Raw genomic sequence first — 137,500 nt, 5'->3', positions numbered from 1 at the left:
ATTTGTACTCACCTATTTGTGGTTGCAGGGGTCGATTCACAGCTCCTGGCCCCGCCTCTTCGCTGATTGCTACTAGGTCCTCTCTCTCCCTGCCCCATGAGCTCTATCATATCTCGCCTTAAAACTATGTATGGTTCCTGCCTCCACCACATCACTTTCTAGGCTATTCCATGGCCTGACTACTCTATGACTGAAGAAATACTTCCTAACATCCCTTTGATTCATCTGAGTCTTCAACTTCCAATTGTGACCTCTTGTGTCTGTGTCCCATCTCTGGAACATCCCGTCTTTGTCCACCTCGTCTATTCCGCGCAGTATTTTATATGTCGTTATCATGTCTCCCCTGACCCTCCTGGCTTCCAGTGTCGTCAGGCCGATTTCCCTCAACCTTTCTTCATAGGACAATCCCCGTAGTTCTGGGACTAGTCTTGTTGCAAACCTTTGCACTTTCTCTAATTTCTTGACGTGCTTGACTAGGTGTGGATTCCAAACTGGTGCTGCATACTCCAGTATGGGCCTGACGTAGATGGTATACTGAGTCTTAAACGAATCCTTACTGAGGTATCGGAACGCTATTCGTAGGTTTGCCAAGCGCCCGTATGCTGCAGCAGTTATCTGATTGATGTGCGCCTCAGGAGATATGCTCGGTGTTATACTCACCCCCAGATCTTTTTCCTTGAGTGAGGTTTGCAGTCTTTGGCCATCTAAACTATATTGTGTCTGCGGTCTTCTTTGCCCTTCCCCAATCTTCATGACTTTGCATTTGGCAGGGTTAAATTCAAGGAGCCAGTTGCTGGACCAGGCTTGTAGCCTGTCCAGGTCATTTTGTAGTCCTGCCTGATCCTCGTCCGATTTGATTCTTCTCATTAACTTCACATCATCTGCAAACAAGGACACTTCTGAGTCTATCCCTTCCGTTATGTCGTTCACGTATACCAAGAACAGCACAGGTCCTAGGACTGACCCCTGTGGAACCCCGCTTGTCACAGGCGCCCACTCTGACACCTCGTCGCGTACCATGACTCGTTGTTGCCTCCCTGTCAGATATTCTCTGATCCATTGCAGTGCCTTTCCTGTTATGTGTGCCTGGTCCTCTAGCTTTTGCAGTAACCTCTTTTGAGGAACTGTGTCGAAGGCCTTCTTGCAGTCCAAAAATATGCAGTCGATCCACCCCTATCTCTCTTGTCTTACTTCTGTCACCTTGTCATAAAACTCTAGTAGGTTTGTGACACAGGATTTTCCTTCCCTGAAACCGTGCTGGTTGTCAATTATACACTTGTTTCTTTCCAGGTGCCCCACCACTCTCCTCCTGATGATCTTCTCCATGACCTTGCATACTATACACGTTAGTGATACAGGTCTGTAGTTTAGTGCCTCATGTCTGTCTCCCTTTTTAAAAATTGGGACTACATTTGCCATTTTCCATACCTCAGGGAGTTGCCCAGTTTCAAATGATGTGTTGAAGATCTTTGTTAATGGCTCACACAATATCTCTGCTCCCTCTTTAAGGACCCATGGAGAGATGTTGTCTGGTCCCACCGCCTTTGAGGTGTCAAGTTCGCATAGCAGCTTCTTCACCTCCTCCTTGGTTATATGTACCTCATCCAGCACTTGCTGGTGTGCCCCCCTGTTCTGATTTCTTGGAGTCCTACTGGTTTCTACTGTAAATACCTCTTTAAATCTTGTGTTGAGCTCCTGACATACCTCTCGGTCGTTTCTTGTGAATTCCCCATCACCCTTCCTCAGTCTGATTACCTGGTCCTTGACTGTTGTTTTCCTCCTGATGTGGCTGTACAACAGCTTCGGGTCAGTCTTTACTTTTGATGCTATGTCATTTTCATATTGTCTCTGAGCCTCCCTTCTTATCTGTGCATAATCGTTTCTGGCTCTTCGGCTGATTCCTTTATTTTCCTGAGTTCTCTGTCTTCTGTACCTTATCTTATCTTATCTTCCATTCTCTAGTACACCTAGTTTTTGCCTCCCTACACCTTTGGGTGAACCAAGGACTCGTTCTGTTCTTCCCATTATTTCTGTTTCCCTTGGGAACAAACCTCTCCTCTGCCTCCTTGCATTTTGTTGCTACATAGTCCATCATATCTTGTACTGGTTTTCCTGTCAGTTCCCTCTCCCACTGAATGTCTTGAAGGAAGTTCCTCATGCCTGAGTAGTTCCCCCTTTTGTAGTTTGATTTTTCCCAGCCTATTCCTGCTACTCTCTCCACTTGGAGCTCAACTATGTAGTCGAAGCACAGAACCACATGATCACTAGCTCCCAGGGGCCTTTCATACATGATACCCTCGATGTCCGAACTACTCATGGTGAATACAAGGTCCAACCTTGCTGGTTCATCCTCTCCTCTCTCTCTGGTAGTGTCTCTAACATGTTGATGCATGAGGTTCTCCAGTACCACATCCATCATCTTGGCTCTCCATGTTTCGGGACCCCCATGGGGCTCCAGGTTTTCCCAGTCAATCTCCTTGTGATTGAAATCACCCATAACTAGTAACTTTGCTCCCCCCATGTGTGCTCTCCTGGCCACCTCGGCTAGTGTGTCGATCATTGCTCTGTTGCTCTCATCGTATTCTTCTCTTGGCCTCCTGCAGTTCTGTGGTGGGTTGTACATTACTGCAATTATCACCTTATGTCCCTCAGACTGGATTGTTCCTACTAAGTAGTCCCTTTCGCCCATGCCATCCATTCCTTCAATTTTCTCAAAACCCCACTGGTTTTTAATGAGCAGTGCAACTCCTCCTCCCCCTCTCCTCCCTCTGTCTTTCCTGAGGATTTGATATCCGGATGGAAAGATTGAATCTGTTATTATTCTGGTGAGTTTTGTTTCTGTGAGTGCTATTATGTCTGGGGATGTCTCTTTGATTCTTTCGTGCCACTCCTCATACTTGTTTGTTATTCCATCTGCATTTGTATACCACACCTTCAACTTCTTTTCTAAGACTGTGGTCTGGGAAGTATATTGGGGTTGGGGAAGTGGGAGACCTGGTAAGGAACTATGGGTTGTTGCTGTGGGGGTGAAGTTTGTAATGTAGTGGGTGGGGGCATTGGATGTGGCATGGGTGTTTTGATTTAGAGTGTTTGGTTGCACTGGGGTTGACCTGGTTGGGAGGCTTCTATAGGAAGTTGTGAGGGAGGTTGTATTTGATCTTCTTCCTGGGTCTGGGATCTCCTGTCTGTCTTCTCCATCCCCTCTCTTTCCTCCTTTCGCCTTTGTACCATCTCTCTCAGTTTCTTCCTTTCTTCTTTTGTTCTGTCGCGGTCGAGATACACCTTCCTGTATGCCGTCATGTCCCTTAATCGTGCTTTCTCCTGCAGGATCCTGGTCCGAGTCGCTTCTGCCTTGAAGGTCACTCTCACTGGCCGGGTTCTTTTTTTTACAAACCCCCCTATTCTCCGAAAATTTTCCAGCTGGGTCATATCGTCTTCTCCTATTGCTTTCATGATGCTTTCAATTGCTTTTTTTTTCCCCTTGTTTTCTTGCTTCATATGTTTCCCCTTCGACTTCCTGGAGCTTGTGTGTGTGTGTGTGTGTGTGTGTGAGTGTGTGTGTGTGTGTGTGTGTGTGTGTATGTGTGTGTGTGTGTACTCACCTATTTGTACTCACCTATTTGTGGTTGCAGGGGTCGAGTTTTAGCTCCTGGCCCCGCCTCTTCATCGGTTGCTACTGGGCCCTCTCTCTCCCCGCTCCATGAGCTTTATCAAACCTCGTCTTGAAACAGTGTATGGTTCCTGCCTCCACTACGTCATTTTCTAGGCTATTCCACTGCCTTACAACTCTATGACTGAAGAAATACTTCCTAATATCTCTCTGACTCATTTGTGTCTTCAACTTCCAATTGTGGCCTCTTGTTTCTGTGTCCCCTCCCTGGAACATCCTGTCTTTGTCCACCTTGTCTATTCCATGCAGTATTTTATATGTCGTTATCATGTCTCCCCTGACTCTCCTGTCCTCCAGTGTCGTCAGGCCGATTTCCCTTAATCTTTCTTCATAGGACATTCCCCTTAGCTCTGGAACTAACCTTGTCGCAAACCTTTGTACTTTCTCTAGTTTCTTGACGTGCTTTATCAAGTGCGGGTTCCAAACAGGTGCTGCATACTCCAGTATGGGCCTGACATACACGGTGTACAGTGTCTTGAACGATTCCTTACTAAGGTATCGGAATGCTGTTCTCAGGTTTGCCAGGCGCCCATATGCTGCAGCAGTTATCTGATTGATGTGTGCTTCCGGAGACATGCTCGGTGTTATACTCACCCCAAGGTCTTTCTCCTTGAGTGAGGTTTGCAGTCTTTGGCCACCTAGCCTATACTCTGTCTGTGGTCTTCTGTGCCCTTCCCCTATCTTCATGACTTTGCATTTGGCTGGATTAAATTCGAGAAGCCATTTGCTGGACCAGGTGTCCAGTCTGTCCAGGTCTCTTTGAAGTCATGCCTGGTCCTCATCAGATTTAATTCTCCTCATTAACTTCACATCATCTGCTAACAGGGACACTTCTGAGTCTAACCCTTCCATCATGTCGTTCACATATACCAAAAATAGCACTGGTCCTAGGACCGACCCCTGTGGGACCCCGCTCGTCACAGGTGCCCACTGTGATACATCATTACGTACCATGACTCGTTGTTGCCTCCCTGTCAGGTATTCTCTGATCCACTGCAGTGCCCTTCCTGTTATATGCGCCTGATGCTCTAGCTTCTGCACTAATCTCTTGTGAGGAACTGTGTCAAAGGCCTTCTTGCAGTCCAAGAAGATCCAATCAACCCACCCCTCTACCTTATGTCTTACTTCTGTTATTTTATCATAAAACTCCAGAAGGTTTGTGACACAGGATTTGCCTTCCATGAATCCGTGCTGGTTGGCATTTATACTCTTGTTCCATTCCAGGTGCTCCACCACTCTCCTCCTGATAATCTTCTCCATAACTCTGCATACTATACACGTCAATGACACAGGTCTATAGTTTAGTGCCTCTTTTCTGTCTCCTTTTTTTAAAATGGGAACTACATTTGCCGTCTTCCATACCTCAGGTAGTTGCCCAGTTTCCAGGGACGTGTTGAAGATTATGGTAAGTGGCATGCACAACATATCTGCTCCCTCTCTAAGGACCCATGGGGAGATGTTGTCCGGTCCCATTGCCTTTGAGGTATCGATGTCCCTTAGCAGTTTCTTCATCTCCTCCTCATCTGTATGTATGTCGTCCAACACTTGTTGGTGTATTCCTTGCTGGTGTCCCCATCTGGTCTGTCCCCCCAGAGTCCTTCCTGTCTCTACTGTAAATACTTCCTTAAATCTCGTGTTGAGCTCCTCACATACCTCTTGATCGTTTCTTGTGAGTTCTCCACCTTCTTCCCTCAGCCTTATCACCTGGTCCTTGACTGTTGTCTTCCTCCTAATGTGGCTATACAGCAGTTTCGGGTCAGATTTGACTTTCGATGCTATGTCGTTTTCATACTGTCGCTGGGCCTCCCTCCTTATCTGTGCATACTCGTTTCTGGCTCTTCTACTAATCTCCTTGTTTTCCTGGGTCCTATGCCTCCTGTACCTTTTCCATTCTCTGTTGCACTTAGTTTTTGCCTCCCTACACCTTTGGGTAAACCAAGGACTCGTTTTGGTCTTCCTATTATTTCTGTTTCCCTTGGGAACAAACCTTTCCTCTGCCTCCTTGCACTTTGTTGCCACATATTCCATCATCTTGTTTACTGATTTTCCTACCAGGACTCTGTCCCACTGAACCTCCTGCAGGAAGTTTCTCATACCTGAGTAGTTTCCCCTTTTATAGTCTGGCCTGTCCCCTTCAGTTCCTGTTATCTTCTCCACTTGTAACTCTACTATATAGTCAAAACTCAGAACCACGTGATCGCTAGCTCCAAGGGGCCTCTCGTAAGTGATGTCCTCAATGTCTGAACTGCTCAGGGTGAACACAAGATCCAGTCTTGCTGGCTCATCCTCCCCTCTCTCTCTGGTTGTGTCCCTGACATGTTGATGCATGAGGTTTTCAAGTGGCACATCCATCATCTTGGCTCTCCATGTTTCGGGACCCCCATGTGGCTCCAGGTTTTCCCAGTCGATCTCCCTGTGGTTGAAATCGCCCATTACCAGTAACTTTGCTCTGCTCGAGTGAGCTCTTCTTGCCACCTCAGCCAGTGTGTCCACCATCACCCTGTTGTTTTCTTCATACTCCTCTCTTGGCCTCCTGAAGTTCTGTGGTGGGTTATACATCACTCCAATGACTACTTTATGTTCTCCGGACTGAATTGCACCTACGATGTAGTCTCTTTCTCCAATCATGTCCATGCCTTCCATTTCCTCAAATCCCCATCGGTGTTTTATGAGCAGTGCAACCCCTCCTCCCCCTCTACTCCTTCTATCTTTCCTCAGGATCTGATATCCCATTGGGAAGATTGTGTCTGTTATTGTCTCAGCGAGTTTTGTTTCTGTGACTGCTATGATGTCTGGGGATTTTTCACTGATTCTTTCGTTCCACTCCTCATGTTTATTCGTTATTTCATTCGCGTTTGTGTACCAAAGTTTCAGTTTCTTTTCTATCATTGTGGTCATGCAAGAATATTGGGGTTGGGGGAGCGAGAGCCTTGGTGGGGGCCTATATGGGGCTGTGGTGTAGGTGGGGTTTGTGATGATGGGGGTGGGGTCAGAATGCCCATAAGGGACAGCTGTTGGAGTGAGGTTTGTGATATGGGGGTTGGTGGCAGAGGGAACAGTGAGTGGGTTGTAGTATAGGTTGCTCAGTTGCATTGGGAATGTCGCGGTTGGAGTCTTTTGGTGGGAGATTCTGTGGGGTGTGTTTGCCCTTCCTCCTGTGTCTGGGTCCTGCTCATCTTCGTCATTGCCTCTCGTTCCTCCTTGCATCTCTGTACCCTCTCTTTCAGTGTAGTACTTTCTTCTTGTGTTCTGTCGTGGTCGAGGTATACTCTCTTGTACCCCTGTTTGTCCCTCAGTCTTGCTTTCTCTTGCAGAATCCTGGTTCGAACTGATTCTTCCTTGAAAATTACTTTGACAGGCCGTATCCTTCCACTCGCAAACCACCCAATTCTCTGAAAATTTGTCACCTGGGTCATATTGCCCTCACCTATTGTTTTCATGATGCCTTCAATCATTTTTTTTCTACTCCTGTTTTATTTCTTCAAAGTTGTCCCCCTTGGCTTCTTGGAGCCCATACACAAAAACTGACCTCGCCCTTTCCTCCTCCCACTGAGTCTCCATCTGCTTCCTCTGAGGCATTTTATTTCCTTCCATTGACATGTTCTTGCCTTCATTCCCTGTCATATCTGAAACTTCTATTCTCAGTGAACTGTCTTTCATGACCAGCTGTCCCTTGCTACTGCAGTTGGCTGTTAGAATCTCTGCATATAGCATACCTTCATTGTCTTCGGACCTGTCATTTGATCTTAGTGTGCTCCTCATCTTTTCCCTGGCCCCACATGGGTCTGATAGGGCCTTCGCGTACGGCATGTCTCCGTTGTTGCTTACCGTCCCCTTGTCTGTGCCTGACATTGAATTTCCTGATGTCACATCTGAATTGTCATTTGTCTCTCTAATCTGTTTCAGGCTTTGCAGTTTCTCTTCTAAGCACTGTATCCTAGCTTCTGCTGCTAAGACCTGTACTTCCCACTTCCTGCACTCTTCAGCTATCCGCTCCTCCATTTTCTTACCAAGCTCTACTATCTTCCTTCCCCACTCTTCCTCCCTTTTCTGGAGCTCTAACTCCCAGTCTTTCCTCCCTGGTTCGTCTACTAGATCTCTGGTTTTCCGTCTTCTAGGGTCACCCATTTTTTTTTTTTTTTTATTATTACCACAGACAGAAGGCTAGAGGAGGGAGAGGGTGAGAGGGGGGAGAGAGAAAGGGTAGAAAGAGGGAGAGAGAGGAGAGAGAAAGGGTAGAAAGAGGGAGAGAGAGGAGAGAGTATGGGGTTGAGGGATAAGACCAAGGGGGAGAGAGAGAGAAATGTGAGGGGGGAGAGGAAGGGTAGAGAGAGGGAGAAAGAGAGGGGGAGAAAGGAGGGTGAGGGAAAAGGCTATGAGAGAGAGAAATGCGAGGGAGGGGTAGAAATATAGAAAAAGGGAGATGGAGAGAGAAGCCTATAGAGAGAGAGGAGGGTGAGGGATAGGGTTATGGGAGTGAGGGAGAGAGAGAGAGAGAGAGAGAGAGAGAGAGAGAGAGAGAGAGAGAGAGAGAGAGAGAGAGAGAGGGTAAGGGGGAGGGGAGGGAAAAAGGCTATGAGAGAGAGAAACGCGAGGGAGGGGGAGAGAGAAAGATAGGAGGGAGGAGGGAGTGAAGGCAAGAGCGGGGGAGGGGAAAGGTCTGTGGGGGAGGGAAAGGTGTGTGGGGGTGAGGGGACGTGGTCAAATTCCAAGGATCAGCTGTGTGAATGAGTGGGTGTGTGTACTCACCTAGTTGTGGTTTCAGGGGTCGAGACTCAGCTCCTGGCCCAGAGGGTGTATGTGTGTGCGCATATGTGTGTGTGAGCACGTCAGTTGTTTATATGTCCCAGAAATACATTTCACCTCTGTGTATCCGTAATACTAATAAGATACCATTAACACTGAGAGTAATTCTAATAATTATAATACTAGCGTGTGTTAACGAGTCTTTCTTTCACCCAGTTATGTACTACCTTTTACTACATGTGTACCCAATACTTGCTTCTCAGATTGTACTGTCTTTGTGTCCTAAAACATTATCTCTCGAAACTGTTGTCAGGGCTGTAGTCCCATTAGCCCCGACTTAATCCTCCTGCCTATTCCTTGCTCCTACAAATTTTATCTTCCTACTACTGCTAGGTGTTGTGTGTATGATAATCGCTCTGGAGCAGGGTTTGTGATAGCCAGCTACCAGTGATCGTAGGGCCGGCTCTACCACTCAAAACTTCCCGCCAACCACAAACAGGTGATTTGTACGTTACTCCTCAGAGGGGACGTCCATCCAGATGCCTGATGTACGATGCTCGCTGTACGATGCTCGCTGTACGATGACTTGTGCACCTCGCCCTTCCGCCTCTGACTTCTTCAGCTATTCTTTTCTCGTTGCCCTTTTGAGTCCTCATTTACCACACTTATCACTTGTATACTGCTACTTTTATAATTTACACTTCACTTTTGGTAAGTACACTTCTCATTTGTGATGACACCCAACCTGTTAGGCGGTGCTACTTCCTCAGGCCTACTGCTGCCACCTTCTCTGCTTATATATATTTATGTATATGTATGTATATATATATATATATATATATATATATATATATATATATATATATATATATATATATATATATATATATATATATATATACATATATATATATATATATATATCCCCTTTCTGGCTAGCTTGTTCACGCTGGCTGTGTGCTACATCACAGTTTCTCGTTAGCCAACCTCTCTTAATTCTATTTGATCTTTTCTCTTTAGGGGGGCTCTGGTGGCCTGGTGGTTAACGCGCTCGCTTCACACGGTGAGGGCCTGGGTTCGATTCCCAGCCAGAGTAGAAACATTGGACGTGTTTCTTTCCACCTGTTGTCTATGTCCTCCATCAGTAAAATGGGTACCTGGGTGTTAGTCGACTAGTGTGGGTCGCATCCTGGGACACTGACCTAAGGAGGCCTGGTCACAGACCGGGCCGCGGGGGCGTTGACCCCCGGAACTCTCTCCAGATAAACTCCAGATAAACTCGCTTTGTACTTTGTATATCTGTAACAGTGTAGCAACAAGTGCCAACTAGGCCTCAACGAACTGGCACTTTGAAATTTTGTTGTAAATTTCAGGCTTTCTCTCGCCTTTACTTTATTTTTTTTTTTGCTAATACTTTGGTTATCACTTGTAGGGTTGTTCACGCACGTGTGCGTGCATGCGTGTGTGTGTATGTGTGTGTGTGTGTGTGTGTACTCACCTATTTGTACTCACCTATTTGTGGTTGCAGGGGTCGATTCACAGCTCCTGGCCCCGCCTCTTTGCTGATTGCTACTAGGTCCTCTCTCTCCCTGCCCGATGAGCTCTATCATACCTCGCCTTAAAACTATGTATGGTTCCTGCCTCCACCACATCACTTTCTAGGCTATTCCATGGCCTGACTACTCTATGACTGAAGAAATACTTCCTAACATCCCTTTGATTCATCTGAGTCTTCAACTTCCAATTGTGACCTCTTGTGTCTGTGTCCCATCTCTGGAACATCCCGTCTTTGTCCACCTCGTCTATTCTGTGCAGTATTTTATATGTCGTTATCATGTCTCCCCTGACCCTCCTGGCCTCCAGTGTCGTCAGGCCGATTTCCCTCAACCTTTCTTCATAGGACAATCCCCGTAGCTCTGGGACTAGTCTTGTTGCAAACCTTTGCACTTTCTCTAATTTCTTGACGTGCTTGACTAGGTGTGGATTCCAAACTGTGCTGCATACTCCAGTATGGGCCTGACGTAGATGGTATACAGAGTCTTAAACGAATCCTTACTGAGGTATCGGAACGCTATCCGTAGGTTTGCCAAGCGCCCGTATGCTGCAGCAGTTATCTGATTGATGTGCGCCTCAGGAGATATGCTCGGTGTTATACTCACCCCCAGATCTTTTTCCTTGAGTGAGGTTTGCAGTCTTTGGCCATCTAAACTATATTGTGTCTGCGGTCTTCTTTGCCCTTCCCCAATCTTTATGACTTTGCATTTGTCAGGGTTAAATTCAAGGAGCCAGTTGCTGGACCAGGCTAGTAGCCTGTCCAGGTCTCTTTGTAGTCCTGCCTGATCCTCGTCCGATTTGATTCTTCTCATTAACTTCACATCATCTGCAAACAAGGACACTTCTGAGTCTATCCCTTCCGTTATGTCGTTCACATACACCAAGAACAGCTCAGGTCCTAGGACTGACCCCTGTGGAACCCCGCTTGTCACAGGCGCCCACTCTGACACCTCGTCGCGTACCATGACTCGTTGTTGCCTCCCTGTCAGATATTCTCTGATCCATTGCAGTGCCTTTCCTGTTATGTATGCCTGGTCCTCTAGCTTTTGCAGTAACCTCTTGTGAGGAACTGTGTTGAAGGCCTTCTTGCAGTCCAAAAATATGCAGTCGATCCACCCCTCTCTCTCTTGTCTTACTTCTGTCACCTTCTCATAAAACTCTAGTAGGTTTGTGACACAGGATTTTCCTTCCCTGAAACCGTGCTGGTTGTCAATTATACACTTGTTTCTTTCCAGGTGCCCCACCACTCTCCTCCTGATGATCTTCTCCATGACCTTGCATACTATACACGTTAGTGATACAGGTCTGTAGTTTAGTGCCTCATGTCTGTCTCCCTTTTTAAAAATTGGGACTACATTTGCCATTTTCCATTCCTCAGGGAGTTGCCCAGTTTCAAATGATGTGTTGAAGATCTTTGTTAATGGCTCACACAATATTTCTGCTCCCTCTTTAAGGACCCATGGAGAGATGTTGTCAGGTCCCACCGCCTTTGAGGTGTCAAGTTCGCATAGCAGCTTCTTCACCTCCTCCTTGGTTATATGTACCTCATCCAGCACTTGCTGGTGTGCCCCCTTGTTCTGATTTCTTGGAGTCCTACTGGTTTCCACTGTAAATACCTCTTTAAATCTTGTGTTGAGCTCCTGACAAACCTCTCGGTCGTTTCTTGTGAATTCCCCATCACCCTTCCTCAGTCTGATTACCTGGTCCTTGACTGTTGTTTTCCTCCTGATGTGGCTGTACAACAGCTTCGGGTCAGTCTTTACTTTTGATGCTATGTCATTTTCATATTGTCTCTGAGCCTCCCTTCTTATCTGTGCATATTCGTTTCTGGCTCTTCGGCTGATTTCTTTATTTTCCTGAGTTCTCTGTCTTCTATACCTTTTCCATTCTCTAGTACACCTAGTTTTTGCCTCCCTACACCTTTAGGTGAACCAAGGACTCGTTCTGTTCTTCCCATTATTTCTGTTTCCCTTGGGAACAAACCTCTCCTCTGCCTCCTTGCATTTTGTTGCTACATAGTCCATCATTTCTTGTACTGGTTTTCCTGTCAGTTCCCTCTCCCACTGAATGACTTGAAGGAAGTTCCTCATGCCTGAGTAGTTCCCCCTTTTGTAGTTTGGTTTTTCCCAGCCTATTCCTGCTACTCTCTCTACTTGGAGCTCAACTATGTAGTCGAAGCACAGAACCACATGATCACTAGCTCCCAGGGGCCTTTCATACATGATACCCTCGATGTCCGAACTACTCATGGTGAATACAAGGTCCAACCTTGCTGGTTCATCCTCTCCTCTCTCTCTGGTAGTGTCTCTAACATGTTGATGCATGAGGTTTTCCAGTACCACATCCATCATCTTGGCTCTCCATGTTTCGGGACCCCCATGGGGCTCCAGGTTTTCCCAGTCAATCTCCTTGTGATTGAAATCACCCATAACTAGTAACTTTGCTCCCCCCCATGTGTGCCCTCCTGGCCACCTCGGCTAGTGTGTCGATCATTGCTCTGTTGCTCTCATTGTATTCTTCTCTGGGCCTCCTGCAGTTCTGTGGTGGGTTGTACATTACTGCAATTATCACCTTATGTCCCTCAGACTGGATTGTTCCTACTAAGTAGTCCCTTTCGCCCGTGCCATCCATTCCTTCCATTTTCTCAAAACCCCACTGGTTTTTAATGAGCAGTGCAACTCCTCCTCCCCCTCTCCTCCCTCTGTCTTTCCTGAGGATTTGATATCCGGATGGAAAGATTGAATCTGTTATTATTCTGGTGAGTTTTGTTTCTGTGAGTGCTATTATACCACCAGTCCGATAACATTCTTCTTTGCAAATATACAGGGTCTAAAGCCAGCAACAAACAACAAAATACCTTTCATCCGTGGACTGCTTGCAGAGGCAAAGGCAATGTTCACGGCTTTCACTGAGACCCACATAAAGGATCACTTGGACAATGAAATATGGATCCCAGGTTACAACCTATACAGATGTGACAGAGTGAACAGGCAAATGGGGGGGGTTGGCCTGTACATTGCAGAGTCACTTGTTTGCACAGAACTGCTTAATGCCTCAAATGACGTAGTGGAAGTTTTAGCAGTAAAGGCCGAGAACCAAAACCTAGTCATTGTGGTAGTCTACAAGCCTCCGGATGCAACATCCCAGCAATTCCAGGAACAGCTGTTAAAAATTGACCACTGTCTGGAAAATCTTCCAGCTCCTGCACCCAACATCTTGCTCCTGGGGGATTTCAACTTAAGGCACCTAAAATGGAGGAATATAGCAAATAATATTGTTGCAGTAATAACACCAGGAGGCAGCTCTGATGAAAACTCACACTCACACGAGCTTTTAAATCTCTGCACAAAATTCAATTTAAACCAGCAAATAATAGAGCCTACTAGACTGGAGAATACACTAGACCTCATATTCACTAACAATGATGATCTGATAAGAAATGTCACCATATCAAAAACAATATACTCAGATCACAACATAATTGAGGTTCAGACATGTATGCGAGGAGCCCCAGACCGACAAAATGAGACTAGTCACGAGGGAGCATTCACCAAATTCAACTTCAATAACAAAAACATAAAGTGGGACCAAGTAAACCAAGTCCTAACCGATATAAGCTGGGAAGATATACTAAGCAACACAGACCCAAACTTATGCCTAGAACAGATTAACTCGGTGGCACTCGATGTATGCACAAGGCTTATTCCTCTAAGAAAAAGGAGGAGTAGATGTAAAATAGAAAGAGACAGGCGCTCCCTTTACAGGCGACGGAAAAGAATAACAGAGCGGCTAAAAGAGGTCAATATATCTGAAATGCGCAGGGAGACACTGGTCAGAGAAATAGCAAGCATCGAACTTAAGCTAAAAGAATCCTTTAGGAGTCAGGAATCACGGGAAGAACTAAAAGCTATAAATGAAATCGAAAGAAACCCAAAGTATTTCTTCTCCTATGCCAAATCAAAATCGAGAACAACGCCCAGTATTGGGCCCCTACTTAAACAAGATGGGTCCTACACAGATGACAGCAAGGAAATGAGTGAGCTACTCAAGTCCCAATATGACTCAGTTTTTAGCAAGCCGCTAACCAGACTGAGAGTCGAAGATCAAAATGAATTTTTTATGAGAGAGCCACAAAATTTGATTAACACAAGCCTATCCGATGTTATCCTGACGCCAAATGACTTCGAACAGGCGATAAATGACATGCCCATGCACTCTGCCCCAGGGCCAGACTCATGGAACTCTGTGTTCATCAAGAACTGCAAGAAGCCCCTATCACGAGCCTTTTCCATCCAATGGAGAGGGAGCATGGACACGGGGGTCGTCCCTCAGTTACTAAAAACAACAGACATAGCCCCACTCCACAAAGGGGGCAGTAAAGCAACAGCAAAGAACTACAGACCAATAGCACTAACATCCCATATCATAAAAATCTTTGAAAGGGTCCTAAGAAGCAAGATCACCACCCATCTAGAAACCCATCAGTTACACAACCCAGGGCAACATGGGTTTAGAACAGGTCGCTCCTGTCTGTCTCAGCTACTGGATCACTACGACAAGGTCCTAAATGCACTAGAAGACAAAAAGAATGCAGATGTAATATATACAGACTTTGCAAAAGCCTTCGACAAGTGTGACCATGGCGTAATAGCGCACAAAATGCGCGCTAAAGGAATAACAGGAAAAGTCGGTCGATGGATCTATAATTTCCTCACTAACAGAACACAGAGAGTAGTCGTCAACAGAGTAAAGTCCGAGGCAGCTACGGTGAAAAGCTCTGTTCCACAAGGCACAGTACTAGCTCCCATCTTGTTCCTCATCCTCATATCCGACATAGACAAGGATGTCAGCCACAGCACCGTGTCTTCCTTTGCAGATGACACCCGAATCTGCATGACAGTGTCTTCCATTGCAGACACTGCAAGGCTCCAGGCGGACATCAACCAAATCTTTCAGTGGGCTGCAGAAAACAATATGAAGTTCAACGATGAGAAATTTCAATTACTCAGATATGGTAAACATGAGGAAATTAAATCTTCATCAGAGTACAAAACAAATTCTGGCCACGAAATAGAGCGAAACACCAACGTCAAAGACCTGAGAGTGATTATGTCGGAGGATCTCACCTTCAAGGACCATAACATTGTATCAATCGCATCTGCTAGAAAAATGACAGGATGGATAATGAGAACCTTCAAAACTAGGGAGGCCAAGCCCATGATGACACTCTTCAGGTCACTTGTTCTATCTAGGCTGGAATATTGCTGCACTCTAACAGCACCTTTCAAGGCAGGTGAAATTGCCGACCTAGAAAATGTACAGAGAACTTTCACGGCGTGCATAACGGAGATAAAACACCTCAATTACTGGGAGCGCTTGAGGTTTCTACACCTGTATTCCCTGGAACGCAGGAGGGAGAGATACATGATTATATACACCTGGAAAATCCTAGAGGGACTAGTACCGAACTTGCACACGAAAATCACTCACTACGAAAGCAAAAGACTTGGCAGACGATGCACCATCCCCCCAATGAAAAGCAGGGGTGTCACTAGCACGTTAAGAGACCATACAATAAGTGTCAGGGGCCCAAGACTGTTCAACTGCCTCCCAGCACACATAAGGGGGATTACCAACAGACCCCTGGCAGTCTTCAAGCTGGCACTGGACAAGCACCTAAAGTCAGTTCCTGATCAGCCGGGCTGTGGCTCGTACGTTGGTTTGCGTGCAGCCAGCAGCAACAGCCTGGTTGATCAGGCGCTGATCCACCAGGAGGCCTGGTCACAGACCGGGCCGCGGGGGCGTTGACCCCCGAAACTCTCTCCAGGTAAACTCCAGGATGTTTCTTTGATTCTTTCGTGCCACTCCTCATACTTGTTTGTTATTCCATCTGCATTTGTATACCACACCTTCAACTTCTTTTCTAAGACTGTGGTCTGGGAGGTATATTGGGGTTGGGGAAGTGGGAGACCTGGTAAGGAACTATGGGTTGTTGCTGTGGGGGTGGAGTTTGTAATGTAGTGGGTGGGGGCATTGGATGTGGCATAGGTGTTTTGATTTAGAGTGTTTGGTTGCACTGGGGTTGGCCTGGTTGGGAGGCTTCTATAGGAAGTTGTGAGGGAGGTTGTATTTGATCTTCTTCCTGGGTCTGGGATCTCCTGTCTGTCTTCTCCATCCCCTCTCTTTCCTCCTTTCGCCTTTGTATCATCTCTCTCAGTTTCTGCCTTTCTTCTTGTGTTCTGTCGCGGTCGAGATACACCTTCCTGTATGCCGTCATGTCCCTTAATCGTGCTTTCTCCTGCAGGATCCTGGTCCGAGTCGCTTCTGCCTTGAAGGTCACTCTCACTGGCCGGGTTCTTTTTTTTACAAACCCCCCTATTCTCCGAAAATTTTCCATCTGGGTCATATCGTCTTCTCCTATTGCTTTCATGATGCTTTCAATTGCTTTTTTTCCCCTTGTTTTCTTGCTTCAGATGTGTGTGTGTGTGTCTGTGTGTGTGAAGTAGGTGACTTGTACGTGTGTGTGTGTGTGTGTACTCACCTAGTTGTACTCACCTAGTTGAGGTTGCAGGGGTCGAGTCCATGCTCCTGGCCCCCTCTTCACTGGTCGCTACTAGGTCACTCTCCCTGAACCATGAGCTTTATCGTACCTCTGCTTAAAGCTATGTATGGATCCTGACTCCTCTACATCGCTTCCCAAACTATTCCACTTCCTGACTACTCTGTGACTGAAGAAATACTTCCTGACATCCCTGTAATTCATCTGTGTCTTCAACTTCCAACTGTGTTCCCTTGTTGCTGGGTTCCATCTCTGGAACTTCCTGTCTTGTCCACCTTGTCAATTCCTCTCAGTAGTTTATATGTTGTTATCATGTCCCCCCTATCTCTCCAGTCCTCCAGTGTCGTCAGGTCGATTTCCCTTTTAACCTCTCCTCGTAGGACATACCTCTTAGCTCTGGGACTAGTCTTGTTGCAAACTTTTGCAATTTCTCTAGTTTCTTTACGTGCTTGGCTAGGTGTGGGTTCCAAACTGGTGCCGCATACTCCAATATAGGCCTAACATACACGGTGTACAGGGTCCTGAATGATTCCTTATTAAGATGTCTGAATTCTCTTCTTAGGTTTGCTAGGCACCCATATGTTGCAGCAGTTATTTACTGCTGTCACCCTGTCATAGAACTCCAGTAGGTTTGTGACACAGGATTTCCCGTCCCTGAAACCATGTTGGCTGCTGTTGATGAGATCATTCCTTTCTAGGTGTTCCACCACTCTTCTCCTGATAATCTTCTCCATGACTTTGCATACTATACATGTCAGTGACACTGGTCTGTAGTTTAGTGCTTCATGTCTATCTCCTTTTTTAAGAATTGGGACTACATTTGCTGTCTTCCATACCTCAGGTAATCTCCCTGTTTCGATAGATGTGCTGAATATTGTTGTTAGGGGTACACATAGTGCCTCTGCTCCCTCTCTCAGGACCCATTCAGAGATGTTATCCGGCCCTATTGCCTTTGAGGTTTCTAGCTCACTCAGAAGCCACTTCACTTCTTCCTGGGTTGTGTGTACTGTGTCCTGCACTTGGTGTACCCCACTTCTCCGTCTTTCTGGAGTCCCTTCTGTCTCCTCTGTGAACATTTCTTTGAATCTCTTGTTGAGTTCCTCACATACTTCTCGGTCGTTTCTTTTTGTCTCTCCTCCTTCCTTCCTTAGCCTGATTATCTGGTCTTTGACTGTTGTTTTCCTCCTGATGTGGCTGTATAACAGCTTCGAGTCAGATTTGGCTTTTGCTGCTATGTCATTTTCATATTGTCGTTGGGCTCACCATTAAGAACATCCATACTTATTCATGTGCCTACTACATAAACAGAACAATACACACAAATACAAACCCTCCACTCAAACTTCTCACAAACCTTAACAGGACACATGACCATAACACAAGACACAAATCTCTTTTTGATATACCTCGTGTCCATATCACACTGTGTAAAAACTATGCACATACAGGGCCCCAAAATATGGAATTCATTACCAGAAGATACTAAAGTAACCCAGTCTGAAAATCAATTTAAGACTCTTCTCAAAAGCCACTTAATTACCCTAAACTAAACGCTAAATACTCAGTACACACAAACTCTCTTATGTACTCCCACATCATAACTTCAACAATCACTCTGAACCTTTTATCAATTGTTGACAGGAATATAATTGAATCATTGTTTCACAAAAAGCATTTTGAATATATGAATATATCTTTTGTCTTATATAAATTAGATTCACTTATAATTAATAGATTACTGTACAACTATGGTATAATTCTTTAGTGTTAAGTAGTCTGTAAGCCAATAATGTTAAGTTGGCCCATAATGCCTAGACATAATAGAGGCTCTTTTTGCATTGCAACCCATTATTGTGAATACAAAAGCTCAATGTACTATTTGCAGAGACATAAATAAATGAATAAATAAATAAATAAATATTCGTTTCTGGCTCTATGACTGCTCTCCTTATTCTCCTGGGTCCTTTGCCTTCTATATTTCTTCCATTCCCTAGCACACTTGGTTTTAGCCTCCCTGCACCTTTGGGTGAACCATGGGCTCATCCTGGCTTTTTCATTATTCCTGTTACCCTTGGGTACACACCTCTCCTCAGCTTCCTTGCATATTGTTGCCACATATTCCATCAACTCATTAAATGGCTTCCCTGCCAGTTCTCTGTCCCACTGAACCCCATTCAGGAAGTTCTTCATTCCCGTGTAGTCCCCTTGTAATTTGGCATCATTCGTCCTGGCCTTCCTGCTTCCCCCTCCACTTGTAACTCTACTGTGTATTCAAAGCTTAAAACCACATGATTGTTGGCCCCAAGGTGTCTTACATGTGTGTTGTCCTCAATATCTGCACTACTCAAGGTGAAAACTAGGTTCAGTCTTGCTGGTTCATCCTCTCTCTCTCTCTCTCTCTCTCTCTCTCTCTCTCTCTCTCTCTCTCTCTCTCTTGTAGTGTCCCTTAGGTGTTGGTACATGAAGTTTTCCAGTACCACCTCCATCATCTTAGCCCTCCATGTGTCTTGGCCCCCATGTGGCTCCAAGTTCTCCCAATTGATCTCCTTGTGGTTAAAGTCACCCATGAACAGGAGCTTTGCCCTGCATGCATGAGCTCTTCTGGCCACTGCAGCCAGTGTGTCAACCATCGCTCTATTGCTCTCATCATACTCTTTCCTTGGCCTCCTGCTGTTCTGTGGTGGGTTATACATCGCTGCAATTACCACCATGGGACCTCCAGACTGAAGCTTTCTTACTATGTAATCTCTTGCTTCTAAACTGTCTCGTCTCTCCAGCTCATCAAAATTCCATCGGTTTTTGATCAGCAGTGCCACTCCTCCACCCCCACTGTTCCCTCTGTCTTTCCTCAGGATCTCGTATCCCAATGGAAAGATGGCATCTGTTATCATACCTGTAAGCTTGGTTTCTGTGAGAGCTATGATGTCCGGTGATGCCTCTTTGACTCTTTCGTGCCACTCCTCCCACTTATTTGTTATTCCATTAGTGTGTGTGTGTGTGTGTGTGTGTGTGTGTGTGTGTGTGTGTGTGTGTGTGTGTGTGTACTGTTTTTGTTATGATTCATTGCATTCTATTTCTATTAATTACCAATGATAACTTTTCAATAGGCTTCTACATGTATCAATTCAACTGCTACATCGGGGTAGTAAGTACCATCGGTATTGTTGTGATTGCCCACCACCTGTTGACGACCCACCTGCCCACCACCTATGGACGACCAACCTGCCCACCACCTGTTGACGACCCACCTGCCCACCACCTATGGACGACCACCTCAACTTGATCCAGCAAATAAATTTAAAAATATATGACAATGAAGAACAAATATTCGTATTGCATTAGCGAGGACTAACAAATTATATATATATATATATATATATATATATATATATATATATATATATATATATATATATATATATATATATATATATATATATATATATATATATATATATATATATGCAATAAGATCACAGTAAACAGGTGATTTCAGAATATGCAAAACAACCACTCTGAAAAAATAGAGAAATTCCAAGCGCTTTCGTGACTACTCACATTATCAAGGAACTATGAAAGTAAAGCATCCAAGGAAGCTATATAAGGGGTCTGGCCAGCACCTCACTATCAGATCCCACAACGGTTAAACACCTGACGCGCGCCGACCCAACTTGGATAGGTCCTTTGCACAACTCACCCACAAACTATTCTACCCAAGAAAATTTAAAAATTATTTGTCCAGTGTATTATTAAATTCTTCCCAAATTCTATTAATTATAAATGGATCTAATTTATATAAACCAAAGGAAATATTCATATTATTGTCAAAACTGCTTTTATGAAACAAGATTCAATTATATTCCTGTCGACCATGGACTTGCTTCATACTACTTTCTCAACTTTTTGAAAATCAATTAGATGGTTAAAATCTCTTACATGAATAAATAGAGCATTGGAATCTTGTCCAGTTCTAATGCTATATTAATATTGTTTTAATCTTAGTTCGAGATTTTTACCATATATATATATATATATATATATATATATATATATATATATATATATATATATATATATATATATATATATATATATATATATATATATATATATATATATATATATATATATATATATATGTCGTGCCGAATAGGCAGAACTTGCTATCTTGGTTGGCTTAAATAGCAACACTCATCTTGCCATATAGGACAAGTGAAAATTTGTGTATGCAATAATTTCGCCAAAATCATTCTGAACCTAACGAAAAAAAATATATTTCACTGTGTTTGTTTAGTAATAAATTATTGTAAACAAATCTAAAATATATTTAGTTGGGTTAGGGAAAAATAAATTGTTCTTGTTATAATAAGGTTAGGTAAGTTTTCTAAGATTCTTTTGGTGCAAAATTAAAAATTTATACATTAACATTAATGAAAAAAATATATCTTCAAACGTATAAGAGAAAATTTCAGAAATGACATAATTTTAAATGAGTTCTTGCTAATTGACCAGTTTTACATATTCGGCACGACATATATATATATATATATATATATATATATATATATATATATATATATATATATATATATATATATATATATATATATAATATATATATATATATATATATATATATATATATATATATATATATATGCAAGTATCTTTTCAGTATCGTAGTAGCATTCTTCTAATTATAATTCTTTCAATAATTCAATTTAACTTTGTTCGGCTCTGGTAGAAAATTTCATCAACTCTCCAGTAAATCTTAGAATTTTGTGTTATTACTATAAAATAAACTTCATGTCTCAAGAATAAATTTGCTTCTAGTATTGTAATATTTTTCTCCTAAATTCTTGAGAATTATTGGTATATGGTGGTCTATATATACGTACAATATTGCTTGACTCAACATTCAGTGCTGCTTGTAACACACACAGAAGTGAGCATAGCAGCGACCAGCAAAGAGACGGGGCCAGGAGCTGTGAATCGATCCCTCAACTACATACACAGAAAGGTTTTTACTGAAAATGTTGACGAGTGTCAGAAGGTGTTATTGTTACACTACAGCAACAAGTGTTACGAGGCACCACAAAGTGACTAAATTATGACTCACGAAATCGTAATGACGCGATTGTAAGCAAACCATACCACGGACGGGGCTTGAACCCGCGATCAGAGAGTCATGCAACTATCTGATCGCGGGTTTTAGCCCCACCCGTGGAATGGTTTGACGAGATTGCTAAGTGAGAGTATAGTCACTGGTGCTGAGAGATGAAATGGAAATAAGTCACTGTCTGACTTTTTTGTGTTATCCCAGGATCTCTACACATCTGCTGCTATGATCTCTACACATCTGCTGCTATGATCTCTACACATCTGCTGCTATGATCTCTACACATCTGCTGCTATGATCTCTACACATCTGCTGCTATGATCTCTACACATCTGCTGCTATGATCTCTACACATCTGCTGCTATGATCTCTACAAATCTGCTGCTATGTATGATAATCTATATAACTCTGTTTGTATATACCGGATTAAACTTACACAGTATAATCTATTCACACATATACTATGTGAGTGTACTCACATATACTATGTGAGTGTACTCACATATACTATGTGAGTGTACTCACATATACTATGTGAGTGTACTCACATATACTATATATATATATATATATATATATATATATATATATATATATATATATATATATATATATATATATATATATATATATATATATATATATATATATATATATATATATATATATATATATATATATATATATATATATATATATATATATACAGTGGTCCCTCGCTTTTCGTAGTTCTCGGCAATCGTAAATTTCGCCAATCATAGGGGTATTTTCGTATAAACATGGACTCGCTTTTCATAGGTTGACTCACGAATAGTAGTTCGTCCAGGATACTTACGCACGGTGTGAGCCGGGGAGGCCTCCCTACCCAGCCAGTCTGGCATTGTTTACCAGTGAGTGAAGGTCCCCTCAAGTGCTCCTTCGAACTATTTCATAATATTCCACTCATTTTAGTGCTTGCAAGTACTAAATAAGTTACCATGGCTCCAAAGAAAGCTCCTAGTGCCAAGCCTGTGGTAAAGAAGGTGAGAAATATGTACAGTGACAAAGTCTTGTACCATTTTAGGGAAGTGTTAAAGAGACGCCAGAAACAGAGCTCTCTCCACAGTTACTTTGCGAGACAGGACTAGAGTGACTCTCAAGGTGGTCCTAGTGGCATTAAGAAACAGAGAAGACAAGCAACCCCAGAAAAGCAATTGGTACCTGAGGTGTTGCTGGAAGGGGATTCCCCTTCCAAACTATAAACAATCCACTCTCTCCTCCTCCTCCAGTCTCCCATACACTAAGAAGAATTACCTGGAGTTTACCTGGAGAGAGTTTCGGGGGTCAACGCCCCCGCGGCCCGGTCTGTGACCAGGCCTCCTGGTGGATCAGCGCCTGATCAACCAGGCTGTTGCTGCTGGCTGCACGCAAACCAACGTACGAGCCACAGCCCGGCTGATCAGGAACTGACTTTAGGTGCTTGTCCAGTGCCAGCTTGAAGACTGCCAGGGGTCTGTTGGTAATCCCCCTTATGTGTGCTGGGAGGCAGTTGAACAGTCTCGGGCCCCTGACACTTATTGTATGGTCTCTTAACGTGCTAGTGACACCCCTGCTTTTCATTGGGGGGATGGTGCATCGTCTGCCAAGTCTTTTGCTTTCGTAGTGAGTGATTTTCGTGTGCAAGTTCGGTACTAGTCCCTCTAGGATTTTCCAGGTGTATGTAATCATGTATCTCTCCCTCCTGCGTTCCAGGGAATACAGGTTTAGAAACCTCAAGCGCTCCCAGTAATTGAGGTGTTTTATCTCCGTTATGCGCGCCGTGAAAGTTCTCTGTACATTTTCTAGGTCGGCAATTTCACCTGCCTTGAAAGGTGCTGTTAGAGTGCAGCAATATTCCAGCCTAGATAGAACAAGTGACCTGAAGAGTGTCATCATGGGCTTGGCCTCCCTAGTTTTGAAGGTTCTCATTATCCATCCTGTCATTTTTCTAGCAGATGCGATTGATACAATGTTATGGTCCTTGAAGGTGAGATCCTCCGACATAATCACTCCCAGGTCTTTGACGTTGGTGTTTCGCTCTATTTCGTGGCCAGAATTTGTTTTGTACTCTGATGAAGATTTAATTTCCTCATGTTTACCATATCTGAGTAATTGAAATTTCTCATCGTTGAACTTCATATTGTTTTCTGCAGCCCACTGAAAGATTTGGTTGATGTCCGCCTGGAGCCTTGCAGTGTCTGCAATGGAAGACACTGTCATGCAGATTCGGGTGTCGTCTGCAAAGGAAGACACGGTGCTGTGGCTGACATCCTTGTCTATGTCGGATATGAGGATGAGGAACAAGATGGGAGCTAGTACTGTGCCTTGTGGAACAGAGCTTTTCACCGCAGCTGCCTCTGACTTTACTCTGTTGACGACTACTCTCTGTGTTCTGTTAGTGAGGAAATTATAGATCCATCGACCGACTTTTCCTGTTATTCCTTTAGCGCGCATTTTGTGCGCTATTACGCCATGGTCACACTTGTCGAAGGCTTTTGCAAAGTCTGTATATATTACATCTGCATTCTTTTTGTCTTCTAGTGCATTTAGGACCTTGTCGTAGTGATCCAGTAGCTGAGACAGACAGGAGCGACCTGTTCTAAACCCATGTTGCCCTGGGTTGTGTAACTGATGGGTTTCTAGATGGGTGGTGATCTTGCTTCTTAGGACCCTTTCAAAGATTTTTATGATATGGGATGTTAGTGCTATTGGTCTGTAGTTCTTTGCTGTTGCTTTACTGCCCCCTTTGTGGAGTGGGGCTATGTCTGTTGTTTTTAGTAACTGAGGGACGACCCCCGTGTCCATGCTCCCTCTCCATAGGATGGAAAAGGCTCGTGATAGGGGCTTCTTGCAGTTCTTGATGAACACAGAGTTCCATGAGTCTGGCCCTGGGGCAGAGTGCATGGGCATGTCATTTATCGCCTGTTCGAAGTCATTTGGCGTCAGGATAACATCGGATAGGCTTGTGTTAATCAAATTTTGTGGCTCTCTCATAAAAAATTCATTTTGATCTTCGACTCTCAGTCTGGTTAGCGGCTTGCTAAAAACTGAGTCATATTGGGACTTGAGTAGCTCACTCATTTCCTTGCTGTCATCTGTGTAGGACCCATCTTGTTTAAGTAGGGGCCCAATACTGGGCATTGTTCTCGATTTTGATTTGGCATAGGAGAAGAAATACTTTGGGTTTCTTTCGATTTCATTTATAGCTTTTAGTTCTTCCCGCGATTCCTGACTCCTAAAGGATTCTTTTAGCTTAAGTTCGATGCTTGCTATTTCTCTGACCAGTGTCTCCCTGCGCATTTCAGATATATTGACCTCTTTTAGCCGCTCTGTTATTCTTTTCCGTCGCCTGTAAAGGGAGCGCCTGTCTCTTTCTATTTTACATCTACTCCTTTTTCTTAGAGGAATAAGCCTTGTGCATACATCGAGTGCCACCGAGTTATTCTGTTCTAGGCATAAGTTTGGGTCTGTGTTGCTTAGTATATCTTCCCAGCTTATATCGGTTAGGACTTGGTTTACTTGGTCCCACTTTATGTTTTTCTTATTGAAGTTGAATTTGGTGAATGCTCCCTCGTGACTGGTCTCATTTTGTCGGTCTGGGGCTCCTCGCATACATGTCTGAACCTCAATTATGTTGTGATCTGAGTATATTTTTTTTGATATGGTGACATTTTTTATCAGATCATCATTGTTAGTGAATATGAGGTCTAGTGTATTCTCCAGTCTAGTAGGCTCTATTATTTGCTGGTTTAAATTGAATTTTGTGCAGAGATTTAAAAGCTCGTGTGAGTGTGAGTTTTCATCAGAGCTGCCTCCTGGTGTTATTACTGCAACAATATTATTTGCTATATTCCTCCATTTTAGGTGCCTTAAGTTGAAATCCCCCAGGAGCAAGATGTTGGGTGCAGGAGCTGGAAGATTTTCCAGACAGTGGTCAATTTTTAACAGCTGTTCCTGGAATTGCTGGGATGTTGCATCCGGAGGCTTGTAGACTACCACAATGACTAGGTTTTGGTTCTCGACCTTTACTGCTAAAACTTCCACTACGTCATTTGAGGCATTAAGCAGTTCTGTGCAAACAAGTGACTCTGCAATGTACAGGCCAACCCCCCCCCCTTTTGCCTGTTCACTCTGTCACATCTGTATAGGTTGTAACCTGGGATCCATATTTCATTGTCCAAGTGATCCTTTATGTGGGTCTCAGTGAAAGCCGCGAACATTGCCTTTGCCTCTGCAAGCAGTCCACGGATGAAAGGTATTTTGTTGTTTGTTGCTGGCTTTAGACCCTGTATATTTACAAAGAAGAATGTTATCGGACTGGTGGTATTGTTGGTACTGGGGGGGGATTTTTTTTCCGGCATTAGTATCTGTATCTGTTGGTTTGGAGTGGAGGCCATCGACTGTGGTTCCACTCCAGGAATGACTGGATTTGGTGTACGATTTCTGCCATTTCCTGCCAGTTTTTTTTCCTTCCTGGCACTAAAAAACCTCTCCCTCTTGAGTGGCTGTGGCTACCCAGGTTTTCCCATGGCCTGGATGTTTTGTATCTTTTTGTCCCCTTTAGATGGTATGCCTGGCAATTTAAGTTATAGCACAGTCTTTCCTGTACTGAAGAGGTACACATTTCAGGGTGAAAAAGCTTACAGGAAGGGAGTTTGCATTTTCCTGTTGTCATATGGGCATGGCATTTTCTAGGGTGGTCATAGTTGCACGTCCCATCTGTTTTTCCAGATTTCCCATGCCAGCAGATACTTGAAACCAGTCCCGGGTTCGGACCAGTCAAGGGTTCGGACCAGTCAAGGGTTCAGACCAGTCAAGGGTTCGGACCAGTCAAGGGTTCGGACCAATCTCCAATAAAGGTAAGTGTTATGCTGTTAATGTTTCATTCATCATTTCCCATTGTATTGTTTATGTACTACATCTATATTTCATGTAAAAAAAATTTTGTTATAATACTTCTGAGTGTCAGAAACGGATTAATTGTATTTGCATTATTTCTTATGGGGAAAATTGAATCGCAAATCGTAAATTTCGTTTATAGTAACGGCTCCAGGAACGGATTAATTACGAAAAACGAGGGACCACTGTATATGCAATAAGATCACAGTAAACAGGTGATTTCAGAATATGCAAAACAACCACTCTGAAAGAATAGAGAAATTCCAAGCGCTTTCGTGACTACTCACATTATCAAGGAACTATGATAATGTGAGGTTTCACGAAAGCGCTTGGAATTTCTCTATTCTTTCAGAGTGGTTGTTTTGCATATATATATATATATATATATATATATATATATATATATATATATATATATATATATATATATATATATATATATATATATATATATATATATATATATGTGTGTGTGTGTGTGTGTGTGTGTATGTGTGTGTGTATATATGGACCCACATCCTCGGAGAAGTGGATAAAAAGGCTTCAAGGAAGATTATTTGGATTTCTTCCTGAAGCCGTTTGAATATTCCACTTCCCCTACCACCCCATCTTTTCATATATTTTTTTTTTTACCAATAGGAATATTTTATTACATAATATGGTACAGAAGATTTAAGAGATACATTATTGATATAAAGGTGGCATATACGGTACATGTTGTTACGTGTGTATCACCGATTATAAGGCGAAAATCTCATCCAGCTCCTCAGAACTGGGGCGTGTGCCCAAAATACAGCAGGCATTACCCCTTTAAACAGCCGCACTGAGCCGCTGGAACAGAAAACTAGCTGCCCTGGGATTCCTAGTTACCCTGATGAGTCTTTTTCCCAGCTCCATAAGGAATTTAGATGCACTCTTTCCCCATGAGCCAAGGGTCTCTGAGCCTATGGGAACAAACATATAATGATGGGCAAGTTCTCCATATTTTCTAGACTTTTGGGACTCCCTGAAGCTGGCAGCTGCCCCTCCTTCCTCCCTGGTGTATTGGAGATAGGTATCAGCCAAGGTAGATGCACATGTATAGTCCCACACCACCTGCTTCCCATCTGTCCAGGTTTGAAGGGTAATACCATCTGGATGCTTCTGGCTGCCATCAGATCTGTATAGTTGGGGTGGCTCCCTTACTGCTGGGCATCCAGCTGTTGTGAGGCTCCTCTTGACAATGTCATTAACCTCCTCATGTCTTGCAATCTTTTCCTCGGATTTATGGCACACAAGACCATTGTACCCGAATCGGTCTGCTGCTTCACTGCCACAAATACACCTGTGTTCGGCGAGAATAGGGGCGGCAAGTCGAAGGGCAACACCGATGCGGATGGTCTGTGGGTCGAGGCGTGTGCGAAGGCTGGAGTTGGGAACAGCAAACAGAAAGTCCCCAGCATGAGGGGCTCTCACTGCCAGGAGGCGGGCTCTATCCTTCCCTGACACACTCTGAAGCATTGTTGAGGCTATATTTTCCACTATTGGACCATCCCAGTGCGATTGTTTGTAGTTATTTGGGGGAGCAGGTCTGGTTTCAGAGCCCGTTAGATTATCCCAGATCATTGCTCCGTCAATTAATTTTTGGTCCTGGACTCCAATCTTGTCCCTAAGATGTTCAGGGAGAATCGCTGCTACAAGCCCTCTGGATGCAACACATGAGGACAGAAAAGCAGATAACGCAATCTGTGATGACTTGCGGACACCAATGCCTCCTAGTCTGACTGGAAGTGTAGCTTGGTTCCACTGCCCGTCTTCTAGAGTAAGGTTAAGTAATTTCGTAAAAATCTGCCTCAGGATACTGTCATATTCGTGCAGTATAGGGTTATCATATGAAGGTGCACATCTTAGGAAATATGTCAACCTGGGCAGACTCAAGCACTTTGTGAGAAGGTACAAGGCATCGTGGGTGTCCATTGCCTATTCGTTGTTCTATTCTCCTTAACTCTTCCAATTTCTTCCTGAGAATTGTGTCAATGGCATTGCTTCCCAGAGGTGCTCCTAGCAAGACACAGTTTGTGGGGGCAATGACTGCTGCTCCTCGTAGTTTTGATCTCACTGCATTTATCACTTGTTGACTGACTGAGATGATTTCACATTTGGATGGATTCAGGATGAGACCCATTTCCTGTCCCCGTGTCATTACCTGTGTAAGGTCGTGTAGGAGGGACTCCTTTGTACCTGCTAGTGTGCCATCATCTAGGAACCAGATGTTTAGCTCGCTGGTCAGTCTGACTGTGATTTCCCTAACTGCTATACAGAAGAGAAATGGTACAAGAGGATCTCCTTGTTGGACACCCTCCGATGATGTGATTTCATGCTCTCCAAAGAGAAGCATTGATTCCTTGCTATACCCAGCTGAAACAAAAGGGAAGAGACCAGGGAAATATTCTTGTACTGCTGCTAATACCACGTCTCTATTCAGGAGATTGAATGCACTCTTGAAATCTAATTTTACCACTGTATTGTCCTCATGCAGGTTGTTGATATACGCCCTTGTTGCATGAACCGCTGCTTCACTTCCTTGAGAGACCCCAAAGCCAAGCTGGTTTGGTTGAAGCATCATGGCTGCCTGTGCACGAATACTTCGGACAGTAGCTATGGATACGAGGCGGCGTAACGTGTTGCCTACTGCAACATATATATATATATATATATATATATATATATATATATATATATATATATATATATATATATATATATATATATATATATATATATATATATATATATATATATATATATATATATATATATATATATATATATATATATATATATATATATATGCAATAAGATCACAGTAAACAGGTGATTTCAAAATATGCAAAACAACCACTCTGAAAGAATAGAGAAATTCCAAGCACTTTCGTGACACGAAAGTGCTTGGAATTTCTCTATTCTTTCAGAGTGGTTGTTTTGCATATATATATATATATATATATATATATATATATATATATATATATATATATATATATATATGTTGCAGTAGGCAACACGTTACGCCGCCTCGTATCCATAGCTACTACAATATATATATATTGTGTGTGTGCATGAATGTCTGTTTTCACATTCCGTCGCCATATTTATAAGTTTAGTTATTCTTCCTACCTTCGCTCTAACACTCTTCAGAACATGGCCACAGTTGGTGATCGAAATGTACATCCGATCTCTTATATATGTAGTATTTTATCTGTCCGTCACGTCATGCAGTTTCCTGCGTTTTGATATATTGTCAACTTAACCGGAAACAAAGCAATGTAATTGTGAAAGATTTTTGCTTCTATTTCCTCGCTCCAAGACTGATTCACAGTCCTGGTGCTCATTCGTCTACGGTAATTATTTCATGGACAGTCGTGCTATAAATTATCTGACGAAGAGAGGGAGGACAGGAAATGTGGGCATGAGAAACTGTTCACTCATTTCCACAAGAACTGGAGATAATGACTTGTGACTTTCTGGGGAAGTTGGGAAACAGACAACCCAGAAGAAAATGTCAGCAGACCACCAAGATTTATTTCCAGTGACAAATTTGAGAGCGGAGTCCATAAATAACAAAAAAAAAGCACAATACCGTGACTGGAACGATGCACAGTGTGACTTTGTAAATAGTCCAAGTCTGACTGAAACGTCGTCGTAAGCTCCTCTCTTCTATGTGTGGGTTATTTGCGTATATAAGCGGAGTACATAAGGGGAAGCGCAACCTTAAATATTCAACGTCTATATTTATCAACCGATTACGTTTATTTTTGGTGTACTATTAGAAGCTTATATCGAGCATGCTTTGTTGAAGTTTCAAAAATATCGGCCAAAAAGTAAATGAAATATGCAAAATTTACGAGAAGTTACATTTGGCAGAGAACCTGTACTCAGTGGTACTTGGAAAAGTTACATTTGGCAGCGAACCTGTACTCAGTGGTACTTGGAAAAGTTATATTTGGCAGCGAACCTGTACTCAGTGGTACTTGGAAAAGTTACATTTGGCAGCGAACCTGTACTCAGTGGTACTTGGAAAAGATACATTTGGCAGCGAACCTGTACTCAGTGGTACTTGGGAAAGATACATTTGGCAGCGAACCTGTACTCAGTAGTACTTGGAAAAGTTACATTTGGCAGCAAACCTGTACTCAGTGGTACTTGGAAAAGATACATTTGGCAGCGAACCTGTACTCAGTGGTACTTGGAAAAGTTACATTTGGCAGCGAACCTGTACTCAGTGGTACTTGGAAAATTGGTTTTGACACTTGCTACTGATAGAATACTTCTTTATTTATTTTTATTTTTTATTTATTAATGTGGACATGATACAGAGAAGTACAAAGGAATACAGTATTTAAGTGTAACCTGCCAAAGCTCCTTGTATGCTGAGCATTAAGATTAATTAAGCAATGATATATTCAGTGGTAAAACATTATTGTAAACAGATAACAATTAAGCACAAGTGAGTATTACAAAGACCGATCATATGATCATTTGCTGTGTTGCTGAACATTCAGTAGAATGGAATATTCTGTTAGGTAATGTAATAAAAAATAACAAAGTTTGATTGGGTCACAGGTTAAACATTTATGAGATACAACTATTCAGTATTTATTTAGTTGTGGGTGAGTAAGTGATTTTTGAGAAGAGACTTGAATTTATAAACAGACTGTGTTTCTTTTATATTTACAGGTAATGAATTCCAGATTTTAGGGCCTTTTATGTGCATTGAGTTTTTACATAGCGTGAGATGGACACGAGGAACATCAAAGAGTGATCTGTGTCTTGTGTTATGGTCATGTGTTCTGTTGAGGTTGGTAAGGAGACGTTTGAGGGGAGGGTTTATGTCAGAGTTAAGTGTTCTATGTATGTAGTAGGTGCAGTAATAAGTATGGATGTTTTGTATGGTGAGTAGGTTTAGTGTTTTGAATATTTTTGGAGTGTGCTATCTGTAGTGGGAATTTGTTATCATTCTGACTGCAGCCTTTTGTTGGGTAATTAATGGTCTCAGATGGTTTAATGTTGTAGATCCCCAAGCACAAATTCCATAGGTGAGATAGGGGTAAATAAGTGAGTGATATAGGGTCAGGAGGGCTGACTGTGGAACATAGTACCGTATCTTCGATAGTATGCCTACGGTCTTGGAAATTTTTTTGGAAATTTGTTGTATATGTGTTTGAAATTTGAGTCTATTATCAAGGTGGATTCTTAAAAATTTTCCCTTTGTGAGCTGTGTGATAGATGATCCATTTATCTTTATGGTAAGAGGGACATCTGTAAGTTTGTTTGTCCTCATCCACGTAGATATTTTCTGTAATTCGGTATTTACAGTATTGGCTAGCGTGACTGGGCTCGGGTGAGAGAAGACGTATGTAGTGTCATCTGCAAATAGTGTGGGTTTGAGTAGTTGCGATGCATTTGGTAGGTCATTTTTGTATAGGAGAAAGAGAAGAGGGCCTAGGACACTTCCCTGTGGGACACCAACTGTAATTCACTGTGCGGAAGAGTTTGCCCCATTTGTGTACACATATTGGCTTCTGTTGCTGAGGTATGGCCTGAGGTAGTTGAGGGAGTGCCCTCTTATACCATAGTGTGACAATTTTTTATGGAGCAAGTCATGGTCAATTGTGTCAAAAGCTTTACGTAAGTCAATGAAGATCCCCAGTAGGACTTCTTTTTTCTCTATTGCAGTGTATATATGTTCTAGCATGTGTATAACAGCATCATTAGTATTTTTATTAGGCTTGAACCCAAATTGACAGGGGTTGAGTATGTTGTGGGAGATGAGGTAGGAATAGATTCGCTTATGAATTAATTTTTCGAGGATTTTAGAGAGAGGGTGTAAGTTGGATATTGGCCTATAGTTATTCAAGTCTGTGTGGTCTCCACCTTTATGGATCGGGGTGACCCTCGCTATTTTGAGAACTGTAGGGAAGGTGGAGGATTCGCTGGATTTGTTAACGATTTGTTAAAAAGTGTTCTAATTCCATTAAGTTCCGTGTACCAGTTCTAAAATAAACCTTATCTTCATGCTAAAAAAAATAGTTTCATAACTTTTTTGACATTTTGGAAGATGTCGGTCTTGTTACCCACACAAATCTAAAAATATTTGGGATACTTCAGAAAGGAAAACGACCACTTGTAAAGCAATCATTCTTCTATGTTTGTTGTGAAAATCAAGTCAATTCATTCATAAATAAGGATGGAATGACCCTAAATAGGTAAATAACTTACTTCCGAGATATAGTCCGAAGCGCGAGGCACCCCAGGTGCGCGGGAATTTTTTTTTTTTCCCCCGAAAAATTCGCTTTCTTTTACGATAACATGAACATAGATAAGTATGATTATGGAGCAACTTGCAATGTGAGCAGACTGACTGATGTTGTAGTGGTCAGGCTTAGGCTTGGTTACAAGTACTGACTGATGTTGTAGTGGCCAGGCTTAGGCTTGGTTACAAGTACTGACTGATGTAGTGGCCAGGCTTAGGCTTGGTTACAAGTACTGACTGATGTTGTAGTGGCCAGGCTTAGGCTTGGTTACAAGTACTTCTGGCAGTTTGGGAGACACACAGATGATGATCAAACTAAATGTAAATTATGTGGTCAGACATATGGTCACTCTCTTGAACACTATGTGCTTAATTCAGTTCAAATTCAAATTCAAATTCAAAGTTTATTCTCTATAAGGATTACAATGCTGAGTTTACAGAAATTTGGTTATTGTTTGGTTTACATGTAGGAAAATTGTGATTACAGAGTGTACCACTAGAACGCTTAGCATGGCTAGGAATACAGAATACAGAGACAGACAGTATAATAACCTATGTGACATGTCAAGATATCTTATTAATGAAAATAAGATACCAGATATATTAAGCAAATTTCCTAAATTTGCTTGTAACAGATAATTGAACTATAGAATGTAGATATAAATCCATATGTATTCCTGTTAACCCTTTGGGGCCTAGTTCCTAGGCCTTTTGTGTATCCATATGCTCTCGCGCTACCGTCCAAAGGATGGATATGGGGTGCACAATAAACTAGCCACTTCGTTGGCAAAATCTATCTAAACTTCCGTAACCTACAAGTGTTTATTACAGTTAACCATTGTAAATCTACGTTTTCTCTAATCATAGTGAAGAGAGAATGGGTCTTTCACCTTTATGGGATATATCCCTAGAATTTTTTTGCCTCTTGGGCGTCATATTCATTCATTCATAGTTTATTCTCTATAAGGATTACGTTGCTGAGTTCACAGACATTTGGTTATTGTTTGGTTTACATGTAGTAAAATTGTGATTACAGAGTGTACCACTAGAACGCTTAGCATGGCTAGGCATTTCGGGCAGACTTAGTTTTATTCTTAATTGTAAAATATTACAAATTATGAGGTAAGTTGGTATTATGGCTAAGTGACTAAATACTAGTTTGTGAGTTTAGCAATGTGAATGCTTTTGTTTTGGCACAGTACATAGTTTCAGTATTGGAGTATCACAGGATTCATTATTTTAAGATTGAGATTAATATTTCTGTTTATGGTCAAATGAGTGAGTGAGTGTAAGTGTGAACCACCAGGTGGTATTCGTGTAGTTAGTTGATGGGGTGTATCAGGGAGATAAGATGTTTTCTAATGGTAGTTTTGAAGGTGATGAATGTGTCTGCAGTTCTAGGCTATATATTATTTTTTCTGATGTACTTTTTATGTTTCTATGCTATTATTATATTGCCTTATGTCATATTAGATTAATTGTGATAAGTAAGTAAGCCTTATAGTTGATATTAGGGTGGGTATGGAATACAGTTGGCTGGTGGTGTTGGCCATCTTGGGCACTATATACAAATAAGGCGCACATAGAATTGAGGAGCTTTCGACGACGTTTCGGTCCGACTTAGACCATTTACAAAGTCCAAGTCGGACCGAAACGTCGTCGCAAGCTCATCTCTTCTATGTGCGGGTTATTTGTGTAGCGTTCCAGTCACGGTATTGTGCTTTTTTTTTTATTATTTATTTTGGGCACTACTCCCAGGGGAGGTTCCTGATTGGTTCCTTGACCATATTAGCTCTGCCCACTCTGTCATGGTCTCAGACGGTGAATTTGTATTATATTAAGAAAGTAAGTTTATTCAGGTATACACAAATACAGTTACATAGAATTATCATACATAGCAGCATATGTGTAGAGATAAGATAAGATAAGATTTCGTTCGGATTTTTAACCCCGGAGGGTTAGCCACCCAGGATAACCCAAGAAAGTCAGTGCGTCATCGAGGACTGGAGTTTACCTGGAGTTTACCTGGAGAGAGTTTCGGGGGTCAACGCCCCCGCGGCCCGGTCTATGACCAGGCCTCCTGGTGGATCAGCGCCTGATCAACCAGGCTGTTGCTGCTGGCTGCACGCAAACCAACGTACGAGCCACAGCCCGGCTGATCAGGAACTGACTTTAGGTGCTTGTCCAGTGCCAGCTTGAAGACTGTCAGGGGTCTGTTGGTAATCCCCCTTATGTGTGCTGGGAGGCAGTTGAACAGTCTCGGGCCCCTGACACTTATTGTATGGTCTCTTAACGTGCTAGTGACACCCCTGCTTTTCATTGGGGGGATGGTGCATCGTCTGCCAAGTCTTTTGCTTTCGTAGTGAGTGATTTTCGTGTGCAAGTTCGGTACTAGTCCCTCTAGGATTTTCCAGGTGTATATAATCATGTATCTCTCCCTCCTGCGTTCCAGGGAATACAGGTTTAGAAACCTCAAGCGCTCCCAGTAATTGAGGTGTTTTATCTCCGTTATGCGCGCCGTGAAAGTTCTCTGTACATTTTCTAGGTCGGCAATTTCACCTGCCTTGAAAGGTGCTGTTAGAGTGCAGCAATATTCCAGCCTAGATAGAACAAGTGACCTGAAGAGTGTCATCATGGGCTTGGCCTCCCTAGTTTTGAAGGTTCTCATTATCCATCCTGTCATTTTTCTAGCAGATGCGATTGATACAATGTTATGGTCCTTGAAGGTGAGATCCTCCGACATAATCACTCCCAGGTCTTTGACGTTGGTGTTTCGCTCTATTTCGTGGCCAGAATTTGTTTTGTACTCTGATGAAGATTTAATTTCCTCATGTTTACCATATCTGAGTAATTGAAATTTCTCATCGTTGAACTTCATATTGTTTTCTGCAGCCCACTGAAAGATTTGGTTGATGTCCGCCTGGAGCCTTGCAGTGTCTGCAATGGAAGACACTGTCATGCAGATTCGGGTGTCATCTGCAAAGGAAGACACGGTGCTGTGGCTGACATCCTTGTCTATGTCGGATATGAGGATGAGAAACAAGATGGGAGCTAGTACTGTGCCTTGTGGAACAGAGCTTTTCACCGTAGCTGCCTCGGACTTTACTCTGTTGACGACTACTCTCTGTGTTCTGTTAGTGAGGAAATTATAGATCCATCGACCGACTTTTCCTGTTATTCCTTTAGCGCGCATTTTGTGCGCTATTACGCCATGGTCACACTTGTCGAAGGCTTTTGCAAAGTCTGTATATATTACATCTGCATTCTTTTTGTCTTCTAGTGCATTTAGGACCTTGTCGTAGTGATCCAGTAGCTGAGACAGACAGGAGCGACCTGTTCTAAACCCATGTTGCCCTGGGTTGTGTAACTGATGGGTTTCTAGATGGGTGGTGATCTTGCTTCTTAGGACCCTTTCAAAGATTTTTATGATATGGGATGTTAGTGCTATTGGTCTGTAGTTCTTTGCTGTTGCTTTACTGCCCCCTTTGTGGAGTGGGGCTATGTCTGTTGTTTTTAGTAACTGAGGGACGACCCCCGTGTCCATGCTCCCTCTCCATAGGATGGAAAAGGCTCGTGATAGGGGCTTCTTGCAGTTCTTGATGAACACAGAGTTCCATGAGTCTGGCCCTGGGGCAGAGTGCATGGGCATGTCATTTATCGCCTGTTCGAAGTCATTTGGCGTCAGGATAACATCGGATAGGCTTGTGTTAATCAAATTTTGTGGCTCTCTCATAAAAAATTCATTTTGATCTTCGACTCTCAGTCTGGTTAGCGGCTTGCATTGGGGTCCTTAATCTTGTCCCCCAGGATGCGACCCACACCAGTCGACTAACACCCAGGTACCTATTTGCTGCTAGGTGAACAGGACAACAGGTGTAAGGAAACGTGTCGAAATGTTCCCACCCGCCGGGAATCGAACCCGGGCCCTCCGTGTGTGAAGCGGGAGCTTTAGCCACCAGGCTAACGGGCCTGGGATAACCCAAAAAAGTCAGACAGAGTGACTTATTTCCATTGGGGTCCTTTTACCTTATTATTATAATATAAAGGTTATAATATTTTCTTATTATTCTATAATGAAGATAACATCTTATTATCATACTAAAAAGACTATCTACTACACGAGGGTCATTAAGACTACTACACGAGGTAGTAGTTCATTCTGGCTACATGCTCTCTTGGTCCCAGCCCCAGGATGAATCTTATAATTTTGTTCTGGGTGATTTGCAGTCTATCTTTCAGTTTTTTTGTCAAGGCAGAGTACCATGAAGAGCAAGCGTAATCCATATGGCATTGTATAAGGGCTAGACATAGGGTCCTGCGAGCCTCAGTAGGTAGACACTGTGCTTGTCTATACAGGAACTTCAGTCTGGCATTCGCTTTCTTTACTACACTGTTCCCTATCAATTCTCCTGACATGCATGGGTCAAAGGGGCTTCCCAAATATTTTACTGATGAAACCAAAGTGATGGGCTCCCCATTACATTGAACATTAAAATTATTTACCCTTCTCAGTTTATGTTTCGTGCCAAAGAGAATGGCTTCAGTTTTCCCTAGGTGTAATGATAGTTTGTTGTCTACTAACCATTTGCTGCAGGACTCCAGTTCCAGTGTTAAAACATTAGCAATATCTTGTGGGTCTTTACCTGACACTAACAGAGCACTGTCATCTGCATAAAGTAGGAGTTTGCACTTGACACTGATAGGCATATCATTGACACAACATAAGAATAATAAGGGACCCAGAATACTACCTTGGGGAACTCCACATGTTATCGGCAGGGGTTCTGATTCTGTTTTGTTGATTTTGACTATTTGTCTCCTGTTGCTAAGGTAGGACTTAAACCAGTCTACAGAACCTATACCGATAGCTTGAAGTTTATTACATAATATATTGTGGTTGACAGTATCGAAGGCCTTTTGCAGATCTAAGGTTACCATACCTATGAGGTTCCCCTTTGACATTTCAGTTCTCAGGTAATCCATCAGATTAATAAGGGAGGTGTCGGTTGAGGAGGATCTTCTAAAGCCCGATTGATAGCTATGGAGAATGTTGTTGTCATTAAGGTACTTAACTACTTGAGAATACACAGCCCTCTCTAGAATTTTAGATATTATACTGAGTATACTAACAGGCCTATAGTTGCTTACATCAGACCTACTATTTTTCTTGAAGATAGGAGTAACCCTGGCCTCCTTGAATCCCTCCGGTACGGTATTAGTGGTGATTGATAGATTTATTATGTGAGCAATAGGGATTGACAGTTCAGAAGCACCATCTTTTAGGAACTTAGACGGGATGTTATCAGGGCCTGTGCTCTTAGTTGGGTTTAACCTGCTTAGTTCTTTTTGAATAAAGTCATGAGATACATTTACTAGTTGACAACTGTTTGGGGTTACCCCTTTATTGGTATAGTATGTTTGAAACTTATCAGAGTCTGTGTTAAAGGTATTTGATGCAGCTGGTAGTTTACTTACTAGTGTTGATGCAACAGATGTGTAGTATGAATTAAAGCAATTTGCCACCTTAGATGTTTCGTGGCATACCTCATTATCGATAGTGAGTACTATGTTAGACCTATCTACTGGCTTATGGCTATACCCCAACTGTTTTAGTTGTTGTCAGAGCTTTCTGGGGTTATGCTTATACTCTTCAATTTTTGAGCAGTAGTGTTTTGCCTTTGCTCCTTTTATAAGTCTCTGTACTCTGTTCCTCACCTTTGGAATTCATTTAGTGCTGCAATATCCTGTCTGTTTGCTTTAAATCTTTTTAGCAGCTGGTCTCTGAATTTCATATTATCTAATATCTCAGTATTCATCCAGGGTTCAGTTCTTCGTTTAATCCTAACCTCTTTAACTGGTGCAATATTATCAAGGATGGAAGTGAACATTGTTTTGAATTTTTCCCAGGCATCGTTTACGTCCGTGCAACTTGTTATCTCTGTCCAGTCACAATTGTGTAGCCTATTTACCAGTGTTTCTTTACTGTAGTTTCTAGTTGACCTCATTTTTATTGTCCTGTGTAGGCCTATCCTATCCCTAGTGATTTTCCTGGTGCAGTAAATGATGAAATGATCACTAAGACCTGTGGTAATGACGCCTGACTGACTAATGTTCTCAGCGTGGTTGCAAAGTATGTGGTCAATTAGGGTGGCTGAGAACTGTGTCATCCGGGTTGGGGTATTAATTAGTTGAGTGTAACTATTTAATCCTAGAATTTGCTTATACCTTTTGCATAGCCCGTTATTTTGCTGCTGAAAACAGATATTGAAGTCGCCCAGTATTGTCTCGCAATTGTTTTCAACTCCGGACAAGACTCTGGAAAAGTCTTCTAAGAACTGGTCCTGGGTAGGAGGGCGGTAACTAGTTCCTACTAAGATGGGTTTGGTCTTAGGAAGCAGCACTTCAAACCATAGAATCTCCAGTTTATTGTTATTTAAATCAGGTCTTGGGTTGTAAGCTAAGTCATTTCTAATGTAGGCACATACTCCACCACCCTTTCTGTTCCTATCTAAGCGTTTTATATTGTAACCTTCTATTTTGACCTCGTCGTCAGTCAATTCCAGGAACAGCTGTTAAAAATTGACCACTGTCTGGAAAACCTTCCAGCTCCTGCACCCAACATCTTGCTCCTGGGGGATTTCAACTTAAGGCACCTAAAATGGAGGAATATAGCAAATAATATTGTTGCAGTAATAACACCAGGAGGCAGCTCTGATGAAAACTCACACTCACGCGAGCTTTTAAATCTCTGCACAAAATTCAATTTAAACCAGCAAATAGTAGAGCCTACTAGACTGGAGAATACACTAGACCTCATCTTCACTAACAATGATGATCTGATAAGAAATATCACCATATCAAAAACAATATACTCAGATCACAACATAATTGAGGTTCAGTCATGTATGCGCGGAGCCCCAGACCGACATAATGAGATTAGTCACGAGGGAGCATTCACCAAATTCAACTTCAATAACAAAAACATAAAGTGGGACCAAGTAAACCAAGTCCTAACCGATATAAGCTGGGAAGATATACTAAGCAACACAGACCCCAACTTATGCCTAGAACAGATTAACTCGGTAGCACTCGATGTATGCACAAGGCTTATTCCTCTAAGAAAAAGGAGGAGTAGATGTAAAACAGAAAGAGACAGGCGCTCCCTTTACAGGCGACGGAAAAGAATAACAGAGCGGCTAAAAGAGGTCAATATATCTGAAATGCGTAGGGAGACACTGGTCAGAGAAATAGCAAGCATCGAACTTAAGCTAAAAGAATCCTTTAGGAGTCAGGAATCGCGGGAAGAACTAAAAGCCATAAATGAAATCGAAAGAAACCCAAAGTATTTCTTCTCCTATGCCAAATCAAAATCGAGAACAACGTCCAGTATTGGGCCCCTACTTAAACAAGATGGGTCCTACACAGATGACAACAAGGAAATGAGTGAGCTACTCAAGTCCCAATATGACTCAGTTTTTAGCAAGCCGCTAACCAGACTGAGAGTCGAAGATCAAAATGAATTTTTTATGAGAGAGCCACAAAATTTGATTAACACAAGCCTATCCGATGTTATCCTGACGCCAAATGACTTCGAACAGGCGATAAATGACATGCCCATGCACTCTGCCCCAGGGCCAGACTCATGGAACTCTGTGTTCATCAAGAACTGCAAGAAGCCCCTATCACGAGCCTTTTCCATCCTATGGAGAGGGAGCATGGACACGGGGGTCGTCCCACAGTTACTAAAAACAACAGACATAGCCCCACTCCACAAAGGGGGCAGTAAAGCAACAGCAAAGAACTACAGACCAATAGCACTAACATCCCATATCATAAAAATCTTTGAAAGGGTCCTAAGAAGCAAGATCACCACGCATCTAGAAACCCATCAGTTACACAACCCAGGGCAACATGGGTTTAGAACAGGTCGCTCCTGTCTGTCTCAACTATTGGACCACTACGACAAGGTCCTAAATGCACTAGAAGACAAAAAGAATGCAGATGTAATATATACAGACTTTGCAAAAGCCTTCGACAAGTGTGACCATGGCGTAATAGCGCACAAAATGCGTGCTAAAGGAATAACAGGAAAAGTCGGTCGATGGATCTATAATTTCCTCACTAACAGAACACAGAGAGTAGTCGTCAACAGAGTAAAGTCCGAGGCAGCTACGGTGAAAAGCTCTGTTCCACAAGGCACAGTACTCGCTCCCATCTTGTTCCTCATCCTCATATCCGACATAGACAAGGATGTCAGCCACAGCACCGTGTCTTCCTTTGCAGATGACACCCGAATCTGCATGACAGTGTCTTCCATTGCAGACACTGCAAAGCTCCAGGCAGACATCAACCAAATCTTTCAGTGGGCTGCAGAAAACAATATGAAGTTCAATGATGAGAAATTTCAATTACTCAGATATGGTAAACATGAGGAAATTAAATCTTCATCAGAGTACAAAACAAATTCTGGCCACAAAATAGAGCGAAACACCAACGTCAAAGACCTGGGAGTGATCATGTCGGAGGATCTCACCTTCAAGGACCATAACACTGTATCAATCGCATCTGCTAGAAAAATGACAGGATGGATAATGAGAACCTTCAAAACTAGGGAGGCCAAGCCCATGATGACACTCTTCAGGTCACTTGTTCTATCTAGGCTGGAATATTGCTGCACACTAACAGCACCTTTCAAGGCAGGTGAAATTGCCGACCTAGAAAATGTACAGAGAAATTTCACGGCGCGCATAACTGAGATAAAACACCTCAATTATTGGGAGCGCTTGAGGTTCCTAAACCTGTATTCCCTGGAACGCAGGAGGGAGAGATACATGATTATATACACCTGGAAAATCCTAGAGGGACTAGTACCGAACTTGCACACGAAAATCACCCACTACGAAAGCAAAAGACTTGGCAGACGATGCACCATCCCCCCAATGAAAAGCAGGGGTGTCACTAGCACGTTAAGAGACCATACAATAAGTGTCAGGGGCCCGAGACTGTTCAACTGCCTCCCAGCACACATAAGGGGGATTACCAACAGACCCCTGGCAGTCTTCAAGCTGGCACTGGACAAGCACCTAAAGTCAGTTCCGGATCAGCCGGGCTGTGGCTCGTATGTTGGTTTGCGTGCAGCCAGCAGCAACAGCCTGGCTGATCAGGCTCTGATCCACCAGGAGGCCTGGTCTCAGACCGGGCCGCGGGGGCGTTGACCCCCGGAACTCTCTCCAGGTAAACTCCAGGTAAACCGTATCATCCAACCAAGATTCAGAGATGGTTATAACTGCCGCCCTAATTTTGTTAGCTAGAATCCTAATCTCTGCCAATTTAGGAAGAAGTGATCTTGCATTGACATGAATAAAGTGAAGGCCTGTTTTCATAAAACAATTATAATCATCAATATATGGCAATGGGTCATTTGTATTAAAATTAGGTAAATCAATGTCATCACTGCTAAAGGGTAACTGTGCCAAAGTGCATTTGTTACACACAAAATGAATTCTGGCACCGTTACTATAATTGTACATACATCCATCATGCACCCACCCCTTACACATTTTACATAAGGTGCCTTTTCTGTTTTTCATGCGTACTTTAGTACAGTGTATGTACCTGTTTGGTAGTGTTTGAGATAATAATGGCTGTATTGTCTCACATTGACCTATGTATGCATTACATATGGAGTTAAGGTTATCATTCCTAGCTACTAGACCGTCATTATTGCCGTCATTTATCTGTCTGTTTTGCCTCTGCACAATAGTTTGAGGTCCTGGATTAATTTGGATATCACCACTTAAGAGCGCTACAATAAGAGCTGTGTGCCACTGTTTTTGTTTGGGTATGCGGTGTTGCCAGACCTTGTGGCGATAGTGAGGTTTACTTTTCTGGTAGGATGGCAACTGTTGGGCTTTTACTGTCCAGGGCGCTGTTACTCCATTCACCTTTTCCAACCCCCATGACTGATTTCTTTTTTCATGGAATTGAAGAAATATAAATATAATTATGGCAGCCTGTACCCCCCTAATGCCTGCCATTTTCACTCTTCGCTCTTTTACTCATATACAATAATATTTATTTCTCTTTTCCCGTCCCTAGTACACTTAGTATCTGCTTTATCAATCACCACTGAATTACTAGTAAAATTTCCTCTTCAAAACCCTCTTCACTGCTCACTTTTCCCTTAACTTCACAAAACCCCTTACAGTTAACCCCTTATTACACGCTCCCCTACCCACCTCACTTCACAGTCTGGCTTCCCCAATTAACTTCTAACTCCTTTCCATTCTGGTAGATCAGAAAGGTTTAATCCATGGTTTTATCCTTCCAAATCCCCCTCAATTCCATTTATCGGGGGTTGTGTGGTGTTGTTGTCTCCTGACCTGGTCTGCTGACTTAGCCATTTTTAAAACACTGAGGGGAGTAACGCCACCTACAACCTGACTCTCCTTGAGTTTATAGATATATTTGGCTTTTTCTGCTATGATTCTCTCACTGTACACTGGTCAGCTGAATATAGGTCAGCTACTAAAACATTAACCTTGACTGTTTAACTATTCACTTCTTTCTCACGACTGGCACTGAGGGATATCCGACCTATAACCTTGGAGTTTTGTACTGTTGATTTGACGATGTCTCCTGTGTTTCCCTCTCGTTAGTACTGGTACAGGTGATATGATGGTGGTACAGATATGATGCTACTGTCAACAGATGAACGTCAGTAAAGATGAGAATTTCACTTCGCTAGTTGTACGTCTGGCAGTAGCGGCTGTTTGGATGCCGGTCAGCCATGTTTAAATGTTGAAATCTTTCCCTCGTTTGGCACTGAAGAAAAAAGTCCTACAGACCTGTCATTTCCTTGGAGATTTAGTTGATCAGGTTTTCTGCCATGTTGTCTTCCCGTTAAACACTGGTGCAGTTGATATGGAGGTCAGTTATTTCATTGTAGTGGAAAACGTCTCATGTCTGGTTCACGTCTGGCAGCAGGTCTGGTACTTGAATGCCGGTCCCTCTTTTGTCATATTTAGTCCATTTCGTTGTCGTCACCGTCAGTTTTTATGTCACTATAGGTTCCTTGCATGTTGTTGCAGCAGTACTTGCAAATTTGGCCATCACTGGAGTTCGGATAGGCCCAGGGGACGGCAAGATATAGGAGCAGCCTTGTTGCTGCTTGCTGCGGCAATCCTAATGTCTCAATATTAGAAAGAATAATGCAAGAAAAAGCGATAAAAAACAAGGAAAAAAATCCAAAAAATATACTGGCCGTGAGCAGACTCGCTACCAACATCACCGTCACCATACCTGATATAAATGACTATAATTTCTTGCAGGAACGTCGTAGAACATTCATTCTGGTACCATTGTGTTACCAAAGAGTTAAGCTATTTTTCGGTATATACAACTCAATTTCCATAATTTTTCGATTTTTTTTTTGAGCGCGCGGAAAATTGCTGTACAGCCCCCTTCATTTGAGTTATTAATATACATAACTATGAGAGTGAGTCAGGATGACTTGGTCATCATTGTTTGTGTATAAGATCATCCCTGGATCCCTGGACATCAAAGTAAAGTGAAGCAATGAAATCCTCCATAAGACAACATTCAGTTGCAAGATCATCATAAGACAACATTCAGTTGCAAGATCATAAGACAACATTCAGTTGCAAGATCATCATAAGACAACATTCAGTTGCAAGATCATCATAAGACAACATTCAGTTGCAAGATCATCATAAGACAACATTCAGTTGCAAGATCATCATAAGACAACATTCAGTTGCAATATCATAAGACAACATTCAGTTGCAAGATCATCATAAGACAACATTCAGTTGCAAGATCATCATAAGACAACATTCAGTTGCAAGATCATCTTGCAACACCAGTTGCAAAATGATCAAGTCATCATAAGCAACATTCAGTTGCAAAAAAATGCCTCATAGGCGCGACAACATTCAGTTGCAACTCATAAGACAGACAAGTTTTGCAGATCATCATGGCGGCAACAGCTTTAGTTGCAAAGGCCTAGTAGTGCATAAGTACAGCCCTTCAGTTGCAAGATCATTAGCAAGCATTCTTTTGCAAAATGATCAAGTGCTTAAAAAAAATGCCTCTAGGCGCGACAGAACTGAAGACAAGTTTTAGATCTCTGGCGGCCAGCTTTAAAAGGCCTAGTAGTGCTGTACAGCCCTTGTGGTTTAGCGCTTCTTTTTTATTATAATAATTTAAAAGTGCTAGTTGTAGTGATGGTGAGAGATGGTGGTGATACTGGTCGTCTGGCTGGAGTCTAGTTGTAGTGATGGTGAGAGATGATGGTGATACTGGTCGTCTGGCTGGAGTCTAGTTGTAGTGATGGTGAGAGATGATGGTGATACTGGTCGTCTGGCTGGAGTCTAGTTGTAGTGATGGTGAGAGATGATGGTGATACTGGTCGTCTGGCTGGAGTCTAGTTGTAGTGATGGTGAGAGATGGTGGTGATACTGGTCGTCTGGCTGGAGTCTAGTTGTAGTGATGGTGAGAGATGGTGGTGATACTGGTCGTCTGGCTGGAGTCTAGTTGTAGTGATGGTGAGAGATGATGGTGATACTGGTCGTCTGGCTGGAGTCTAGTTGTAGTGATGGTGAGAGATGATGGTGATACTGGTCGTCTGGCTGGAGTCTAGTTGTAGTGATGGTGAGAGATGATGGTGATACTGGTCGTCTGGCTGGAGTCTAGTTGTAGTGATGGTGAGAGATGGTGGTGATACTGGTCGTCTGGCTGGAGTCTAGTTGTAGTGATGGTGAGAGATGGTGGTGATACTGGTCGTCTGGCTGGAGTCTAGTTGTAGTGATGGTGAGAGATGATGGTGATACTGGTCGTCTGGCTGGAGTCTAGTTGTAGTGATGGTGAGAGATGGTGGTGATACTGGTCGTCTGGCTGGAGTCTAGTTGTAGTGATGGTGAGAGATGATGGTGATACTGGTCGTCTGGCTGGAGTCTAGTTGTAGTGATGGTGAGAGATGATGGTGATACTGGTCGTCTGGCTGGAGTCTAGTTGTAGTGATGGTGAGAGATGATGGTGATACTGGTCGTCTGGCTGGAGTCTAGTTGTAGTGATGGTGAGAGATGGTGGTGATACTGGTCGTCTGGCTGGAGTCTAGTTGTAGTGATGGTGAGAGATGATGGTGATACTGGTCGTCTGGCTGGAGTCTAGTTGTAGTGATGGTGAGAGATGATGGTGATACTGGTCGTCTGGCTGGAGTCTAGTTGTAGTGATGGTGAGAGATGGTGGTGATATTGGTCGTCTGGCTGGAGTCTAGTTGTAGTGATGGTGAGAGATGGTGGTGATATTGGTCGTCTGGCTGGAGTCTAGTTGTAGTGATGGTGAGAGATGATGGTGATATTGGTCGTCTGGCTGGAGTCTAGTTGTAGTGATGGTGAGAGATGGTGGTGATATTGGTCGTCTGGCTGGAGTCTAGTTGTAGTGATGGTGAGAGATGATGGTGATATTGGTCGTCTGGCTGGAGTCTAGTTGTAGTGATGGTGAGAGATGATGGTGATACTGGTCGTCTGGCTGGAGTCTAGTTGTAGTGATGGTGAGAGATGATGGTGATACTGGTCGTCTGGCTGGAGTCTAGTTGTAGTGATGGTGAGAGATGATGGTGATACTGGTCGTCTGGCTGGAGTCTAGTTGTAGTGATGGTGAGAGATGATGGTGATACTGGTCGTCTGGCTGGAGTCTAGTTGTAGTGATGGTGAGAGATGATGGTGATACTGGTCGTCTGGCTGGAGTCTAGTTGTAGTGATGGTGAGAGATGATTTTATTTATTTATTTATTTATTTATTTAAAAATTTGAGCACACATACAGAGGTACAAAAAATACAGATAAGAGCAGCATGCCAAAGCCACTTACACTATGCATAGCATTACGGGCTGGCTTAAAATTAACTTAAGATTAACTAAGCAATGATGAAATCAGTGATAAAACTTTAATGTAAACAGATTACTGTAAAGCACAAGTGAGTATTACAAAGACAGGTCATATGGTTGTATGCATTGTTGTACATTCAGTAGAATGGAGTATTCTGTTAGGTAGTGTATTTAAAAAATAATAAAGTTAGATTGGGTTTTAGGTTTAACATTTATGTGATATAATTGTGAGAAACATTTAAGATATACAATTTATAAGGTTCAGTTATTCAGTATTTATTTGGTTTTGGGTGAGTAAGTGATCTTTGAGAAGAGACTTGAATTTATAAACAGGTAGTGTTTCTTTTATATTTACAGGTAATGAGTTCCAGATTTTAGGGCCTTTTATGTGCATTGAGTTTTTGCATAGTGTGAGGTGGACACGAGGAACATCAAAGAGTGATCTGTGCCTTGTGTTATGGTCATGTGTTCTGTTGAGGTTGGCAAGGAGACGTTTGATGGGAGGGTTAATATCAGAGTTGAGTGTTCTATGTATGTAATAGGTGCAGTAATAAGTATGGATGTTTTGTATGGTGAGTAGGTTTAGTGTATTGAATATTGGTGGAGTGTGCTGCCTATAGTGAGAATTTGTTATTCTAACTGCAGCCTTTTGTTGGGTAATTAGTGGTCTGAGATGGTTACTTGTTGTTGAGCCCCATGCACAAATTCCATAGGTGAGATAGGGGTAAATAAGAGAGTGATATAGGGCCAGGAGGGCTGACTGTGGAGCATAGTACCGTATCTTCGATAGTATGCCTACAGTCTTGGAAATTTTCTTAGAAATTTGTTGTATATGTGTTTGAAATTTGAGTCTATTATCAAGGTGGATTCCTAAGAATTTTCCCTCTGTTAGCTTTGTGATAGGTGATCCGTTTATCATTATGTTAAGAGGGACATCTGTAGCTCTGTTACCAAACTGAATGAAGTAGGTTTTGTCAATGTTTAGTGAATGTTTAGTGTCAATGTTTGGTGATACTGGTCGTCTGGCTGGAGTCTAGTTGTAGTGATGGTGAGAGATGATGGTGATACTGGTCGTCTGGCTGGAGTCTAGTTGTAGTGATGGTGAGAGATGATGGTGATACTGGTCGTCTGGCTGGAGTCTAGTTGTAGTGATGGTGAGAGATGATGGTGATACTGGTCGTCTGGCTGGAGTCTAGTTGTAGTGATGGTGAGAGATGATGGTGATATTGGTCGTCTGGCTGGAGTCTAGTTGTAGTGATGGTGAGAGATGATGGTGATACTGGTCGTCTGGCTGGAGTAAATAACATCAGTTTACCTGTAGTTTACCTGGAGAGAGTTTCGGGGGTCAACGCCCCCGCGGCCCGGTCTGTGACCAGGCCTCCTGGTGGATCAGCGCCTGATCAACCAGGCTGTTGCTGCTGGCTGCACGCAAACCAACGTACGAGCCACAGCCCGGCTGATCAGGAACTGACTTTAGGTGCTTGTCCAGTGCCAGCTTGAAGACTGCCAGGGGTCTGTTGGTAATCCCCCTTATGTGAGCTGGGAGGCAGTTGAACAGTCTCGGGCCCCTGACACTTATTGTATGGTCTCTTAACGTGCTAGTGACACCCCTGCTTTTCATTGGGGGGATGGTGCATCGTCTGCCAAGTCTTTTGCTTTCGTAGTGAGTGATTTTCGTGTGCAAGTTCGGTACTAGTCCCTCTAGGATTTTCCAGGTGTATATAATCATGTATCTCTCCCTCCTGCGTGCCAGGGAATACAGGTTTAGAAACCTCAAGCGCTCCCAGTAATTGAGGTGTTTTATCTCCGTTATGCGCGCCGTGAAAGTTCTCTGTACATTTTCTAGGTCGGCAATTTCACCTGCCTTGAAAGGTGCTGTTAGAGTGCAGCAATATTCCAGCCTAGATAGAACAAGTGACCTGAAGAGTGTCATCATGGGCTTGGCCTCCCTAGTTTTGAAGGTTCTCATTATCCATCCTGTCATTTTTCTAGCAGATGCGATTGATACAATGTTATTGTCCTTGAAGGTGAGATCCTCCGACATAATCACTCCCATGTCTTTGACGTTGGTGTTTCGCTCTATTTTGTGGCCAGAATTTGTTTTGTACTCTGATGAAGATTTAATTTCCTCATGTTTACCATATCTGAGTAATTGAAATTTCTCATCGTTGAACTTCATATTGTTTTCTGCAGCCCACTGAAAGATTTGGTTGATGTCCGCCTGGAGCCTTGCAGTGTCTGCAATGGAAGACACTGTCATGCAGATTCGGGTGTCATCTGCAAAGGAAGACACGGTGCTGTGGCTGACATCCTTGTCTATGTCGGATATGAGGATGAGGAACAAGATGGGAGCTAGTACTGTGCCTTGTGGAACAGAGCTTTTCACCGTAGCTGCCTCGGACTTTACTCTGTTGACGACTACTCTCTATGTTCTGTTAGTGAGGAAATTATAGATCCATCGACCGACTTTTCCTGTTATTCCTTTAGCACGCATTTTGTGCGCTATTACGCCATGGTCACACTTGTCGAAGGCTTTTGCAAAGTCTGTATATATTACATCTGCATTCTTTTTGTCTTCTAGTGCATTTAGGACCTTGTCGTAGTGATCCAGTAGTTGAGACAGACAGGAGCGACCTGTTCTAAACCCATGTTGCCCTGGGTTGTGTAACTGATGGGTTTCTAGATGGGTGGTGATCTTGCTTCTTAGGACCCTTTCAAAGATTTTTATGATATGGGATGTTAGTGCTATTGGTCTGTAGTTCTTTGCTGTTGCTTTACTGCCCCCTTTGTGGAGTGGGGCTATGTCTGTTGTTTTTAGTAACTGAGGGACGACCCCCGTGTCCATGCTCCCTCTCCAGAGATTAGATTTTAGATTTTGCCACCGAAGTGGCTAGTTTATTGTGCACCTCATATCCATCCTGTGGAGGGTAGCGCGAGAGCATATGGATACACAAAAGGCCTAGGAACTAGGCCCCAAAGGGTTAACAGGAATACATATGTTTATTCAGGTATTCACAAATACATAGATTATCATAGAACTTCTGTGTCAGCCTTCGTCAGGTGTGGACGTCTCTCTTTCTTCTGAGTATCAGGGACAAACTTCCCTAGTTCTCACTGGGACGCTTGTCCTCGTCTATTTTGCGGGCCGAGCACTCTACAAGAGGGACACCTGGCACTCTACAAGAGGGACACCTGGCACTCTACAGGAGGGACACCTGGCACTCTACAGGAAGGACACCTGGTACTCTACAGGAGGGACACCTGGCACTCTACAGGAAAGACACCTGGCACTCTACAGGAGGGACACCTGGCACTCTACAGGAAGGACACCTGGCACTCTACAGGAAGGACACCTGGCACTTTACAGGAGGGACACCTGGCACTCTACAGGAAGGACACCTGGCACTCTACAGGAGGGACACCTGGCACTCTACAGGAAGGACACCTGGCACTCTACAGGAAGGACACCTGGCACTCTACAGGAGGGGCAACTGGCACTCTACAGGATGGGCACCTGGCACTCTACAGGAGGGACGCCTGGAACTCTACAGGAGGGGCACTTGGCACTCTAGAGGGACACCTGGCACTCTACAGGAGGGACACCTGGCACTCTACAGGAGGGACACCTGGCACTCTACAGGAGGGACACCTGGCACTACAGGAGGGACACCTGGCACTCTACAGGAGGGACACCTGGCACTCTACAGGAGGGACACCTGGCACTCTACAGGAGGGACACCTGGCACTCTACAGGAGAGGCACCTGGCATTCTACAGGAGGGACACCTGGCACTCTACAGGAGGGGCATCTGGCACTCTAGAGGGACACCTGGCACTCTACAGGAGGGACACCTGGCACTCTAGAGGGACACCTGGCACTCTACAGGAGGGACACCTGGCACTCGAGGGACACCTGGCACTCTACAGGAGGGGCACCTGGCACTCTACAGGAGGGGCACCTGGCATTCTACAGGAGGGACACCTGGCACTCTACAGAAGGGGCATCTGGCACTCTAGAGGGACACCTGGCACTCTACAGGAGGGACACCTGGCATTCTAGAGGTACACCTGGCACTCTACAGGAGGGACACCTGGCACTCTAGAGTGACACCTGGCACTCTACAGGAGGGACACCTGGCACTCTAGAGGGACACCTGGCACTCTAGAGGGACACCTGGCACTCTACAGGAGGGACACCTGGCACTCTAGAGGGACACCTGGCACTCTACAGGAGGGACACCTGGCACTCTAGAGGGACACCTGGCACTCTACAGGAGGGACACCTGGCACTCGAGGGACACCTGGCACTCTACAGGAGGGACACCTGGCACTCTACAGGAGGGGCACCTGGCACTCTACAGGAGGGGCACCTGGCATTCTACAGGAGGGACACCTGGCACTCTACAGGAGGGGCATCTGGCACTCTAGAGGGACACCTGGAACTCTACAGGAGGTACACCTGGCACTCTACAGGAAGGACACCTGGCTCTCTAGAGTGACACCTGGCACTCTACAGGAGGGACACCTGGCACTCTAGAGGGACACCTGGCACTCTACAGGAGGGACACCTGGCACTCTGTAGGAGGGACACCTGGCACTCTACAGGAGGGGCCCCTGGCACTCTACAGGAGGGGCACTTGGCACTCTAGAGGGACACCTGGCACTCTACAGAAGGGGCATCTGGCACTCTACAGGAGAGACACCTGGCACTCTACAGGATGGACACCTGGCGCTCTACAGGAGGGGCACCTGGTACTCTACAGGAGGGACACCTGGCACTCTACAGGAGAGGCACCTGGCACTCTAGAGGAACACCTGGCACTCTACAGGAGGGACACCTGGCGCTCTAGTGGGACACCTGGCACTCTACAGGAGGGACACCTGGCACTCTACAGGAGGGACACCTGGCACTCTACAGGAGGGGCACTTGGCACTCTAGAGGGACACCTGGCACTCTACAGGAGGGACACCTGGCGCTCTACAGAAGGGGCATCTGGCACTCTACAGGAGGGACACCTGGCACTCTATAGGGACACCTGGCACTCTACAGGAGGGGCACCTGGCACTCTACAGGAGGGACACCTGGCACTCTACAGGAGGGGCACCTGGCACTCTACAGGAGGGACACCTGGCACTCTACAGGAGGGACACCTGGCACTCAACAAGAGGGATACCTGGCACTCTACAGGAGGGACACCTGGCACTCTACAGGAGGGGCACCTGGCACTCTACAGAAAGGGCACCTGGCACTCTATAGGGACACCTGGCACTCTACAGAAGGGGCATCTGGCACTCTACAGGAGGGACACCTGGCACTCTAGAGGGACACCAGGCACTCTACAGGAGGGACACCTGGTACTCTACAGGAGGGACACCTGGCACTCCACAGGAGGGGCACTTGGCACTCTAGAGGGACACCTGGCACTCTACAGGAGGGACACCTGGCACTCTACAGGAGGGACACCTGGCACTCTACAGGAGGGGCACCTGGCACTCTAGAGGGACACCTGGCACTCTACAGGAGGGACACCTGGCGCTCTACAGAAGAGGCATCTGGCACTCTACAGGAGGGACACCTGGCACTCTAGAGGGACACCTGGTACTCTACAGGAGGGACACCTGGTACTCTACAGGAGGGACACCTGGCACTCTACAGGAGGGGCACCTTGCACTCTAGAGGGACACCTGGCACTCTACAGAAGGGGCATCTGGCACTCTACAGGAGGGACACCTGGCACTCTAGAGGGACACCTGGCACTCTACAGGAGGGACATCTGATACTCTACAGGGACACCTGGCACTCTACAGGAGGGGCACCTGGTACTCTAGAGGGACACCTGGCACTCTACAGGAGGGACACCTGGCACTCTACAGGAAGGACACCTGGCACTCTACAGGAAGGGCACCTGGCACTCTAAAGGAGGGGCACCTGGCACTCTACAGGAGGGACACCTGGCACTCTACAGAAGGGGCATCTGGTGCTCTACAGGAGGGACACCTGGTACTCTACAGGAGGGACACCTGGCACTCTACAGGAGGGGCATCTGGCACTCTACAGGAGGGACACCTGGCACTCTACAGGAGGGACACCTGGCACTCTACAGGAGGGACACCTGGCACTCTACAGGAGGGGCACCTGGCACACTACAGGAGGGGCACCTGGCACTCTACAGGAGGGACACCTGGCACTCTACAGGAGGGACACCTGGCACTCTACAGGAGGGACACCTGGCACTCTACAGGAGGGACACCTGGCACTCTACAGGAGGGACACCTGGCACTCTACAGGAGGGACACCTGGCACTCTACAGGAGGGGCACCTGGCACTCTACAGGAGGGATACTTGGCACTCTACAGGAGGGACACCTGGCACTCTACAGAAGGGGCACCTGGCACACTACAGGAGGGGCACCTGGCACTCTACAGGAGGGACACCTGGCACTCTACAGGAGGGACACCTGGCACTCTACAGGAGGGACACCTGGCACTCTACAGGAGGGACACCTGGCACTCTACAGGAGGGACACCTGGCCCTCTACAGGAGGGACACTCTGGACTCTACAGGAGGGACACCTGGCACTCTACAGGAGGGACACCTGGCACTCTAGAGGGACACCTGGTACTCTAGAGGGACACCTGGAGGGACACCTGGCACTCTACACCAGGCACTCTACAGGAGGGACACCTGGTACTCTACAGGAGGGACACCTGGCGCTCTACAGAAGAGGCATCTGGCACTCTACAGGAGGGACACCTGGCACTCTAGAGGGACACCTGGTACTCTACAGGAGGGACACCTGGTACTCTACAGGAGGGACACCTGGCACTCTACAGGAGGGGCACCTGGCACTCTAGAGGGACACCTGGCACTCTACAGAAGGGGCATCTGGCACTCTACAGGAGGGACACCTGGCACTCTAGAGGGACACCTGGCACTCTACAGGAGGGACATCTGATACTCTACAGGGACACCTGGCACTCTACAGGAGGGGCACCTGGTACTCTAGAGGGACACCTGGCACTCTACAGGAGGGACACCTGGCACTCTACAGGAAGGACACCTGGCACTCTACAGGAGGGGCCCCTGGCACTCTACAGGAGGGGCACCTGGCACTCTACAGAAGGGGCATCTGGCACTCTACAGGAGAGACACCTGGCACTCTACAGGATGGACACCTGGCATTCTACAGGAGGGGCACCTGGCACACTACAGGAGGGGCACCTGGCACTCTACAGGAGGGACACCTGGCACTCTACAGGAAGGACACCTGGCACTCTACAGGAGGGACACCTGGCACTCTACAGGAGGGACACCTGGCACTCTACAGGAGGGACACCTGGCACTCTACAGGAGGGACACCTGGCACTCTACAGGAGGGACACCTGGCACTCTACAGGAGGGACACCTGGCACTCTACAGGAGGGGCACCTGTTCATCGGCGTACTTTAGCCAGCTCCATTTTTTTCCGTTCTGCGGAAAATTCTCTAACGGTCTTTGGTGGGAAGTCGATTACTGAACTCAGGTGGGTTAGTTTTAGTTTAATATGTTTATTATGTACCCCATACCCACCCTGTGGGCGGTAGTCACCACATACCCACCCTGTGGGCGGTAGTCAGAAGATTACAGAGCTACATAATTGGTCCTGGAGTTTACCTGGAGAGAGTTCCGGGGGTCAACACCCCCACGGCCCGGTCTGTGACCAGGCCTTCTGGTGGATCAGAGCCTGATCAACCAGGCTGTTACTGCTGGCTGCACGCAAACCAATGTACGAGCCATAGCCCGGCTGGTCAGGTACCGACTTTCGGTGCTTGTCCAGTGCCAGCTTGAAGACTGCCAGGGGTCTGTTGGTAATCCCCCTTATGTATGCTGGGAGGCAGTTGAACAGTCTCGGGCCCCTGACACTTATTGTATGGTCTCTTAACGTGCTAGTGACACCCCTGCTTTCATTGGGGGGATGCTGCATCGTCTGCCAAGTCTTTTGCTTTCGTAGTGAGTGATTTTCGTGTGCAAGTTCGGTACTAGTCCCTCTAGGATTTTCCAGGTGTATATAATCATGTATCTTTCCCGCCTGCATTCCAGGGAGTACAGGTTCAGGAACTTCAAGCGCTCCCAGTAATTGAGGTGTTTTATCTCCGTTATGCGCGCCGTGAAAGTTCTCTGTACATTTTCTAGGTCAACAATTTCACCTGCCTTGAAAGGTGCTGCTAGTGTGCAGCAATATTCCAGCCTAGATAGAACAAGTGACCTGAAGTGTGTCATCATGGGCTTGGCATCCCTAGTTTTAAAGGTTCTCATTATCCATCCTGTCATTTTTCTGGCAGATGCGACTGATACAATGTTATGGTCCTTGAAGGTGAGATCCAGGGACTGGACTCCAAAGTTTTGATAGCTGAGCAAGTTACAGAGGTAATGAACTCACAATTACAAAGGTAATGAACTCACAATTTAAAAAGGTAATGAACTCCAGGTAGGTCTGGTCACAATCATGACAAGTTACAAAGGTATTTACAGATTACAGAGGTACATAATGGGTCCAGGGACTGGGCCCCCAAAGTTTTGATAGCTGAACTAGGTACAAAGGTAATAAACTCACAAGTTACAAAGGTAATGAATCCTGTAAGAATGGTTACTTACACAATACGCAAATAACCCGCACATAGAAGAAAGGAGCTTACGACGACGTTTCGGTCCAACTTGGACCATTTACAAAGTCACACTAGCCAGAAGTACGAACGAACGAACGATAGTACAGGCAAGATCCCAAATGGGATGAGCGGGGAAGACGGGACAGACGAAGAATAGTGCTGGAGAGGAGTGTTCTTAGTCGTAGAAATAGAGCCAGGGCTTAAGGGAAATCGGTTTGACAACACTGGAGGACAGGAGGGTCAGGGGAGACATGATAACGACATACAAAATACTATGTGAAATAGACAAGGTCGACAGAGACAGAATGTTCCAGAGATGGGACACAGAAACAAGGGATCACAATTGGAAGCTGAAGACTCAGATGAGTCAAAGGGATGTTAGGAAGTATTTCTTCAGTCATAGAGTAGTTAGGAAATGGAATAGTCTGACAAGCGATGTAGTGGAGGCAGGAACAATACATAGTTTTAAGACGAGGTATGATAAAGCTCATGGAGCAGGGAGAGAGAAACTAGTAGCGTTCGGTGAAGAGGTGGGGACAGGAGCTGAGTCTCGACCCCTGCAACCACAATTAGGTGAGTACAATTAGGTGAGTACATCATATACATCATACATGTCTGACACATCATATATGTCAGACACATCATACATGTCAGACACATCATACATGTCAGACACATCATACAAATACAAATTCAAATTCAAAGTTTATTCTCTATAAAGATTACAATGTTGAATTTACAGAATTTGGTTATTGTGTGGTTTACATGTAGTTAAATAATGATTACAGAGTGTACCACTAGAACGCCTAGCATGGCTAGGTATTTCGGGCAGACTTAGTTTAATTCTTTATTTTAAAATATTACAAATTATGAGGTAAGTTGGTATTATGGCTAAGTGACTAAATACTAGTTTGTGAGTTTAGCAATGTGAATGCTTTTGTTTTGGCACAGTACATAGTTTCAGTATTGGAGTATCACAGGATTCATTATTTTAAGATTGAGATTAATATTTTTGTTTATGGTCAAATGGGTGAGTGTAAGTGTTAACCACCAGGTGGTATTCGTGTAGTTAGTTGATGGGGTGTATCAGGGAGATAAGATGTTTTCTAATGGTAGTTTTGAAGGTGATGAATGTGTCTGCAGTTCTAGAGTTCTCAGGTAGGGTGTTCCAGATTTTAGGGCCTTTGACATACATTGAATTTTTGTAAAGTTCTAGTCGGACACGGGAAATGTCGCAGAGCTCATAAAAAGGGATCATGAATGGGAAAAGAAACTAGAAGAACTTAGCATGAGAATGGAAGAGAGGATAGATATGGAAAGCAGGAAGTGGGAGATGCAAGTCATAGCAGCAGAGACTAGGATACAGACATTAGAAGAGGAACTGAAAAATCTGAAACAGCCTAAAAAACTAAAGAACATTTTGGGAATGACATAGAGACTGCTACCCCAGTCACAAATAAGGGGACTGTAGGGAAAGAAGGAGCAAAACTGCATGTAAAAGCTCTATGAGAGGGGACTGTAGTAAATGAAAGAGCTTAGCTATATGTGGAGGCCCTAACAGCCCACAGCAGAGTCCAGGGAAAGCTGAGAAGGGAAAATGACAGGCCACAGAGCCCAAGTACAATAGATAGGGAAACTGAAGAAAGGAAAGCTGTAATGGAGGAAATTAAATTGAATGAGTGGATACACAAGGATATGCAGTGGGAGAATGAAAGGGAGAGGTCAGTCTTTGTGTATGGGCTCCAGGAAGTTGAAAGGAAACATATGAAGCAAGAAAACAAGGGGGGAAAAAAAGCAATTGAAAGCATCATAAAAGCAATAGGAGAAGATGACAGGACCCAGCTGGAAAATTTTGGGAGAATAGAGGGGTTTGCAAGAAGAACCCGGCCAATGAAAGTGACTTTCAAGGCAGAATCGACTTGGAACAGGATCCTGCAGGAGAAAGCAAGATTAAGGGACATGCCGGCATACAGGAAGGTGTATCTCAACCGCGTCAGTACATGAGAAGAAAGGCAGAAACTGAGAGAGATGGTACAAAGGCGAAAGGAGGAAAGAGAGGGGATGGAGAAGACAGACAGGAGATCCCAGACCCAGAAAGATCAAATACAGCCTCCCTCACAACTTCCTAAGGAAGCCCCCCAACCAGGTCAACCCCAGCACAACCAAACATTCTAAACCAAAACACCCATGCCATATCCAATGCCCCCACCCACTGCATTACAAGCTCCACCCCCACAGCAACCACCCATAGTTCCTTATCAGGTCTCCCACTTCCTCAACCCCATTATACCTCCCAGACCACAGTCTTAGAAAAGAAGTTGAAGGTGTGGTATACAAATGTAGATGGAATAACAAGTAAGTATGAGGAGTGGCATGAAAGAATCAAGGAGACATCCCCAGACATAATAGCACTCACAGAAACAAAACTCACCAGAATAATAACAGATGCAATCTTCCCATCTGGATATCAAATCCTCAGGAAAGACAGAGGGAGGAGAGGGGGAGGAGGAGTTGCACTGCTCATTAAAACCCAGTGGGGTTTTGAGAAAATGGAAGGAATGGATGGCACGGACGAAAGGGACTACTTAGTAGGAACAATCCAGTCTGAGGGACATAAGGTGATAATTGCAGTAATGTACAACCCACCACAGAACTGCAGGAGGCCAAGAGAAGAATACAATGAGAGCAACAGAGCAATGGTCGACACACTAGCCGACGTGGCCAGAAGAGCACACATGGGGGAGCAAAGTTACTAGTTATGGGTGATTTCAATCACAAGGAGATTGACTGGGAAAACCTGGAACCCCATGGAGATCCCAAAACATGGAGAGCCAAGATGATGGATGTGGTACTGGAAAACCTCACGCATCAACATGTTAGAGACACTACCAGAGAGAGAGGTGAGGATGATCCAGCAAAACTGGACCTTGTATTCACCTTGAGTAGTTCGGACATCGAGGATATCATGTATGTATGCTTAAATTACTAAATAAAATAAAATAAAATGAAAGGCCCCTAGGAGCTAGTGATCATGTGGTTCTGTGCTTTGACTACATAGTTGAGCTTCAAGTGGAGAGAGTAGCAGGAATAGGATGGGAAAAACCAAACTACAAAAGGGAGAACTACTCAGGCCTAAGGAACTTCCTGTAAGACATTCAGTGGGAGAGGGAACTGACAGGAAAACCAGTACAAGAAATGATGGACTATGTGGCAACAAAATGCAAGGAGGCAGAGGAGAGGTTTGTTCCCAAGGGAAACAGAAATAATGGGAAGAACAGAACGAGTCCTTGGTTCACCCAAAGGTGTAGGGAGGCAAAAACTAGGTGTACTAGAGAATGGAAAAGGTACAGAAGGCAGAGAACTCTGGAAAATTAAGAGATTAGCCAAAGAGCCAGAAACAAACATGCACAGACAAGAAGGGAGGCTCAGCGACAATATGAAAATGACATAGCATCGAAAGTCAAGTCTGACCCGAAGCTGTTGTATAGCCACATCAGGAGGAAAACAACAGTCAAGGACCAGGTAATCAGACTGAAGAAGGGTGATGGGGAGTTCACGAGAAACAACCGAGAGGTATGTCAGGAGCTCAACACGAGATTTAAAGAAGTATTTACAGTGGAAGCCAGTAGGACTCCAGGAAATCAGAATAGGGGGGGTACACCAACAAGTGCTGGATGAGGTACACATAACCAAGGAGGTGAAGAAGCTGCTATGTGAACTTGACACCTCAAAGGCAGTGGGACCAGACATCTCTCCATGGGTCCTTAGAGAGGGAGCAGAGATGCTGTGTGTGCCATTAACAAAGATCTTCAACACATCCATTGAAACTGGGCAACTCCCTGAGGTATGGAAGATGGCAAATGTAGTCCCAATTTTTAAAAAGGGAGACAGACATGAGGCACTAAACTACAGACCTGTATCACTAACGTGTATAGCATGCAAAGTCATGGAGAAGATCATCAGGAGGAGAGTGGTGGAGCACCTGGAAAGAAACAAGTGTATAATTGACAACCAGCATGGCTTCAAGGAAGGAAAGTCCTGTGTCACAAACCTACTGGAGTCTTATGACAAGGTGACAGAAGACAAGAGAGAGAGGGGTGGATCGACTGCATTTTTTGGACTGCAAGAAGGCCTTCGACACAGTTCCTCACAAGAGGTTACTGCAAAAGCTAGAGGATCAGGCACACATAACAGGAAAGGCACTGCAATGGATCAGAGAATACCTGACAGGAAGGCAACGATGAGTCATGGTACGTGACGAGGTGTCAGAGCGGGCACCTGTGACAAGGGGGGCTCTACAGGGGTCAGTCCTAGGACCTGTGCTGTTTCTGGTATATGTGAATGATATAATGGAAGGGATAGACTCAGAAGTGTCCTTGTTTGCAGATGATGTGAAGTTAATGAGGAGAATCAAAATTGGATGAGGATCAGGCAGGACTACAAAGAGACCTGGACAGGCTACAAGCCTGGTCCAGCAACTGGCTCCTTGAGTTTAACCCTGCCAAATGCAAAGTCATGAAGATTGGCGATGGGCAAAGAAGACCACAGACACAATATACGTACTCTAGATGGCCAAAGACTGCAAACCTCACTCAAGGAAAAAGATCTGGGGGTGAGTATAACACCGAGCATACCTCCTGAGGCACACATCAATCAGATAACTGCTGCAGCATACGGGCGTCTGGCAAACCTATGGACAGCATTCCGATACCTCAGTAAGGAATCGTTCAAGACTCTGTATACCATTTACGTCAGGCTCATACTAGAGTATGCAGCACCAGTTTGGAATCCACACCTGGTCAAGCATGTCAAGAAATTAGAGAAAGTGAAAAGGTTTGCAACAAGACTAGTCCCAGAGCTAAGCGGATTGTCCTATGAAGAAAGATTGAGGGAAATCGGCCTGACAACACTGGAGGACAGGAGGGTCAGGGGAGACATGATAACGACATATAAAATACTGCGTGGAATAGACAAGGTGGACAAAGACGGGATGTTCCAGAGATGGGACACAGAAACGAGAGGTCACAATTGGAAGTTGAAGACTCAGATGAATCAAAGGGATGTTAGGAAATATTTCTTCAGTCACAGAGTAGTCAGGCCGTGGAATAGCCTAGAAAGTGATGTAGTGGAGGCGGGAACCATACATAGTTTTAAGGCGAGGTATGATAAAGCTCATGGAGCAGGGAAAGGACCTAGTAGCAATCAGTGAAGAGGCAGGGCCAGGAACTATGACTCATCCCCTGCAACCACAAAGAGGTGAGTACAAATTGGTGAGTACACACACACACACAACCTTAAGGCACCCCTGTTTCAAGGGGTCACTCTATCCCCCCTCCTCCCCTCCCCTTTCAACCCCATCCCTCTCTCTCTCTCCCACACACACACACACACACACACACACACACACACACACACACACACACACACACACACACACACACACACACACACACACCTAGTAGCGACCAGTGAAGAGGCGGGGCCAGGAGCTTGGACTCGACCCCTGCAACCTCAACTAGGTGAGTACAACTAGGTGAGCACACACACACACACACACACACACACACACACACACACACACACACACACACACACACATATACACAAACACACATTCTTGCCATCTCTCCCCCTCCCCCTAACCATTTCTCCCCCTTCATTCTGTGGTGCAATGGGGCAACCAAGAGCAAGGATGAGAGCCAAAGGTCTGATGGACAAATCTGGGAGGGAGGATTTGGAGGCAGAGCTCAAAAAAAGGGAGGAAGACTGGGAAAGGAAGCTAGACGAGCTTGGAAGGAAGATGGAGGAGAGGTTAGCTGCAGAGAGCATAAGGTGGGAGCAACATGCCACAGTAGCAGAAGCCAAGACACAGAGCTTAGAAACGGAGCTGAGAAATCTGAAACAGCCTAGAGAAAAAAATAATACAGACATAACATCAGGAATATCTACATCAGACACAGACAAAGGGAGTGGAGGGAGCAAGGAAGCTATACTGTATGCAAAGGTCCTGTCAGACCCACACGGGGCCAAGACAAAAACAGGGAGCACACTAGGACCAAATGAGAGGTCGGAAGACATTGAAGGAACTAGGACATATGCAGGGACTCTACCAGACACTTGTGGGGGCCAGGAACAGGTGAGCAGGAAAGACAAACCAATGAGTATAGGGGCCGCAGCTAGGGAAGGGATTGAAGGAACACTCCACGGGAAGGAACTAAAACACCTCAGAGGACGCAATGGGAGACACAGTGGGAGGAAGAAAGGGAGAGATCAGTTTTTGTCTATGGGCTCCAGGAAGCAGAAGGGGGAACTTATGATGAAAGAAAACAGAAGAAAAAAGTGATTGAAGGTATCATGAAGGTGATACGCAAGGGCAACATGACACAGGTGGCAAATTTTCGGAGAACTGGGTGGTTCACAAAGAGAAGGAAACAGTCTCTCAAAGTAATTTTCAAGGCAGAATCAACTCGAACCATGATCCTGCAGGAGAAAGCATGGCTGAGAGACAAACTGGAGTTCCAGAGTGTGCACCTCAATCGAGACAGAACACAGGAGGAAAGGATGATACTGAAAGAGAGAGTGCAAAAATGAAAGGAGGAATGGGAGGAAATGACAAAGAAAAGCATAATAACCCAGGCACAGGTGGAAGGGCAAGCACACTCCCTAGAAACACCAACAGGACTCCAACCACGACACCCCCAAGGCAACTAAACAATCTAAACCAACAATCACACACTGATCCCTCTGTCCCCACCCCCACCACAAACCCTACCCCTAAAGCAACCCCCTATGTGCACTCTGCCCCCCCTCCCACTGCAACCCCCCATAGGCCCTTGCCAGGGTTCCTGCTCTCCCAACCCCAACATTCCCCCAGGACCACAGTTTCAGTTTTAGAACAGAAGTTGAAGGTTTGGTACATAAATGCAGATGGATTAACAAATAAATATGAGGAGTGGCAAGAAAGAATCAATGAGAATTCCCCAGACATCATAGCAGTTACAGAAACGAAACTCACTGAGACAATAACAGATGTAGTCTTCCCACCAGGACATCAGATCATCAGGAAAGATAGAAGGGGCAGAGGGGAAGGAGGGGTTGCACTGCTCATAAAAAAACAATGGAAATTCGAGAAAATGGGAGGCATAGACGAGATTGGAGAGACTACATAGTAGGTACACTTCAGTCTGGGGAGCACAAGGTAGTCATTGCAGTGACGTATAATCTGCCACAGAACTGCAGGAGGCCAAGAGAGGAATATGAAGAGAGCAACAGAGCAATGGTGGACACACTTGCTGAGGTACCAAGAAGAGCTCACTCGAGCAGAGCAAAGTTACTGGTTATGGGCGATTTCAACCACAGGGAGATTGACTGGGAAAACCTGGAGCCACACTGGGGTCCTGAAACATGGAGAGCCAAGATGATGGATGTGGTACTGGAAAACCTCATGCATCAACATGTTAAGGACACTACCAGTGAGAGGGGAGGAGCAACCAGCAAGACTGGACCTTGTGTTCACCCTAGGCAGCTCAGATATTGAGGACATTACATATGAGAGTCCCCTAGGAGCTAGTGACCACGTGGTTCTGTGCTTTGAATACATAGAGTTACAAGTAGAGAGGGTAACAGGAGTTGAATGGGAAAAGCCAGACCAGAATGAGCTCTTGGTTTACCCGATGGTGTAAGGAGGCAAAAATTAAGTGCAATAGAGAATGGAAAAAGTACAGAAGGCATAGAACACATGAAAATAGGGAGATTAGTCGCAGAACCAGGAACAAGTATGCACAGGTAAGGAGGGAGGCCCAGCGATAGTATGAAAATAACATAGCATCGAGAGTCAAGTCTGACTCGAAACTGTTGTATAGCCACACTTAACACTTCTAGCACACGTGCGTTGGAATGACAGACGAATGTTCACTCTGTGCACAAGCAAATCAGCACAACCTTACTATGTTTATAGATGGACCTCTGGCATGTCCCACTTAAAAAGCCGTTTCTGGTAGCCAAAGGAGTTACTGGTATTGCAATGCTCGTTAAATTGTTCTTAACTAAGCCACTACAGGAAACACTGGTATGCCAGCAACACTGTAGAATGTATACATAGACGTACTGGGGGTAAGGACAGCTGTAACTACAGGCTACCTTAGCTTGCCCTGGCTGGCTTGGAGTGCTGCTTTCAAGCCTGCTTGAATGTGCTTGCTAAACCCATGTCAACCACTTGGATATTTGCTTGTAGCAGGCAAATAGGCACACAGGAAACACATTCGTAAAAAGAGTGAGGAACAAATCTTGGAGTGTGGCACAGAGGACTGACACGGGCACTCAAACACTTATGTGGACTGGCAAAAACCGCCTCTATACCATAAGTAAATAGAGGCGAATGGCTGAGTTCCAAATCAAGGAAAGAGGGAAGGTCTTTATCTTTATTGTTTTAAATAGTAGTAGATTGTAATACAGTACATCAGAATGTAAATTGTTCCATTGTAATACCATATTTCATTGTTTTAAAGAGCACTAAACTGTACTACATCATATTGTAAATTGTTTTAAATTGGTAAATTGTTTTAAATTGTTGAATTGTAATACTGTAATCTTTATTAACTAATTCAATAGTGTAATAAGTCTCTACTAGACTTATCAAAACCATTTAACATTACCTGATATAATATTCAATTCTCCTGTACTCACTGTAACTCAGAATCTAATGAACATATGAACTATGTATTATTGCCTTACTATTAAGTTAATCTTCAAGTTTGCCCGAAATGCTCAGCATACAAAGCGGCTTTTGGCATGTACACCCAACTATTACATTCCTCTGTACAACCATGTAATTTGTCAAAATAAAAAACCTTAATCCTAATTATATCCATTTTTCATTTATTTACACTTGACACAATAAATATATTCACGACTCACTATAAGCTAAGGACGAGAATATTTTAAAGTAATGTGTGTACTGTATATGTAATTTTTAGGCCTAGCTATATTGATTACTTAATATATAATAGTGTAAACATGTTATCAGGCTTTTATATGTATTTAAAATGAAGAAAGCTATGATTCACTTTACAGCAGTCCGGAACCAATCCGCTGTATAAGCGGGACCCTCCTGTATACAGACATACAAAGTTGGTGATTAAATTATATGATAGTTGGGAATAAATAAGAACAGGTATTTACTCCTACTTATTGATTTACTCATGTATTTACCTTACAAAGTACAGTTAATCATACACAAAAAAATCTTGAAACACTGAATGGGCTATTTATGTATAACATATACATTCAGTGTCTGCACTCTGAAGGAGGGGTGTTAATGTTGCAGTTTAAAAACTGTAGTGTAAAGCACCCTTCTGGCAAGACAGTGATGGAGTGAATGATGGTGAAAGTTTTTCTTTTTCGGGCCACCCTGCCTTGGTGGGAATCGGCCAGTGTGATAATAAAATAAAAAAAAATAATATACATATGGATGCAAGCCCTCATGGGAGGTTCTATGATGCTAATGAGAAGCTTTGGTCCAAAGAATTGGACTTGCCCTCTCCTTTCCTGGAGTAAGCCTGAATGCCTCCCATTTTCCCAGGTACTGTATGACACTTGCAGGTTTGACAATTTCATATGAATGTAACAATTATATATAGATAAAAAGTTACATAATGTCCACCATGCTGATAACCATATACACCTACCATCCGACTTACGACCGAGTTCGGTTCCGAGAAACCGGTCGTAAGTCAAACTTTACTACTGAATATCAACAAAACATTTTTGTAATGACTTTATTTTATTGTTTTATTTTGATAGTTCATGTTTTACTTTACTTTTTATGTTGTTAGTACTGTATTTTATACTGTAAGGTTTAGGATAAACACTGTGTACAACACAAATAGTTGTTTATTTCCCAGAAATTTGGCATAAAAAACACGGTCGTAAGTCAAGTGGTCGTAAGTCGAGCAGGTCGTACGTCGGATGGTAGGTGTACTTGTAGGGTGCTCAGAAAAACACACTATACGTATAATACTACTGAACTGCTTGGTTCTTCCTCCCAGAGTGCCTAGCTCACTGCACAAACATACTTGCTAAAATGACAAAGGTAGTTACAGTTTAGCATTTGTCTAACAGTGACAATATCATGTAGGCTATTGATCTTGTTACTTTCACTATAAACATGTTTTAATTTACACACTTCATAGTAATGAACAATGAATTAGTTACTTAAACTTGTTAAGATCTAGCATACCTTGCTAAATTATAAGGTAATATCAATAATTCAAAACCACAAGAAAGTTACATTGTAGTATTTTTGTGACTTCATTCACGTCTGCATGAATTACTCATTATGATCACAACCATATATAAACATGCAAATAGCTCATTATCACTAACTTGTCTAACCATCAAAACTTTGCGGCCCAGTCCCTGGACCTATTATGTAAGTGTCTACGTAACATTTTCATAATAAACAGTTTAGTTTACTGTTAAACAAAATATCCGTGGAACGCTTCTCTTCCCTTTTTCCCCAGTTATGCTAACCTTATAACTAAGCATTACAGCAGAACCCCCATATCTGCAGGTTCAGTTTTCACTGTTTCAGTTAACTATGGTTCACCTTGGCTCAAAAATTTTAAGGAAGAGGTAGATGCCCTCAGGCAGACGGGCATGAAGATTATCAAAAATATTCACAAAAATTCAGAAAGTGAGTTAAGTTACCAAGAAATAGTTAAACCTGGCAACATTTTGGCATAAATCTCATCCTCTTAAGATATTTCAAAAGAAAATAATAATAATAATAATAATAATAATAATAATAATATTAATATAATAATCATAATAAATAATATAATAATAATGCAATATTATTACTTGATTAAATTAATATTATATTATTATTACTCTTTATAAGTAATAATCATATTAATAAATATTAATAATATAATACTATTTATTACATAATTATTAAATTATTAACCCTTTCAGGGTTTCGGCCGTACTAGTATGGCTTACGCACCAGGGTTTTTGACGTACTAGTATGCCTAAATTCTAGCGCCCTCAAATCTAGTGAGAGAAAGCTGGTAGGCCTACATATGAAAGAATGGGTCTATGTGGTCAGTGTGCGTGGTATAAAAAAAAATCCTGCAGCACACAGTGCATAACGAGAAAAAAAAAACTTTGACCGTGTTTTTGGATTAGAACAGCGAATTTGCACTGTATTTTTGTATAGTATTTATTGTTGTATTCTAGTTTTCCTGGTCTCATTTTATAGAATGGAAGACATATTACAGAAATTGAGATGATTTTGACTGGTTTTACAAAGAAAACTACCTTGAAATTGCGCTCAAAGTAGCAGAAATGTTCAATTTTTACTGAAGTTCAAAAGTAAACAAATCATGCTATGTGTCCAATACACGTCAACTGGTGAGTCTAATATTCTTTCACAAGTGCGCTGATAATATTTATACCATTTCTACACCAATGCAGTAGTCTGCATAACAGTAAATCTTCTATTTTTCTGTGAGAATAAAAATTCAAAGTGGAAAGCAAAAGAATGTAAGAGGGGCATGGGGACGTGACTAATGAACAGAGGAAATGTTATTTTGGTGCCAGGAATGTCTTTCTTGTTTATTCTGGACCCTAATTGGAAATTGGCATCTTTTGAAATTTGTGTGAAATTGGCAAAATTGCTAAATTCTGACCACTGTATTGGATAGTTGAAATCGGTAAATGGGTGGTTTTTTGTACTCATTCGATAGAAAAAATGGAGTTCTAGCGAAATAGTTATGATTTTTGTCGACAAGTACAGTGGAATTGGCCGAAAATAGGGCTCAAAGTGGGCAAAATCGCCGATGTGTAAACATTGTCAAGACCGCTAACTTCGCGAGAGCATAATTCCGTAAATTTTCCATCAAATTTCATACTTTTGGTGTCATTATGATGGGGAAAAGAATCTCTACCTTTTCATAAGAAAAAATTTTTTTTTTTTTTTTTTTTGAAAGTTGGCCGACCCTGAGAACAAGTCTCTGAGAGGGCCTGTCAACCCTGAAAGGGTTAATTATAATAATTAATAATTATTATTACTTAATATACTATTAAAAATCAACATTCAGTATTTGGCATAGTTAAACAGTGGAAGGAGCTTATCCCACACAAGGAAGAGCTGAGGCAGCAGCAAGGCTCAGGGCTATGTTCATATCTATATGCTCTAATATCGTCCATACCTTGTTACATAGATGTGCATTAGCCACACACTGCCCACACTAACTGATCATTCATCCCTCCCCCCTGTGGCTACATCCTCACTGTACACTCGGCAATAACCCCATGCTCACAACCCCCAGCCATACCACCTGCCTCTATAAATCTCCCACAGCCACACATCTTCACACACACCATTCCAACTAGCAACCTTCACCCACACAACTCTCCCACAGCCACATGCTTTCACCCACACCATCCCAACCAACAACCTGCCCCTACACAATCTTCCCATACAATTCCCCCCATGGCCACATGCTCACACCTAAACTAATCCCCCACAATCACCACTCCCTCATGGCACATATCCCCTATGACCTTACCTGCAAACCTTACCTGACCTTTCACCCTAACATGCCCTCCACATACCTAATCACTTTGTTACCCACCATGCTCATTACCACCAACTGCACAATCACCCATCCAGTCACCCATCATCAAGTCACCACACACACACACACCAGGCCACTGACAAGCACACATTTCACCCACACCACTCTCCCACAGCTTCATGCCCACAGGGCCCCACACCTCACTCATGCTTTCACTTACCACTTCCCTATAGTTTCTAGGCCTCACAGTCCCACACCTTACTCATTCTTTCACTCACCATTTCCCCCACAGCTTCTAGACCTCACAGTCCCACGCCCACACCTTACCTATGTTTTCACGGCCCCCACACCCCAACATGTCATTTACACTCCTAGTCATGTAGACACCAGCCATTCCTATTACTGTCCACTTTCACCTGCACAGTCACCCATCATCCACACTACCACCCATACTGCCACTCACATCACCATCACACCTACTCATTGCTTCCAGCCTCTATCCCTAAACCCCTCCAAAATCCACTATCACAGGTATGCATGTAAATGAAAAACGACATACATATATAGTATAAGGTTCGCTACTATCTGTGGCAGGTCTTGGAATGTAACCCCTGTGGATACGGGGGTTCTACTGTAATTCTGAATTGCTTACAATTTAGTTTAACAAAATTTATTTTAAGATGAACTGTAAGTCTATACATTCTGTCTCTACAGTAATGATTTCTATTATTAAATTATTTTTGAAAGTAAACTTTGGAAAGCTCAGTTTTACTAGATTACTTTTCATTAGCAAATTCTTCAAGAAAATATAGATATGCTACATAAATTACAGCACTTATTTGAAGATTTTAGAAAGATACTGTCCAACAGTTGCCCAAGCACTCCGTGGGTTGGCTTTCTTCTCTATTTCTATCTTTTTTATATAATCCTCAAATGGGTCAAACCCTTGATCAGCTATCTTTTTCATGTATTCTGCTTCTTTTCTGACTTCGCATAGCTGCTCCACCCGCTCTCTCCAGCCTGGCTGCCTTTGTGACTTCTCAGACTCAATCAGAATATCAATGTATTCCACTGCTGAAAGTGGATTTGGCTTGAGAGCAATTTCCTGCAAACGTTCAAGTGACTTTCTCACTGATTCAGTCATCCCGAGAACTTTCAGTTGCACTGCTTTAAATTCATCTTGAATTTTTGCAATAAGGTTCTCAGCTGACAGTTTCTCCTGTTTAGCTTTCTCATAGTGTTCTCGCAAGTCAGTAGCTGTCTTGGTTACCGTCACAGTTTGAGGAACATACTTCATAGGGAAGTTCTTGTGTACTGACCAGTGGCAGTTTTGGGGACAAACAGTACATTTACCTTCTGACATAACCATGCATTTATATTTCATTTCATCTTGAGAACGACTGCAAAGTGCATGGCAGGTACGGTTACACTGTTGACAATTTGTTACATAATGACCACGTGGAACTGGAACTGCAACAAACACTTCTTCCTGCACTGTATAAGTAAAATTTTTATTTTTGTCTATGTCAACTTGATGAATCCTCACTATTTCAGCTTCTTTCTTTAATGTTTCCAGAGTGCTGAGGCCAACCTGGATTTCTAAATGTATACCAGTGATATAACTTTGTAGCTGACCCCGTTTATTAAGGACATCCTGGGTAAGTAAGAGGCTTTTACTCTCAACTACATTCATCCGTTGCAAAAACATTTTAAAGCTCCTTTCTCCCATCTGCCAAAACATTTCATCAAAATTACCATTGTTTTCCTCATCATCACTGTCAACTTCAGTAGTAATATTTCCTTCAATCTCAGTTTTGTTAGCATACAGAGCAGAGTTGTTAAACTTAAAGAGTTTCTGGTATGGCAAACCAGACTCTATTATACTACTCAGAACTTGAGGTTGTTGCCCATCAGCAAAAGTGAGCAAGAGAAAAATGTTATCCTTTATATCCTTGCCAAACAGTGAAAGGATCTGGTCAAAAATATACTTCTGTGTTGGAGTTAGCCGTGGGAGTGAGGCCTGAACTACAAAGCCTACAGCATCAATGTGATCAATACCCTCAGTACCTTTGGTTGTAAAGAACCTGTGAATCTGATTGGTAATGTGCCTATCTCTCATCACTCCCGAGGTGTCGCCAAACCCTGGAGTATCAACAATGGTCAGGGTGTGTGGAAAATTGAAACCCTCTTGATGGTGAATGGTATAAGAAGTTATGTGCTTAGTCTGACTCTTTGCTTGGTTGCCATCAGTATCTTCTGATATTAATTTGAAGCGGAAATCATCCCTCCAGTTAACACCAATGATGTAGTTAATGAGACCATTAATCAAAGTTGTCTTGCCTGATCCTGTTGCTCCAACTATCAAAATTACTTTTTCTTGCACATTATGGAGAGGTGTTCCAAGTTCATATTGCCTTATTAGATCTTCCTCTTCTGACATAACTAATTTTGGTTGAAGCATATAAATGCAAGGAGTACCTATATGGTCAGGTTTTAAAGCAGCACAAAACTTTTCTTTGACCATTTTACTGCTCTCAGATTTTATAGCCCCATTATCAGTTTTTTCCAAAATGTTATCACTCGAATTGCTTTCCACACTGTATCCTGCATCACCAAAATAAGCAGCTACCTTGAACTTAGGGACAGTGTTTGGTGTAACTTCTGCTCTATACACAAGTTCATCTGCTTTTGTGATTGCTATTGTAATCCATTCACTTTCCTTTTTTTCCTGCTTCTTTAATATATAATTTTGTATGCTACATTCTGAACCAATGTACAGTGGTTTTGACCACTGTATTTCTACAGTTGTTGATGAAATTTGCCAAACCTGAGGCTTCCCAGGAGGACTGGCAGGCCTAGTGGTGACTGCTGGGTTTATGTCACTGGTGGGACCCACTCCTGCCTCACACCAGCTACGTACACACACTTGGTAAACACAGTTAGGTTCAAGATCTGGAATAATGAAGCTATGAATATCAGGTTTTGTCAAAAGATCTCCAGTGTCCTTGACTGTCACATTTGGAATAGTGAAGCTGAGTGTGTCAGAACCTGTCATAAAGTTCCCAGTGGGTTCAGCTGCTCTGACTTTTTGACAAAGTATTTCATATTTGTGGACACTTGAAGCTCCATATTTTGGTTTTGTCCAGTAAATAGTTATATTATCATGTGAACTTTTTTCACTGTCAACTAGAGGCATACCAGGTGCAGAAGGAAGTTCATAACTCCCATTGAGGAGACAATCATGCCTGTAAAGTTGTATATGAGCCTGATAGTCAGATGTTTCAGAAAAATTAACTGCCACTATGAAGGCAGTTCCAATTCTTTCTTTGTTAGATGCATAAAAGTTTCTAAAAAGTATGGCTTTTTTCATCATTGAGATTTCATCAGCTTCATAATTGGTTAGCAATGTGTTCTCACTGTTTCTTTCATCAGTTGAATGATCATTGTCAGGGTCATATTCATTTCTATTATACATTTCCATTTTAGCAAGAAAATCATACTTGTTTGGCCTGAGAATGTTAAAACAAAGAGTGTAGTCATTGTCTAGACTCATTTTTATCGAGTCTAAATCACCAGAAGCAAACTTTATCTCTGAAAATATTTTGATATATTTACTGAGTAAGTGTACAAGTTTTTCCTCATCTTGAACCCATGCTTGTAGTTCATGATAGTTGAATGAAGATGCTTCTTTCTTCTTGAGAAGGTCTGCCAAACAGGATTCCTCAGCACTACCACTTTTGATGCTGGGTAGCAATACTGACAGTTGTCTTTGGAGTTTGCACTTGTATATGGCAATCAATGATTTAAATTTACATATTTCATTCTGGATATCAACATTTTGTTTTACAGCAAAAGAATTACACAAATCATTGCACCTCACAGTCAACTCATGGAGGTGTTCAAAAACGTCTTCTGTGTCATTAATCAAATCTGCATTTATCTCACGAAACAATACACTGGCTCTACTATACAGTAGTGTAAGAGGATACAGTGTAACTGTAACTGGTACAGCATTTTGCCCTTGTCCTAAAAGTTTTGGTATTTCCTTATAGATCTTAACAGCATCTTGATAGGAGAAAGTATGTTCTGGTAGCAGAAAATCTCCAATAAATGTGCAGGTAAAATTTTCTACTTTTTTCTTTTCACTTTCAGAAATATTTACATCCCCTTTACTATTGATTTCCAATTTTGGTATTAACTTCACCATATCATGCAGATCTTCAGGAGCCTCCATATTATTTGAAGAGGAAGCAAAATTTCTCTCAAAAACAAAAATAGCCTGTGCCCCATAAAGTATTCCTGTAACGACATGTGTGGCAGTCTCATGATCAAGTACCTCTGGGTATTGCACGTTTCCTTGACCAAGTTGCTCCATTGTCATTTCCTCCGACTTGGTGGTGCATTTGTACTGCAAAGCGACTCTCTCATGGTGGTTCGAAGTCTTTCTGTTGTCTAGATAGTTAGCAGATCCAGACACACTCAGCAGACCTCCAAGAAAGCTCAATTTCTGATTTGCATTTACTTCAAGGGCTGAAGCTTTGGCTTCCAAAGAGTCAGATGTAATTATGGAGAAATGAGAAGTCTCATGATGTTGAGTAAGTTTTCGTTCCAATTTCGATTTGTCCCACAGAGTTATTCCCTGAATTAATTTCTCATTCCTACAGTCATAAAGCATCCCGAGATGAAAAGGACGGCCAAGTGCAGCAATACACATGACTTTATCACTTGAGGAAGACATCTTGCATCACAGCTCTGCCACCCAGAAGCTTTTATCAATGGTTGTGACACCAGAGGCAGTGACTTAGGTCTTGATGATGATTCTGATACTACTGAGGCAGCAACATGTAGAGCTGAAATATATAAAGCAAAATATAGTCAAATTATATTAAGTTATAACATTCCACAATGTACATTCTTTACAAGATTTTTATTTACACATAAAGATGTTCCAGGATTTACTACATTACCAAATCTTTTCAAATTTCATTTTTAAAATTATTCTATGCCTTGAACTCATGTCTGTAAATCTTAGCTCAGTCTGACCTAAAGGTCAAGAGTTATGACTTAGGTCATTATAAAATGACCTAGGTCATTTTATGACCCATATCATTTTAAGGTCACAGGACAATAAGAATTTACTTAAAATATCATAAGTAGGCTAGTAATCATCATACATCTCTTAACCCTTAGACTGTCCAAACGTAGATCTACGTTTGCGCCGCTAATGCTCCAAATGTAGATCTACTTTCTTTTTTACATTTGAAAGAATTTAAATTAAACCTAGATCTACGTTCGGAGCACTAGCGATGCAAACGTATATCTACATTCAGAGCACTAGCGGTGCAAACATAGATCTACGTTTGAACAGTTGAAGGGTTAAATTCTATACGGGAGCGGAAGAGAAACCTTCCTCTGTAAGCCATGTCATAAATGGCAGCTAAAATATCAGGGCCAAGGGGCTAATAACTCCTTCTCCTGTATAAAAAACTAACTTTAAAAAAAAACTTTCTTATTTTTCGGTTCATCCTTGCCTCAGTGCATGACGGCCAATGCGGACAAGATAATTATGCGAAAAAATATGATTTTGGGTTATGTTTACAGAAAAATAGTGTAAGTATCTGGGAACATTTTGGTGAAAACCCCATCGTAATACGATGTTTCTAAAGCAAATTATAGCTACTTGAAACATGTCAGGTGACGACCCGCCAGGTAAATATATGCGTAAGTGCGAGGTGAATTTTTTATATATTTTTGTTTGTTTCTTAATTTTCTGTCTATTTTTCCTTCTAATACACTAAATTTACCACTTAATATCATTGCAATGTGGGAGGAGCTTATATCAGAGGTGGGCAGAGCTTGCATGATGATGCAACAACCAGTTGCCGATGACATCAGTCTGATCACCACTGACAAGATGTCTTATATTGATGCTATTATTACTAATATCTTTTTTCTGCTTATATAATTTATTCAGTAATGATAGTATGCATAATATAACTTGAATAAACACATAAGAAAGCCAGCCAAAATAATATTATTTGCATATTATACCCGGAGAGTGGTGGCTGACCTTGATGAAAGGATTACATTAGATCATCCCTATAAGAGATAGGTTTTCTATGTTACCACTGGTAGCACTACAGAAAATGGAGTACTATACATGGAAAACAATAAGAAATCACTTATATTGCATAAAAATGCCCAAAGCAGCGCGATTTTCGTGATTTTTTTTTTAATTTCTTGACGTAATTAGCTAGTCCGCGCGTTTACCCGAATATCTAGAAACTAGGATTTTCGTCTATTGCTTCTTACTGCACCATTATTAATGATTGTATTGAAATGATTTTCACAGACAATATAAAACAAAGTGTGTTTGACTATTTGAAGGTGCGTTTTTTGGAATATCTCAAATATTTTTGATTTTGTGGGGGATAAAAGGCAGATATTTTTGTGAATGCCAAAAAAGCCTATCAAATGTATTTTTTTTTATTCAAATTCAAATTCAAATTCAAAGTTTATTCTCTATAAGGATTACAATGCTGAGTTTACAAAATTTGGTTATTGTGTGGTTTACATGTAGTAAAATAATAATTACAGAGTGTGCCACTAGAACACCTAGCATGGCTAGGCATTTCGGGCAGACTTAAATTAAATCTTAAGTTTAAAATATTACAAAATTATGAGGTAAGTTGGTATTATGGCTAAGTGACTAAATACTAGTTTGTGAGTTTAGCAATGTGAATGCTTTTGTTTTGGCACTATACATAGTTTCAGTATTGGAGTATCACAGGCCAACTTATGACTAGTTAAGATTCATTATTTTGAGACTGAGATTGATACAGTGGACCCCCGCATACCGTACGCATCACGTAACGTTCAATCCGCATACCGCTCGCTTTTATCGCAAAAATTTTGCCTCGTATACCGCTCAAAAACCCGCTCACCACTCTTCATCCGAGACGCATCCAATGTGCGCCCTTAGCCAGCCTCACATGTGCCGCTGGTGGCATTGTTTACCAGCCAGCCTCCGCGGTAACATCCAAGCATACAATCGGAACATTTCGTATTATTACAGTGTTTTTGGTGATTTTATCTGCAAAATAAGTGACCATGGGCCCCAAGAAAGCTTCTAGTGCCAACCCTACAGCAATAAGGGTGAGAATTACTATAGAGATGAAGAAAAAGATCATTGATAAGTATGAAAGTGGAGTGCGTGTCTCCGAGCTGGCCAGGTTGTATAATAAACCCCAATCAACCATCGCTACTATTGGTGGTACAGCTGCTGCTGCTGCTGTACCACCGTCAGCTGCTGCTGTAGTACCGTCTGCTGCTGCTGTAGCATCGTCTGCTGCTGCTGTAGCACTGTCAGCTGCTGCTGCTGCTGTACCACCATCAGCTGCTGCTGTAGTACCATCTGCTGCTGTAGCACTGTCAGCTGCTGCTGCTGCTGCTGTAGCACCGTTGTTGGTGTGGCTTATTGAGAATACCAAGAAACAATTAACCCCAGAGGATTTGCCACCCAGGATAACCCAAAAAAGTCAGTGTCATCGAAGACTGTCTAACTTATTTCCATTGGGGTCCTTAATCTTGTCTCCCAGGATGCAACCCGCACCAGTCGACTAACACCCAGGTGAACAGGGAAAAATGCCTGGAACTAGTGCTCATATTGGTGAATTTAAAGCCAGCAAAGGTTGGTTTGAGAGATTTAAGAATTGTAGTGGCATACACAGTGTGATAAGGCCTGTTCTGGAATAAAATGCCAAACAGGACCTACAGTACTCAGGAGGAAAAGGCACTCCCAGGACACAGTGTCTCATCAGTCATTGCTGCATCTTCAATAAAGGTAAGTGTCATTTATTCTTCATTTAGTAGAGTAGTACATGCACAATATATATTGTGCATGTACTACTCTACTATTGTGCATGTATCCTTCTCTTTGTGTGTAGGAAAATGTATATTTCATGTGGTAAAAATTTTTTTTTCATACTTTTGGGTGTCTTGCACTGATTAATTTGATTTCCATTATTTCTTATGGGGAAAATTCATTCGCATACCGATCATTTCGCATAACAATGAGCCCTCTTGCACGGATTAAAGTCGCTATGCGGGGGTCCACTGTATTTCTGTTTATGGTCAAATGGGTGAGTGAGTGTAAGTGTTAACCACCAGGTGGTATTCGTGTAATTAGTTGACAGGGTGTATCAGGGAGATAAGATGTTTTCTGATGGTAGTTTTGAAGGTGATGAATGTGTCTGCAGTTTTAGAATTTTCAGGTAGGGTGTTCCAGATTTTAGGGCCTTTGACATACATTGAATTTTTGTAAAGGTTTAGTCGGACACGAGGAATGTCATAGAGATGTTTGTGTCTGGTGTTGTGCCTGTGGGTTCTGTCGCAACTATCAAGAAAGCGTTTTAGGTCAAGGTTAATATTGGAATTTAAGGTCCTGTAGATGTAGATTGCACAGTAGTAAGTGTGGATGTACTGAACAGGGAGTAAGTTTAGATCTATGAAGAGTGGGGGGGGTGTGTTGCCAGGGATGGGATTTAGTGATTATTCTTACTGCGGCTTTTTGTTGGGTTATTATTGGCTTTAGGTGTGTTGCTGCAGTTGAACCCCAAGCACAGATAGCATAGGTGAGGTATGGATATATAAGTGAATGGTATAGTGTGAGAAGGGCAGTTTGCGGCACGTAGTATCGTATCTTGGAGAGGATCCCAACTGTTTTGGATACTTTTTTGGTTTTATTATTTTTTAATTTTATTATCACACCGGCCGATTCCCACCAAGGCAGGGTGGCCCGAAAAAGAAAAACTTTCACCATCATTCACTCCATCACTGTCTTGCCAGAAGGGTGCTTTACACTACAGTTTTTAAACTGCAACATTAACACCCCTCCTTCAGAGTGCAGGCACTGTACTTCCCATCTCCAGGACTCAAGTCCGGCCTGCCGGTTTCCCTGAATCCCTTCATAAATGTTACTTTGCTCACACTCCAACAGCACGTCAAGTATTAAAAACCATTTGTCTCCATTCACTCCTATCAAACACGCTCACGCATGCCTGCTGGAAGTCCAAGCCCCTCGCACACAAAACCTCCTTTACCCCCTCCCTCCAACCCTTCCTAGGCCGACCCCTACCCCGCCTTCCTTCCACTACAGACTGATACACTCTTGAAGTCATTCTGTTTCGCTCCATTCTCTCTACATGTCCGAACCACCTCAACAACCCTTCCTCAGCCCTCTGGACAACAGTTTTGGTAATCCCGCACCTCCTCCTAACTTCAAAACTACGAATTCTCTGCATTATATTCACACCACACATTGCCCTCAGACATGACATCTCCACTGCCTCCAGCCTTCTCCTCGCTGCAACATTCATCACCCACGCTTCACACCCATATAAGAGCGTTGGTAAAACTATACTCTCATACATTCCCCTCTTTGCCTCCAAGGACAAAGTTCTTTGTCTCCACAGACTCCTAAGTGCACCACTCACTCTTTTTCCCTCATCAATTCTATGATTCACCTCATCTTTCATAGACCCATCCGCTGACACGTCCACTCCCAAATATCTGAATACGTTCACCTCCTCCATACTCTCTCCCTCCAATCTGATATTCAATCTTTCATCACCTAATCTTTTTGTTATCCTCATAACCTTACTCTTTCCTGTATTCACCTTTAATTTTCTTCTTTTGCACACCCTACCAAATTCATCCACCAATCTCTGCAACTTCTCTTCAGAATCTCCCAAGAGCACAGTGTCATCAGCAAAGAGCAGCTGTGACAACTCCCACTTTGTGTGTGATTCTTTATCTTTTAACTCCACGCCTCTTGCCAAGACCCTCGCATTTACTTCTCTTACAACCCCATCTATAAATATATTAAACAACCACGGTGACATCACACATCCTTGTCTAAGGCCTACTTTTACTGGGAAAAAATTTCCCTCTTTCCTACATACTCTAACTTGAGCCTCACTATCCTCGTAAAAACTCTTCACTGCTTTCAGTAACCTACCTCCTACACCATACACTTGCAACATCTGCCACATTGCCCCCCTATCCACCCTGTCATACGCCTTTTCCAAATCCATAAATGCCACAAAGACCTCTTTAGCCTTATCTAAATACTGTTCACTTATATGTTTCACTGTAAACACCTGGTCCACACACCCCCTACCTTTCCTAAAGCCTCCTTGTTCATCTGCTATCCTATTCTCCGTCTTACTCTTAATTCTTTCAATTATAACTCTACCATACACTTTACCAGGTACACTCAACAGACTTATCCCCCTATAATTTTTGCACTCTCTTTTATCCCCTTTGCCTTTATACAAAGGAACTATGCATGCTCTCTGCCAATCCCTAGGTACCTTACCCTCTTCCATACATTTATTAAATAATTGCACCAACCACTCCAAAACTATATCCCCACCTGCTTTTAACATTTCTATCTTTATCCCATCAATCCCGGCTGCCTTACCCCCTTTCATTTTACCTACTGCCTCACGAACTTCCCCCACACTCACAACTGGCTCTTCCTCACTCCTACAAGATGTTATTCCTCCTTGCCCTATACACGAAATCACAGCTTCCCTATCTTCATCAACATTTAACAATTCCTCAAAATATTCCTTCCATCTTCCCAATACCTCTAACTCTCCATTTAATAACTCTCCTCTCCTATTTTTAACTGACAAATCCATTTGTTCTCTAGGCTTTCTTAACTTGTTAATCTCATTCCAAAACTTTTTCTTATTTTCAACAAAATTTGTTGATAACATCTCACCCACTCTCTCATTTGCTCTCTTTTTACATTGCTTCACCACTCTCTTAACTTCTCTCTTTTTCTCCATATACTCTTCCCTCCTTGCATCACTTCTACTTTGTAAAAACTTCTCATATGCTAACTTTTTCTCCCTTACTACTCTCTTTACATCATCATTCCACCAATCGCTCCTCTTCCCTCCTGCACCCACTTTCCTGTAACCACAAACTTCTGCTGAACACTCTAACACTACATTTTTAAACCTACCCCATACCTCTTCGACCCCATTGCCTATGCTCTCATTAGCCCATCTATCCTCCAATAGCTGTTTATATCTTACCCTAACTGCCTCCTCTTTTAGTTTATAAACCTTCACCTCTCTCTTCCCTGATGCTTCTATTCTCCTTGTATCCCATCTACCTTTTACTCTCAGTGTAGCTACAACTAGAAAGTGATCTGATATATCTGTGGCCCCTCTATAAACATGTACATCCTGAAGTCTACTCAACAGTCTTTTATCTACCAATACATAATCCAACAAACTACTGTCATTTCGCCCTACATCATATCGTGTATACTTATTTATCCTCTTTTTCTTAAAATATGTATTACCTATAACTAAACCCCTTTCTATACAAAGTTCAATCAAAGGGCTCCCATTATCATTTACACCTGGCACCCCAAACTTACCTACCACACCCTCTCTAAAAGTTTCTCCTACTTTAGCATTCAAGTCCCCTACCACAATTACTCTCTCACTTGGTTCAAAGGCTCCTATACATTCACTTAACATCTCCCAAAATCTCTCTCTCTCCTCTGCATTCCTCTCTTCTCCAGGTGCATACACGCTTATTATGACCCACTTCTCGCATCCAACCTTTACTTTAATCCACATAATTCTTGAATTTACACATTCATATTCTCTTTTCTCCTTCCATAACTGATCATTTAACATTACTGCTACCCCTTCCTTTGCTCTAACTCTCTCAGATACTCCAGATTTAATCCCATTTATTTCCCCCCACTGAAACTCTCCTACCCCCTTCAGCTTTGTTTCACTTAGGGCCAGGACATCCAACTTCTTTTCATTCATAACATCAGCAATCATCTGTTTCTTGTCATCCGCACTACATCCACGCACATTTAAGCAACCCAGTTTTATAAAGTTTTTCTTCTTCTCTTTTTTAGTAATTGTATACAGGTGAAGGGGTTACTAGCTCATTGCTCCCGGCATTTTAGTCGCCTCATACGACACGCATGGCTTACGGAGGAAAGATTCTTTTCCACTTCCCCATGGACAATAGAAGAAATAAAAAAGAACAAGAGCTATTTAGAAAAAGGAGAAAAACCTAGATGTATGTATATATATATATGCATGTGCGTGTCTGTGAAGTGTGACCAAAGTGTAAGTAGGAGTAGCAAGATATCCCTGTTATCTTAGCGTGTTTATGAGACAGAAAAAGAAACCAGCAATCCTACCATCATGCAAAACAGTTACAGGTTTTTGTTTCACAGTCATCTGGCAGGACGGTAGTACTTCCCTGGGTGGTTGCTGTCTACCAACCTACTACCTGGTTATGTGTTGGATATGGGTGCTGAAGTTCAGGTTGTTGTCGAGGTATAGGCCTAGGAATTTGCCCTCATTATGCCTGGCAATTAGAGTGTTGTCGATCTTAATGTTAATTTGTGCATCTCCTGCTCTGCTACCAAACATAATGTAGTAGGTTTTGTCAGTGTTAAGCGTAAGTTTATTGGCTGTCATCCAAGTCAATATTTTGATCAGCTCCTCGTTAACAATGGTGTTGAGGGTGGCAAGATTAGGGTGAGAGATGACGTAAGTCGTGTCGTCAGCAAAGAGAATGGGGTTCAGGTGTTGAGATACGTTTGGAAGATCATTGATGTATATGAGGAAGAGCAGGGGACCATGATAATAAGATATATTAGATAATAAGATATATTAGATGAAATAGATACACCAAAAGGTCGTGTTAGACGTATTCTAACAGTTGGGATTGTTGGAAGTGCCACTCCTAGTGCCAATTTGTCACGTCATGCTGCCATATGTCAAAATCAGTAAATATTTTTTTATCTGTTGTTTGTTGGCCAATCATACTGAAACTTTGTCACATTCATTTGCATATGCACTTCTAAACATACACCAAAAATAAAAGAAATCGGGTGAAAAATAAAGAAGGTGTCATCAGAGGTTGAGACACCAGTAGCTTTCTTTTATGCCTAACAACATTTTATTACATGTAAATTACACTATCTGTGTACTGCATAACAATAAATAAAGTTTTGAATCTGAATTTATATACAGCCTCTCCACACTTAGCGACGTACTCAATTACCGACGCCTCAGACTTATGATGGGTTCCCTGACCAGTGTCCATATCTAAATAATGTATATTAGAGCTGTTTTCCTCTATTCTGCTTATTACAATATACAATACACTACTGTATAAACACTTAAAAATATACCAGAAATGTTATGAATGTTGCAAAGGTGGCATTAAAGCAAAATCGAAGATGGTTGACACAAACCCACTACAGTTATAGTATGCTCCTCACTTAGCGATGAATTCGTTTACCAATGTGGTCTTAGGAACAGAACTCCATCGTTAACCCTTTCACTGTCAGTGTCGTATTAGGACAGCTTACAAGCCAGTGTTGGTTCCGTATTAATATGCCAAAAATTCTAAAGGCTTAAAAACTAGCAGGAGAAAGCTGGTAGACCTACATGTGAGAGAATGGGTCTGCATAGTCTGTGTGCACAGCATAAAAAAAATCCTGCAGCATGCAGTGCATAATGAGAAAAAAAATCGGTGTTTTTGGTTTAAAACGCTAACTTTGAGGTGTATTTTCGTATGGTATTTATGGTTGTATTCTCATTTTCTTGGTCTCATTTGATAAAATGGAAGACATACTATAGAAACTGAGATGATTTTGATTAGTTTCACGATGAACAGTACCTTGAAATTGAGTTCAAAGTAGCGGAAATGTTCGATTTTTGCCAATGTTCAAGAGTAAACAAATGATGTCACCATCCAATACGTGTCCAACTGGCAAGTCTCATATACAATCATGAATGGGATGACATTATTTATACAATTATTACAATAATGCACTAGTCTGCTTAACAGTAAATCTTCTATTTTTTGTGTGAATAAAAATTCAAAATGGAAAGCAAGAGTAATATAAGAGAGGCTTGGAGCCATGATTAATAAACAGAGAAAATTTATTTTAGTGCCAGGAATGTCTGAATTGTTTATTCTGGATCCTATTTTGAAATTTGCATGAAAATGACCAAATTGCCAATTTCTGACAACTTTATTTGGTAATTTAAATCGGTAAATGGGCGGTTTCTTGTACTCAATCGATAGAACAAATGGAGTTCCAGTGAAATAGCTGTGAGTTTGGTTGACTGGAACAATGGAATTGGCCAAAAATAGGGCTGAAACCACTAACTTCGTGAGAGTGTAACTCCGTAAGTTTTCCATCAAATTTCGTACTTTTGGTGTCATTACCATCGGGAAAAGATTCTCTATCATTTCATAAGATTTTTTTTTTTTTTTTTTAATTCTTCAACACTGAGAGCAAGTTTGTGAGCAGGAGTCTTGACAGTGAAAGGGTTAAGTGAGGAGAGACTGTATTGGGAATAAGTAGAGTAAAAGAATTCGTTATAAATTTTATTCCACTAGGTCATTGGTATTCATTGCGTGGCTCGCGAGCCACCAGCGGCTTGCGAGCCACTATTAATAGCAAGATATGCAGGCTAATATTACCATGTCTAATTTTTCTCATTTACTATATTGCACTAGCAGCTCAGTACTACTTAATTTAGTTGAGTTACGCTAACTTGCAGTAGCTGCGGCTCTCTCAATCAATGTGTTTAACCGAAGTGGCTCTCTTGCAAAAATTAGTGAATAACACTGCACTAAGTACAAAACTGATATTTAACTCACTGATCTATTCCAGAGTCCCTCTATGACCTCTTGTGCATCATTACACAAAAAATTACCTAAAAATAAAGAAAATGTATAATTAACAGTAGAAATTTTCATTTTATGCATCAACATATTATTTTTTTTTTTTATTATCACACTGGCCGATTCCCACCAAGGCAGGGTGGCCCGAAAAAGAAAAACTTTCACCATCATTCACTCCATCACTGTCTTGCCAGAAGGGTGCTTTACACTACAGTTTTTAAACTGCAACATTAACACCCCTCCTTCAGAGTGCAGGCACTGTACTTCCCATCTCCAGGACTCAAGTCCGGCCTGCCGGTTTCCCTGAATCCCTTCATAAATGTTACTTTGCTCACACTCCAACAGCACGTCAAGTATTAAAAACCATTTGTCTCCATTCACTCCTATCAAACACGCTCACGCATGCCTGTTGGAAGTCCAAGCCCCTCGCACACAAAACCTCCTTTACCCCCTCCCTCCAACCCTTCCTAGGCCGACCCCTACTCCGCCTTCCTTCCACTACAGACTGATACACTCTTGAAGTCATTCTGTTTCGCTCCATTCTCTCTACATGTCCGAACCACCTCAACAACCCTTCCTCAGCCCTCTGGACAACAGTTTTGGTAATCCTCCTAACTTCCAAACTACGAATTCTCTGCATTATATTCACACCACACATTGCCCTCAGACATGACATCTCCACTGCCTCCAGCCTTCTCCTCGCTGCAACATTCATCACCCACGCTTCACACCCATATAAGAGCGTTGGTAAAACTATACTCTCATACATTCCCCTCTTTGCCTCCAAGGACAAAGTTCTTTGTCTCCACAGAATCCTAAGTGCACCACTCACTCTTTTTCCCTCATCAATTCTATGATTCACCTCATCTTTCATAGACCCATCCGCTGACACGTCCACTCCCAAATATCTGAATACGTTCACCTCCTCCATACTCTCTCCCTCCAATCTGATATTCAATCTTTTATCACCTAATCTTTTTGTTATCCTCATAACCTTACTCTTTCCTGTATTCACCTTTAATTTTCTTCTTTTGCACACCCTACCAAATTCATCCACCAATCTCTGCAGCTTCTCTTCAGAATCTCCCAAGAGCACAGTGTCATCAGCAAAGAGCAGCTGTGACAACTCCCACTTTGTGTGTGATTCTTTATCTTTTAACTCCACGCCTCTTGCCAAGACCCTTGCATTTACTTCTCTTACAACCCCATCTATAAATATATTAAACAACCATGGTGACATCACACATCCTTGTCTAAGGCCTACTTTTACTGGGAAAAAATTTCCCTCTTTCCTACATACTCTAACTTGAGCCTCACTATCCTCGTAAAAACTCTTCACTGCTTTCAGTAACCTACCTCCTACACCATACACTTGCAACATCTGCCACATTGCCCCCCTATCCACCCTGTCATACGCCTTTTCCAAATCCATAAATGCCACAAAGACCTCTTTAGCCTTATCTAAATACTGTTCACTTATATGTTTCACTGTAAACACCTGGTCCACACACCCCCTACCTTTCCTAAAGCCTCCTTGTTCATCTGCTATCCTATTCTCCGTCTTACTCTTAATTCTTTCACTTATAACTCTACCATACACTTTACCAGGTACACTCAACAGACTTATCCCCCTATAATTTTTGCACTCTCTTTTATCCCCTTTGCCTTTATACAAAGGAACTATGCATGCTCTCTGCCAATCCCTAGGTACCTTACCCTCTTCCATACATTTATTAAATAATTGCACCAACCACTCCAAAACTATATCCCCACCTGCTTTTAACATTTCTATCTTTATCCCATCAATCCCGGCTGCCTTACCCCCTTTCATTTTACCTACTGCCTCACGAACTTCCCCCACACTCACAACTGGCTCTTCCTCACTCCTACAAGATGTTATTCCTCCTTGCCCTATACACGAAATCACAGCTTCCCTATCTTCGTCAACATTTAACAATTCCTCAAAATATTCCCTCCATCTTCCCAATACCTCTAACTCTCCATTTAATAACTCTCCTCTCCTATTTTTAACTGACAAATCCATTTGTTCTCTAATCTTTCTTAACTTGTTAATCTCACTCCAAAACTTTTTCTTATTTTCAACAAAATTTGTTGATAACATCTCACCCACTCTCTCATTTGCTCTCTTTTTACATTGCTTCACCACTCTCTTAACCTCTCTCTTTTTCTCCATATACTCTTCCCTCCTTGCATCACTTCTACTTTGTAAAAACTTCTCATATGCTAACTTTTTCTCCCTTACTACTCTCTTTACATCATCATTCCACCAATCGCTCCTCTTCCCTCCTGCACCCACTTTCCTGTAACCACAAACTTCTGCTGAACACTCTAACACTACATTTTTAAACCTACCCCATACCTCTTTGACCCCATTGCCTATGCTCTCATTAGCCCATCTATCCTCCAATAGCTGTTTATATCTTACCCTAACTGCCTCCTCTTTTAGTTTATAAACCTTCACCTCTCTCTTCCCTGATGCTTCTATTCTCCTTGTATCCCATCTACCTTTTACTCTCAGTGTAGCTACAACTAGAAAGTGATCTGATATATCTGTGGCCCCTCTATAAACATGTACATCCTGAAGTCTACTCAACAGTCTTTTATCTACCAATACATAATCCAACAAAATACTGTCATTTCGCCCTACATCATATCGTGTATACTTATTTATCCTCTTTTTCTTAAAATATGTATTACCTATAACTAAACCCCTTTCTATACAAAGTTCAATCAAAGGGCTCCCATTATCATTTACACCTGGCACCCCAAACTTACCTACCACACCCTCTCTAAAAGTTTCTCCTACTTTAGCATTCAGGTCCCCTACCACAATTACTCTCTCACTTGGTTCAAAGGCTCCTATACATTCACTTAACATCTCCCAAAATCTCTCTCTCTCTCCTCTGCATTCCTCTCTTCTCCAGGTGCATACACGCTTATTATGACCCACTTCTCGCATCCAACCTTTACTTTAATCCACATAATTCTTGAATTTACACATTCATATTCTCTTTTCTCCTTCCATAACTGATCATTTAACATTACTGCTACCCCTTCCTTTGCTCTAACTCTCTCAGATACTCCAGATTTAATCCCATTTATTTCCCCCCACTGAAACTCTCCTACCCCCTTCAGCTTTGTTTCGCTTAGAGCCAGGACATCCAACTTCTTTTCATTCATAACATCAGCAATCATCTGTTTCTTGTCATCCGCACTACATCCACGCACATTTAAGCATCCCAGTTTTATAAAGTTTTTCTTCTTCTCTTTTTTAGTAAATGTATACAGGAGAAGGGGTTACTAGCCCATTGCTCCCGGCATTTTAGTCGCCTCATACGACACGCATGGCTTACGGAGGAAAGATTCTTTTCCACTTCCCCATGGACAACATATTGTGTTTTTAATATATCGGTGTTTAACTTTTCCAAAGTTAACAAGTCACATGAAAAAGACCGAGCATAAGGTTTTTAAAATGCATTCATAATGTCTATTTAGGGATTTTACTTGCCTGGGAAGGCTAGTAGCTGACTCAGCTGGGGTATGTGTGATGGCATCTGGTTTAATACAGCCAAAGTTACAGTGTCTTATAAACTAACAACAATTAATACTCCCACACTAATTTAATACAATACAAAAGAATTTTTGTTGCATTTATGGCTTAGGAGGAGACATATTGATAGAATGGATAAGGGACCAATGTGGCAGATGCAGAAAGTGTATGGAATAGGTAGTACATTATTGAAAGCAGTTAAGTGTTTCTATGAGGATAGTAAGGCTCAGGTTAGGGTATGTAGGAAAGAGGGATTTTATTTTCCAGTAAAAGCAGGCATGAGGCAGAGATGCATGATTTCACCATGGTTGCTTAATAGATGGAACTGCAAAAGAAGTGAATGAAAGGGTGTTGGGGAAAGGTGCAGGATTGGAAGATAACAACTCCAACACAAAGTGAAAATTGTCACAGTTGCTTTTTGCTGATGACACAGTGCTTTTGGGAGATTCTGAAGAGAAGTTGCAGAGGTTGGTGGATGAGTTTGGTAGGGTATGTAAAAGAAGGAAATTAAAAGTGAACACAGCTCCCTCACTACCACCACCACCCAGGGAACAACAACCTCCCTCACCACCACCACCCAGGGAACAACAACCTCCCTCACTACCACCACCACCCAGGGAACAACAACCTCAACATTTTTTTGGACTCATTTGATAGAATGGAAGATATATTACAGAAACAGACATGATTTTGATTGCTTTCATGATGAAAAGTACCTTGAAATTGAGCTCAAAGTAGAGGAAATGTTTGATTTTTGCCGATGTTCAGTGAACTTTGTGTAAGTCAAGTTGGTTAATTTTGTTAAGTGTATTCTAACCTAACCACTCTGTAATTCGGCAAACTCAGTAATCCGGCACACTACAGGTCCCAATGATGCCAGATTTGCGATGGAGGACCTATACCTGGCTTGGGCTTGCAATATATGACTTTTGGTAAATATTTTTTTTTTTCTCAGTTGTTTGTTGGGCTATCTCATTGAAACTTGGGCAATGTATGATGGAAAGATGCTTCTTGGTGTACAACAAAAATAAAAAAGATGGACGACAAATAAGGGAGTTCACTTCTCAGCCATTAGCCGCCTCTTTGCAGTATATTTTCGTATGGTTTTTATGGTTGTATTCTCATTTTTTTGGACTCATTTGATAGAATGGAAGATATATTATGGAAATAGACATGATTTTGATTGCTTTCATGACGAACTTTGTGTAAGTCAAGTTGGTTAATTTTATTAAGTGTATTCTAACCTAACCACTCTGTAATTCGGCAAACTCAGTAATCCGGCACACTACAGGTCCCAATGATTCCGGATTTATGATGGAGGACCTGTACTCAACACTCAATATTTAACATTACCAATAATTCTCCCAATTATTTAAATCTTAAAAATTCAAGACAACATATAGCAAATTGATCATCTTTTGTTATACATTGTAATGTGACAAATTTACCCAACTATAATGCTTCAGTATCAATATGTTCAAATTTCATTGTTTCAAATACTTAATTGTACTTCATACTGCAAATTGTTGACTGTAATTTTTAACACTGAACTTTTCATTGCTTGTTAATTTTAAGTTAATTTTAAGCCTGCCCATAATGCTCTGCATACAATGGGCTTTTGGCATGTACACCCAACTACTATAATTCGTTGTATAACTATGTATCATGTTTAGTTAGTTTAATATGTTTATTATGCACCCCATACCCATCCTGTGGGCGGTAGTCAAAAGATTACAGAGGTACATAATTGGTCCAGGGACTGGACTCCAAAGTTTTGATAGCTGAGCAAGTTACAGAGGTAATGAACTCACAATTTACAAAGGTAATGAACTCACAATTTACAAAGGTAATGAACTCACAATTTACAAAGGTAATGAACTCCAGGTAAGTCTGGTCACAATCATGACAAGTTACAAAGGTATTTACAGATTACAGAGGTACGTAATGGGTCCAGGGACTGGGCCCCCAAAGTTTTGATAGCTGAACTAGGTACAAAGGTAATGAGCTCACAAGTTACAAAGGTAATGAATTCTGTAGAATGGTTACTTACGTTTATACTTTGGCTACAATCATGAACAAATTATAGAGTAATGAGCAATTCACACTTCCACACCCGGTCACAACTGTAATGAGTTATTGGTGCAAATATTGATTGTTGAGTCACACACACACACACACACACACACACACACACACACACTTTAGTTTAATATCTTTATGCACCCCATACCCATCCTGTGGGCGGTAGTCAAAAGATTACAAAGGTACATAATGGGTCCGGTGACTGGACCCCAAAGTTATGATAGCTGAACTAGTTACAAAGGTAATGAACTCCAGGTAGATCTGGTCACTAATCATGGCAAGCTACAGAGGTAATGAATCAGCTTCACTCCTATACATGGTTACAGTCATGAACAAATTACAAAGTAATGAACCACTGATACGTCCACACCTGGTCACAATTGTAATGAGTTATAAATACAAATATTAAGTGGATCATGTCCAAATAAAATATATGAATGAATATGAATATGAATGAATGATGGGGATCTGATCCTAAGACTACGTTGGTAAACAAATTTGTCGCTAAGTGAGGAGCATACTATAATGGTAGTGGGTTGGTGTCAACCATCTTTGATATTGTTTTAATATCACCTTTGCACCATTTGTAAAGTAAAAGGACACAAGTGCATCTAATGTGACATTTTTATAGTGGCAACGTTTCGCTCTCCAGGAGCTTTGTCAAGCCGTTACAGCTTGACAAAGCTCCTGGAGAGCGAAACGTTACCACAATAAAAATATCACATTAGTTACACTTGTGTCCTTTTACTTTACATATTGTCGGTAATTCTACCAACTTTATTACAATATGCACCATTTATAACATTTGTAGCATATTTTTAAATGTTTATACAGTACAGTGGAACCTCGATTTTCATTTGCCCTGGTTTTCGTCTGCCCTGGTTTTCGTCAAATTCGGTTTTCGACGACTTTTCATCAAAATCTGACCCTAGTTTTTGTTCATCACCTTGGTTTTCATTGGTCCGCCGCACTGAATGTGTCCGCCTGCCTGTGCCCATACAAAGCATCTCACGCATTCTGAGTCAGACTGGCTTTGTTTCTCATTGAGTGAGCATTACCCTGCACGATCATCCAAAACATTTTGTAATAATCCATTGTTTTTTGTGCTTGTTTATCGAGTGTGACTGCTAAATAAGCCACCATGGGGCCAAAGAAAGTTCCGAGTTCCAGCCCTTTGATAAAGAAGGCGAGAAACACGATAGAATTCAAGAACTCATAGCAAAGTTTTGTGGAGAAATTTCACCTTAACAAAGCTGTTGCAAGTCATGTCTGCAACATGTTCAATGACAATGCCCTGTCCCACTTTATGCAAATCTTAAAGAGACGCCAGAAACAGACCTCTCTGGACAGATTTTTTGTGCGACAGGGTCCAGTGCCAGTAAAAGACAAAGAAGGGAAGTAACCGTGGATAGGGACTTGATACCTGAAGTCCTTATGAAGCAGAATTCCCCTTCCAACCAATAACGTTTCCTCCTCCCTCTCCCCTCCTCGCATCTTCCATGCACCAACAAGAGTCTTCAATAAAGGTAAAAGTGATATTAAATGTTCATTTATCCATTTCATTAGTCCTTTACATTTATTTCTCATTGTTTTCTTTGTGTAAAACTACAAGAATCACTGACAACACAAATGCATCATTACTAGACCATATCTGGACAAACACTATATCCTCATTAAAAGCAGGCATAATCACTGATAACACCACTGACCACTATCTTTCTCATAACCAACTTACGTAAACTGCCCAAAGACACACTTAGGATCATCTTCCGACTACATGACTAGTCACATGTTAATACTTTTTTACAAAAAAAACCAAACCTCCATAACATGCATTGCCCAATAAAAAATAAGCAGATTTGTGGGTGAAGGATGTGTTGTGGGTGAAGGATGTGTTGTGGGTGAAGGATGTATTGTGGGTGAAGGATGAGTTGTGGGTGAAGGATGTGTTGTGGGTGAAGGATGTGTTGTGGGTGAAGGATGTGTTGTGGGTGAAGGATGTGTTGTGGGTGAAGGATGTGTTGTGGGTGAAGGATGTGTTGTGGGTGAAGGATGTGTTGTGGGTGAAGGATGTGTTGTGGGTGAAGGATGTGTTAACATAAGAACATAAGAACGAAGGAACACTGCAGAAGGCCTACTGGCCCATGCGAGGCAGGTCCAAGTCCCTACCGGCTTAAGCCAATGCACCCAACCTAGTCAGGTCAGGTCACATTGACTTAAGGGAGGAACACGGCAACCGACCTGTTAGCACAAGCTATCAGGTCCAACTCACACCCACCCACATCTACTCATGTATTTATCCAACCTATTTTTAAAGCTACACAACGTTCTGGCCTCTATAACGGTACTTGGGAGTTTGTTCCACTCATCCACAACTCTATTACCAAACCAGTACTTTCCTATATCCCTCCTGAATCTGAATTTTTCCAACTTAAAACCATTGCTGCGAGTCCTGTCTAGGCTAGATATTTTCAGCACACTATTTACATCCCCTTTATTTATTCCTGTCTTCCACTTATAAACCTCAATCATATCCCCCCTAATTCTACGTCTTTCTAGAGAGTGCAGTTTCAGGGCCCTTAGTCTATCCTCATAGGGAAGGTTTCTGATACATGGGATCATCTTTGTCATCCTCCTTTGTACATTTTCCAGAGAATTTATATCCATTCTGTAATACGGTGACCAAAACTGTGCAGCATAATCTAAATGAGGCCTAACCAAGGATGTATAGAGTTGAAGAACAACCTGAGGACTCCTATTATTTATGCTTCTTGATATGAAGCCAAGGATTCTATTAGCTTTATTGCGAACACTTATGCACTGTTGTCTTGGTTTCAGATTACTGCTAACCAGAACTCCTAAATCTTTTTCGCAATCCGTAATATTAAGATCTACATTATTTAGTTTATATGTGGCATGGTTATTGTCCTGTCCAACATTTAGAACTTTGCATTTGTCTATATTAAACTGCATCTGCCACTTCTCTGACCACTGCATCAGTCTATTCAAATCTTCCTGGAGTGCTCGAATGTCCTCGTCAGAATGAATTCGACGGCCTATTTTGGTGTCATCGGCAAACTTGCCGATGTCGCTCTTTATGCCCTCATCTATGTCGTTTATGTAGATTGTGAACAGCAGGGGGCCCAACACTGACCCCTGTGGAACACCGCTCGTGACGCTTCCCCACTCTGATTTCTCCCCATTTATGCAAACTCTCTGCTGCCTATTTGTCAACCATGCCTCTATCCAGGAAAAAATTTCTCCTCCTATTCCATGTGCTTTAATTTTCCTCAATAGTCTCTGATGTGGGACCCTGTCAAAAGCCTTACTGAAGTCCATATACACAATATCATATTCATTACCATGATCTACCTCCTCAAATACCTTAGTGAAAAAAGTTAATAAATTCGTAAGGCAGGAACGCCCCTTTGTAAAACCATGCTGAGATTCGTTGATTAATTTATGCTTTTCAAGGTGGCTACGAACTGCCTCGGCAATTATTGATTCCATAAATTTTCCCACTATGGAGGTTAGGCTTATTGGTCTATAGTTCGAAGCTAAGGACCTGTCACCTGTTTTGAAAATAGGTATCACATTTGCCATTTTCCACTTATCTGGCACCATGCCAGTTTGTAGTGATATGTTGAAAAGATTAGCCAAAGGTGTGCTAAGCTCCTCTTTACATTCCTTTAGAACCCTTGCATACAGTTCATCAGGGCCTGGGGATTTGTTAGGTTTTAATTTATCTATTTGCCTAAGGACCATGTCACTTGTGACCCTAATAGTGCACAGTTTATTATCGTCCTGTTCTACATAATTTATCATTACTGGAATATCGCTGGTATCCTCCTGTGTAAAAACTGAGAGGAAGTATGTGTTAAAAATTCTACACATTTCCTTATCACTGTCAGTGAGCTGACCCGAGGAACTTTTGAGTGGGCCTATCTTGTCCCTGATCTTACTTCTGTATACCTGAAAGAATCCTTTTGGGTTAGTCTTCGATTCTCTTGCAACTTTAACCTCATAATCTCTATTTGCTTTTCTAATTCCCTTTTTTATTTCTCTCTTTAACTGAATATATCGATTTCTTAATTGCCCCTCTCCTCTTTTGATTTGCCTATATATGCCTCTCTTTTGACCAATCAGATATTTTAATCTATTGTTCATCCATTTAGGATCATTTTTGTTTGATCTGATTTCCCTATTTGGAACATAATTTGACTGAGCAGCTAGAACTATGCCCTGGAAAGCATCATATCGGCAACCATCACCACCTACCTGACCCCTAGTCAGGTCATTCCAGTTCAGCCCACCTAAGTAATTTTTCAGTCCTATGAAATCAGCCAAGCGAAAGTCAGGGACGGAGACTTGATTGCCATTATTAGGGGAATTCCATGATATGTTAAAACTGAGTGATTTGTGATCACTCTCCCCAAGCTCATCATTAACCTCAAGATTATTAATTAGTGTTTCCCTACTGGCAAGAACCAAGTCAAGGAGGTTATTTCCCCTAGTTGGCTCTGTCACAAACTGTTTTAAAAAACAATCCTGGATCGTATCAAGAAAGTCACCCGACTCTAAATTTCCTGTCAAATTGCTCCAGTCAATCTGTCTATAGTTGAAATCTCCCATTAGCACAACATTTTCGTATGTAGATGCCTTACGAATTTCGTCCCATAGAAGTTTACTGCACTCCCTATCAAGATTTGGGGCCCTGTAAATCACACCCAAAATTAGTTTTTCTCGGCCCTCGAGAAGCTGTAACCAAACAGATTCAGTGGCTGACGCTTCTAATTTAATATCTTGTCTAACACAACAATTTAAATTGTCTCTGACATACATCGCTACTCCACCACCTTTCCTGTTGACCCTGTCAGTGTGGAATAATTTATAGCCTTGTATGTGACATTCAGAGGGCATCTCTCTATCTTTCAGATTGAGCCATAATATCTATGTTTCCTGCACTTGCAATTAATCTTAGCTCATCTATCTTATTTCTAACACTCCTGCTATTAGTATAGTAAACCTTAAGGGAGCTAGTCCCTTGCTGCCCTCTGCTGTCCCCCTTTGTTTGCTGACCTGTTCTATTGTCTTTATTTATAACTTCATGCTGAATGCCTTTTATACATTTACTGTTTCCAACCCTAGTGTTGCAACCTGCTTGTTTCCCACACACACCCATACCTCTATCTTCCATCAGTTTAAAATCATAGGCATTTCACCAATGGCCTTCTCAATCGAGTCTGCAAGTGCTACCACCCCTGCCCCAGAGAGATGAACCCCATCCCTTGCATACATATCATGTTTGCCATAAAAGTTGTTCCAGTTGTCAATGAATGGGATTGCAAGTTCCTTGCAGTATCTGTCTAGCCAGCAATTTACACCAATTGCCCTAGACAACCATTCATTTCCTACTCCCCTTCTAGGCAAGATGCTACATATGATTGGGATCCCTCCCTTAGACTTAATGAAATCTATAGCTGACCTGTACTTATCTAGCAGCTCTTCTCTCCTACCCTTCCCAATATCATTTCCACCAGCACTGAGACAGATAATGGGCTTGTTCCCATTACCTGACATGATATTATCCAGTCTGTTGACAATGTCCCCAACACCAGCTCCAGGGAAGCACACTCTATCTCTCATCTTCTTATTCCTATTACAAAAAGCACGATCAACATATCTTACCTGAGAGTCACCAACCACAAGAATGCGCTTACCTTCATTAGCAGGGGCAGTAGTACCCTTACCTTCACTGGCCACTGAAGTACATTCATCCTGGAGAACAGAGAAGCGATTTCCTACCTTCAGATCTGCACTCTTAACTTTCCTTACTCTGATGCGCCTCCCATTACTGTGAACAACTCGCCACTTGTAGCAGGTGCTGGGCTGCACCTCACTGCTGGTAGCCGTTGCTACCACCCCACCTACAGCCTCCTCACAGTGAGAGACAGACTGCACCTCACTGCTAGAAGCCTCATTCCCCACATCTCCAACCACCTCACACTCTCTCCCAGGCCCATTGAGGTGGACCTTCAGCCTCCTAATCTCCTCCTGGAGAAGCAAGACCTCCTCCTTCAACTCTCCAACCTCAGCTTTTAAAACACTGTAGAAGCAAGCCATGCTTTGTAACCGTCCACGCTAATCCCCAAGCAGCTCAGGGTCTGTGACCTCACGTGACGACTGGGTGAAGGATGTGTTGTGGGTGAAGGATGTGTTGTGGGTGAAGGATGTATTCTGTGTGAAGGATGTGTTGTGGGTGAAGGATGTGTTGTGGATGAAGGATGTGTTGTGGGTGAAGGATGTGTCGTGGGTGAAGGATGTGTTGTGTGTGAAGGATGTGTTATGGCTGAAGGATGTGTTGTGGCTGAAGGATGTGTTGTGGGTGAAGGATGTGTTGTGGGTGAAGGATGAGTTGTGGGTGAAGGATGTATTGTGGGTGAAGGATGTGTTGTAGGTGAAGGATGTGTTGTGGGTCAAGGATGTGTTGTGGGTAAAGGATGTGTTGTGGGTAAAGGATGTGTTGTGGGTGCAGGATGTGTTGTGGGTGAAGGATGTGTTGTAGGTGAAGGATGTATTGTGGGTGAAGGATGTATTGTGGGTGAAGGATGTGTTGTGGGTGAAGGATGTGTTGTGGGTGAAGGATGTGTTGTGGGTGAAGGATGTGTTGTGGGTGAAGGATGTGTTGTGGGTGAAGGATGTGTTGTGGCTAAAGGATGTGTTGAGGGTGAAGGATGTGTTGTGGGTGAAGGATGTGTTGTGGGTGAAGGATGTGTTGTGGGTGAAGGATGTATTGTGTGAAGGATGTGTTGTGGGTGAAGGATGTGTTGTGGATGAAGGATGTGTTGTGGGTGAAGGATGTGTTGTGGGTGAAGGATGTGTTGTGGGTGAAGGATGTGTTGTGGGTGAAGGATGTGTTGTGGGTGAAGGATGTGTTGTGGGTGAAGGATGTGTTGTGGGTGAAGGATGTGTTGTGGGTGAAGGATGTGTTGTGGGTGAAGGATGTGTTGTGGGTGAAGGATGTGTTGTGGGTGAAGGATGTGTTGTGGGTGAAGGATGTGTTGTGGGTGAAGGATGTGTTGTAGTGGTGGGTGAAGGATGTATTGTGGGTGAAGGATGTGTTGTGGGTGAAGGATGTGTTGTGGGTGAAGGATGTGTTGTGGGTGAAGGATGTGTTGTGGGTGAAGGATGTGTTGTGGGTGAAGGATGTGTTGTGGGTGAAGGATGTGTTGTGGGTGAAGGATGTGTTGTGGGTGAAGGATGTATTGTGGGTGAAGGATGTGTTGTGGGTGAAGGATGTGTTGTGCATGAAGGATGTATTGTGGGTGAAGGATGTGTTGTGGGTGAAGGATGTGTTGTGGGTGAAGGATGTGTTGTGGGTGAAGGATGTGTTGTGGGTGAAGGATGTGTTGTGGGTGAAGGATGTGTTGTGGGTGAAGGATGTGTTGTGGGTGAAGGATGTGTTGTGGGTGAAGGATGTGTTGTGGGTGAAGGATGTATTGTGGGTGAAGGATGTGTTGTGGGTGAAGGATGTGTTGTGGGTGAAGGATGTGTTGTGGGTGAAGGATGTATTGTGGGTGAAGGATGTGTTGTGGGTGAAGGATGTGTTGTGGGTGAAGGATGTGTTGTGGGTGAAGGATGTGTTGTGGGTGAAGGATGTGTTGTGGGTGAAGGATGTGTTGTGGGTGAAGGATGTATTGTGGGTGAAGGATGAGTTGTGGGTGAAGGATGTGTTGTGGGTGAAGGATGTGTTGTGGGTGAAGGATGAGTTGTGGGTGAAGGATGTGTTGTGGGTGAAGGATGTGTTGTGGGTGAAGGATGTGTTGTGGGTGAAGGATGTGTTGTGGGTGAAGGATGTGTTGTGGGTGAAGGATGTGTTGTGGGTGAAGGATGTGTTGTGGGTGAAGGATGTATTGTGGGTGAAGGATGTGTTGTGGGTGAAGGATGTGTTGTGGGTGAAGGATGTGTTGTGGGTGAAGGATGTATTGTGGGTGAAGGATGTGTTGTGGGTGAAGGATGTATTGTGGGTGAAGGATGTGTTGTGGGTGAAGGATGTGTTGTGGGTGAAGGATGTGTTGTGGGTGAAGGATGTGTTGTGGGTGAAGGATGTATTGTGGGTGAAGGATGTATTATGGGTGAAGGTTGTGTTGTTGGTGAAGGATGTGTTGTGGGTGAAGGATGTGTTGTGGGTGAAGGATGTATTGTGGGTGAAGGATGTGTTGTGGGTGAAGGATGTTGTGGGTGAAGGATTTGTGGGTGAAGGATGCATTGTGGGTGAAGGATGTATTGTGGGTGAAGGATGTGTTGTGGGTGAAGGATGTGTTGTGGGTGAAGGATGTGTTGTGGGTGAAGGATGTATTGTGGGTGAAGGATGTATTGTGGGTGAAGGATGTGTTGTGGGTGAAGGATGTGTTGTGGGTGAAGGATGTATTGTGGGTGAAGGATGTATTGTGGGTGAAGGATGTGTTGTGGGTGAAGGATGTGTTGTGGGTGAAGGATGTGTTGTGGGTGAAGGATGTATTGTGGGTGAAGGATGTATTGTGGGTGAAGGATGTGTTGTGGGTGAAGGATGTATTGTGGGTGAAGGATGTATTGTGGGTGAAGGATGTATTGAAGGATGTGGTGAAGGATGTATTGTGGGTGAAGGATGTATTGTGGGTGAAGGATGTGTTGTGGGTGAAGGATGTGTTGTGGGTGAAGTTGTATTGTGGGTGAAGGATGTGTTGTGGGTGAAGGATGTATTGTGGGTGAAGGATGTGTTGTGGGTGAAGGATGTGTTGTGGGTGAAGGATGTGTTGTGGGTGAAGGATGTATTGTGGGTGAAGGATGTATTGTGGGTGAAGGATGTATTGTGGGTGAAGGATGTATTGTGGGTGAAGGATGTGTTGTGGGTGAAGGATGTGTTGTGGGTGAAGGATGTGTTGTGGGTGAAGGATGTGTTGTGGGTGAAGGATGTGTTGTGGGTGAAGGATGTATTGTGGGTGAAGGATGTATTGTGGGTGAAGGATGTATTGTGGGTGAAGGATGTATTGTGGGTGAAGGATGTATTGTGGGTGAAGGATGTATTGTGGGTGAAGGATGTATTGTGGGTGAAGGATGTATTGTGGGTGAAGGATGTGTTGTGGGTGAAGGATGTGTTGTGGGTGAAGGATGTGTTGTGGGTGAAGGATGTATTGTGGGTGAAGGATGTGTTGTGGGTGAAGGATGTATTGTGGGTGAAGGATGTATTGTGGGTGAAGGATGTATTGTGGGTGAAGGATGTATTGTGGTGAAGAATGTATTGTGGGTGAAGGATGTGTTGTGGGTGAAGGATGTGTTGTGGGTGAAGAATGTGTTGTGGGTGAAGGATGTATTGTGGGTGAAGGATGTATTGTGGGTGAAGGATGTATTGTGGGTGAAGGATGTGTTGTGGGTGAAGGATGTGTTGTGGGTGAAGGATGTTGTGGGTGAAGGATTTGTGGGTGAAGGATGTATTGTGGGTGAAGGATGTATTGTGGGTGAAGGATGTATTGTGGGTGAAGGACGTATTGTGGGTGAAGGATGTGTTGTGTGGGTGAGGGATGTGTTGTGAGTGAAGGATGTGTTGTGGGTGAAGGATGTATTGTGGGTGAAGGATGTGTTGTGGGTGAAGGATGTATTGTGGGTGAAGGATGTGTTGTGGGTGAAGGATGTATTGTGGGTGAAGGATGTATTGTGGGTGAAGGATGTATTGTGGGTGAAGGATGTATTGTGGTGAAGAATGTATTGTGGGTGAAGGATGTGTTGGGTGAAGAATGAAGGATGTAAGGATGTGTTGTGGGTGAAGGATGTATTGTGGGTGAAGGATGTATTGTGGGTGAAGGATGTGTTGTGGGTGAAGGATGTGTTGTGGGTGAAGGATGTGTTGTGGGTGAAGGATGTGTTGTGGGTGAAGGATGTATTGTGGGTGAAGGATGTACTGTGGGTGAAGGATGTATTGTGGGTGAAGGATGTATTGTGGGTGAAGGATGTGTGGGTGAAGGATGTATTGTGGGTGAAGGATGTGTTGTGGGTGAAGGATTTGTGGGTGAAGGATGTATTGTGGGTGAAGGATGTATTGTGGGTGAAGGATGTGTTGTGGGTGAAGGATGTGTTGTGGGTGAAGGATGTGTTGTGGGTGAAGGATGTGTTGTGGGTGAAGGATGTATTGTGGGTGAAGGATGTACTGTGGGTGAAGGATGTATTGTTGTGGTGGGTGAAGGATGTATTGTGGGTGAAGGATGTGTTGTGGGTGAAGGATGTGTTGTGGATGAAGGATGTATTGTGGGTGAAGGATGTATTGTGGGTGAAGGATGTGTTGTGGGTGAAGGATGTGTTGTGGGTGAAGGATGTTGTGGGTGAAGGATTTGTGGGTGAAGGATGTATTGTGGGTGAATGATGTGTTGTGGGTGAAGAATGTAAGGATGTGTGGGTGAAGGATGTGGGTTGTGGGTGAAGGATGTATGGTGGGTGAAGGATGTGTTGTGGGTGAAGGATGTGTTGTGGGTGAAGGATGTGTTGTGGGTGAAGGATGTATTGTGGGTGAAGGATGTACTGTGGGTGAAGGATGTATTGTGGGTGAAGGATGTATTGTGGGTGAAGGATGTGTGGGTGAAGGATGTATTGTGGGTGAAGGATGTATTGTGGGTGAAGGATGTATTGTGGGTGAAGGATGTGTTGTGGGTGAAGGATGTGTTGTGGGTGAAGGATGTATTGTGGGTGAAGGATGTATTGTGGGTGAAGGATGTATTGTGGGTGAAGGATGTATTGCAGGCTTCCGCATGGATAAATTGCCATTTTTGTGAAAATTGGTGTCACGCTCCTTATGCAGATATCCAAGAACTATCTACAAGCAGTATTAAATCAGGGAAGTGTTTTTGGGTATGCCCAAATGAGAGCAATCTGTGGACTAAAATCACATTGATATTAAAAGAGGATAACATCAAAGCTGCCTTCATAGAAAACCTGGAAGCATTCTATAACAGATGGGAAAATAAAAAGTCTGTGCTGGATGGTATCGCCCTTGATGCTGGCCATGTAGTCAGAAACTGTAAGGCTGGAGATGCTGTCCTGGGACACAGTAAATGTCGGGCTGATAGTGCTGTCCTTGGAGACAGTAATGGTGAGGATGGAGGTGCTGTCCTGGGAGACAGTAATGGTGAGAATGGAGGTGCTGTCCTGGGTGACAGTAATGGTGAGGATGGAGGTACTGTCCAGGTAGTCAGTAAATGTATGCGTGAGGGAATGCATATAAATGACCTCGAGGGAGACAGGAGCTGTAGTGAGGAAACAAGTGTAGTCAAAGACAAGATAAAACCAATATTACAAACTAGTAATAACACAGGAGATAGCAAACAGGGGGACTCCACTAGCAATAGTGAGGATATATTACCAAAAACAACTGGTGAGAGCTCCATTGTTAGTACCAGTGAGGATAGGAAAGACAGGTAAACATGCACCAACAGGGAATACAGTCACAGAAACCCAAGGCAAATGGAAACCAAGTCTGTGCACATACTATGCACTCGGTATCTGCAGGCGTGGGATATCTGGAAAAACAGATGGGACGTGCAACTATGACCACCCTAGAAAATGCCGTGCCCATATGACAACAGGAAAATGCAAACTAACTTCCTGTAAGCTTTTTCACCCTGAAATGTGTCCCTCTTCAGTACAGGAAAGACTGTGCTATAACTTAAATTGCCAGGCATACCATCTAAAGGGGACAAAAAGATACAAAACATCCAGACCATGGGAAAACCTGGGTAACCACAGCCACTCAAGAGGGAGAGGTTTTTTTAGTGCCAGGAAGGAAAAAAAACTGGCAGGAAATGGCAGAACTCGTACACCAAATCCAGTCATTCCTGGAGTGGAACCACAGTCGATGGCCTCCACTCCAAATCAACAGATACAGATACTAATGCCGGAAAAAAGTCCCCCCAGTACCACCAATACCACCAGTCCGATGACATTCTTCTTTGCAAATATACAGGGTCTAAAGCCAGCAACGAACAACAAAATACCTTTCATCCGTGGACTGCTTGCAGAGGCAAATGCAATGTTCACGGCTTTCACAGAGACCCACATAAAGGATCACATGGACAACGAAATATGGATCCCAGGTTACAACCTATACAGATGTGACAGAGTGAACAGGCAAAAGGCAGGCGGGGGAGGGGGGGGGTTGGCCTATACATTGCAGAGTCACTTGTTTGCACAGAACTGCTTAATGCCTCAAATGATGTAGTTTAAGTTTTAGCAGTAAAGATTGAGAACCAAAACCTAGTCATTGTGGTAGTCTACAAGCCTCCGGATGCAACGTCCCAGCAATTCCAGGAACAGCTGTTAAAAATTGACCACTGTCTGGAAAATCTGCCAGCTCCTGCCCCCAACATCTTGCTCCTGGGGGATTTCAACTTAAGGCACCTAAAATGGAGGAATATAGAAAATAATGTTGTTGCAGTGATAACACCAGGAGGCAGTTCTGACGAAAACTAACACACACGAGCTTTTAAATCTCTGCACAAAATTCAACTTAGGCCAGCAAATAATAGAGCCTACTAGACTGGAGAATACACTAGACCTCATCTTCACTAACAATGATGATCTGAAACGAAATGTCACCATATCAAAAACAATATACAGTGGTCCCTCGTTTTTCGTAATTAATCCGTTCCTGGAGCCGTTACTATAAACGAAATTTACGATTTGCGAATCAATTTTCCCCATAAGAAATAATGTAAATACAATTAATCCGTTCCAGACACCCAGAAGTATTAAAACAAAAAAATTTTTTACATGAAATATACATGTAGTACATAAACAATACAATGGGAAATGATGAATGAAACATTAACAGCGTAACACTTACCTTTATTGGAGATTCTTCTTAGTGTACGGGAGACTGGAGGAGGAGAGAGATTGGATTGTTTACAGTTTGGAAGGGGAATCCCCTTCCAGCAACACCTCATGTACCAATTGTTTCTCTGGGGTTGCTTCTCTTCTCTGTTTCTTAATGCCACTTGGACCACCTTGAGAGTCACTCTAGTCCTGCCTTGCAAAGTAACTGGAGAGAGCTCTGTTTCTGGCATCTCTTAACACTTCCCTAAAATGGCCCAAGACTTTGTCACTGTACATATTTCTCACCTTCTTTACCACAGGCTTGGCACTAGGAGCTTTCTTTGGAGCCATGGTAGCTTATTTAGTACTTGCAAGCGCTAAAATGAGTGAAATATTATGAAATATTTCGTAGGAGCACTTGAGGGGACCTTCACTCACTGGTAAACAATGCCAGACTGGCTGGGTAGGGAGGCCGCCCCGGCTCACACCGTGCATACGCATCCCGGACGAACTACTATTCGCGAGTCAACCTATGAAAAGCGAGTCCATGTTTATACGAAAATACCCCTATGATTGGTGAAATTTAAGATTGCCGAGAACTATGAAAAGCGAGGGGCCACTGTACTCAGATCACAACATAATCGAGGTTCAGACATGTATGCGCGGAGCCCCAGACCGACATAATGAGATTAGTCATGAGGGAGCATTCACCAAATTCAACTTCAATAACAAGAACATAAAGTGGGACCAAGTAAACAAAGTCCTAACCGATATAAGCTTGGAAGTTAGACTAAGCAAGCAACATAGACCCCAACTTATGCTTAGAACAGATTAACTCGGTGGCACTCGATGTATGCTCAAGGCTTATTCCTTTAAGCAAAAGGAGGAGTAGATGTAAAATAGAAAGAGACAGGCGCTCCCTTTACAGGCGATGAAAAAGAAAAACAGAGCAGCTAAAAGAGGCCAATATATCCGAAATGCATAGGGAGTCACTGGTCAGAGAAATAGCAAACATTGAACTTAAGCTAAAGGAATCTTATAGGAGTCAGGAATCGCGGGAAGAACTAAAAGCCATAAATGAAATCGAAAGAAACCCAAAGTATTTCTTTTCCTATGCCAAATCAAAGTCGAGAACAACGTCCAGTATTGAGCCCCTACTTAAACAAGATGGGTCCTACACAGATGACAGCAAGGAAATGAGTGAGCTACTCAAGTCCCAATATGACTCAGTTTTTAACAAGCCGCTAACCAGACTGAGAGTCGAAGATCAAAATGAATTTTTAATGAGAGAGCTACAGAATTTGGTTAACACAAGCCCGTCTGATGTTATCCTGACGCCAAATGACTTTGAACAGGCGATAAATGACATGCCCATGCACTCTGATCCAGGGCCAGACTCATGGAACTCCGTGTTCATCAAGAACTGCAAGAAGCCCCTATCACGAGCTTTTCCCATCCTATGGAGAGGGAGCATGGACACGGGGGTCGTCCGACAACTACTAAAAACAACAGACATAGCTCCACTCCACAAAGGGGGCAGTAAAGCAATAATAAAGAACTACAGACCGATAGCACTAACATCCCATATCATAAAAATCTTTGAAAGGGTCCAAAGAAGCAAGATCGCCACCCATCCAGAACCCCATCAATTACACAACCCAGGGCAACATGGGCTTCGAGCAGGTCGCTCCTGTCTGTCTCAACTATTGGATCACTACGACAAGGTCCTAGATGAACTAGAAGACAAAAAGATGCAGATGTAATATATACAGACTTTGCAAAAGCCTTCGACAAGTGTGACCATGGCGTAATAGCGCACAAAATGCATGCTAAAGGAATAACAGGAAAAGTTGGTAGATGGATCTATAATTTCCTCACAAACAGAACACAAAGAGTAGTAGTCAACAGAGTAAAGTCCGAGGCGGCTACGGTGAAAAGCTCTGTTCCACAAGGCACAGTACTCGCTCCCATCTTGTTTCTCATCCTCATATCTGACATAGACAAGGATGTCAGCCACAGCACCGTGTCTTCCTTTGCAGATGACACCCGAATCTGCATGACAGTGTCATCCATTGCAGACACTGCAAGGCCCCAGGCGGACATCAACGAAATCTTTCAGTGGGCTGCAGAAAACAATATGAAGTTCAACGATGAGAAATTTCAATTACGTTCTCCGATATGGTAAACACGAGGAAATTAAAACTTCATCAGAGTACAAAACGAATTCCAGCCACAAAATAGCACAAAAAACCAATGTCAAAGACCTGGGAGTGATCATGTCTGAGGATCTCACCTTCAAGGACCATAACATTACAGTGGATCCTCAAATTTCGAACTTAATCCGTTCCAGGAGCTAGTTGTAAATTCGAAAAGTGTGAAATTCGAAGCAATATTTCCCATAAGAAATAATGGAAATACAATTAATCCATTCCAGAAACCCAAAAATATTCACAAAAAATACATTTTATAGAGATTAATTACAGTTTTACATACACACAACAAATGCTATAGTCTTTAATTATGTATAGTAATATAAAATAACATTTTTACTTACCTTTATTGAAGATTGGTGATGGCATCTGGAAGATAGGGAGGAGGAGAGAGGGAGTTGGGGTTATTGTTTGGAAGGAGAATCCCCCTCCATGAGGACTTCCGGTATCAAAGCCCTCTCTGGGGTTGCTTCCCTTCTCTGTATTTTAATGCCACTATGACCAGCTTGAGTCATTGGACCCCAGTCTCACAAAATAACTGTCTACAGTCCTCTGTTTCTGTCTCACAAAATAACTATCCACAGTCGTCTGTTTCTGTCCACAAACTAACTGTCCACAATCGTCTGTTTGTCTCACAAAATAACTCCACAGTTGCCTGTTTCTGTCTCACAAAATAACTCCACAATCGTCTGTTTGTCTCACAAAATAACTACACAGTCGTCTGTTTCTGTCTCACAAAATAACTGTCCACAGTCATCTGTTTCTGTCTCACAAAATAACTGTCCACAGTCCTCTGTACATCCTGGCAAGCTCAACAAGTCTCATTCCAATCTCATACTTCTGTATTATTTCCTTCATCATATCTATGGTGTTTCTCACTTTCTTTACCACAGGGTACCGCTAGCAAGTTTCTTTGGGCCCATGGCAGCTTATTTCACAGCCCCACAAACACTAAACACAATTAAATAATCGTAAAATGTGTGAATGAGAGTGCAGGTTAGTGTTCACTCAAGCATAAACAAAGCTAGACTGCTCACTGCGCCTGCGTGGGGATGCAGACAGAGCGGACCAGCAGACAGGTCCCGTACCCGGCGGTCTGAAAATAGGGGCGCGTTCAATAATAGGGACACAGTTTGTCCGAAAAAATGGTCTTATTTTTGAAACGTTCGATATGTGATACATTCGATTTTTGAGGTTCCACTGTATATCAATTGCAGCTCCTAGAAAAATGGCAGGATGGATAATGAGAACCTTCAAAACTAGGGATGCTAAGCCCATGATGACACTCTTCAGGTCGCTTGTTCTATCTAGGATGGAATATTGCTGCACACTAAGAGCACCTTTCAAGGCAGGTGAAATTGCTGACCTAGAAAATGTACAGAGAACCTTCACAGCGCGCATAACGGAGATAAAACACCTCAATTACTGGGAGTGCTTGAGGTTCCTAAACCTGTATTCCCTGGAATGCAGGAGGGAGAGATACATGATTATATACACCTGGAAAATCCTAGAGGGACTAGTACCAAACTTGCACACGAAAATCACTCACTATGAAAGCAAAAGACTCGGCAGACGATGCAACATCCACCCAATGAAAAGCAGGGGTGTCACTAGCACGTTAAGAGACCATACAATAAGTGTCAGGGGTCCGAGACTGTTCAACTGCCTCCCAGCATACATACGGCAGTCTTCAAGCTGGCACTGGACAAGCACCTAAAGTCGGTTCCTGACCAGCCGGGCTGTGGCTCGTACGTTGGTTTGCATGCAGCCAGCAGCAACAGCCTGGTTGATCAGGCTCTGATCCACCAGGAGGCCTGGTCACAGACCGGGCCGCGGGGGCGTTGACCCCAAGAACTCTCTCCAGGTAAACTCCAGGTAAACTGGTGTGGGTGGCATCCTGGGTGTTAGTGGACTGGTGTGGGTGGCATCCTGGGTGTTAGTGGACTGGTGTGGGTCACATCCTGGGTGTTAGTGGACTGGTGTGAGTCACATCCTGGGTGTTAGTGGACTGGTGTGGGTCACATCCTGGGTGTTAGTGGACTGGTGTGGGTGGCATCCTGGGTGTTAGTGGACTGGTGTGGGTGGCATCCTGGGTGTTAGTGGACTGGTGTGGGTGGCATCCTGGGTGTTAGTGGACTGGTGTGGGTCACATCCTGGGTGTTAGTGGACTGGTGTGTTAGTGGACTGGTGTGGGTCACATCCTGGGTGTTAGTGGACTGGTGTGGGTCACATCCTGGGTGTTAGTGGACTGGTGTGGGTGGCATCCTGGGTGTTAGTGGACTGGTGTGGGTGGCATCCTGGGTGTTAGTGGACTGGTGTGGGTGGCATCCTGGGTGTTAGTGGACTGGTGTGGGTGGCATCCTGGGTGTTAGTGGACTGGTGTGGGTGGCATCCTGGGTGTTAGTGGACTGGTGTGGGTGGCATCCTGGGTGTTAGTGGACTGGTGTGGGACACATCCTGGGTGTTAGTGGACATCCTGGGTGTTAGTGGACTGGTGTGGGTGGCATCCTGGGTGTTAGTGGACTGGTGTGGGTGGCATCCTGGGTGTTAGTGGACTGGTGTGGGTGGCATCCTGGGTGTTAGTGGACTGGTGTGGGTGGCATCCTGGGTGTTAGTGGACTGGTGTGGGTGGCATCCTGGGGGACAACATTGAGAACCACAATATAAATAAGACAGACAGTCCTGGATGACGTTCTTGTGTTATCCTGGGTGGCTAACCCACCAGGGTTAAAAATCCGACGAAAATCTCTCCCCCCCCCTATACTTGCTGTGGTCCCTCAATACTTCATTACAAAATACAAATGTACTAACTGATACACAAATATATATGAAATGTATATTATATATACATTACCTCCAGATTCCTTTCAATTCTTTAACAATTATGCAAAGGTATTATTATTATTATTATTATTATTATTATTATTATTATTATTATTATTATTATTATTATTATTATTATTATTATAATCAAAGGGGAAGCGCTAAACCCGGAGGATTATACAGCGCCTGGGGGGGGGGATGTGGAAGGCATTCAGGCTTAATTCGGGGAACTGGAGCACAGATCCAATTCCCTAAATCAAGAGCCCCTCACCAACATCAAGGAACCTTCCTTGAGGGGGATGCAAAGGTAGATAAGCAGAATATATATATAAAGTGGTGAGTGACTTACGGACACGTCCAGTTCTTTGTTGGGTTTATCTGGGCCACTGAGACACGTCCACTTCCTGTCATCCAGGAACATGTTGTTTTTGTTGTTGGGTTTATAAGGGCCACTGACAGTTGGGTTTATAAGGGCCACTGACAGCATAAGCCGTATGCTGCCTGACGATGGCTAGATAAGATTTTCGTCGGATTTTTAACCCCGGAGGGTTAGCCACTCAGGATAACACAAGAACGTCATTGCAGTGTCCACAATGGAAGACACTGTCATGCAGATTCGGGTGTCATCCGCAACGGAAGACACGGTGCTGTGGCTGACATCCTTCAAATTCAAATTCAAATTCAAATTCAAATTCAAAGTTTATTCTCTATAAATATTACAATGCTGAGTTTACAGAATTTGGTTATTGTGTGGTTTACATGTAGTAAAATAATAATTACAGAGTGTACCACTAGAACACCTAGCATGGCTAGGCATTTCGGGCAGACTTAAATTAAATCTTAAGTTTAAAATATTACAAAATTATGAGGTAAGTTGGTATTATGGCTAAGTGACTAAATACTAGTTTGTGAGTTTAGCAATGTGAATGCTTTTGTTTTGGCACTATACATAGTTTCAGTATTGGAGTATCACAGGATTCATTATTTTAAGATTTTGAGATTAAGATTGATATTTCTGTTTATGGTCAAATGGGTGAGTGAGTGTAAGTGTGAACCACCAGGTGGTATTCGTGTAATTAGTTGACAGGGTGTATCAGGGAGATAAGATGTTTTCTAAAGGTAGTTTTGAAGGTGATGAATGTGTCTGCAGTTTTAGAATTTTCAGGTAGGGTGTTCCAGATTTTAGGGCCTTTGACATACATTGAATTTTTGTAAAGGTTTAGTCGGACACGGGGAATGTCATAGAGATGTTTGTGTCTGGTGTTGTGCCTGTGGGTTCTGTCACAACTATCAAGAAAGCGTTTTAGGTCATGGTTAATATTGGAATTTAAGGTCATGTAGATGTAGATTGCACAGCAGTAAGTGTGGATGTACTTAACAGGGAGTAAGTTTAGATCTATGAAGATATGTCAGATATGAGGATGAGAAACAAGATGGGAGCGAGTACTGTGCCTTGTGGAACAGAGCTTTTCACCGTAGCTGCCTCAGACTTTACTCTGTTGACTACTACTCTTTGTGTTCTGTTTGTGAGGAAATTATAGATCCATCTACCAACTTTTCCTGTGTAGTGATACTGGTCCTGTTTGAGAGTATGGAAAGCGGCTTCTGCTTCCTTTGTCACAGGAAACGTGGTAGCACTCAATGGGCGGACTTTACTTGAATAGTTGTAGATCCATTGTGAGTAATAAGCAAAGAGACCAAGAGTTCTTCGGAGTGACTTTTTGTCTTGAGGCATTGGAAGTTCCCGTAGAGGTCGTAGTCGTTCAGGGTCTGGGAATATTGAACCTCCTTCCACTACATAACCAAGGATGCTAAGCCTTTTAGTTGAAAAAGTGCACTTTTCCTCATTGTAACTGATATTTTTCTTCTTGGCGGCTTCCAAAAACTTATCAAGGTTTGCATCATGTTCCTCCTGGGTCTTGCCACAAATGGTAACATTATCTAAATACGCGTAGGTTCCCATGAGTTGCTCTTCCTGAATGAGTGAATCCATAATTCGTTGGAAGCAGGCTACCCCATTGGTGACTCCAAAAGGGACTCTGGTAAACTGATACAGGCCATCACTAGCCTGAAACGCTGTGTATGGTTTATCTTCATTCCTTATAGGGACTTGATGATAGGCACTCTGCAGATCAATTGTGCTAAACACGTAGTACTGAGCAATTTTGTTCACTGTATCGTCAATTCGAGGTAGAGGGTACCCATCAAGAAGTGTAAATTTGTTGATTGTCTCAGAGTAATCGATAGCCAGTCTCCGTTTCCTATAACCATCTTTAACAACAACAACCTGTGCACGCCAAGGGGAATCACTCGGTTCTATAATACCCTCCTTCAGCAGCCTCTGAGTTTCTTTCTCAATGAACATCCGATCCTCATAAGAATAGCGGCGTGACTTAGCTGATATAGGATGGCAATCCGCGGTAAGATTTGCAAACAGCTTTGGTGGGTCTACCCTTAAAGTGCTAAGTCCACAGACAACAAGAGGAGGCAGTTCACCTCCATATGTTAAGGTGACACTACCATGCAGCTTCTGAAAGTCCTGACCAAGGATAACATCAGAGCACAGTTGTGGCAGAATAGCTAAATGTACATCTTGATAATCCTTTCCATTAACTCTGAGATTTACCTTACAAACCCTAAGGTCTGAATAGAGAGAGATGTTGATGCCATGGAAACGGTACCTGATGAGTGATGTAGAGTCAAGGAGAGCCGTTTAACTAAGTCAAGGTTGATGAAACTCTCTGAGCTGCCACTATCAATAAGACCATCTACTTCTGTTCCTTTGATGAATACTTTCACAACTGCCTTTGACAGTGAATTTGGAGTAGCCGCAGAAGTCACTGTTGCTAGAGTCGCATGATCACTGGAATGTGTGGAGGCACTAGCTCTTGTTGATGCATTAGCACGACATACTTTAGCAAAGTGACCTTTCTTGTGGCATTTATGGCACATTGCTTCACGAGCAGGACACTTTGGACGTGGATGTCTTGAAAAACCACAAAAGAAACACACCGTACCTGCTGCTGCTGTCACTGAGGCAGGTTCCCCAGTAACTTCATTGCAAGAGTCTTGGTCAGGAATTGCAGCACTTACCACTCGAGAAGGCTGAGTGGTACTGTATACTTCAGAATTCTTCTGGGCTGAATCTAGAGCTCTTGCCTGGTCAAAGGCAGCGGCTAAGTCGAGAGTTTTATTCTCCAATAAACGCTGCCTTATTATTGGTGATTGCAGGCCACTGATAAAAGCATCCCTGATGGACTCTTCACAATACTGAGCAGCTGTCACTGCTTGGAAGTGACAGTCCTTACTTAAAATTTTCAGTGCTTGAAAGTATTCCTCTAAGGACTCATCAATCTGCTGGCGGCGAGTTGCAAGGCGATAGCGTGCAAAGATTTCATTTGTAGGTTTAATATACTGAGACTTGAGGGTTTTGATAGCATCTTCGTAGGTATTACACTGAGAAATAGCCTCATATATCTTAGGTGACACAAAATTGATGAGCAGACTTAGTTTATCTAGATCTTCTTTAGGAAGGGCTCCCAAGAAGTTTTCGAAAGTCTTAAACCAGTGCTTCCATTCCTGAGCAGCCGTTGATAAGCTGGGGTCACAGTCTAGCCTCTCAGGTTTCAGTAAACGCTCCATGTTGTGATGTAGTCTAGCGCAGGATCACCACCAGGTAGCCCAAGATTCTATGTTCAATAAATTGTTGTGATAGAAACACAGGCCTTATCTCTAGGCTTTATTGAACAAAGAATCTTCATAGTACTTCTGCAACAACAAAATATAATGACTAGTACATCTAATAATAACTTCTGCAGGGATGGTGATGTCTTGCATATGTCAAGAGAAAAGTTATAACTACAGGCCACATATTTAAACTCACCATGTAATCTGCATCGCTGATAAATGGATAAAGTAGGAGAGAATCACACACCATGTGTTGGTGCCCATGACACACACCAAACTGTTGTTGTTGTTAAGGGCCCCTAGAGGTGGTGCAGTATTATCCTGCTGCTGCTCCCCACAGGACCAGTATCACTACATCCTGTTATTCCTTTAGGACGCATTTTGTGCACTATTACGCCATGGTCACACGCTCTGTATGCTTTCAAAGAGGGGGTAGATTACAATCTTGGGTTGTCATTTAGCAGTTTGAGAACAATAATACGAAAAGAACTTCAAATGAACTTTATTGACTTAAGACTTAGGGAGATTGACACAAGTCAGTCCATCTATCATCATTCCATCATGCAGGAGGAGCCACATGTCTATGGTGCATCCAACAAGATAAGCAGACTCTTGGATGTCACTACTGCCCGGCTCCGGCTGGGTTACAAGTATCTTTGGCAGGTTAAATCACCACCACCAGATGTAGACCAAACGAAATGTAAACTTTGCCAGATGGACTATTGTCACACATTGCGTCATTATGTACTGGAGTGTGATAAAATTAATGAATTTAGAAACAACTCACTCAGAAGTGTTCAAGAAATGGCTAAGTATTTTATCCACAGTGGTATATTACAGACCATTCTGGAGAAATACCCTGACTTTGCTAGCTGTAAATAAAGCATTACCACATATGTGTGTGTGTGTGTGTGTGTGTGTGTGTGTGTGTGTGTGTGTGTGTGTACTCACCTATTTTTTTTTTTTTTTATTATCACACTGGCCGATTCCCACCAAGGCAGGGTGGCCCGAAAAAGAAAAACTTTCACCATCATTCACTCCATCACTGTCTTGCCAGAAGGGTGCTTTACACTACAGTTTTTAAACTGCAACATTAACACCCCTCCTTCAGAGTGCAGGCACTGTACTTCCCATCTCCAGGACTCAAGTCCGGCCTGCCGGTTTCCCTGAATCCCTTCATAAATGTTACTTTGCTCACGCTCCAACAGCACGTCAAGTATTAAAAACCATTTGTCTCCATTCACTCCTATCAAACACGCTCACGCATGCCTGCTGGAAGTCCAAGCCCCTCGCACACAAAACCTCCTTTACCCCCTCCCTCCAACCCTTCCTAGGCCGACCCCTACCCCGCCTTCCTTCCACTACAGACTGATACACTCTTGAAGTCATTCTGTTTCGCTCCATTCTCTCTACATGTCCGAACCACCTCAACAACCCTTCCTCAGCCCTCTGGACAACAGTTTTGGTAATCCCGCACCTCCTCCTAACTTCCAAACTACGAATTCTCTGCATTATATTCACACCACACATTGCCCTCAGACATGACATCTCCACTGCCTCCAGCCTTCTCCTCGCTGCAACATTCATCACCCACGCTTCACACCCATATAAGAGCGTTGGTAAAACTATACTCTCATACATTCCCCTCTTTGCCTCCAAGGACAAAGTTCTTTGTCTCCACAGACTCCTAAGTGCACCACTCACTCTTTTTCCCTCATCAATTCTATGATTCACCTCATCTTTCATAGACCCATCCGCTGACACGTCCACTCCCAAATATCTGAATACGTTCACCTCCTCCATACTCTCTCCCTCCAATCTGATATTCAATCTTTCATCACCTAATCTTTTTGTTATCCTCATAACCTTACTCTTTCCTGTATTCACCTTTAATTTTCTTCTTTTGCACACCCTACCAAATTCATCCACCAATCTCTGCAACTTCTCTTCAGAATCTCCCAAGAGCACAGTGTCATCAGCAAAGAGCAGCTGTGACAACTCCCATTTTGTGTGTGATTCTTTATCTTTTAACTCCACGCCTCTTGCCAAGACCCTCGCATTTACTTCTCTTACAACCCCATCTATAAATATATTAAACAACCACGGTGACATCACACATCCTTGTCTAAGGCCTACCTTTACTGGGAAAAAATTTCCCTCTTTCCTACATACTCTAACTTGAGCCTCACTATCCTCGTAAAAACTCTTCACTGCTTTCAGTAACCTACCTCCTACACCATACACTTGCAACATCTGCCACATTGCCCCCCTATCCACCCTGTCATACGCCTTTTCCAAATCCATAAATGCCACAAAGACCTCTTTAGCCTTATCTAAATACTGTTCACTTATATGTTTCACTGTAAACACCTGGTCCACACACCCCCTACCTTTCCTAAAGCCTCCTTGTTCATCTGCTATCCTATTCTCCGTCTTACTCTTAATTCTTTCAATTATAACTCTACCATACACCTTACCAGGTACACTCAACAGACTTATCCCCCTATAATTTTTGCACTCTCTTTTATCCCCTTTGCCTTTATACAAAGGAACTATGCATGCTCTCTGCCAATCCCTAGGTACCTTACCCTCTTCCATACATTTATTAAATAATTGCACCAACCACTCCAAAACTATATCCCCACCTGCTTTTAACATTTCTATCTTTATCCCATCAATCCCGGCTGCCTTACCCCCTTTCATTTTACCTACTGCCTCACGAACTTCCCCCACACTCACAACTGGCTCTTCCTCACTCCTACAAGATGTTATTCCTCCTTGCCCTATACACGAAATCACAGCTTCCCTATCTTCATCAACATTTAACAATTCCTCAAAATATTCCCTCCATCTTCCCAATACCTCTAACTCTCCATTTAATAACTCTCCTCTCCTATTTTTAACTGACAAATCCATTTGTTCTCTAGGCTTTCTTAACTTGTTAATCTCACTCCAAAACTTTTTCTTATTTTCAACAAAATTTGTTGATAACATCTCACCCACTCTCTCATTTGCTCTCTTTTTACATTGCTTCACCACTCTCTTAACTTCTCTCTTTTTCTCCATATACTCTTCCCTCCTTGCATCACTTCTACTTTGTAAAAACTTCTCATATGCTAACTTTTTCTCCCTTACTACTCTCTTTACATCATCATTCCACCAATCGCTCCTCTTCCCTCCTGCACCCACTTTCCTGTAACCACAAACTTCTGCTGAACACTCTAACACTACATTTTTAAACCTAGCCCATACCTCTTCGACCCCATTGCCTATGCTCTCATTAGCCCATCTATCCTCCAATAGCTGTTTATATCTTACCCTAACTGCCTCCTCTTTTAGTTTATAAACCTTCACCTCTCTCTTCCCTGATGCTTCTATTCTCCTTGTATCCCATCTACCTTTTACTCTCAGTGTAGCTACAACTAGAAAGTGATCTGATATATCTGTGGCCCCTCTATAAACATGTACATCCTGAAGTCTACTCAACAGTCTTTTATCTACCAATACATAATCCAACAAACTACTGTCATTTCGCCCTACATCATATCGTGTATACTTATTTATCCTCTTTTTCTTAAAATATGTATTACCTATAACTAAACCCCTTTCTATACAAAGTTCAATCAAAGGGCTCCCATTATCATTTACACCTGGCACCCCAAACTTACCTACCACACCCTCTCTAAAGGTTTCTCCTACTTTAGCATTCAGGTCCCCTACCACAATTACTCTCTCATTTGGTTCAAAGGCTCCTATACATTCACTTAACATCTCCCAAAATCTCTCTCTCTCCTCTGCATTTCTCTCTTCTCCAGGTGCATACACGCTTATTATGACCCACTTCTCGCATCCAACCTTTACTTTAATCCACATAATTCTTGAATTTACACATTCATATTCTCTTTTCTCCTTCCATAACTGATCATTTAACATTACTGCTACCCCTTCCTTTGCTCTAACTCTCTCAGATACTCCAGATTTAATCCCATTTATTTCCCCCCACTGAAACTCTCCTACCCCCTTCAGCTTTGTTTCGCTTAGGGCCAGGACATCCAACTTCTTTTCATTCATAACATCAGCAATCATCTGTTTCTTGTCATCCGCACTACATCCACGCACATTTAAGCAACCCAGTTTTATAAAGTTTTTCTTCTTCTCTTTTTTAGTAAATGTATACAGGAGAAGGGGTTACTAGCCCATTGCTCCCGGCATTTTAGTCGCCTCATACGACACGCATGGCTTACGGAGGAAAGATTCTTTTCCACTTCCCCATGGACAATAGAAAGAAATAAAAAAGAACAAGAGCTATTTAGAAAAAGGAGAAAAACCTAGATGTATGTATATATATATATATGCATGTGCGTGTCTGTGAAGTGTGACCAAAGTGTAAGTAGGAGTAGCAAGATATCCCTGTTATCTTAGCGTGTTTATGAGACAGAAAAAGAAAACCAGCAATCCTACCATCATGTAAAACAGTTACAGGTTTCTGTTTCACAGTCATCTGGCAGGACGGTAGTACTTCCCTGGGTGGTTGCTGTCTACCAACCTACTACCTATTTGTACCTATTTGTACTCACCTATTTGTGGTTGCAGGGGTCGAGTCCTAGCTCCTGGCCCCGCCTCTTCACCGGTTGCTACTAGGCCCTCTCTCTCCCCGCTCCATGAGCTTTATCAAACCTCGTCTTAAAACTGTGTATGGTTCCTGCCTCCACTGGAGACCTGGAGTTTACCTGGAGAGAGTTTCGGGGGTCAACGCCCCCGCGGCCCGGTCTGTGACCAGGCCTCCTGGTGGATCAGCGCCTGATCAACCAGGCTGTTCCACTACTAGGCTATTCCACTGCCTTACAACTCTATGACTGAAGAAATACTTCCTACTATCTCTCTGACTCATTTGTGTCTTCAACTTCCAATTGTGGCCTCTTGTTTCTGTGTCCCCTCCCTGGAACATCCTGTCTTTGTCCACCTTGTCTATTCCACGCAGTATTTTATATGTCGTTATCATGTCTCCCCTGACCCTCCTGTCCTCCAGTGTGGTCAGGCCGATTTCCCTTAATCTTTCCTCATAGGACATTCCCCTTAGCTCTGGAACTAACCTTTTCGCAAACCTTTGTACTTTCTCTAGTTTCTTGACGTGCTTTATCAAGTGCGGGTTCCAAACAGGTGCTGCATACTCCAGTATGGGCCTGACATACACGGTGTACAGTGTCATGAATGATTCCTTACTAAGGTATCGGAATGCTGTTCTCAGGTTTGCCAGGCGCCCATATGCTGCAGCAGTTATCTGATTGATGTGTGCTTCCGGAGACATGCTCGGTGTTATACTCACCCCAAGATCTTTCTCCTTGAGTGAGGTTTGCAGTCTTTGGCCACCTAGCCTATACTCTGTCTGTGGTCTTCTGTGCCCCTCCCCCATCTTCATGACTTTGCATTTGGCAGGATTAAATTCGAGAAGCCATTTGGTGGACCAGGTGTCCAGTCTGTCCAGGTCTCTTTTAAGTCCTGCCTGGTCCTCATCAGATTTAATTCTCCTCATTAACTTCACATCATCTGCAAACAGGGACACTTCTGAGTCTAACCCTTCCCTCATGTCGTTCACATATACCAAAAATAGCACTGGTCCTAGGACCGACCCCTGTGGGACCCCGCTCGTCACAGGTGCCCACTGTGATACATCATTATGTACCATGACTCGTTGTTGCCTCCCTGTCAGGTATTCTCTGATCCATTGTAGTGCCCTTCCTGTTATATGCGCCTGATGCTCTAGCTTCTGCACTAATCTCTTGTGAGGAACTGTGTCAAAGGCCTTCTTGCAGTCCAAGAAGATGCAATCAACCCACCCCTCTCTCTCTTGTCTTACTTCTGTTATTTTATCATAAAACTCCAGAAGGTTTGTGACACAGGATTTGCCTTCCGTGAATCCGTGCTGGTTGGCATTTATACTCCTGTTCCGTTCCAGGTGCTCCACCACTCTCCTCCTGATAATCTTCTCCATAATTTTGCATACTATACACGTCAATGACACAGGTCTATAGTTTAGTGCCTCTTTTCTGTCTCCTTTTTTAAAAATGGGAACTACATTTGCCGTCTTCCATACCTCAGGTAGTTGCCCAGTTTCCAGGGATGTGTTGAAGATTGTGGTAAGTGGCACGCACAACATATCTGCTCCCTCTCTAAGGACCCACGGGGAGATGTTGTCTGGTCCCATTGCCTTTGAGGTATCGATGTCCCTTAGCAGTTTCTTCACCTCCTCCTCATCTGTATGTATGTCGTCCAACACTTGTTGGTGTATTCCTTGCTGGTGTCCCCATCTGGTCTGTCCCCCCAGAGTCCTTCCTGTCTCTACTGTAAATACTTCCTTAAATCTCGTGTTGAGCTCCTCACATACCTCTTGATCGTTTCTTGTGAGTTCTCCACCTTCTTTCCTCAGCCTTATCACCTGGTCCTTGACTGTTGTCTTCCTCCTAATGTGGCTATACAGCAGTTTCGGGTCAGATTTGTGTGTGTGTGGGTGTGTGTGAGGGTGTGTGTGTGTGTGTGTGTGTGTGTGTGTGTGTGTGTGTGTGTGTGTGTGTGTGTGTGTGTGCGTGTGCGTGCGTGTGTGTGGGTGTGTGTGAGGGTGTGTGTGCGGGTGTGTGTGAGGGTGTGTGTGTGTGTGTGCGTGTGTGTGTGTGTGTGTGTGTGTGTGTGTGTGTGTGTGTGGGTGTGTGTGTGCGTGTGTGGGTGTGTGGGTGTGTGTGTGTGTGTGTGGGTGTGTGTGTGTGGGTGTGTGTGAGGGTGTGTGTGTGGGTGTGTGTGAGGGTGTGTGTGTGTGGGTGTTGGTGTGTGTGTGTGTGGGTGTGTGTGCGTGGGTGTGCGTCCTTGTGTGTATGCATATATTTGTACGCTCGTGTGCACATGTCTGTGCGTGCGCCCTCGTGTGTGTATGTGCGCGCGCGCGCTAGTGTGGGTGTATGATCCACTTAATATTTGTATTTATAACTCATTACAATTGTGACCAGGTGTGGACGTATCAGTGGTTCATTACTTTGTAATTTGTTCATGACTGTAACCATGTATAGGAGTGAAGCTGATTCATTACCTCTGTAACTTGCCATGATTGTGACCAGATCTACCTGGAGTTCATTACCTTTGTAACTAGTTCAGCTATCATAACTTTGGGGTCCAGTCACTGGACCCATTATGTACCTTTGTAATCTTTTGACTACCGCCCACAGGATGGGTATGGGGTGCATAAAGATATTAAACTAAAGTGTGTGTGTGTGTGTGTGTGTGTGTGTGTGTGTGTGTGTGTGTGTGTGTGTGTGTGTGTGTGTGTGTGTGTGTGTGTGTGTGTGTGTGTGTGGTGTGTGTGACTCAACAATCAATATTTGCACCAATAACTCATTACGGTTGTGACCGGGTGTGGAAGTGTGAATTGCTCATTACTCTATAATTTGTTCATGATTGTAGCCAAAGTAAGTAACCATTCTACAGAATTCATTACCTTTGTAACTTGTGAGCTCATTACCTTTGTACCTAGTTCAGCTATCAAAACTTTGGGGGCCCAGTCCCTGGACCCATTACGTACCTCTGTAATCTGTAAATACCTTTGTAACTTGTCATGATTGTGACCAGACTTACCTGGAGTTCATTACCTTTGTAAATTGTGAGTTCATTACCTTTGTAAATTGTGAGTTCATTACCTTTGTAAATTGTGAGTTCATTACCTCTGTAACTTGCTCAGCTATCAAAACTTTGGAGTCCAGTCCCTGGACCAATTATGTACCTCTGTAATCTTTTGACTACCGCCCACAGGATGGGTATGGGGTGACTACCGCCCACAGGATGGGTATGGGGTGACTACCGCCCACAGGATGGGTATGGGGTTCATAATAAACATATTAAACTAACTAACTAACTCACACTTGTCGAAGGCTTTTGCAAAGTCTGTATATATTACATCTGCATTCTTTTTGTCTTCTAGTGCATTTAGGACCTTGTCGTAGTGATCCAATAGTTGAGACAGACAGGAGCGACCTGTTCTAAACCCATGTTGCCCTGGGTTGTGTAACTGATGGGTTTCTAGATGGGTGGTGATCTTGCTTCTTAGGACCCTTTCAAAGATTTTTATGATATGGGATGTTAGTGCTATCGGTCTGTAGTTCTTTGCTATTGCTTTACTGCTCCATTTGTGGAGTGGGGCTATGTCTGTTGTTTTTAGTAACTGTGGGACGACCCCCGTGTCCATGCTCCCTCTCCATAGGATGGTAAAAGCTCGTGATAGGGGCTTCTTGCAGTTCTTGATGAACACGGAGTTCCATGAGTCTGGCCCTGGGGCAGAGTGCATGGGCATGTTATTTATCGCCTGTTCGAAGTCATTTGGCGTAAGGATAACATCAGATAGGCTTGTGTTAACCAAATTCTGTGGCTCTCTCATAAAAAATTCATTTTGATCTTCGACTCTCAGTCTGGTTAGCGGCTTGCTAAAAACTGAGTCATATTGGGACTTGAGTAGCTCATTCATTTCCTTGCTGTCATCTGTGTAGGACCCATCTTGTTTAAGTAGGGGCCCAATACTGGATGTTGTTCTCGACTTTGATTTGGCATAGGAAAAGAAATACTTTTGGCTTCTTTCGATTTCATTTATGGCTTTTAGTTCTTCCCGCGATTCCTGACTCCTATAAGATTCCTTTAGCTTAGGTTCGATGCTTGCTATTTCTCTGACCAGTGACTCCCTACGCATTTCAGATATATTGGCCTCTTTTAGCCGCTCTGTTATTCTTTTTCGTCGCCTGTAAAGGGAGCCCTGTCTCTTTCTATTTTACATCTACTCCTCCTTTTTCTTAAAGGAATAAGCCTTGAGCATACATCGAGTGCCACTAAGTTAATCTGCTCTAGGCATAAGTTGGGGTCTGTGTTGCTTAGTCTATCTTCCCAGTTTATATCGGTTAGGACTTGGTTTACTTGGTCCCACTTTATGTTCTTGTTATTGAAGTTGAATCTGGTGAATGCTCCCTCGTGACTAATCTCATTTTGTCGGTCTGGGGCTCCGCGCATACATGTCTGAACCTCAATTATGTTGTGATCTGAGTATATTGTTTTTGATATGGTGACATTTCGTATCAGATCATCATTGTTAGTGAAGATGAGTATCTATGTGACATGTCAAGATATCTTATTAATGAAAATAAGATACCAGATATACTAAGCAAATTTCCTAAATTTGCTTGTAACAGATAAGTGAACTATAGATATGTAGATATAAATCCATATGTATTCCTGTTAACCCTTTGGGGCCTAGTTCCTAGGCCTTTTGTGTATCCATATGCTCTCGCGCTACCGTCCACAGGATGGATATGGGGTGCACAATAAACTAGCCACTTCGGTGGCAAAATCTAAAAATCTAGTGAAGATGAGGTCCAGTGTATTCTCCAGTATAGAAGGCTCTATTATTTGCTGGATTATGTTGAATTTTGTGCAGAGATTTAAAAGCTCGTGTGTGTGAGTTTTCGTCAGAGCTGCCTCCTGGTGTTATCACTGCAACAATATTATTTGTTATATTCCTCCATTTTAGGTGCCTTAAGTTGAAATCCCCCAGGAGCAAGATGCTGGGGGCAGGAGCTGGTAGATTTTCCAGACAGTGGTCAATTTTTAACAGCTGTTCCTGGAATTGCTGGGATGTTGCATCCGGAGGCTTGTAGACTACCTCAGTGACTAGGTTTTGGTTCTCGATCTTTACTGCAGTTCATGCAGGTTATAAAACTTAATGCACTTGCACGTTTTCACAATCCATTTAGATATGTGTGTATTTACCTCTAGACACTTGCTAAGATTCATTGTGACAGAGTCTGGTTCATTTCTCCACATTCTAATACCGAGTACTGTGTTAATTTCAACAATCCTATCACTGATATAAACGTAAGTAACCATTCTTACAGAATTCATTACCTTTGTAACTTGTGAGCTCATTACCTTTGTACCTAGTTCAGCTATCAAAACTTTGGGGGCCCAGTCCCTGGACCCATTACCTACCTCTGTAATCTGTAAATACCTTTGTAACTTGTCATGATTGTGACCAGACCTACCTGGAGTTCATTACCTTTGTAAATTGTGAGTTCATTACCTTTGTAAATTGTGAGTTCATTACCTCTGTAACTTGCTCAGCTATCAAAACTTTGGAGTCCAGTCCCTGGACCAATTACGTACCTCGGTAATCTTTTGACTACCGCCCACAGGATGGGTATGGGGTGCATAATAAACATATTAAACTAACTGATACTAGAAATACCAAGCTCCTTCCTTATATTAAGAACCTTTGTAGATCTGGGACAGCCAAGAATAATTCTCAGAGCTTCATTCTGCATTAACTCCAAGGGTCGGAGAGAACTTTCCCCAGCTTATATCAACATGGGAGCAGCATAATCAATTAAGGACCTAACATAGGCTATGTACATCATTCTCACGATTCTCACATTAGCACCACAGTTGGGATTGTAGCCAGCAACAGCTTTGAGAGCATTTAGCCTATCTTTGTATTTCTTATTTAGTTGTGGTATAGTGGATTTGTTAAAGGGTACATCTCCACCAAGATATCTGTAAGTTTTAACGTAGCTAATGATTTCACCCTGCAATAGATGGGTGGGGGATGTCGTTTGCTTGTTAATATCTTTGTTTTAGAGGAGAATATTATGAGGCCTAGTCGATTACAAACTGCTTGAACTTCATTAAGAATGGTATTCATCTTCTTATGCCCTGTTGTATGGATCATGATGTAATCAGCATAGCTTATAGCTATATGTTTAGGTGAGGCAGGTAGAGCATTTAGGAGAGCATTAATCAGAATATTAAATAGCATGGGAGTAAGAACTCCTCCCTGCGGTGTACCTAAAGACATTTCTTTAGAATCACTTCTGAAGCCTTGGTAAAGGACAGAGGATACTCAATTTGACAGGTATCCTATTATCCAGCAGAGTAAGCTACCATAAGAGATAAGAGAGATAAGATTTCGTTCGGATTTTTAACCCCGGAGGGTTAGCCACCCAGGATAACCCAAGAAAGTCAGTGCGTCATCAAGGACTGTCTAACTTATTTCCATTGGGGTCCTTAATCTTGTCCCCCAGGATGCGACCCACACCAGTTGACTAACACCCAGGTACCGCTGCTAGGTGAACAGGACAATAGGTGTAAGGAAACGTGTCGGAATTTCCACCCGCCGTCATTTTGGCTAGTTCATGTAGTATAACGGTTCTGTTCGCTATATCAAATGCAGATTTTAGATCAAGAAAAGTGGTAAAACTAGTAGAGGAGATCGGCCTAAATGTATCAGGCTGTTGGGGCTAAGGGATAGTCACAATGAGACTAATGGTCCAAGAAGTAGGAAGAACGTCCTCAATGTAACTGAGATTTGCACCTGAGTACAGAAACCGGCTTCCCACTAAAGACCGTTAAAGAACCGCAGAGCGGAAAAAATGGAGCTGGTTGAATACAAATAGAAATGTTTATATCTCTATAAAGGTTACAATGTGGGGTTTACATAGTATGAAATATTGGTTACAATGTGTGGTTTACATATTATAAAATACTAATTACAAAGAGAGCCGCTATGATGCCTAGCATGACTAAGCATTTCGGGCAGACTAATAATAATTTTAACTCAATATTGATACAGGTTACGGAACATATTGATATTAAAGCTAGGTAACTACATTACAGTTTGTAAATTTAGCAATGAGAAGGGTTTTTGTCTTGGCATGATACATAGTTTCTATTGAAGCTCCTATACTGGAGTATTTCAGGAAAACTTATGACTAATTTAAAATTTGTTAGACAATAACTTTATTCGAAATTTTATGTTTACAGTCATTTAGGTGAGGGTGAGTGTAAATTGGGGGGAATCATAGATATCGAGAGTAGGTCTAGTTTGTTTTTATGTGTGCATGATACAAGTAAGAGAATAGCTAGCTGACGGTGGGATGTGTCAGGGAAATAAGATTTTTTTAAAGGTAGTTCTGAGAATGGTAGATGTGTGTGCAGTTCTAGAGTTTTCAGGCATGGAGTTCCAGATTTTAGGCCCCTTAATGTACATTGAATTTTTGTATAGGTATAGCCGGACACGGGGAATATCAGAGATTTTTGTGCCTGATGTTGTGCCTGTGGGTCTTGTCATAACTCTTAAGAAAGTGTTTTAGTTCAGGGTTAATAGTAGAATCTATGGTTTTGTAAATGTAGATTGCACAGTAGTAAGTGTGGATGTTCTGAACACTGAGTTTAGTTAGTTTAATATCTTTATTGTGCACCACATACCCATCCTGTGGGCGGTAGTCAAAAGATTACAAAGGTACATAATGGGTTCAGGGACTGGACCCGAAAGTTATGATAGCTGAACTAGTTACAAAGGTAATGAACTCCAGGTAGATCTGGTCACAATCATGGCAAGTTGCAACACACTGAGTTTACCTGGAGTTTACCTGGAGAGAGTTCCGGGGGTCAACGCCCCCGCGGCCCGGTCTGAGACCAGGCCTCCTGGTGGATCAGAGCCTGATCAACCAGGCTGTTGCTGCTGGCTGCACGCAAACCAACATACGAGCCACAGCCCGGCTGATCTGGAACTGACTTTAGGTGCTTGTCCAGTGCCAGCTTGAAGACTGCCAGGGGTCTGTTGGTAATCCCCCTTATGTATGCTGGGAGGCAGTTGAACAGTCTCGTGCCCCTGACACTTATTGTATGGTCTCTTAACGTGCTAGTGACACCCCTGCTTTTCATTGGGGGGATGGTGCATCGTCTGCCAAGTCTTTTGCTTTCGTTGTGAGTAAGTTTAGATCTTTGAGGAGTTTACCTAGAGAGAGTTCCGGGGGTCAACGCCCCCGCGGCCCGGTCTGCGACCAGACTTCCTGGTGGATCAGAGCCTGATCAACCAGGCTGTTACTGCTGGCTGCACGCAATCCAACGTACGAGCCACAGCCCGGCTGGTCAGGTACCGACTTTAGGTGTTTGTCCAGTGCCAGCTTGAAGACTGCCAGGGATCTATTGGTAATCCCCCTTATGTATGCTGGGAGGCAGTTGAACAGTCTCGTGCCCCTGACACTTATTGTATGGTCTCTTAACGTGCTAGTGACACCCATGCTTTTCATTGGGGGGATGGTGCATCGTCTGCCAAGTCTTTTGCTTTCGTTGTGAGTGATTTTCGTGTGCAAGTTCGGTACTAGTCCCTCTAGGATTTTCCAGATGTATATAATCATGTTTAGAAAGACACGTAAGCAAACACTATTCAATTCAATTCAAGTTTATTCTCTATAAGGATTACAATGTGTGGTTTACATGTTATAAAATACCAATTACAGAGGGGGCCACTAGGACACCTAGCATGGCTAGGCATTTCGGGCAGACTTAGATTAATTCTTAACATTAAATCCTTACAGATTATGGTATTAAGGCTAAGTGACTACATCATAATTTGTGAGTTTAGCAATGTGAATGCTTTTGTTTTTGCACAATACAAAGTGTCTATATTGGAGTATCATAGGCAAACTTATGACTAGTTAGGATTTATTATTTTAAGATTAAGATTAGTATTTCTGGGTTTATAGTCAGTGGGTGAGTGAGTGTAATTGTGAACCACCAGGTGGTTATCATGTAGTTAGTTGTCGGGGTGGTTCAGGGAGATAAGATGTTTTCTAACGGTAATTAGAAAGTATGAAACATTGTTCCATAGTATGAAACAATATGTTTCATACTATGGAACAATGCTCTTCTCCAGACTGAGGGACTGACCACCTCAAAACTTTAAGGGTGATGGACTGATTACATCGTCTTCAAGTATCTTCTGCTTCTATCAACTTTTCTGTACTCGACTGAAGAAGCCTACTGTGTAGGCGAAACGTTTCGAAATAAAGATACCTAACTGTTGCATATGTGTCTTACCTAACAACCTGTCGGTATTTTATACCATTTTAATGTTAAATGTAAATTATGTGATCAGGCATATGGTCACTCTCTTGAACACTATGTGCTTAATTGTCCACTCATTGAGGAATACAGAGACAGACAGTATAATAACCTATGTGACATGTCAAGATATCTTATTAATGAAAATAAGATACCCGATATACTAAGCAAATTTCCTAAATTTGCTTGTAACAGATAAGTGAACTATAGATATGTAGATATAAATCCATATGTATTCCTGTTAACCCTTTGGGGCCTAGTTCCTAGGCCTTTTGTGTATCCATATGCTCTCGCGCTACCGTCCACAGGATGGATATGGGGTGCACAATAAACTAGCCACTTCGGTGGCAAAATCTAATCTAATCGTTCTATAGTGTCGGTGACGGCGATTAGTGAGGCTTCTAGGCACCGTCAGCGTCTGAGGTCTGGTTCGGTGAGAACGAGTTGTGCCTCATTCCAGTTCATCAAATGCCCCGTGGAGTCTCTGTGAGGACACAGGCGTACCTTACATCGTCTCTGTTAGAAGCATTTCGATGCTCATTCAGGCGGACTGCAAGATCTCTGCCTGTCTCGCCTACATATTTCTTGGGACAGAATCCACAGGGGATAGTGTAGACGCCTACTGTAGAAGTTAGAGGTGTGGGGCTGCGTTTCGTAGTGAGGTCTTTGATAGATCTACCATTCGAAAGGGCATGAGCCACTCACTTGTACAATAATGGTGGGACTTGTGGCAGATTCCCTGGTTTATTTTAGAGTGGTTTGATAACTGTGGTGACTTCAGTGGGCTCAGTCGGTGCAAGATAGAGGGAGGTTAGGAAATTCCCATCTAAGTAATCAGTTGCTCGGGCGTTGGTACCAGGGATTTTACTAGTGAGATTCTTTTCTTGAAATACGAGATGTTACTGTGAATTTCATATAACCTGTAGTTACCAGCGGTCGCAATATACACAACGAGAAGCAATTATTACTACAGAAAAAGCGTCCTTCCTCCAAAATTTGCACCAGTCAACTATAGTGATAATATAGCATTTATTGCGGTGGAGACGGAAAAAAAAAATAGAAAAGCCAGATACAGCAATTGATAAACAAGGAGGTGACCGTTCGTCATTGTAGGAGCTCCCAGATATCACCGGCTCTTCAACACGCAAGTTATACTTTTGTATCAGTCAAATCACATATTACTCGGGTAGATAATTTCCAGTAGATATTTCAAGTGTTAGCTCAAATCACCGACCAGTATGTTTTAAATAAGAGACCCACTGATCAGAGCAGATCGACTGGTCCGGACCCTTGACTGGTCCGAACCCTTGACTGGTCCGAACCCGGGACTGGTTTCAAACAGTTTCGTTGGACAATAAAGCAGACTGTAAACGGATGGGGTTGTAGGCGCCCTTATAAACACAAACATTAAAAATCAGGAACGTGACGGTAAGCTGTCCAATATACAAAAAGAGTTAGAAACAGAAATACAAATAGCTAGAGCTTCATTTAAGGTTATTAATATAATATTCAAGAGGTTGCTAGTAGAATTGCAGTAAATCAACCATTCAAATCATTATGAAGCTGTGTGTAGTCTGTGGTCAGTCAAACAAACGGGCTTCCACATGGATAAATTGTCATTTTTGTGGAAATTGGTGTCACGCCCCTTGTGCAGATATCCCAGAACTAGCTACAAGCAGTATTAAAACAGAGAAGTGTTTCTGGGTATGCCCAAATGAGGAAAATCTGTGGACTAAAATCACAAGGGTATTAAAAGAGGACAACATCAAAGCTGCTTTCATAGAAAACCTGGAAGCTTTCTACAACAGATGGGAACATAAAAAGTCTGGGCTGAATGGTACTGCCCTTGATACTGGCCATGTAGTCACAAACTGTAAGGCTGGAGGTGATGTCCTGGGAGACAGTAATAGTAAAGCTGGAGGTGCTGTCCTGGGAGACAGTAATGGTGAAGCTGGAGGTGCTGTCCTGGGAGACAGAAATGGTGAAGCTGGAGATACTGTCCTGGGAGACAGTAATGGTGAAGCTGGAGATTTTGTCCAGGTAGTCGGGAATTATACGCAGGAAGGAATACATATAAATGACCTCATAGGGGACAGGAGCCATAGTAGGGAAACAAGTGTAGTCAAAGATAAGATAAAACCAATATTGCAAACTAGAAATACCACAGGAAATAGCAAACAAGAGGACTCCAATAGCAATAGTGAGGATAAATTACCAAAAACAACTGGTGGGAGCTCCATTGTTGGTGCTAGGGAGGATAGAAGTAAGACAGGGAAACATGCACCAACAGGGAATACAGTCACAGAAACCCAAGGCAAGCGGAAACCAAGCCTGTGCACATACTATGCACTTGGTATCTGCTGGCATGGGAAATCTGGAAAAACAGATGGGACGTGCAACTATGACCACCCTAGAAAATGCCATGCCCATATGACAACAGGAAAATGCAAACTCCCTTCCTGTAAGCTTTTTCACCCTGAAATGTGTACCTCTTCAGTACAGGAAAGACTGTGCTATAACTTAAATTGCCAGGCATACCATCTAAAGGGGACAAAAAGATACAAAACATCCAGGCCATGGGAAAACCTGGGTAGCTACAGCCACTCAAGAGGGAGAGGTTTTTTAGTGCCAGGAAGGAAAAAAAACTGGCAGGAAATGGCAGAAATCGTACACCAAATCCAGTCATTCCTGGAGTGGAACCACAGTCGATGGCCTCCACTCCAAACCAACAGATACAGATACTAATGCCGGAAAAAAAAATCCCCCCCCAGTACCAACAATACCACCAGTCCGATAACATTCTTCTTTGCAAATATACAGGGTCTAAAGCCAGCAACAAACAACAAAATACCTTTCATCCGTGGACTGCTTGCAGAGGCAAAGGCAATGTTCGCGGCTTTCACTGAGACCCACATAAAGGATCACTTAGACAATGAAATATGGATCCCAGGTTACAACCTATACAGATGTGACAGAGTGAACAGGCAAAAGGGGGGGGTTGGCCTGTACATTGCAGAGTCACTTGTTTGCACAGAACTGCTTAATGCCTCAAATGACGTAGTGGAAGTTTTAGCAGTAAAGGTCGAGAACCAAAACCTAGTCATTGTGGTAGTCTACAAGCCTCCGGATGCAACATCCCAGCAATTCCAGGAACAGCTGTTAAAAATTGACCACTGTCTGGAAAATCTTCCAGCTCCTGCACCCAACATCTTGCTCCTGGGGGATTTCAACTTAAGGCACCTAAAATGGAGGAATATAGCAAATAATATTGTTGCAGTAATAACACCAGGAGGCAGCTCTGATGAAAACTCACACTCACACGAGCTTTTAAATCTCTGCACAAAATTCAATTTAAACCAGCAAATAATAGAGCCTACTAGACTGGAGAATACACTAGACCTCATATTCACTAACAATGATGATCTGATAAGAAATGTCACCATATCAAAAACAATATACTCAGATCACAACATAATTGAGGTTCAGACATGTATGCGAGGAGCCCCAGACCGACAAAATGAGACTAGTCACGAGGGAGCATTCACCAAATTCAACTTCAATAACAAAAACATAAAGTGGGACCAAGTAAACCAAGTCCTAACCGATATAAGCTGGGAAGATATACTAAGCAACACAGACCCAAACTTATGCCTAGAACAGATTAACTCGGTGGCACTCGATGTATGCACAAGGCTTATTCCTCTAAGAAAAAGGAGGAGTAGATGTAAAATAGAAAGAGACAGGCGCTCCCTTTACAGGCGACGGAAAAGAATAACAGAGCGGCTAAAAGAGGTCAATATATCTGAAATGCGCAGGGAGACACTGGTCAGAGAAATAGCAAGCATCGAACTTAAGCTAAAAGAATCCTTTAGGAGTCAGGAATCGCGGGAAGAACTAAAAGCTATAAATGAAATCGAAAGAAACCCAAAGTATTTCTTCTCCTTTGCCAAATCAAAATCGAGAACAACGCCCAGTATTGGGCCCCTACTTAAACAAGATGGGTCCTACACAGATGACAGCAAGGAAATGAGTGAGCTACTCAAGTCCCAATATGACTCAGTTTTTAGCAAGCCGCTAACCAGACTGAGAGTCGAAGATCAAAATGAATTTTTTATGAGAGAGCCACAAAATTTGATTAACACAAGCCTATCCGATGTTATCCTGACGCCAAATGACTTCGAACAGGCGATAAATGACATGCCCATGCACTCTGCCCCAGGGCCAGACTCATGGAACTCTGTGTTCATCAAGAACTGCAAGAAGCCCCTATTACGAGCCTTTTCCATCCTATGGAGAGGGAGCATGGACACGGGGGTCGTCCCTCAGTTACTAAAAACAACAGACATAGCCCCACTCCACAAAGGGGGCAGTAAAGCAACAGCAAAGAACTACAGACCAATAGCACTAACATCCCATATCATAAAAATCTTTGAAAGGGTCCTAAGAAGCAAGATCACCACCCATCTAGAAACCCATCAGTTACACAACCCAGGGCAACATGGGTTTAGAACAGGTCGCTCCTGTCTGTCTCAACTACTGGATCACTACGACAAGGTCCTAAATGCACTAGAAGACAAAAAGAATGCAGATGTAATATATACAGACTTTGCAAAAGCCTTCGACAAGTGTGACCATGGCGTAATAGCGCACAAAATGCGCGCTAAAGGAATAACAGGAAAAGTCGGTCGATGGATCTATAATTTCCTCACTAACAGAACACAGAGAGTAGTCGTCAACAGAGTAAAGTCCGAGGCAGCTACGGTGAAAAGCTCTGTTCCACAAGGCACAGTACTAGCTCCCATCTTGTTCCTCATCCTCATATCCGACATAGACAAGGATGTCAGCCACAGCACCGTGTCTTCCTTTGCAGATGACACCCGAATCTGCATGACAGTGTCTTCCATTGCAGACACTGCAAGGCTCCAGGCGGACATCAACCAAATCTTTCAGTGGGCTGCAGAAAACAATATGAAGTTCAACGATGAGAAATTTCAATTACTCAGATATGGTAAACATGAGGAAATTAAATCTTCATCAGAGTACAAAACAAATTCTGGCCACAAAATAGAGCTAAACACCAACGTCAAAGACCTGGAAGTGATCATGTCGGAGGATCTCACCTTCAAGGACCATAACATTGTATCAATCGCATCTGCTAGAAAAATGACAGGATGGATAATGAGAACCTTCAAAACTAGGGAGGCCAAGCCCATGATGACACTCTTCAGGTCACTTGTTCTATCTAGGCTGGAATATTGCTGCACACTAACAGCACCTTTCAAGGCAGGTGAAATTGCCGACCTAGAAAATGTACAGAGAACTTTCACGGCGCGCATAACGGAGATAAAACACCTCAATTACTGGGAGCGCTTGAGGTTCCTAAACCTGTATTCCCTGGAACGCAGGAGGGAGAGATACATGATTATATACACCTGGAAAATCCTAGAGGGACTAGTTCCGAACTTGCACTCGAAAATCACTCACTACGAAAGCAAGAGACTTGGCAGACGATGCACCATCCCCCCAATGAAAAGCAGGGGTGTCACTAGCACGTTAAGAGACCATACAATAAGTGTCAGGGGCCCGAGACTGTTCAACTGCCTCCCAGCACACATAAGGGGGATTACCAACAGACCCCTGGCAGTCTTCAAGCTGGCACTGGACAAGCACCTAAAGTCAGTTCCTGATCAGCCGGGCTGTGGCTCGTACGTTGGTTTGCGTGCAGCCAGCAGCAACAGCCTGGTTGATCAGGCTCTGATCCACCAGGAGGCCTGGTCACAGACCGGGCCGCGGGGGCGTTGACCCCCGGAACTCTCTCCAGGTAAACTCCAGGTAAGCAACACAGACCCCAGCGTATGCCTAGAACAGATTAACTTGGTGGCACTCGATGTATGCACAAGGCTTATTCCTCTAAGAAAAAGGAGGAGTAGATGTAAAATAGAAAGAGACAGGCGCTCCCTTTACAGGCGATGGAAAAGAATAACAGAGCGGCTAAAAGAGGTCAATATATCTGAAATGCGTAGGGAGACACTGGTCAGAGAAATAGCAAGCATCGAACTCAAGCTAAAGGAATCTTATAGGAGTCAGGAATCGCGGGAAGAACTAAAAGCCATAAATGAAATCGAAAGAAACCCAAAGTATTTCTTCTCCTATGCCAAATCAAAATCGAGAACAACATCCAGTATTGGGCCCCTACTTAAACAAGATGGGTCCTACAAAGATGACAGCAAGGAAATGAGTGAGCTACTCAAGTCCCAATATGACTCAGTTTTTAGCAAGTCGCTAACCAGACTGAGAGTCGAAGATCAAAATGAATTTTTTATGAGAGAGCCACAAAATTTGGTTAACACAAGCCTATCCGATGTTATCCTGACACCAAATGACTTCGAACAAGCGATAAATGACATGGCTATGCACTCTGCCCCAGGGCCAGACTCATGGAACTCTGTGTTCATCAAGAACTGCAAGAAGCCCCTATCACGAGCCTTTTCCATCCTATGGAGAGGGAGCATGGACACGGGGGTCGTCCCACAGTTACTAAAAACAACAGACATAGCCCCACTCCACAAAGGGGGCAGTAAAGCAACAGCAAAGAACTACAGACCGATAGCACTAACATCCCATATCATAAAAATCTTTGAAAGGGTCCTAAGAAGCAAGATCACCACCCATCTAGAAACCCATCAGTTACACAACCCAGGGCAACATGGGTTTAGAACAGGTCGCTCCTGTCTGTCTCAACTATTGGATCACTACGACAAGGTCCTAAATGCACTAGAAGATAAAAAGAATGCAGATGTAATATATACAGACTTTGCAAAAGCCTTCGACAAGTGTGACCATGGCATAATAGCGCACAAAATGCGTGCTAAAGGAATAACAGGAAAAGTCGGTCGATGAATATATAATTCCTCACTAACAGAACACAGAGAGTAGTCGTCAACAGAGTAAAGTCCGAGGCAGCTACGGTGAAAAGCTCTGTTCCACAAGGCACAGTACTCGCTCCCATCTTGTTCCTCATCCTCATATCCGACATAGACAAGGAAATCAAAGAAACACGTTTGCTAGGAAAACCAGGAAGTAAACACAGTATAATGATCCGACTTCATTCATACGATAAAAGAAAGGACTTAATTAAATCAGCAATTACAATGAAAAATGGAGTGTACATAAATGAGTGTCTAACAAAAAAACGTCAAAACCTTCTGTTCAGGCTGAGAAAACTTAAACAGGAAAACAAAATACATCAGTGTTTCACGCGAGATGGGAAAATACTAGTAAGGAAAACATCAACAGGACAACAATATACTATCTCAAATGAACACGATTTCTCTACCTTCCTTAGAAAAGCTGACATTTTTGTAACAGATTAGATAAGTGCCCTTAATACATATATACGTGTGGTGCATATAGTGTACGTTACTGTTATATTGTACATTATTATTTTTATTATTTTTCATCACTAGCTAATCAAATACCTCCAATACTCCATACTTCTTTCTTACTACTATAAATTGCTCATAATTTTAAATTACAAGTCAAATCTTACTCCAAATTAATAATATTCATTATTCTTACCTGTCCATTTAATTTTGTTTATCACTACTTGTTTTTTAGTCACTTTTTATTGTGTATGCAATTAGTGTATATTCCAATTACTTTTTTGCAAGTACCAAAACTATCTTTTGCTAGCTAGTACCAACTACCTCATTTTTTTTACTTTTATTGTGCAATAAACTGCTCAATTTATTTAATATTACAAATCAGATCTTACTCCTAAACCAATATTATTTCATAGTGACCACCTGTCCATTTAACTTTGTTTACCATTACTTAATTTTAGTCCCTCATATATTTTCTCCTTTATTTTAGCTTTATATAACTACCCTAGTTTATATATTCACAATTGTTAAAATAATCAAGGTGCTATTCTCAGGTGCTAAAGTAGAATAAGTTCACAACTTTGCCATTATATTCCAAAACTACCTTAGCTCATTATTTTACATTTGTTAAATAATTCAGGTGCTATTTTTTAGCTTAAGACTATTTACTTTGTTTTATACTTAATTCTAACTATAGATTCACTACAAATCTTATGATTACAAGCATTGATCCTGATACCAACCTCTTATTTAATGACTTAAATGATTCAAACAGTTACTGTAATTACTACACTGCAGAACAATCAAAGGCACTTCTCAGTGCCAACAACAACATAACTATCTTTAACTACAATATCAGATCTTTAAGCAAGCATTACGATGACCTCATAGCATTACTAAATTCCTTACATGCCAATATGTCCATCATTACACTAACTGAAACCTGGCTAAAGCCTGATAGTACAGATGTCTATGCCATTCCTGGTTACACAGCCATACACAACTGTAGGCCAGACCAACAAGGGGGTGGCACAGCCATATACTACTCAGACCAACTAGAATGTATCACTAATACTTGCACAAGGGATGAACATGGGGAATATATAATAGCCAAATTCAAATCCAAATACCTACAAAAACCTCTCACATTGATAAACATTTACAGAGTTCCACAGTCAAGCATTAGCCAATTTAGTCAAAACCTAGGAAGTATGATAACTGATGCACGCATGAACAAAGATCACTTACTACTCTCAGGTGACTTCAATATAAATCTCCTGCAAGACCAGGACCCACACGTTACTGAATTCACAAACACAATGAGTAACTGTATGTTGCTACCAACAGTAACAAAACCTACAAGAGTTACAGAGACTAGTGTTTCCCTACTTGACCACATCTGGACCAACACCATATCCCCTTTAAAATCAGGCATAATTACAGATAATACCACAGACCACTACCCTACTTTTCTCATAACAACTCTTGGTAAATTACCCCAAGACACTACTAAAGTCACCTTCAGACTTCACAATGAGGCAGCCATTAATAACTTCACAACAGCAGTAGCAAACATTGACTGGCACACTGAGCTAGAAATCTATACAGATATTGACGAATGTATTAATAATTTTCTAAAAAAGACCCAATACCTCTATAACAAGCACTGCCCTAAAAAAACTAAACAGATGACAGCTAAGAGACTGAACAGTCCCTGGTTAACACCCAGCATTCTCAAATCCATAAATACAAAACACCAATATGAAAAACAGTACAGAATGGGTCACATAACCAGAGACCAAACAAAACGTTACTCGTCAATCCTAACCAGCCTGATAAGAAGGGCAAAAAAATTGTATTATGAGAACAGATTATCCAACTTACGAGGTGATATAAAAAAGACCTGGAAAACCCTATCAGAAATTCTAGGAACAAAAAAGATATCACGAAATAGCGAAATAAAATTAGCAAAATCAGATGAACCCCAACTCCCACCAACAGAAACAGCAAACAGACTCAATGACTTCTTCTCCACTATAGGACAAAACCTTGCCAATAAAATCCCAAGCTCAGATACCCCACCAAATGACTACCTCACTGGCAACTACCCGAACACACTGTTCCTAGCTCCGACTAACCCATACGAAGTCTCCCTTATTATCAACACGCTAAAAAACAAGGCAGGAGATTTAAATACCTTACCACCCTTTATATACAAAAAAGTGTCACAAGTGCTATCACCAATCATTGCAGCACTCTTTAACAAATCCATTGAATCCTCCACCTTCCCCACAGTACTCAAAATAGCAAGGGTCACCCCGATCCACAAAGGAGGAGACCAAACAGAGTTGAATAACTATAGGCCAATATCCAACTTACACCCTCTCTCAAAAATCTTCGAAAAATTAATTCATAAACGAATCTACTCCTACCTTATCTCCCAAAACATACTCAACCCCTGCCAATTTGGATTCAGGCCAAATAAAAATACTAATGATGCTATTATACACATGCTAGAACATATATACACTGCAATAGAGAAAAAAGAAGTCCCACTGGGGATCTTCATTGACTTACGTAAAGCTTTTGATACAGTTAACCATGATTTGCTCCACGTAAAATTGTCACACTATGGTATAAGAGGGCACTCCCTCAACTACCTCAAGTCATACCTCAGCAACAGAAGCCAATATGTGTATGCAAATGGGGCAAACTCTTCTGCACAACCAATTACAGTTGGTGTCCCACAGGGAAGTGTCCTTGGCCCTCTTCTCTTTCTCCTATACATAAATGACCTACCAAATGCTTCGCAATTACTCAAACCCACACTATTTGCAGATGACACTACATACGTCTTCTCCCACCCGAGCCCAGTCACGCTAGCCAATACTGTAAATACAGAATTACAGAAAATATCTACCTGGATGAGGACTAACAAACTTACACTAAACATTGACAAAACCTACTTCATTCAGTTTGGTAACAGAGCTACAGATGTCCCTCTTAACATAATGATAAACGGATCACCTATCACAAAGCTAACAGAGGGAAAATTCTTAGGAATCCACCTTGATAATAGACTCAAATTTCATACACATATACAACAAATTTCTAAGAAAATTTCCAAGACTGTAGGCATACTATCGAAGATACGGTACTATGCTCCACAGTCAGCCCTCCTGGCCCTATATCACTCTCTTATTTACCCCTATCTCACCTATGGAATTTGTGCATGGGGCTCAACAACAAGTAACCATCTCAGACCACTAATTACCCAACAAAAGGCTGCAGTTAGAATGATAACAAATTCTCACTATAGGCAGCACACTCCACCAATATTCAATACACTAAACCTATTCACCATACAAAACATTCATACTTATTACTGCACCTATTACATACATAGAACACTTAACTCTGATATTAACCCTCCCCTCAAACATCTCCTTGCCAACCTCAACAGAACACATGACCATAACACAAGGCACAGATCACTCTTTGATGTTCCTCGTGTCCACCTCACACTATGCAAAAACTCAATGCACATAAAAGGCCCTAAAATCTGGAACTCATTACCTGTAAATATAAAAGAAACTCTGTTTACCACTTCAAGACTCTTCTTAAAAACCAATTACTCAACCACAACTAAATAAATATTGAATAACTGTATCACATGAATGTATAACCTGTGACCCTATCAAACTATGTTTTTTTAATTAATTACAATACCTAACTGAATACTCCATTCTCTTCAATGCGCAGTAACTCATCTAATGATCACATGACCTGTTTCTGCACTACAAATGGTATATTGAAATAGTATACTGAACATTTTGTTATATTATACATTGTTATACTACAAATCTGTACAACTATAACACTTCTTAATTGAAATGTTCAAATTTCATTGTTTAAAATACTCATTTGTACTTGATGTTGTATTTTGTTTACTGTAATGTTTACCACTGAATATATCATTGCATAGTTAATCTTAAGTTAATTTTAAGCTTCCCATAATGATCTGCATACAAGGGGCTTTGTCATGTATACCCAACTACTATAATTCCTTGTATAAGTATGTATCATGTTCAACTACTATAATTCCTTGTATAAGTATGTATCATGTTCAACTACTATAATTCCATGTATAAGTATGTATCATGTTCAACTACTATAATTCCTTGTATAAGTATGTATCATGTTCAACTACAATAATTCCTTGTATAAGTATGTATCATGTTCAACTACTATAATTCCTTGTATAAGTATGTATCATGTTCAACTACTATAATTCCTTGTATAAGTATGTATCATGTTCAACTACTATAATTCCTTGTATAAGTATGTATCATGTTCAACTACAATAATTCCTTGTATAAGTATGTATCATGTTCAACTACTATAATTCCTTGTATAAGTATGTATCATGTTCAACTACTATAATTCCTTGTATAAGTATGTATCATGTTCAACTACTATAATTCCTTGTATAAGTATGTATCATGTTCAACTACTATAATTCCTTGTATAAGTATGTATCATGTTCAACTACTATAATTCCTTGTATAAGTATGTATCATGTTCAACTACTATAATTCCTTGTATAAGTATGTATCATGTTCAACTACTATAATTCCTTGTATAAGTATGTATCATGTTCAACTACTATAATTCCTTGTATAAGTATGTATCATGTTCAACTACTATAATTCCTTGTATAAGTATGTATCATGTTCAACTACTATAATTCCTTGTATAAGTATGTATCATGTTCAACTACTATAATTCCTTGTATAAGTATGTATCATGTTCAACTACTATAATTCCTTATATAAGTATGTATCATGTTCAACTACTATAATTCCTTGTATAAGTATGTATCATGTTCAACTACTATAATTCCTTGTATAAGTATGTATCATGTTCAACTACTATAATTCCTTGTATAAGTATGTATCATGTTCAACTACTATAATTCCTTGTATAAGTATGTATCATGTTCAACTACTATAATTCCTTGTATAAGTATGTATCATGTTCAACTACTATAATTCCTTGTATAAGTATGTATCATGTTCAACTACTATAATTCCTTGTGTAAGTATGTATCATGTTCAACTACTATAATTCCTTGTATAAGTATGTATCATGTTCAACTACTATAATTCCTTGTATAAGTATGTATCATGTTCAACTACTATAATTCCTTGTATAAGTATGTATCATGTTCAACTACTATAATTCCTTGTATAAGTATGTATCATGTTCAACTACTATAATTCCTTGTATAAGTATGTATCATGTTCAACTACTATAATTCCTTGTATAAGTATGTATCATGTTCAACTACTATAATTCCTTGTATAAGTATGTATCATGTTCAACTACTATAATTCCTTGTATAAGTATGTATCATGTTCAACTACTATAATTCCTTGTATAAGTATGTATCATGTTCAACTACTATAATTCCTTGTATAAGTATGTATCATGTACAACTACTATAATTCCTTGTATAAGTATGTATCATGTTCAACTACTATAATTCCTTGTATAAGTATGTATCATGTTCAACTACTATAATTCCTTGTATAAGTATGTGTCATGTTCAACTACTATAATTCCTTGTATAAGTATGTATCATGTCCAACTACTATAATTCCTTGTATAAGTATGTATCATGTTCAACTACTATAATTCCTTGTATAAGTATGTATCATGTCCAACTACTATAATTCCTTGTATAAGTATGTATCATGTTCAACTACTATAATTCCTTGTATAAGTATGTATCATGTTCAACTACTATAATTCCTTGTACAAGTATGTATCATGTTCAACTACTATAATTCCTTGTACAAGTATGTATCATGTTCAACTACTATAATTCCTTGTACAAGTATGTATCATGTCCAACTACTATAATACCTTGTACAAATATGTATCATGTTCAACTACTATAATTCCTTGTATAAGTATGTATCATGTCCAACTACTATAATTCCTTGTATAAGTATGTATCATGTCCAACTACTATAATTCCTTGTATAAGTATGAATCATGTCCATTTACTATAATTCCTTGTATAAGTATGTATCATGTTCAACTACTATAATTCCTTGTATAAGTATGTATCATGTTCAACTACTATAATTCCTTGTATAAGTATGTATCATGTACAACTACTATAATTCCTTGTATAAGTATGTATCATGTTCAACTACTATAATTCGTTGT

The 137,500-nt window shown here is 42.5% G+C and overlaps 1 protein-coding gene across 2 annotated transcripts; it reads right to left on the bottom strand.

Annotated features, from left to right (window-relative positions):
- Positions 1-63,816: 63,816 nt before the first annotated feature.
- On the bottom strand, positions 63,817-106,727 carry LOC128699919 (uncharacterized). 2 transcript variants are annotated; one of them, XM_070102478.1, is made up of 3 exons: positions 106,621-106,727; positions 82,725-82,780; positions 63,817-72,841 (listed from the first exon to the last, which is right to left on the bottom strand). In XM_070102478.1, the coding sequence occupies exon 3, from the start codon at positions 72,727-72,729 to the stop codon at positions 68,827-68,829; it is 3,903 nt and encodes a 1,300-aa protein (XP_069958579.1). In that variant the 5' UTR covers positions 72,730-72,841; positions 82,725-82,780; positions 106,621-106,727; the 3' UTR covers positions 63,817-68,826. The 2 variants fall into 2 exon arrangements, with proteins under 2 accessions (XP_069958579.1, XP_069958580.1); XM_070102479.1 differs by lacking the exon at positions 82,725-82,780 and having other exon boundaries at positions 106,621-106,710.
- Between the last annotated feature and the right edge of the window lie 30,773 nt (positions 106,728-137,500).

Source organism: Cherax quadricarinatus, chromosome 81 (assembly GCF_038502225.1).
Source record: "Cherax quadricarinatus isolate ZL_2023a chromosome 81, ASM3850222v1, whole genome shotgun sequence".
Classification (NCBI taxonomy): domain Eukaryota; kingdom Metazoa; phylum Arthropoda; class Malacostraca; order Decapoda; family Parastacidae; genus Cherax; species Cherax quadricarinatus.
The sequence above is the reverse complement of the archived record's forward strand: the minus strand, read 5'-3'. Positions and strand labels throughout refer to the sequence as shown.

Excerpts from the sequence above, each read along its gene's own strand:
- LOC128699919 (XM_070102478.1), bottom strand. The coding sequence starts at position 72,729 with ATGTCTTCCTCAAGTGATAAAGTCATGTGTATTGCTGCACTTGGCCGT.